Genomic DNA, 144,179 nt, shown 5'->3' on the forward strand with positions numbered 1-144,179 from the left:
CGAATGGCGCTAGCTGCGCAGCATTTGTGCACCGCCGCCGTCAGTGTCAGCCAGTTTGCCGTGGCATACGGAGCTCCATCGCAGTCTTTAACACTGGTAGCATGCCGCAACAGCATGGACGTGAACCGTATGTGCAGTTGACGGACTTTCAGCGAGGGCATATAGTGGGCATGCAGGAGGCCGGGTGGACGTACCGCCGAATTGCTCAACACGTGGGGCGTGAGGTCTCCACAGTACATCGATGTTGTCGCCAGTGGTCGGCAGAAGGTGCACGTGCCTGTCGACCTGGGACCGGACCGCAGCGACGCACGGATGCATGCCAAGACCGTAAGATCCTACGCAGTGCCGTAGGGGACCGCACCGCCACGTCCCAGAAAATTAGGGACACTGTTGCTCCTGGGGCAACCGTCTCCATGAAGCTGGGCTACGGTCCCGCACACCGTTAGGCCGTCTTCCGCTCACGCCCCAACATCGTGCAGCCCGCCTCCAGTGGTGTCGCGACAGGCGTGAATGGAGGGACGAATGGAGACGTGTCGTCTTCAGCGATGAGAGTCTCTTCTGCCTTGGTGCCAATGATGGTCGTATGCATGTTTGGCGCCGTGCAGGTGAGCGCCACAATCAGGACTGCATACGACCGAGGCACACAGGGCCAACACCCGGCATCATGGTGTGGGGAGCGATCTCCTACACTGGCCGTACACCACTGGGGACCGTCGAGGGGACACTGAATAGTGCACGGTACATCCAAACCATCATTGAACCCATCGTTCTACCATTCCTAGACCGGCAAGGGAACTTGCTGTTCCAACAGGACAATGCACGTCCGCATGTATCCCGTGCCACCCAACGTGCTCTAGAAGGTGTAAGTCAACTACCCTGGCCAGCAAGATCTCCGGATCTGTCCCCCATTGAGCATGTTTGGGACTGGATGAAGCGTCGTCTCACGCGGTCTGCACGTCCAGCACGAACGCTGGTCCAACTGAGGCGCCAGGTGGAAATGGCATGGCAAGCCGTTCCACAGGACTACATCCAGCATCTCTACGATCGTCTCCATGGGAGAATAGCAGCCTGCATTGCTGCGAAAGGTGGATATACACTGTACTAGTGCCGACATTGTGCATGCTCTGTTGCCTGTGTCTATGTGCCTGTGGTTCTGTCAATGTGATCATGTGATGTATCTGACCCCAGGAATGTGTCAATAAAGTTTCCCCTTCCTGGGACAATGAATTCACGGTGTTCTTATTTCAATTTCCAGGAGTGTATATCACAATTCACAATCTTCTTGTCTCAAAATCGATAGGAAAAAAAAGCAGTGTTAATGACAAAAACACATTTGATTCATATTTCTGGAGTATACAGTAATACAATTTCTTGACATCTTAAGCTACAGATATGGATTTTCATATTGTAACATTATCTGCTACCACACTGTAGTTCACATTGTTGCACAGTTTTTCAGAATTCTACCACATTTTAATGTTATTTCACAGTCATTACAATTTATTGTCTCCCTGCTACATCCATTATTTTATAGGCCTTGAGAGCAGCAACCAGAGAAATCCGTTTGTTTAAACTAACACTAACCTGCACTTGCTTTCTGATGTGAAGTAATGCACGAGTCTTGAGAGTACCCAATTGACTGAAACTTCTGCCACAGATATAACATTTGTGAGGTTTCATTCTAGTGTGAATTAATGTATCTGCCTTGAGATAGGCTGACTAGGCAAACGATAGAGCACAAATATCACATCTCTGACGTTTCATTCCTGTGTGAATCAATGTGTCTCTTGAGATTACCTAACAGAGCAATGGATTTGCCACAAATATCGCATTTGTTCGGTTTCTTTCCAGTGTGAATTAATTCATGTGTCTTCAGACTACCTGACAGGGCAAACGATTTGTCACAAATATCACATTTGCCAGTGTGGATTAATTTGTGTCTCTTGAGACCATCTAAACAGCAAAAGATTTGCCACAAATATCAAATTTGTGCGGTTTCATTCTAGTGTGGATTAATTCATGTGTCTTGAGACTACTTGGCACAGTACAAGATTTGCCACAAATATCACATTTGTGCAGTTTCCTTCCAGTGTGAATTAATTCATGTCTCTTGAGATTGTCTGACATAGTAAAAGATTTCCCACAAATCTCACATTTGTGAGGTTTCTCTCCAGTGTGGATTAAACTGTGTTTCTTGAGACGACGTGAGACGGCAAACGATTTGTCACAAATCTCACATTTGTGAGGTTTCTTTCCAGTGTGGATTAATTTGTGTGTCTTCAGACTAAATGACAAGGAAAACGATTTGCCACAAATATCACATTTGTGCATTTTCTTTCCAGTGTGAATTAATTCATGTCTCTTGAAATTGTCTGACATAGCAAAAGATTTCCCACAAATCTCACATTTGTGACGTTTCTTTCCAGTGTGGATTAATTCGTGTCTCTTGAGACTACCTGACACAGCAAAAGATTTGCCACAAATCTCACATTTGTGAGGTTTCTTTCCAGTGTGGATTAATTTGTGTGTCTTCAGAGTAAGTGACAGGACAAACGATTTGTCACAAATATCGCATTTGTGAGGTTTCTTGCCAGTGTGGATTAATTTGTGTCTCTTGAGACTAGATGACAGGACAAAAGATTTGTCACAAATATCGCATTTGTGAGGTTTCTTTCCATTGTGGATTAATTTGTGTGTCTTGAGACTAGATGACCGGGCAAACGATTTGTCACAAATATCGCATTTGTGAGGTTTCTTTCCAGTGTGAATTAATTCATGTCTCTTGAGCCTACCTGACACAGGAAAAGACTTACCACAAATACCGCATTTGTGGGGTCTGCTCGCAGTAAGCAGAACAGCCTGGGCACCGACATTAACAGCTGTAGATAAATTTCCATAATGATTTGTTGTCTCCATATCATGTGTCATATGTGTGTTACATATGTCATTAGAGGACCTGTTTGAAGCTTTCCAAGTTTCCTTATATGAAGATAGCTCATTGTGTTCTGTGACAGGAACTTCTGACACTCTATCTGAGAAGATACCGCTTTGATGCTTATCACTAAAGCCATATTTCTCATGATTGACAGCAGTTAAGTCTTTATAATTCTCACTCATTCTCAAATGTTTTTTCAAGCTTACATTACTGTGAAATACCTCACCACACCACTTACAAACATACAAAGGCGGCTGCATGCCATCAATGTGCATAAACACATGCATTATGAGTCTGTATTTTGAAGGAAAGCTCTGTAGACAGAAGTTACAGCTATATACATGAAATTCCTTTTCCCTCATACTGAAGTCATATATGGTGGCAACTGAGCATTCCTTATCCATAATCCCTTCTTTATGTCTACCAAACTCGCGTGGTGACTTCTCTCTGTCTATCTCCAAGTCATCCAGGACCCGTCCATGGTGACAAGTTTCTTCACATGATGTGCCACAGCTCCCACCAGTACTATGAATCAACCTGAAGAGTGAGGAGTAGAGTGATAAATATACAAAATGGGAACAATATTTAAGTGTCCATAAATTCAGGACTATAGGCCACATGTCACAATAATGCATAAGAAATTACATTTTCAATAACAGTTACTAATTTAAAATTAAAATATTCTACCAGAAGGAAAGAACTGATGAAGTAAAATTGGTTTAAAAAGAAAATAACCATAGGAGATTCAATAACGATTAATCTGAGTCACTGATTTGAATTGGGAGTTTTTAGATGAGAATTAAAATAATTCACTTTGGAGTATTACAATATTTTTAAAATATGGCGCCAGAAGTTAATAGTCTACACCAGTTTATTAAATGTATCAAAAAATGTTTGTTAGATGTTTAATTCAGAATTCTTATGTTCAAGGTATTTCAGATTTAATTAAAAGTAATAATGAGAAATAATTTTTAATGCCCTCTTCCATCATAACAGCTCCGGAAGTGCCTTATCTTTGTTTTGGAAACACTTCCACTTTTGGAAATGAGAAATCTTTCACCTAGTAAAACAGAATTTTTTTTTGTTTGATTCCCATTGAGTCAAGAACTAGTGAAAGGTCCAATATTTTTATTGGGTATCTACTATGGTTGTCTATCATCTAGATAAAAACTGTTCATGAACAAGTATCAATATCACATCATTTAAGGTAAAAAAATTTGCATACTGATGAATGAATTTGAATGTTACACTTACAGATGGTTTCAATCCAAGACTGTGTTTTTGGTACTGCAACTTATATGGAGCCTTAAGCAAATGGAAATATTGCCTGGAAAGTTGGAAGTGAGTGTAATTTTTCCAGTACATTTGCAGCGATCTTTTTTTTTAAAAAAACTTTTACCTCTTTCCAGCATGTGGTCACCTCGCATTGCAGAACACCATTGACAGAAAGACACTTGTATAAATGGCCACATAACCCATTAGCCACAGTGCAGGAGACATCATACTGAGTGCCAGTGATAACAGCTGATGCATGAGCAACCCCCGTAGTATCTGGGTCCCATGATTACATCTGCAATTAAACCCTTTCTCACAGAACAGAAATGTGTGATGCCTTTCAGGTCCCCAGTATGTGCAGCATGTTGCATATGAAAGATTACAAAATACTGTGGGCAAGCATGCTCCAGTAATTTCCTTCTGTTCTGATTGTAACTCTTGACTTTTTTTGTGTTAGATGTATAGTTTTGTTTAGTATGGTAACTGGCAAATTTCGAGTGTTTTTAAGCTGTAACTGGCATCATACGATTTTTTTACATAACTGGTATCATGCTGTATGTCAGATTCCAGAATTTAACAAGTTTTTTTAACTGAACTAGTTACAGCATGTGTTTTCACACACATTGAAGTGAAGTAACTGAATATTGATAATGAAGAAAATCGAAGAATTATCCAAGTCACGTTTCAAATAAATACTTTTCTATGATTCTCAAAGCACTGGAAATAAAAGTTACAATTAAAATTTGTATGGTATGCCAGACTTTGATTAACAATCAAGGACGAGGAACAGAATTTCTGGAAAACTTCAATGAGAAATCAATTTTGATGTTAATTACTTATAAAGTATTTTAGACATCTCCATGTAAGCATTGTATAGATACTGGGTACTAGTGTGTGTCATATCCTTATCGTTACCCCACAACAATTTTCGTGACAGGTGCATCTGTAAGCTATTCATGCTGTGATGGTGAAAGTGAACAAGTATATTATCAACAAAAATATTACAGCCTGGACAGTAACACTGCTGATGGTTTACACTACATTTGTTAAAAGTTTTGACACTGTATCTGTTACCTCTACTGTATACCTTCCTTTGTTATCTCGAGTCTCAAACCAGAGATCTGCCATTATGAAGAAAACCAGTTTCTTACAGTACCATGAAAAGTATTACATCTGGTTCCCCTAGTAAGGAAATTTTATCAATGTAAGCTTTTATCTCAGAGACATCAACAACAAGCACAAAAGTTATGTTCTTCTGAATATTTTCATAGTGTCAAAATTTTGTTTCATCACTGTTGAATCTCATCTAAAATACCTTGAGGGAAATGTACACCTGATTCCTTGTTCAATGTCTCAATTCCTACCCAGCACATTACCCCTAAGTCACAGGCCAGGAACCTGCAAAGCAATATTGCATTGCCTTGTGCACACATTGCTTGGGTTGTGCATTTCTCCATTTGGAAGAGTTTCCCCTACCATAAAATCAGGAATCATGGTGATAAGACTATGTCCCCTGCTATCATCATAATCATCATCAGCAGCATCATCCAGTCCGTCATGAAGTTGTATCACCAATTTCTATCATGTTATGTTAACACGTTCGCTGCGGCTGACGCTTATAAGCGTTTCCGCGATCAACACGCCAGAGCGGCTGACGCTCATAAGCGTTGCCGCGATCAGCAAGCCAGTGCGGGTAACACTTATAAGCGGTGCGCTCGCTAGCTGAGTTCTCACTAGGGGAGGTCGCCAACTGGGACACGCCGATTTCGTCCGAATTGTTTCTAGAAAGAGGTGGGACTCCACATAACGTGCCCGAAATATTTCGCCTGAGTTGGCCATAGGAAAGGAGAACATGCTCTCGAAAGTTGTTCCGATAGCACTATAGGAGGCTATACCCTATTTAGCGCTCTGTTCGTCGTTATTGGCGTAGAGTAATGGTCAAGCGCATTGCTCACGAAACAGGCGACTTGGGATCAATCCCAGGTCCGTCCTGATTTTTTTTTCTCATTTTTATTTTACTTCGTATCTTCAGAGTGTTCGGTTATTTACGGTAGATGTATATTTCTATCGTCAAGTCAAAAATCTAATTAAAAGATTACGAAGTGCCCCTGAATAACTCCAACAACAGCGAGAGGTATCATCAAGAGAAGATGCAATTAAAATACATTCGACCGTGCTGCATCAATTCAGTGCTCTTGTGGACACCCCTATGATCTAGTACGCTTGGTTTGCATCCAAACTATTAGAGGAAACACCTTAGTTTTAAAACTTGAATTAAGTGTGCTTTCCAATGAAGCATGTTGCAGAGAAATGTAACTGCTCAAACAATGCCTTCATAAAATGTGCCTAGAGTGAAACATATATGTTTCACATGTTTCTATGATATGTCACCATAAAAATGGCAAAACTTCTACTGTCGTAATGAATAAAAAGTAGCGCACGTAATCACAAGAATCTTTAAAATCTTTATTTTCATTAAAACTTTCGCCTAGTTATATAAATATACTACTTGAATGTATTTAAATTCTACGGTAAATAGTTGCAAAATCTGACGAAACCAAGGAAAATAAGAATGAAAACAATTGAAAAAAATTAGGAAGCACCTGGGATTGATTCCAGGTCGACTGTTTCGTGAGCAATGCGCTTGACCATTACGCTACGCCGTCAACATGTTCGCTGCGGCTGACGCATATAAGCGGCGCGTTCACTAGCAGAGTTCTCAGTTTAGTTTGTTCGGCTGTGCACTCGTGTTAGTTCAAGTAACCAACGACATATCACGTAACGTGTTCCTGTCTGCAGTTGTGTGTTTTCGTTTTTTGTCGTCTGTGTTGTGCATTGTTTGCAATGGCGGCGAATGAACCGACACCGGGGCCTTCGAACGCGGAAAAGTGTAGGAAGAGTGACCAATATACTGACCATGAGTTACTACGTGTGTTAGAAGATAGTGATGTAGAGTTCAGAGAGGACGAACCAGATGAGGGTGACTGGCATTTGGAGACTGCAGAAACAGACCACAGTGATGACAGTGTGGAAGCAGAACTGTCCAGTATGTTTCGTGACAGTTCGGAATCGGACGATACGGGCGACGATGATGAGGAAATCGCCGACGATAAAGAACCAGCGCTCGCAGAGGTAAGCAAACCAGGTGTTACGTGGCATGAAGAACCACATGGGATGCAGTATCACCCGTTTACGAAAGCAGAATGTTTGCTGATGAAGCCTGCTGGCAATACGCCAATGGATTTCTTTAGGCTACTGGTTACAGATGACATACTGCAGCTCATAGTTGACGAAACAAATGATAACGCACGGAATATATTTGCGAGCGCAAATACACAAGAGGGCTCTAGAATTAGTAATTGGAAACCCGTAAGTATAGAAGAAATACTTGTCTTCCTGGGGATTTCATTACATATGGGTAATGTCAAATGTGCCCGACTACAAGACTACTGGAAGAGGGATCCGCTGTTCGAAAATAAAGGAATAACGATGAGTATGAGCAGAGACAGATATTTGCTTATCTTACGCGCATTGCATTTTGCAAAAAATCCAGAGTCAGGCGAACCGAAACCAAATGATCGACTGTATAAGATACGCCCTATATTGAATTATTTCAACAACAAAATGTGTAATGTGTATTATCCAGGTAGGGATCTCTCTTTAGATGAATCAATGATTCTTTGGAGGGGACGATTGTCATTTAGACAATACATAAAAAACAAAAGAAATAAGTATGGCATCAAATTGTACATGCTAAATAACCCAGACGGCTTCATCAATAAATGCGCTGTGTACACGGGGATGCGTGGTGATATGGGGGGAAAAGGGCATGCTGAAAAGATAGTATTGCATTTGTTAGAAGAGAAGGTGAATGTTGGCCATCACATTTACATGGACAATTTTTACAACAGCTTTGCCTTAGCTAAAACCCTGTTGAATGCAAAAACACATTGCACCGGGACACTAAGGGTAAATAGGAAAAATACCCCTAAAGACGTGGTATGCGCCAAGCTGGGGAAAGGGGACACCATAGCACGATATTCGGACGGGGTAATGATCGGCAAATGGAAGGATAGACGAGAGGTCTCCTATATTTCCACAGAATACCCCAATACAATGGAACGTGTGCAGAATGCACGCCAGCAAATAGTCGCGAAACCACTGCCAATTATCAGATATAATAGTTGTATGTCTGGGACCGATAGGCAGGACCAGATGTTGTCTTATTATTTATGTGAACGAAAGACAATCCGCTGGCCAAAGAAACTATTCTTCCATGTAGTTGACATGCTAATGTTCAATGCACATTACCTATATAATAAATACTCAGGGCATAATATGACTTTGTATGATAATAGAATACAAATAATAAAGGGACTACTTCCACCAATGGACGTTACAAAAGGTGTGCGTAACAAATGTAAAGACACACATGTTGTGCAAAAGCGGGACGCAACGGAAGGGACGAAGCAAGTTATGCGGAAGCGATGTAAAACGTGCGCGGCACGGGGCAAGCGTACGGATACACCATACGTGTGTATAACGTGTCCAAACCAACCTGGATTCTGTTTGAACTGCTGCACAATTACACATCCATAATGTAATGGGACGTCGTATCTACAGAGGAAGATCTGTTTGTGTTTGATTTGTAAAGTGTTTGTTTTATTTGATAGCCATGTAAATATAGTTACATTGGTTGCTCAGAATATGATGTTTCTGTACAGTACCGTATGTGGACTTATTTGTGGTTTGCTATAAAAACATCACCTCTACACCTTGAAAACTTATTTGTTACTAGCTGCAGTGCCCGGCGTTGCCCGGGTGTGTATTCATTCCTGTCTTATTTTAGTCCATCTGCTTCTTCTCTCTCTGTCCGTCGCCTCCTGTTCTATCGCTATCTATTTTCCATTCATCTCAGTTCCGTTTTCACACAGGTCAATCTTCATGACATAATATTTCCTGTACTATGTGTCCCACAAGAATATAATTTTCCATGTTCCCCGGGAAGAATATTAGGAAACTGCAAAATGAGGTGCGAATGGAGTTGGTATTACAGACGTAATACATTACAACCACATGCATAGTGGGACGGATTTTCGTGCGTTTCACAGTTTTGACGTCATATCTCCTGTACTACGTGTCATACTATGATATAATTTCAAAGCTACATTTAGTGGTATATATGCATATCCTCTGCAAAATTCTTCGCGAATAGCTTTAGTAGTAATGACATAATAAATAGAAATCACAAACCTGATGTTGCGGTTATTCAAGAACAGAATTGTTTATGACGTCATATCTCCTGAACTACATATCGTAAGTAGTTTTTGCTACCATAGCAAATGATTCATTACCTTAGAGAAGATTTGTACCAAATTTGATTGAAATCGGTGTACTAGTTTAGGAGCAGATGTGGAATATCGTCACATGATGCGGCCGTTTTTGACGAATTACATTGTTCATGACGTCATATCTCCTGACGTATGTGTCGTATGTGGTTCTTACCCCTACAGTGATAGTTTTCCGATAATAGGAATATGTGTACCACGTTTCGTTGAAATCGGTCCAGTAGGAGGAGATGTGGAACATACATACATACACATACAGTCATTTTTATAATATGTATATATTTGTGATTGGGTTTCCATAGCACCACATTGCAGACGAGTCCTGTTTCTTTTTCTTCGTTTTATAAATCTTTTGGTGTTTTCCGACTAATTCTTTTTCAATGGAGTGGATTTGTCACTTGTGTGAATTGCATTTTCTGTCCAGTTAGCAATACAATAAATAAATAAGGGGCTTTGTTAGAATTGTTTGCAATAAATGCATGTAACGCTTATAAGCGACAGACAGCAGGCAGCATTTATCACATGATCGGCATGCAGCTAAAGTGTACTTGTATTTCTATATCTAGCACCTCTTCCGCAGACGTTATATTCGTTGCCAATATTACGTTCGTGCACAACATGAATTTGTCGCAAAACTAGACATTAGTCTTGCGATCAAAATTTAGGCGTGTTCATAATTTGTATTCAGCCAGGTATGGATTACGAAATATAAATTCCAGCAGTATCTTATTATAACTTGAAACTGCTGACTTCCCTTGCAGAACAAAGTTTTATTCATCCATAAGAATTATGAAAAGATACAGTGGCGAGCTAAGTCGGTAACTATGTAAAGTTATTTCCTCGAAATAAAAATCATAGAAGGCCGTGCGGCTGCAAAGAGAAGTGATTGCAGCGCTCCTGGCAGCTAGCCCCGAACTGTTTTGACTGAGTGGAACGCTGCGCCTCTGGTAGCCAGCGTACGAACTCCAAACGAATCAGCTGGCGGCATCTAGTTTATTCGCCACAAACTTACAGGTTTCGCAGGGCTATGATTTCAGCTCTCAGCGCACGTGCGCTTACAAGCGTCCGACTCGCGCGTTAGCGGCTCGCACTGGCGACCGCAGCGAACGTGTTAATGAATACCACTGCCATCCAAAACTTCATAAATCATTTATCCAAAATATACATTGAAATATGGTTCACTTACTGTCAAAACTTGGGTAGAATAATAGGTCTGTTCACGCTGGTTTCAATGGTCAGAAGGACATGGCATACACTGCATCTTGTACAAGATACTGACAGAAGTCACCGAAAGTATTATGCTGCAATAAATACAAACTGTTGATAGAAACCCCTGCTAAGTAGCCAAAATAGAACGAGCATGGTATCTCTTCAAGAATTTACTGAGGGTCAAATTGTCTGAGTAGCACCCTGCTTTCATAACAAGATGTTGATCCTAGACCTTCCAAGTGGTTATAATAAAACTGACTGTGTTCCAGGTGCTGCAGTGGGGGCGCTCTATTTTGCAGAATGCTGTAACATTGTTGGATGTTCCAGAATGAGATTTTCACTCTGCAGCGGAGTGTGCACTAGTCCAGAGTTCGAGTCTCGGTCGGGCACACAGTTTTAATCTGCCAGGAAGTTTCACTGAAGGATGTTCATTAACTGGTGTCCTCACTGAGTACCCTGAAAAATAATTTCTCACTTTCTGCCACCAGGTGAAAATATGGCGCTACAAGCTGTCAGAATGAGGTGACAAGTCAAGAAAAAGGGAAGAAACGATGAGTAAAATGATAACAATGGTTCTGTTACATTTATTAGGATATGGTAAGAAGTTGCATGTTCAAAATGGTATACTGACCCAGCAACATGCTGTATCTGTAACATGACATGGTTACAGTTGCTTACAGCATATCCAGTGTAATCAGATTGATTGTCGTCATACGATATCCTTCTGATCAGGATTAGTCTGGATATATCCCTGATAAATCTTTCAAATATCTCAATACCCACTTGTCACATTAATTTAGGTAGAGGGCTCTCGAAGACCACACATTTTGAAATTGCCTAGATATAATGCAATTGATACCAAAGGCTTTGCAATACCTATCTTTCACATGACAAGTGAATTATCATGTAACACCATCTCACATCAAAATAATGGTGCAGAGACTAGCGTGTTCTTGAAATGTTGAATCACGAGTTGCATAACAAGTTTCTTCTGAAGTTCACACGTCAATGTACACCTAACAGGCCCACGAGATGTCATCTCGAAGGAACACTGACTGAGAATGAAGGCGCTTGTGAAACTACACCACACTGTCACATAAGCTGAGTGCAGTGGATGCTCCTGCACGTTTGGGAGGACAGCTCCATATGCGGCAGTTGTGTGCATTCACAGCCCCATGCACAGTAAAATATGCCTTGTCCACCCAAAGAATATTCCCCAGCCAAAAGTCACTTACTTCCATGCATGCCAAAAATGAAGGCAAAATGAAAGTGTTGTAGCCTATCCTGGGGCTTCTTTAGCAGCTTATAGAGATACTAGTGTAAAATGTGCCACAAAATCTGTTGAACTTTTGATTTGGGGGACACACAGTCAGAGACACACTGTGTGAGTGAGTGAGAGAGAGAGAGAGAGAGAGAGAGAGAGAGAGAGAGAGAGAGAGAGAGAGAGAGAGAGAGAGAGATCCTGTTACAACTCTAGCACTTACTGCAGAAGTTGAGGCATCTGCTGCATGGTCAGCTGCAGCTAAAAGCTACTTCAACAGCTGCTGTTGGAATCTGCTGCACCACTCAATTCACCTCTTCCTTCAATTTTCTTGATCGTATTCTTTATTACATTTATTGACATGGGGTCGTTTCTCAGGCATTTATTTCAATTATATTCCTGCAATGCAGTGCTGTTCTGATAAAACAACTGTACCACCACTGCATGGCGTTTTTTCTCAATAGCCACATCATTTCATTTCATATGGAAGGCAAAAACATTAACTGGGTGTATACCCGGACAAGAAAAAAAATTCCCATATTTCCCAGTTAATAACACTTTCTAGGGTGAAAATGAACTATTTACCAGGTGGAAGTACATTTTTCAATGTTAAAAAATGATACTGTTTCCCTACAATCCTTTGAATGGTGATGAATTTGTGAACAGATATAGAACTTTCTGGCACTTTAGGAATCTCAACCTAGCAAAGAACGAAACATTTCCTCGATGCGTAGAAACATATAAACAACTTATTTTCGTATCATGAAAGTATTAACACAAATTTCACCAATTACACCACAGTACTTCCAAATCGCTAAAATCAACATTATGTTGTGGTTTTGTTGGCCAAGTATTGCTCATGTCACATGATATTGCCAGCCAGTGACAGCAGACATTAAGATCATACGAAACATGATGATGTCAGCTAATAACAACATGAATTTTAGGCCGTGCAAACACACAAACAGAAAAATTTAATGGTTTAAATTAATACACATCAGTACAACCAAAAGAAAAGCTAAGTTTTCATACATAATACTGACATTCGGAAAGTTGGTGCTGTTTTTTCCGAGAGTGTTGTTAGGCGGGACTAAGAGCACCAGCTTTAATTGCAGCAGCTGAGTATTTCTGACTGACGTGCCCTGGACACTTTGGGTTACCTAGCAGAATAATATTCTGTAGACAACTTTTGACTTTTTTCATAGTAAAGCCAGTTACATGTGAAATCGCTCAAGAACTTACTTCACAATTTTTTTTTAAAGACAACTACACTTTTTGCCAGCATTATTGCATAAACTGTAATCAATGAAAGAACAAAAATAAATATGAGAGACTAACCTCGAAACCAGGTCATTTTTGTGTGTATTACCTTCTCAAGATATATGAAAAGCAAGTGTGCCACCAAAATATAAAATTAGGGCATAAATGGCTGGTCTTCTACGCCTAAAATAATGCGCATACCTGGTCCTCAGCTTTAAGTTCTGAATGAGAATCTAATGTTCCATGGTTTAAGAAATTCATCAAAAATTCTGACACGTATCATCATCTTGCATAAAAGGAAACTTACTTTCAAAATAATGCTTCTGAATCCAGCATTCGCAATATTTCCCCGCGTCCATTAGAAAAGTAACCAGTTGTGACGTCACTCATCAAAATGGCCCAGTAATAAGACATACTGAAAGCATTTTCTTTCTACGAAGTATTGCAGAATCTTTAACATTACTGTCGGAAGATGTTTGTGTGTACACTGGTTTTGTTGTGGTGAACGCCCATTTTCTTTGCAACTATAGATTTTGGCAACATTCCCTCGTTTATGTTTTATTGCTGCACTATTATTCTGCAGTGGAGGGCTAAAGTAATTTTTTATTAGCGTATCCATACGTAGCAATCAAAATTACAAAAAATTTAATGGAAAAATAAAATAAACATTCCTGGAATTGTCAAATATCCCTGGTCCTAATCTGAACAGATCTGAGTCGCTTTTGTGTGGCCATATTAAAGAAAAGATGTACAGCAGCAATCCCAAAACCATTGCAGGCTGAAAATAGCCACTTGGGGAGTCACTGACAGCATCGAAGCTCCGACACTTTAGTGGGTCATGCAGAATTTTGCTGTCTGTTTGTGCCACATCATTGCCAATGACAGATGCGTATTAAAGATATCATAACCTAAGTCTGAATACCTGCAGTGCGTTTACATATTGAATAGAGTGTGTGAATGCCATGGTTTGCAACTAATTTACGATTTTTTTTCATGTAGTTCAATAATTGTCACCCTGTATGTTTCCTATGTGAGAGACTGGGCACTGGGCTGCACATCCTGCACTGCCATCTATATTTGAATGATTAATTTTATTACAAATGCTGGTGTGGCTTTCTGCCCAAGTTGAAAGTGAAGTTATTATTTCTTGTATCATAATGCACAAGAAGTTGAAATCACTGAATGTTCATCATTCTTCCCCCACAGAATCACTCCCTCCTTACCCCTCTCATTCTTTCATACAAACAATTTGTAGTAAAGAGAAAATTTAAGCGACTACTGATTGAAACTTTCTCCTTTTGGTGAGGTTGGTTTACTGGGCAATGCACATCATCGAAGTACATGCACATAAATATCACTTTAGAACCATTTAGTCTGTATGTCTAATCAAATATATTTCTTTGTCATTGGTCAAAATGTTTGCAGTCACTTTATTGCTTAATAGTATTAACTACTTAGGATGTTACACATTGTGTCAATGATGAATTAAAGATTTTAATTTAAGAAGAAAACAATTACATGGCCTTACATACAAATTTCCAAGTTAATGCGTTAACATTATATTCCACTTGTTTCTGTATTCTGTGTTTAAAAAATATTTGCCTGTCTGGTACTCATGTAGCTACATTTCTTATGCACCTGCTTCCAGATAGGACAAGTAACACATCATAGAGGTCTAGTGAATCCAGTTCAGATACTACTCAGAAGATTGAAGCTTTCAATATCTACAGATGGCAAGTGCTTAATTTCTCACGCCCTGCTCGAATGAAACATTGGCATACAGATGGTCAGTGCATTCCAGCTACCAATAGTGTTCAAGGTGGAGTGATACCATCTGAACCCAGGCAGGCAGGGTTTTCTTGGATTCTATGGCCCAGGTGGAACATATGCTGACCAAACTTTTCAAATTACTTTTCTTACAGCACGTAAAAAAATGGTTCAAATGGCTCTGAGCACTATGGGACTTAACTGCTGAGGTTATCAGTCCCCTAGAACTTAGAACTACTTAAACCTAACTAACCTAAGGACATCACACACATCCATGCCCGAGGGAGGATTCGAACCTGTGACAATAGTGGTTGCACAGTTCCAGACTGTAGCGCATAGAACTGCTCAACCAGGTAAGATACAAATTATAGTAACTATAGACAGATGTGCGGTCCTTGCCTGGTTTCATGATATTACACTACATTCCATCACATCGATACTTGTTCCACATATCATGAATATGACATTTTGTAATGATGTGCCACTTGTCAGTTTACCATTAGGTTTCATTACACAATGTAATTTATTTTTTCACCACTACAATTTCATATCTAGAAGTTCATCTACTGAGTAAATGATGTCATTCATAAGTGATTTTAATTTTTTTAGATGCTGATTGGCTGTCTGTCAGATTGTTAATGCTATTTGGTAAATGACCAAAGACTTCCGTGGGAGCACAATTCATCGCTTTCTGTGCCAAAGTCAGATTTAGCCCATTGTACTTTGCTATTATTTTTGTATGGGGATTCGCTATTAATGACAAATTTCGTAAGTGACGGTATCTAATTTGAAGGTACTGTGAATGTCCCTAGTTCCTTAAACGAGTGTCTACAATGTGATCTTGAGTGCTCTCCAACTATTATTCTGATTACAACTCTACAGAACAGTATATACTATGTCTTCTAAAAATTTACTGAGAGACCATCTGCAGAGAGCCATCTAATTTCCTGAAAGACATAATGACATAATTTATAATTTCCTCACTTAATTCTTGTTTCTTGGGTGTGATTACTATATCACCAGAAAAAAGAATAGCTTTGGATCTTCAGGGTTAATGTAGAATGCCAAGTCTCACACACACACACACACACACACACACACACACACACACACACACACACACAATATATGACACCATTCTTGATATCTCCCCAGTTAGAAGACTGCTGACTTTTGCACACTATCTCTATTGTTAATTTCAGCCTTCTGCATTCTTCCAGTTAAATATGAATTAAACCATTTGTGCATGTCATACTCATACCACAATACTTAAGCTGATATATAAGATTTTCATGATTCACACAGTCAAAAGCTTTTGAGAGATTACAAAAATCCTAATGAGTGATGTAAAGTTACCCAGACCATTTAATATTTCAGCTGTGAAAGCATGTATAGTATTTTATGTCGCAAAGCCTTTCTGAAAATCAAACTGACTTTTCTTAGTACTGCATTTTTTATGAATAGGTAAAGGCAGTCTTGAATAAGTTACTTTTCAAGAACTTTTGATGGAGCTGTCAGAAGTCAGATTGAGTGGTAGTTATTAGCATCAGACTGATCTGCCTTTTTACGCAATGGTTTAAAAATAGCAAATTTCAGTCTATCTGGAAAAGTGCCCTGTTTCAGTGAGCTACTTCATATGTGGCTGAGAAATGTACTTATCTGTTGACAACACGCTTTTAGTATTGTGTTGGAAGTGCCATCAATTCCAAGGGTGAATTTATTATTTTCCTAATTTCAGTTTTATCAAATTGCATAGCTATTGCTTCTTTCATATACAGCCTTGTATTTTCTAATGAACAGCTGGATCCTATTTTCTCTACAATATGTAAAAAATGTTTATTAAAAATACTTTGTACTTCAGGTTTTGGTTAACAAACCTTTCATTGAGTCTGATAGAAATACAACCCTCCTGTGATTTTGACTGTCCTGTTTCCTTTCTAACAATATCCCAAATTGTTTTAATTTCATCAGAGCTGCTACTCCAAGACCTAATGCACACACTAATGGACTTTTTAATAACTTTTCGTAATACAGTGAAATAATTTTTGAAATGTTCGGCTCTTTCTGCATATTTACTCTTTCTGGCTGTAAGATACATTTCCCATTTCTGTTTACAACATATTTTTATCTCTTTAGTTAGCAACAGCTTTTTAGATGGTTTCTTACAATTACGTTATGTTGTTTGCTTAGGGAAACTATTTTCACATTAAATTTTAAATTAGCATCAGGTTCCCTGTACATCTCATCCCACTCTATTGCTAGATTTGCAATTGTTAAATTGAATGCACTAATTTGGAGAAGTGTTTAGCATTACTTATATGGCACTATGTCATATAGTATAAATAGCTGTGCATCATGATCATAAGGACCAATGTTAAAAGGAAAAGTTTTTGATTAAATTTATCTTCAGTCTGTGTGCTGCTTTCCTGTACAACCTGTGCAGGAAAACCAATAACTAATGTCACATTGAAAGAACCAAGTAATACTTCAAGGTCGTCCTGTCTATCAGATTCTTTCAGAAAATCTACACTGAAATCTCCACAAACAATTTGCTTATCTCTGACTGCCAGACAACATAATAAGGAATCCAAGTTTTTCAGAAATCACTTGAAATTTCCCAATGGGGACCTGTACACAGCTACAATTATGAAAGTCCCATTTAGCTTCAGCTCGCAGCTACATGCTTCTGAATTTGATCTACACAATTTTTCTTTCAGTTTCTGAATTTTTCATATTGTCTTTAACTTCAACATATGGAGTGTGTTCAAAAAATTCCTGAACTTTGTCCGCAAAATTTTTCTGTGCTTACATTTCACTTATGTTGCATGATCTCCTTCGACATACTCTCTTCCATTATAGATACATCACTCCCAACACCATTTCTACAGGGTGCTTCAAAAATGACCGGTATATTTGAAACGGCAATAAAAACTAAACGAGCAGCGATAGAAATACACCGTTTGTTGCAATATGCTTGGGACAATAGTACATTTGCAGGCGGACAAACTTTCGAAATTACAGTAGTTACAATTTTCAATAACAGATGGCGCTGCGTTCTGGGAAACTCTATAGTACAATATTTTCCACATATCCACCATGCGTAGCAATAATATGGCGTAGTCTCTGAATGAAATTACCCGAAACCTTTGACAACGTGTCTGGCGGAATGGCTTCACATGCAGATGAGATGTACTGCTTCAGCTGTTCAATTGTTTCTGGATTCTGGCGGTACACCTTGTCTTTCAAGTGTCCCCACAGAAAGAAGTCACAGGGGTTCATGTCTGGCGAATAGGGAGGCCAATCCACGCCGCCTCCTGTATGTTTCGGATAGCCCAAAGCAATCACACGATCATCGAAATATTCATTCAGGAAATTAAAGACGTCGACTGTGCGATGTGGCCGGGCACCATCTTGCATAAACCACGAGGTGTTCGCAGTGTCGTCTAAGGCAGTTTGTACCACCACAAATTCACGAAGAATGTCCAGATAGAGTGATGCAATAATCATTTTGGATCTGAAAAATGGGCCAATGATTCCTTTGGAAGAAATGGCGGCCCAGACCAGTACTTTTTGAGGATGCAGGGACAATGGGACTGCAACATGGGGCTTTTTGGTTCCCCATATGTGCCAGTTCTGTTTATTGACAAAGCCGTCCAGGTAAAAATAAGCTTCGTCAGTAAACCAAATGCTGCCCACATGCATATCGCCATCATCAATCCTGTGCACTACATCGTTAGCGAATGTCTCTCATGCAGCAATGGTAGCGGCGCTGAGGGGTTGCCGCGTTTGAATTTTGTATGGATAGAGGTGTAAACTCTGGCGCATGAGACGATATGTGGACGTTGGCGTCATTTGGACCGCAACTGCAACACGGCGAACGGAAACCCGAGGCCGCTGTTGGATCACCTGCTGCACTAGCTGCGCGTTGCCCTCTGTGGTTGTCATACGTGGTCGCCCTACCTTTCCAGCACGTTCATCCGTCACGTTCCCAGTCCGTTGAAATTTTTCAAACAGATCCTTTATTGTATCGCTTTTCGGTCCTTTGGTTACATTAAACCTCCGTTGAAAACTTCGTCTTGTTGCAACAACACTGTGTTCTAGGCGGTGGAATTCCAACACCAGAAAAATCCTCTGTTCTAAGGAATAAACCATGTTGTCTACAGCACACTTGCACGTTGTGAACAGCACACGCTTACAGCAGAAAGACGACGTACAGAATGGCGCACCCACAGACTGCGTTGTCTTCTATATCTTTCACATCACTTGCAGCGCCATCTGTTGTTGAAAATTGTAACTACTGTAATTTCGAAAGTTTGTCCGCCTGAAAATGTACTGTTGTCCCAAGCATATTGCAACAAACGGTGTATTTCTATCGCTGCTCGTTTAGTTTTTATTGCCGTTTCAAATATATCGGTCATTTTTGAAACGCCCTGTACTTCTTGAAGCAGTCTTTGTATGCCTCTTGTTGGGTCGGTGAAGTGCCGTCTGTGAATATTCTTTTATGTCGTCTATCATTGAAAATCTTCCTCCTTTCAATGGTGTTTTCAACTTTAGAAATGAAAAAAAGCTCCAGGTGTAAGGTCTGGAGAGTACAGAAGATGAAGCAGCACAGTGATTTGTTTTTTTGCACATTAGTCATGCACCAGCAGGGATGAACGCGCGGCTGCGCGATTGTGATGCAAGAGCCATGAATTTTTTCGCCACATTTCAGGCCATTTCCCTCTCTGATTTTCTTCCAAGTGTCGTGACATGTCGATACCACTGTCAATTAACAGTTTGTCCCTGTGATACAGATTCATGATGAACTAATCCTTTGAGACTTCAAGAATCGTTCCCCACCGATTGTAAATATTTGTCTCAGTATCATAACCAGTAATGATTCTCTTAAGCAACATCTCGTTCTCGTTTGCGCGATCCAAAAGCTCTTAACAGACTATGAGATGAACGTCTTTCTGGTCTTGACTTGAACCATGGGATGAACTTGGCGGCAACATGATGCGTTCCAGGATGCTGTCAGGATTTAATGAAATCATCCTACAGAAATGTTACATTCTTCTGCCATCTCTCCAGCAGTCCATCTTCGATTGGCATGCACAATTTAGTTGATGTTCCTGACATGTTGAAGGGCATCCTGAATGAGAGTCATCTGTAACATCCGTCCACCCACATTTAGACTATGTGAACTATTCGTAACATCGAGTATGACGTAAGCACTTACCGCAATAGTGTTCGTGCATCATTTAATGTGCCTCTGTAAAGGTTTTCTTGAGTTTCATACAAAATTTAATGCAGGTTCATGGATTCTCTAACTCTGCTATGTCGAAATTCGCTAACTGTGTGACACATTCTACTTAATACAGCACTGAACAGTAACTGACACACAACAAGGAAACTTCCGGCAAACCCACATTAAACACAAGCATGTGCAGGGATACCAACTGCATTTTTCACAAAGTTGCTATTGGCGAGAAACTTTTTTGAACACTCCTGTATGGCAACTCCTGCTCTTTCCATAATGTGCCTACTTGCATATGCGGAAACCTTATAGCCACCTACATTAACCCTCTCCACATCTTTGATAACATGATGTTCGCACAGGTTTGGTACATCTATTCCACTCTCAGTTTCTACATCTTTTAAATGAACAAGAAGCTACTCTAATTTTTTAATCCAGACATTCTGATGCATTTGACTAACATTATCTTTCACTGTTCTTTTCTGAAAATATCTCTAGTACCTACTTGTCTGAGATTCTCATTCAACGTTGAATAGTTGGATACTGATCTTAGCCTAAAAAAAGCGGTTCTCTCCTGAGTTTCTAGAACCTTTTATCATCACGACCAATTAACCCTTCTTTTCCTATTGAGATGCAGAAGTGAAGTCCCTCCTACCAATAGCATCAACAGGAACAAACCCCATGCCAGAAAAAATAGCTGCCCACAACAGCTGATCTGACTCCATATTGATCTTCCTGACAAAGCTGTTCAATTGGGGCAAATCTAACCCCATGAAATCAGGAACTAAGCCCACATTTGTAAGGCTCATGGCAGATGAGACTTTTAGCAGGTCATATGCAATATTGTAGACCTGATCCATATAAATACTGTTTCCTGTTCTTACCTTGAAGACATGATTTACCTACAAATAGCCGACACATACTCAGAAAACATAATTCTTGTGAAGCACAAGGAGCTATTTATTCTCATGAAGTAATGAATGATATGGACAGATGATCCCATATTTTTAGGTTTTCATAAGTCTTTTGACTCCATTCCTCACAAGTGACTTCTGATTACATTGTGTGCCCATGGAGTATCATCCCAGTTGTGTGAATTGATCCGTGATTCTGTACCAGAAAGGTCACCATTAGTAACAGCCGACAGAAAGTCATCGAGCGAAACAGAAGTAATATCAGACGTTTCCTAAAGAAGTGTTACGCGTCCTTTGTTGTTTCTGATCTATAAACATGATTCAGGAGAATCTGAGCAGCTCCCTTAGATTGTTTGCAGATTATGCTGTCATTTACCTTACTGTGAAGTCATCAGGCGATAAAAACTAATTGTGAAGTGATAGACAAGATGTCCGTATTGTGTGAGAACTGGCAGTTGGCTGTAAACAAGCAAAAGTGTGAAGTCATCGACATGAGTACTAAAATGAATGCACTAAATTTCGTTCACACGATAAATCATAAAAAGCTAAAAGCTGTAGACTCAACTACATTGATAGGGATTACACTTACATATGAATTAAATCCTAACGTTCACATGGAGCATGCTCTGGAGAAAGTAAACCAAAAAATGATTTATTGGCACAACACTTTGAAACCATAACAGGTCTACTAAAGAGGCTGCTTAGACTATGCTTGTGTGCCCTCTTGTGGAGTATTGCAGTGTGATGTGGGCCATCAAAAAAGTTCAATGAAAGACAGCTCATTTTGTGTTGTCGCCAAATATGGGGGAGAGTGCTATGGATACAGTACCTGAATTGGGGTGGTGGTAATTAAGGCGTATTTTGCTAGGCCAGAATTTCTCATGAAATTTCAATCACGAATTTTGTCATCAGAGTGTGAGGGAGAAATTATCATCACAATAAAATACGAGAAATCATACGTCCCATTGAAAGATGTTAAGTGTTAAGTTTTCCTTGCACACACAATGGAATAGTAGAGAAGTAGCTTAAAAATTATCTTTCAATGACCCTATGAGAGGCCCTTAACTGTGAATTGCAGAGTATTCATGTAGATATAGATCATCATCATCATCATCATCATCATCATCATCATCATCATCATCATCATCATCATCGGTATGTCTTTGTTCGTTAGCTAAGGACGTTTAGGTGGTGTGGCTGATAATTGTCTCAGAGCGAGAGGTGACATGCCAGTTGCTGTTCACACAATTGCCAACAGTATTCTCATTACATTTTCTGGAATACAACAGCAACAACAGAAAGTTGCTCCAATATCTTAATCAGCACTGCCATTACATCATGCTGTGGACAAAAAGTAAATTAACTGAGTATAGAAAATTGGATGCTTAGCAGTGAGATTTCTTTCTTGTTTCTAATACTTGCAGTGGAAGTCTTCATCAGTAATGGTCAAGATGCAAATGCTGTAAGAGTGCCGTGCATAGATATTAAAACAAAACCTACGACCTGCCACTGATATAAAAGTAACAAAACATAATGAGAGTTATAGGTTTAGACGTTCACTTCATAGACAGGCATATTTAACAATTTTAACATAGGCAACACTTCATACATACTAGTTGCAGTAATGCGATATGACATCACAGATGTAGATACACGAGTTGAATGTGGCAGTGTGTGCTACATGAAAGTTGCTGGAGCACTGGCTGTGGGAGTGGGGGTTCTCATGGTTGGATGCTGGTGCTCATATCAGTGAAACGTGACATGCATCTGAACTGTAGTGGAATCTTGGTCCTGTGAATGCAGAGCAGAGGGGCACTCGTAATGGGAGATGGCACAAGTAAAATTAGCAGAAGCACAAGGAGGAGGCAGGAGGGTCCTCTCTTCCTTTCCCATATCCCCTTCCCGTCTTCCCCGACACTCTCCCGTCTTCCCCCACAGTCTCCCGTCTTCCCCCACAGTCTCCCGTCTTCCCCCACAGTCTCCCGTCTTCCCCCACAGTCTCCCGTCTTCCCCGACCCTCTCCCGTCTTCCCCGACCCTCTCCCGTCTTCCCCGACCCTCTCCCGTCTTCCCCGACCCTCTCCCGTCTTCCCCGACCCTCTCCCGTCTTCCCCGACCCTCTCCCGTCTTCCCCGACCCTCTCCCGTCTTCCCCGACCCTCTCCCGTCTTCCCCGACCCTCTCCCGTCTTCCCCGACCCTCTCCCGTCTTCCCCGACCCTCTCCCATCTTCCCCGACCCTCTCCCATCTTCCCCGACCCTCTCCCATCTCCCCCGACCCTCACCCCTCTCCCCCAACTCTCTCACCCCTCTCTCCCAACTCTCTCACCCCTCTCCCCAAACTCTCTCACCCCTCTCCCCCTTTTCTCCCCTTTCCTACTCTTCTCTCCACCTTGCCCTCCTCCTGTCTCCCCTCAATCTCCCCCTCTTCTCTCTCTTCCCCTTCTCTCTCCCCTTCTCTGTCCCTCACCCTCTTCTCTCTCGCCTCTCAAACCTCTCCCCCTTCTCATTCTCCTCCCTCGTTCCCCCTTTTCTCCCGTCTTGTCTCTCTGCCTCCAACCCCCTTCCTGCCTCTCTGCCTCCACCCCCCTTCTCGTATATCTGCCACCAACCCCCTTCCCATCTCCCTGCCTCCACCCCCCCCCTTCCCACATCCCTGCCTCCACCCCCCTTCCCATCTCCTTGTGTCCAACCCCCTTCCTGCTTCCCCTCCTCTCTTATCATTCCATCTCCCTAATGCATTTGCCTCTCCCATCCTTTCTCTCTGTGCCTCGTCCCCCCTCCCTCTAGCCCCTCCTCATCACTAGCAGCATTAAATGGAGTTACTTTTCTCTTCCACGTAATGTGGAATTTTCTCCTTCCTTGTTCTTGAACTAGGAAATTTCTCCTTTATCCTTGAATTGTAACTAGCATTGCTGATGACAGACACCCTCTTTGAATACACACAATAAAAGTAAAAACAAGCATTCAGATACATAACTGTTGGGTACTTCATAATAATTATTGGATATGCAGGATGTAAATTCTAGCTTTTTGTATTATTATTCCATGATAGACAGTATGTGTGTTTCCTTTGCCAAAGAGTGCTTTCAACCCTTCATTGCTCTTTGAACCCTGTCACATGTTGTTTATTGCACGATTTTGATTGAGTCACATATCATCAAAATAAGAAATAGGGGAATGATTATTTCCTTTCCTGATAGTCTGAGTTTGTCTCAAAGAAGTAGTTAAAGTTACTACAGTATTGGATCCTCCATCAGAGTGAATCTTTCATCATTGCATTTGCTGTGTGTGTATCCCAAAGGTTTCAGAATTCTTCCTCTCCAGTGATGGCCCCCTGTGAAAGCTATGTTATAATATAAAACATCTACATTTTGCGTTGTAGGATACTCGCCATGGTAATAAAATTCCAATATAGTACACTGAGGAACATCTCTCTGTAGATCTTCCAAATCAGTGTTGTTCTACTAATGTCTTTCCTTGGGGACAAACTCAGTTTCTTGAACACAGGTTTCCATCGACTACACTTCTGCAAATATTCTCAATACAGTTCATGGTCAAACACCATATGCCTATGTTGTTGAAGTCTGCAGTCCTGATAAGCTTTCGTCTGGTTTGGCATTGTCTTTAAGGTTATGAATAAATAACTTTACCTTGTATATAACACTATTTGCGGCTCTGTGTGTTTCAGAACTGAGTCATCCTAACTCGGAAATAAAAATTGCTATACTAACCTATGAAAATCACTGCTCTCTTTGCAGACACATTCTTCTGTCCAGTATGCGCAAGCACATGTTGGATAGTGAGTATCAAAAAATCTACAAAACCATGTCAACAGCAGCATGAATTAAGCACAACTTCACCACATGACCTTATCTGTCTGGTAGCCATTGCTTATTATGTTACTTTGAAGGCTCCTGTGGTGGAAACGACACCGTAGCAAAAGTATTAGCTAGCAGCCATGGACCAAGCCAAAATAGGCCAATGGCTCCTAGTTGTCATTCAAGTAATGGAGGTTGTGAAAACTGACATAATCCCCTCAAGCACCTCTTCTTGTTCCCTGATGTAGAGAAGCACCAACTTTATGCAAAGAAGCAATCTCGTTTCCTGTAACAAGTTTTTGCAAGCTCAGTGCTAGTTTTAGATATGTGGTAGAGGATGTAGGATCATTGTGCAAGGGTTTAACAAAGCAGGATCATGTTGTGATATTGGATGGAACAGGAAACAGGTAAAATAATGTTCAAACAGATTATACTTTCCAAAATCCTACTGCAAAGTGACGTTAGTGGCATGGGTCTGTATTTCATCGAATTACTCCAATTTCCTTTGTTGGGTTCTGGTGCGATTCGTGCAACTTTCCATTCTTTGGGTACCAATCTTTCTGCAGTTGAAGAGTTGTATATGTCTGCTAAGTAAGTGATGGAGTTCCTCTTCAAGACTGACGATGACTGTCACATCGATTCACAGAAAGTTGCTCCCTGTTTATGGGGAGGGCACACTGGATCGCAGCAGTATACAGCGGTGGCTGCAGAGGCTTAAGGAAGGTGATTTCTGTCACTGGAAATCCACGATGCAGTAGATCATAGACTGCAGTGAGTGATGTGAATAAGGCGACAATTGATAAAATCATCCCAAATGACAGATGTGTGATGACTTGACAGCTTGCTGAAACCACTCATTTCTCTTTGTTTAGAGTGGTATCGCTGGTACAGTCACTAGGATACACAAAAATCTGTGCACATTGGGCACCTAGGTTATTGACAAGAGAAACGAAAACGATGAGGAAGAATGTGTGCAAGGGTCTCATTAAGACCCTTATTGAAGAGTAGAGACAGTGTTTTGACAGTCATTACCAAGGATGAAACATGGTTGTTTTTCTCCAAACCTGAGAACAATACCCAATCCATGGAGTGGCGTCATCTGGGTTCCCCTTGGATGAAGAAACCAAGACTTTTGCAAACAGCAGATCGAAAGGTGATGGCTTCCTTCTTCTGGGAAGAGTGTGTTGTCATTTTCATAGACTTTTTGGAACTTGGCTCCACAATTAACCGCGACCGTTAATGTTCGTCATTGGACAAGCTACGATGTGCCATCAACACCCACAGACCACAGCTTCAAGATCAGCTCATCAGACTATATCATGATAATGCCAAACCCCAGACAGCCCTTATGACTAAGGAGAAAATCAGGAAAATTGGTTGTAAAATTATTCCTTATCCTCCCTACAGTCAGTCTGGCTCGGTCTGATTTTTAGCGCTATGGACATCTGAAGGCCCACCTGCCCAGTAAAACATTTGATACTCAGAAAGACCTTGTTTCCTATGTCAACCGATAGTGTAAAAGTCAATCCCCAGAATTTCACCAAAGTGCATTTACATCATGAAAATGAACGTTGGGCCAGATGCGTCACAGCTGATGGAGGCTACATTGAGTAGGCTCAATGTATAGCTAAATGTTCCAAGTATGTTCACAAAAAATTTCTGGACTGGAGGCACTGCCTTCCTTAAGTGTTTTAAGCTGCTTCGCTACATTCAGGATATCCACTTCTAAGTTACTCATGTAGGCAGTTATTCTTGATTACAATTTTGGAATACTTACTTTGCTTTTTTGTGAAGGATTTAGGAAAACCGTCTTCAGTAACTATGCTTTAGTAGTTTGCAGTAAATTTCGAGCTTCTGTGAAACTTTGCCAGTCTTGTGAATTTTGTGGTCTTTTCAATTGGCATGCGTTTTTTATTGCTTCTACAACAGTGTTCTGACCTGTTTTGTGTAGCATGGAGGATCAGTACCACTTCTTATTCATTTATTTGACATGTATCTCTCAGTTACCATTGATATTATTTCTTTGATGTCAAACCACATCTGGTCTATGTTTAGAAAGATGTATCTGAAGGACTGGAGACAGTCTCTTTGGAATGAGTCAAGTGAATTCTTATCTGCTTTTTTAAGTGAAAGTATTTTGCGTTTATTTTGGTGAGTTTGGATGTTACAGTATTCACTCTTGCGAACTCTTCATGGCTCAACAACCTTGTGGTCACTAATGTCTGCATCTGCTGTTATGTTCTCTGTCTGGTCAAGGTCAACAAGACGTCAAATATGTTTGCACAACCATTTCCACTTTTAGTGGGCTCCTGAACTCCTGGTTCAAAACAATTTTCAGGGCGCCATTCAGTAGGGTTTTGGATGACGGTTTATGCCTACCACTGACATTAAACATGTATTTTCACCAATATATCGAGGGTAGACTGAAGTATCCACCAACTATAATTGTACAAGTGGCATACCTATTTGAAATTACACTCAAGTTTTCTTTGAACTGTTCAGCAACCGTATCATCCAAGTCAGAACATCAGTAAAAGGAATTGATTATTAATTTATCCCAGTTGTCAGGTATAGCCTCTACCCATACTACCTCGCAGGTACTATCTACTTAAATTTCACTACAATGTAAACTACTACTAACAGCAATGGACACTGCACCATCAACCGTATTTCATCTATCCTTTGTGAGCATGGTTATGCCTCTTGAAAAAATTTCAGCTGAACTTATTTCCATACCAATAATGATTTGAGATTCAGTGCTTCCTGTTAGCGCTTTGAGCCCTGACTTTTTTCTAATACAGCTACTACAATTTATAACTAAAATAGTTATTGTGGTTTTATCTACCATCTTTTGGTGTTCTACTTTTAGGCTTTGAAACTAAAGCCCTTTCTGCACTTTCCTGAGACCCTCTAACCTAAAAAGAGTCCCATCTACTCTTCACATCTGCCATACTCGTGTAAATGATTCCTTTGTGTAGTGGACTTCTGACCTATTTAGCAAAACCCGTAAATCCACCATCTTTTGGCACTAGTCGAGGCATCTGCAGCCTACATAGCTGCAAAACTGTCTGTCACTCTGCTTCAGACCTTCAGTCGACTCTGTACCAAAGGACCACTGTCAGTTCTGCCCATGATGCTATACATGGTGAGCTCCACCTTTATCTCGCAAGACTGGCTCTGCCACACTCTTCACGGCATTTGGAAGCACCCACTCCTCATCTGGAAAGTCTTCCCAGTATGCACAAAGAATGCACATTGGATTCCTTCCCCTCCTATGCAGCTTTATCTCGAAGGGGTTCCATTGCACACCTAACATTGGAGCTCCCAATTACCAGTAATACTACCATCTGCAAATGCCCAGTCTTGCATGCTGAGAGGCTTCCTCTGGAACATGACAACGATTTCATCTGGCTCATGGACTTCGTCAGCCTCAGACAGCACCCAAACCTGTTCATCAGACAGACTGATCTGGCACTTAGATTGTGTTCCATGATGGTGGATTGTGTTAAAACAGCATATGATGGGCAGAGGTGCAGAGGACTAAACGAAACACCAACTGTCTAGTTTTGAATGGACAAGGGATCGGAAAAAAATGGAGGAGGGTGGTCTGATCCACTCCCCAGAAAGTACCACTTAGGAGATGTAGGACACTGAGGAACTGGGTACAATGTACAGCCAGGTAAGAAACATGGGAGGACCAAGGAAGGTTCCTATCCAGCATGAGCCCCATGAATTTCTTAGTTTCAGTGGTTGGAAGAGCAACAGGCCCAAGATGTAAAGATATTGTAACAAATTCATACCATCACCAAATATTAATACAAAAGGTTTTGGCCATGGAAAAGTGAAAGCAACTCCCTACACTTCATGAGTAAATACAATAGGAACGGCACTGCAGACGCCGCTCATTGACACAAGTTTATGGAGAACTGCAACAGATTGGAAAATCATTGACAAAAAGGGAGCCACAGATGACTGATGGGAGGCAGTCCATAATATGGTTATTGGGGATAGCAAAGACAATGATACTCAGGACGAGGATTCAGGAACCCCATTTTCCTGGATATATGTGTCTGACAAGGCCAAAGCATATAAAGCTTGGGAAAACATCTTTCAAAACTTCCTCTAGTAAATGAGCAGATGGCCCCTGAAGCCCCACATGTATGGACTACAGAGGATACCAACCCTCCAGCAGATTTATCAGGATGATGGTTCAAAATGTGAACAGCAAATCTCCACAAGTTAATCACATCACTGCCTGCTTCAGTCCACCAGGGAACAGGACATGCTACATTTAACTTGAAGTGCATGATATCAAACATTCTGCAGCAGTAAAGATAACGTTTGGAAGACACTTTACCTAGTCATCGCAGCTTCGTAAAGGTCGTGAGGAAGGGGTAAAGCCTCCAGTCGGCCTTAGAAAGCTGCCAATTGGATTTGCATTTAGGTGGGGTAGGAATCGGTAAATGGATAGCACACAGAAAGTGATCACTTGAGTATGTGTCAGAGGGATCGGGTACTGAAGATGACAGGCGAGCTGGACAGCGCAGAATGAGAAAATCGTAATAAATGTGCATAGAATCTGAAAGGAATGTGGGTGCTCCAGTGGTAAGAGAGATGATTCAGAAGGTCAGCTAAGAGGGAACCTCTTGGACAGGTTCTCTAAGAGCCCCAAAGCAGATGGTGAGCATTAAAGCTGCCAAGCAGCAAAAAGGAGTGAGGGAGCTGACCAATGAGCTGGAGTAAGTCCGACTTGGTAACAGCAAATGACGGAGGGGTGTAGATGTTACAAAGAGAAAAGGTGAAATGAGGGAGGGAGGAAGATGCAGACTGCAACAGCTAGCAGTCGAGTGTTAAATGACATGGATAACCAGCATGGCTCCCAGATGAGGTGGAATGCTGCCCTTGGGGGTAAGGTGACAGAGGACCAGAAGGAAACATGAGAGGTCAAAGGGGTCGTGAGGACAATTTTTTTTCTTGGGAGGACAAAACAGGTGGACACTGCAATTCCAAGAGCAGCTGTAATTCCTCATTGTTGGATCTAATGCCACGAATGTTCCACTGGAGAAAAGTAATTACGGGAGTGGGGACGAGGGAGCAAATGAAGGTTAGTCACCTTCGTGGCTGCTGAGTGCCAGCCTTCAAAAACCCAATGCTACAGGCAGTGGAGGCTGGAGAATCCTGTTCCATGCTATCTACAAAGGCATTGGCATTCTCCCTAGTTCAGCCTGTGTATTCTGTGCCAGAAAATCGAAGCAGTGGGCACCAGGAAAATAGAGGTCAGCCAGGTGGGGGTATTATGTGGCAACACCACTGAAGAGGTTCTTCCAGTTGGGGAAGGAGAAGATCATTTGTTTTTGTTTGATTTCTTAGAACTTTACAGTTGGCAGATGTGGACTGTTTTTTTAACTATAGAAAGTCTTTCAGGAGTGTTGCTTTTGTCTTTTCAGCCCGATAGCTGTGTAGCAGGTGGTTTCGCCACCAGGGGCAAAGATGTGATGGCTTGTTGAGCAGCTGTGGGAGGAGATGGGGATGCTACTGTGATTTGCGTGATTTCACGACTGCAATCCTTAATTGGACGTTGCAAGTCTGGGTGGGCATATCCTACGTTAAGCATTGCATAGCAAGAACAGTACTGTAAATGCCATATAGTACAATGCACGGCTTTTGACTAGCTAACAAATGCAAGTGGCAGGTTGGGGTTCGATTTCCTTCATTCAGATCTCCTGGAAGGCTTGCTCATTAAGACACACAGGATATTCATATGATTAATCGATATAGTGGGGAGGAGGTGGACAATTGCCGTTGTGAGCATCTCTGCCATGAGTAACACATTTGGCAATGACATCTTGGGTTGTCGGGTGTTCTGCCGGATATCAGTGTCGTACTTGCACGATATTTCGGTCACGTAGCTCGAAACCTTCATCAGGTGCAACCTGAGACTGCTCCTAGAGTGGACCTGGTCCAGTATTTATGCCTATGGCCTTCCCCCTCCACCAACGGCTGCAGGCGCTTCCTCTGTGGTCCGCGCCCATTCCCTGTGACCTGCAGGAGCGTTGCTGCTCCGTTTTCCGTCCGCTGCGGTTCTAGGTGTTCCCTCTGCGGTCCGCGCCCACCAAACCCGCTCCTGGGGGTTTCATCTACGGTCTGGGGTACCAGGCGTTCCCCCTGCGGTCTGCGCCCGCTCACCAGGACCTGTTGGAGCGTTGCTGCTCCGTTTTTCGTCTGCTGCAGCTCTGGATGTTCCCTCTGCGGTCCGCGCCCACCAGTCCCACTTCTGGGTGTTCCATCTTCGGTCTGGTGCTCCTGGCCGTCCGTCAGGGGCTCGTTTACCATCTCCATGTCTCTGGTTCTTCTGTTTGTGTAGTGTTGCAGCTGGCCCCGTTGCTCCTTTAACAATTCCAGAGCCGGATCCCAGGCTCTACTTAGCTGGTACCCTGTGTCACGATTCATAAGATCGTCAGCCATTTTAATCTCAATCGATTCTCTTATAACACTGTCCCAAAATCTGGGTGTTTGTGCTAGAATCTTGGTATCCTCATACTTCATGGCATGATCTAGTTCTAGACAGTGTTCAGCAATGGCTAACTTAGTCACTTGTCTTAATCTAGTGTGCCTCTGATGTTCTTTGCACCTGATCTTCACAGTTCTTGTCGTCTGGCCAATATAGGACATGCGACATTGACACGGTATATTGTAAATCCCTGGTTTTCGTAACCCCAAGTCGTCTTTGACACTCCCCAGCAGTTCCCCGATCTTGTTGGATGGACAGAAAACACACTTGATATTGTGTTTACGCAGGATCCTACTGATTCTGGCAGAAATAGAGCCAGCATAGAACAGATATGCCACCTTCCTTGCTTCATCTTGGTCCTCTTCAGGAACCTGTGGTATAGTGGCTGGTCGGAGTGCCCTCTCAATTTGTCTGTCCATGTATCCATTCTTGGAGAAAACTGTTTTGAGATGTTCTATCTCTATGGGTAGATTCTCTAAGTCTGATGGGGCACGTGCTCTATGGACCAAAGTCTTCAGAACCCCATTCTTCTGTGCAGGGTGGTGACAACTGCTGGCCTGCAGATATAAATCAGTATGTGTAGGTTTTCGGTACACACTGTGGCCAATTGATCCATCTGCTTTCCTCTGGACTAGTACATCCACGAGGAGCAGTCTCAGGTCGCACCTGATGAAGGTCTCGAGCTACGTGACCGAAATATCGTGCAAGTACGACGCTGATATCCGGCAGAACACCCGACAACCCAAGATGTCATTAGATTGCCGGGAAAGCCTGAAGAGTTACATCAAAAGTCTCTATGGGGAGGAGATGTATCAGAATATCAAGAAGCTGGACAAGCTACGGCAGAAGAAAGGGAAGATGCTGAGTTCTCTCAGTTTTTTGCTGAGGTGTCGAGATGGAGAAGTGGTACCAGTATTTGCCCAATTAAACATCACATCAACTCCAGAGCGGCCTTAGGCACTGGTGAGAGAGAGGATTCGAGATATGCGCCACAGGTTAGATGTTGTGGCCAGGGAGCTGTTACACATTCATCTGTACATGGCAGCCTCCTTAACAAGAGAAGATTGGGATTGGGTAGACCGTGCCTCCTGGTCTTTAGCTGAGTGTGCTAGAAGGAATGCCTCATCTTGCCAATCTGCAAAGTTTGACCGCATGAGCAATAAAGCACAGCAGATGGAAGAGACACGCACGGTGACGAATCTGAGTGGCATACAGTTTGATGATACAACCTTAAAGGTACTCAGCAGGGGTCTCAACTTTGCTACGACCCCTAGAAACGTACCCATTTCAGGTTTCGTCAGTGCAGTAGAGCAAGTTGCAGCCACACTTCCACCTAATGTGGCAGAGGAAGTCCGCAGAGAGACCTGCAGGGCTCTCACCAAGGCCAGGCCGCCGAAATCGAACATCACAACCGAAGAGAGGCTTGCACTCAAGAAACTCCGGGAAGACAACAGCATTGTGGTACTGCCAGCAGACAAAGGGAACTCCACTGTCATCTTGCAGCAAGTGGATTATGATGAGAAAGTACGCAAACTTCTGGAGGACCCTGCATACAGAATTCTGGAGTGTGACCCCACGGACAAGGTGGCCAAGAAGACTAGTGCTCTCTTGAAGGAAACAGGGATGCCCGATAAGATCATCAGACAACTACGGGAAAAAGCGCCAGTGCCACCTAGACTGTATGTCTGCCTAAAATACACAAGGAGGGTGTGCCCCTACGTCCTACTGTCAGTAATATTGGGGCACCTACGTACACAACAGCCAAGTACTTGAAAGGTCTCCTGGCTCCGTATGTGGGGAAATGTATTCACCACATCCGCAACTCAGAAGATTTCCTGCAACGCCTCAAGCAACTGCACATCACAGATTCGGACATCATGGTTAGTTTTGATGTGGTATCACTGTTCACCAGGGTCCCACTGAAGGACTCACTAGAACTGATTGCAGAGAAATTTGATGGTGCTCTGTTGGACCTGTTCAGTCATACAATGACATCCACGTATTTCCTGTACAGAAACGAATATTACGAGCAAACTGAAGGTGTAGCTATGGGCAGCCCACTGTCCCCTGTGGTTGCCAACATGTTTATGGAGAGTTTTGAGGAGAGGGCATTGGGGACAGCCACATTTAAACCCACATGCTTCTTTAGGTATGTGGATGACACCTTCGTGATCTGGCCACATGGGATGGACAGGCTCAATGAGTTTCTTGAACATCTTGACTCATGCCACCCTAATATCAAGTTCACCACGGAACTGGAGAAGAATGGCCAGCTGTCATTTCTGGATGTACTAATCCAGAGGAAAGCAGATGGATCAATTGGCCACAGTGTGTACCGAAAACCTACACACACTGATTTATATCTGCAGGCCAGCAGTTGTCACCACCCTGCACAGAAGAATGGGGTTCTGAAGACTTTGGTCCACAGAGCACGTGCCCTATCAGACCAAGAGAATCTACCCATAGAGATAGAACGTCTCAAAACAGTTTTCTCCAAGAATGGATACATGGACAGACAAATTGACAGGGCACTCCGACCAGCCACTATACCACAGGTCCCTGAAGAAGACCAAGATGAAGCAAGGAAGGTGGCATATCTGCCCTATGCTGGCTCTATTTCTGCCAGAATCAGTAGGATCCTGCGTAAACACAATATCAAGTGTGTTTTCTGTCCATCCAACAAGATCGGGGGACTGCTGGGGAGTGTCAAAGACTACCTGGGGTTACGAAAACCAGGGATTTACAATATACCTTGTCAATGTGGCATATCCTATATTGGCCAGACGACAAGAACTGTGGAGATCAGGTGCAAAGAACATCAGAGGCACACTAGATTAAGACAGATGACTAAGTCAGCCATTGCTGAACACTGTCTAGAACTAGATCATGTCATGAAGTATGAGGATACCAAGATTCTAGCACAAACACCCAGATTTTGGGACAGTGTTATAAGAGAATCGATTGAGATTAAAATGGCTGACGATCTTATGAATCGTGACACAGGGTACCAGCTAAGCAGAGCCTGGGATCCGGCTCTGGAATTGTTAAAGGAGCAATGTGGCAAGCTGCAACACTACACAAACAGAAGAACCAGAGACATGGAGATGGTAAACGAGCCCCTGCCAGGAGCACCAGACCGAAGATGGAACACCCAGAAGTGGGACTGGTGGGCGCGGACCGCAGAGGGAACATCCAGAGCCGCAGCAGACGAAAAACGGAGCGGCAACGCTCCAACAGGTCGTGGTGAGCGGGCGCGGACCGCAGGGGGAACGCCTGGTACCCCAGACCGTAGATGAAACCCCCAGGAGCGGGTTTGGTGGGCGCGGACCGCAGAGGGAACACCTAGAACCGCAGCGGACGGAAAACGGAGCAGCAACGCTCCTGCAGGTCACAGGGAATGGGCGCAAACCACAGAGGAAGCGCCTGCAGCCGTTGGTGGAGGGGGAAGGCCATAGGCATAAATACTGGGCCAGGTCCACTCGAGGAGCAGTCTCAGGTCGCACCTGATGAAGGTCTCGAGCTACGTGACTGAAATATCGTGCAAGTACGACGCTGATATCCTGCAGAACACCCGACAACCCAAGATGTCATTAGATCGCCGGGAAAGCCTGAAGAGTTACACATTTGGCAATGTTTTGACAGGACACGTGTGGTGTTATAATGTTGACACTGGTAGTAATTCATCTGGTTTGGAATGTACGGTTAGACCACGATTACTACCTTAATCTTTGAGGCAAACACTAATCGAGCAATTGGTAGAAAAGAAGAGCATGTGGGCACTCAGTTTGCATTCATCTTTTTCATTACCCAATGGGCCACAGTGATGCCCTGATCAGAGAGATAAGTGTTGATTTCTTCCTCGGTGAGGCCATCAAGCATCTGAATGTAAAGAACACCATGTTAAGAATTCAGAGTATAATGGTCCTCGACACGAGTATGATAGCTATGGAGGAGTGATGCCGTCAGCAGTTGTTGGGCTTGAAAATCACAAGTGGTCTTCATAAGCAAAGTTCCTTTACATAAATGTGAACAGAGTTTCACAGGGCCTGCAAATGCAACAACTTTTTGAATAATGCAAGCATTAACCATACCAAAGGACTGACCACCTGCGGTACATGATACTATGAGGAACCGATGTGCAGCTGGGAGTGTTTTCGACTCTCGAATCTCATTCTGTTTACGTTTAGTAGACACAGACTAAGATGGTGATTGAGTCGAGGCAAAAAAATCCCCCATGATCACCAAAATATCTAATGGCATGCTCCTTCCAACTGGGGGCCCCCTTGGAGGGGGATTCACCTGGTATAAATGACTGTTCCCACCTCAGGTCACACCTCCCAAACTCTAGACATAGGGACCAATTGCCATTTGGGAAGGTAACAGCTCAGGCAGTCACCCCTCTCTGGGCCTGGCCTGTATCAGGAGGTATGTGCAAATCTTAGCCATTGCCCTGGGACTGGTAATTGTATTACCCAGTCACCTGTTATGTGTGTAATGCATGGGCCAACCTTCAGGAACACACAGGAAGGAGAAACAAAGAAACCTCAAATGCCAGTAAGGTGAGGAGATGGAGAACAAAGAAAGAAAGAAAGAAAGAAAGAAAGGAAAACATATCATGGACTGTTCCCAAGCTAGGCCATTGAAATATCAGAACACATTCCTGAAACTATGCAAAATGTGTTCCTCAAGCAAGGGGAGAAAGAACAGCAGGAGCATAGACATGGGCACTGAAAGGAACAAGGTGCCGCAAAGGCTGGGGTCCCATGGCAGTGAAGCTTGAACTTGCCAAAGGGTGGTGAGTCCCATTGGGCGGATTTTTTTTTATTCTGAGAAAACATACTTTCCTCCTGTGATCTGCACTTGATAATTAGTGTTGTAACTGCGACCAGGACAGTTGCAGGGTTGAAATGACAGAAAATGCGGCAGGAGGCGCACGCCACCACAGATTATGGCGCGATGGTGCAGACACCTCTAGGGGTCTTCGATGTCTATGACATCTGGTGTGGATTCAAATTCCACAGTGCGTGGTACCAGAATTAGTATAAATTTGATTAGCATGACCAATTGAAACAGTGGCCTTTGGTTTTGCTGCAACAACACTAGTCACCGTATAGACAATTTTCCTGTGGCAGATTTTCAATAGTGGACTTCATGGTTTCCACGTGTCCTCAGTTAGTTCTATGTGACATAGAAATATAATACTATCTCTGCAATCAATGAGGATTCACCATTTAAGTCTTCACAACCTTACTGAAACTGGCACCAGCTACTTAAGATTCTTCTTGATGGTGGGTCATACACTGTCACTACGACAAGTTTGTACATTTACTGAGCACCACTGTCACACAAAACTGAAAGAGCAGTTCAACACTATATTTGTTAATCTGAATGGCTGGGAATCAGCTCCAAGTTTTGGATATGCAGCCACTCACCCTTTCTTCTTCCTTGTTCTACTGCAATATGACATTAGCTTGTGTCCATCAAGATGAAGCTATTCTATTTCAGTGCCTTTCAAGTGATGTTCTGCATTAAGCACAATACAGCTGCTACATTCACTTGAACTTTTTTTTTCCTTGTATGGATATTAAAAGTTCGCTCTGTTTATTTAGGAACAGTCACATAATGGTTGTTGCAGAGGATAGTTTACTGACCATACTGCATTGTAATGTTGTTGCTTAATAATACTGAATAATTACAGAAGTGCATTTTATAACTGAAGTACCTCCACAACTAATAAATAAAAATTTATATTTCTCAAGAAGTTCTGCAGTGAATTACGAAAACTTACCGCGCACTATCGGATGCATATCTTTCTGAGGCTGCCACCTGCAACATTTCAAGAAATTGCCAGTGATTTACAACTGGTGAGAGAGTAAATAAATACAATTCTATTAACACCCACCAACATGTGTTTGGTCCATAAAATGCTGTATTTGAAGCTTGAAAACATCATTACAGAAGACATGATAAACTGTTGCAGTTACTGAAACAGAATGTTAGTAAGAATTCACTCTTTATTTCCTCACTTTCTCTTCAGTACTGTAAATAACTATGCAAGCCAGTTATTCAGTTGTAATCATATTTCCTACTAGATACTTCAGAAAAAAAAGTGACCTTAGGAAAACTGCCATTCGCTGAGAGATAAATCCACTACCATAAGTGACACGTTTAGGTCTTTGTGCTATGGGCAGCCCAGACCAACTTGCAGAGGTGAGGAGTGACTTCTAAACCCAACCATAAGTTCACATCCAGAACTGCATACAGGCATGGACCATTAAATATACAAACATTAATAAATATTGGAAAACTCAAAATAATTTCAGACATTGTAAATGAACAAGTTAAAATTGGCATTACAAAATAGCACATTCACAGATGAAGAAATACCACATTCAGAGCACTGTAGATTTTTCACAGAGAACATAGGGAAGAAATTCGGAAAATACTCCAGAGCTAGGCTCTGCTTTCATCAATGGCAAATCAATGTTGCAATTGGTACCAAATTTTTCATCACCTCCAGGAAGACTCTCCCTGCAATAATTCAGTATTTAGATGAGAGGTACACAATAATTAATGCACATGCACCAATATATCAGGATAACAAGAACAATGCAGAAAGTATAACAGTCCTAAGAACAATGATGAGAAGCATCTAATGAAGTGCCATAGGAAAACATAAAAATTTTATCAAGTTTTAATCCTCAAACTTGTACAGAATGCAGGTGAAAACATTTTCTGCCTAAACTGCTATTAAATGTATTTATTCACAACTGGAATTTTGACTGTTACACCATTCTCTGGCGAGAGATTACTATGAACTAAGTCAAGTTATTAAATGTCACCCCTCGTGCATAGGGAGTGGAAATTAAGATGTGCAGTGTGACATGACTTCGATGGAAATTATTTCATGAAGTACTATCATTGTGTAGGGATACAGATGACAATGACTCCTGTCATTCCTAAACATAGTTAATGCAAGGAAAGTGTTGTCACAAAAGAAAGTATAAAGCATTCAGGCATCAAACTGAGCTATCTTTGAACTGTCAAATTAACAATTTTTAATAATACATTCACTAACAGTCTGTGACAAAGCAAGCTGGGATATTTTTACATCCCCTATTGTTTTGCAGTCTGCCTCCTCAAAATTCATATTTTCCTGTCTAATTATCATTAACATAAAGAGAAAGAATATGTAATAGATTTTCTAATTTATTTTGACTATTCATAGTTAGTGTCTTTTATTATAGGGTGAAATCAGTAATTATTTCGTAACTTAAATTCTGTTGTTGACGTATAAGCAAATATACATTCTGTACTAATTATAAACATTTGGAAGACAAAATACTCGAAATCTTAAGATATCTATTTGGCTCTATTTGAAAACATGTTAGCAAAGCCAGCCCTTAATGCCAAAATAATTAACAGTTTTGTCAAAAGTTCTGTTTACTTTACTATGTATGTTAATTTCATAATTTAAACAAATAATTTGGCTTAACCCTTGCAGTGTGAGAAACAGTTAAAAAGAAGCAAGTTTTCGATGTATTTAGTTAATTTAATGAGTTAAGTTTTAATTGTAGTTTCTGTACATTTAACTTTGAACAATTTGTAGTTTCAGACCTATTATTGTGAGGATATATAAGGAACTGGTTTTTGATCATGAGACAGTCAGTCCACGGCCAAGTTTCAGATGAGGAACCTGTACTGGTTAGATAAACAACAATGCATTTGTGAAGTAAGTTTAGACACTTAGGCTGTGTGTAAAAACAATGACACTGTCTGCTCCATATGTACCTTTCTATTCTTCAAGAACTTTGAACTTTATGGTTAGGTTTTTACTGCTCATAGATATGCAACAGTAAACTACTGTAGCAATATGTGGATGTTTGCCTGCAACCTATGAGAATTATCGAAAGCTAAACAACAGTACACTGGCCATATTAAATGTATATATGCGGGGTTGTGAAAAAGTGATAGTAAATAATTGTGAAACACAACTGTGTATCTGTTGACTACATCACTTACAGTAGACAGTAGTTGCACTTCCACCCCATAATTTTTCAGCCAGTACGTCAACACTGAGAACAACAAAGAAACAAAGCATGTGAGCACCATCACAAGTCCAGGGCGAAACTGTTTTTTCCATTTATAAATTTCTGCCCATCTGTGGATGTAAGAAAAAAGGAAAAATGGTAAGAAAAAACATTTAACAAAATTACTGGCAGCAGAACCACCCCTCTCCCACCCCTGTGACACACACACACACACACACACACACACACACACACACACACACACACACACACACACACACACACACACACACCTCTAAAGGGAGATGAAGTCAACAATAATATGATTTGAGAATATCAGATAGCTTATGTGCCAATAACAAAGCACAATTCCAAAAAGATAATGCTTTTCAGAGTCATACATGGATATCATACATAGATACATGTTGAAATTGACCATTACCACCGAATAATAAAAGTAAAATTTCTGGTCTAGAATAACTAATAACCATATTCCCAGAAGATTGAAAGAAATTCCATGAGAAGTCCAAGGAAAAACAGCAGAAATTCAAAACTACTACATGTATCAGCAATGGCTTAGGACATGGATGCACTGTGAAGGAAAAAATTGATCAAGGACTAACGGAGCAAAATAATACTGGAATACATTTGTAATATTTTATAAGGCTTATGACTATAAACCAAGACTGCATTTACTGAAAATTCTTCAAGAATCTGAAACACAGAAGAGAACACGGGTCCTCTTAAAAGAACTACAGCCTTATTTGAGATAAGAACAGACTTTAGCCCAGGAAATGGATTAACTCCATTCTTCTTTTGGACCATACTTGAAAAAGTGAACATTGAACAGATGGAGCAGTTGTCAGAATCTAATGCCAGAAGTTGAATACAACTTCGTTAGAAAATAGACAATGTTAAAATTGTCTGTTCAACTTTTATAGACAATTTAGCAATATTGACAGTGTAGAGAAAGCACAAAGACAGACTGGAAAAAAAAAAAAAAAACGGTAGAGAAAGCACATCGACACATCTCCTCAGATAAAAAGAGGTACTGGCTATAACAAGACTGCAACATCCAAATCAAATACGAAGTATGGGAGTATCAGGGGATGACAAATTTGAGGACCCATGAGAAGTCATATAACCGAATGGTTGGAAAAATGGAGCCACAAAAATTCATTCTCCACAATTGCAGAACCTTTGACTAGCAAGGCAGTCATTTGGCCAGAATACACATCTGCACCACAAACACTAATTTTAGAATCAACAAAAGATAGTGTAAATTGTGAAAAAAAAAGGAAAGGTATTAGGAAACAGAACACCAGTACAAATATTTAAATTAAGAAACTATACACAAATATAGATAGATACATAGCAAAACACTGCAGACAAAATTTGGAAAAGAAGGCTAAATATAGATACATAGGAAAACACTGAAGACAAAATTTGGAAAAGAAGGCTAATGAGTATAAATATGCAAGAAATTCAAAATCAAACTGAATACAGAAACATAACTGAGTTGGTAAATTCTCCACAGCAAAATAGTTCCAAAAAGACAAGACAGAAACTGGACATCAAGTGAGTGGAAAGAAAAAAGTGGACAGATGAAGCAGTAGCATAAGGAAACATGAAACCTTAGCTGGCCTGTAATGGAGGAGCATGAACAAAAATTTTGTTCCAAATTTGTAATACCTTCTCAGGAAAGCATAGTGCTGGTATATGCACTGAAAACAAATTACATTAACGAGGTCAGATAACAGTATTTCGAGTGTTCTGTTAGGTTACAGCAGTGATCAGAAGTATTTTGCAGTTGCGTCATTATGCTGTCAGTACTGCCTTCATGCAGTCACAAACGAGCAATATATGGAAGTGTCGCTCCATCAACAGCTTTCTGCTGCTGTGGTTACATATCTAGTTAACGATCAATATCATACTACAGCAATGTAAATATATATTCCTTTGCCTTGATGATATGGTATTTACTTGTAGAGAACTAGAAGTATACCAAAACAGAACATTTGCTTGATGTGAGACAAGTTGTTTTGCACATCTTCAAGATCGGGATTTTGCAGCCTAGCACTTATACAGACTATGGCATATCACAACTACTAACATGAGTGCACAGTCAATGGCAAGAACACCGAATTTGGAATGCCACAGATGGGTCTCAGGTTTTACAGAGTGACAAAAACAAATGTAATGTATTTTTTCTGATGGTGTGAAGTATATACAGAACTAAAAAGCTTAAGGGCCACAACAGTATCAGGTACAGATCATTAATCATGGTGTGGGAAATGTTATGGTGTAGGGATGTTTGCTGTACAGTCACATTTTAGAAAAGGATATGATTCTGTGTAGGAGAAAGAGTATGTGTCATAATTGGATATTTCAGCAGGTCAACGATTGAGAAGACATCTCTATCTTCAAAGAAATTCTTTTCAGTCTAAAAAATGAAACTTCTGGAGTGCCTAAACCAGAGCCTGGATCTAAATCCAACTGAATGCCTCTGATATGCACTGAATTCATGTGTTCATGGTAGAAGCTACCCAAACACAGATCTGTTTGCTGGTATCTTATTGGACCCATAGTCAGAACTCCCAATTGGCCTATTACAAAAGCTTGTGGATTCCATGCCAAATTAATGATCAAAGATCATTGGTATGCAACAAATACTGATTTGTTCTTCATATTCCAAAATAGTTTTATTCTTATACAGGGTGTTACAGAAAGGTACGGCCAAACTTTCAGGAAACATTCTTCACACACAAATAAAGAAAGAATGTTATGTGGACATGTGTCCGGAAATGCTTAATTTCCATGTTAGAGCTCATTTTAGTTTCTTCAGTATGTACTGTACTTCCTCAATTCACCGCCAGTTGGCCCAATCGAAGGAAGGTAATGTTGACTTTGGTGCTTGTGTTGACATGTGACTCATTGCTCTACAGTACTAGCAACAAGCACATCAGTACATAGCATCAACAGGTTAGTGTTCATCACGAACGTGGTTTTGCAGTCAATGCAATGTTCACAAATGTGGAGTTGGCAGATGCCCATTTGATGTATGGATTAGCATGGGCAATAGCCCTGGCGCGGTACGTTTGTATTGAGACAGATTGCCAGAACGAAGGTGTCCCAACAGGAAGACGTTCGAAGCAATTGATCAGCGTCTTAGGGAGCACGGAACGTTCCAGCCTATGGCTCGCGACTGGGGAAGACCTAGAACGACGAGGACACCTGCAATGGACGAGACAATTCTTTGTGCAGTTGATGATAACTCTAATGTCAGCGTCAGAGAAGTTGCTGCTATACAAGGTAATGTTGACCATGTCACTGTATGGAGAGTGCTATGGGAGAACCAGTTGTTTCCGTACCGTGTACAGCGTGTGCAGGCACTATCAGCAGCTGATTGGCCTCCATGGGTAAACTTCTGCGAATGGTTCATCCAACAATGTGTCAATCCTCATTTAAGTGCAAATGTTCTCTTTACGGCTGAGGCTTCATTCCAATGTGATCAAATTGTAAATTTTCACAATCAACATGTGTGGGCTGACAAGAATCCACACGCAATTGTGCAATCATGTCATCAACACAGATTTTTTGTGAACGTTTGGGCAGGCATTGTTGGTGATATCTTGATTGGGCCCCATGTTCTTCCACCTACACTCAATGGAGCACGTTATCATGATTTCATACAGGATACCCTACCTATGCTGCTAGAACATGTGCCTTTACAAGCATGACAACATGTGGTTTATGCACGTTGGAGCTCCTGCACATTTCATTTCAGTCAAAGTGTTCGTACACTTCTCGACAACAGATTAGGTGACCGACGGATTGGTACAGGTGGACCAATTCTATGGCCTCCATGCTCTCCTGACCTCAACCCTCTTGACTTATTTCTGGGAGCATTTGAAAGCTCTTTCTACTCAACCCCAGTACCAAATGTAGACACACTGTGCTTGTTTTGTGGGCGGCTGTGATACAATACGCCATTCTCCAGGGCTGCATCAGCGCATCAGGGATTCCATGCGACGGAGGGTGGATGCATGTATCCTTGCTAACGGAGCATATTTTGAACATTTACTGTAACAAAGTGTTTGAAGTCATGCTGGTACGTTCTGTTGCTGTGTTTCCACTCCATGATTAATGTGATTTGAAGAGAAGTAATAAAATGAGCTCTAACATGGAAAGTAAGCGTTTCCGGACAAGTCCACATAACATAGTTTCTTTCTTTGTGTGTGAGGAATGTTTCCTGAAAGTTTGGCCGTACCTTTTTGTAACACCCTGTATACCTAGACCTACTAATTACATTTGACTCAAAAGAATTACTTCTCTCTTGATGTAGCATAACCTTGTTTAAACTATACGCAGGCTTTTACTAAATAGATTACAATTTCATCTTCTCCAATTATCCGATGGCAGTTTTTTTCTATTACACACTTATGTTTATGTAATTGTAACTAACGCTTTTGATAGAATATTTTTGAGTGCTACTGTTTTAAGACCGTATTTAGACCCAGGGTGAGATAAAAGCAGCAGATAGTAAACAACAGTGGCTGAGTACAGCTACTGTTTTGTTCTGCAGATCACTATAAGCAAACTGATGTCCCTCTGGACAACAGCAACAATCCTTAAGTATATTGTTTGATGTGAGCTCATCAGATTGAATCTAAACTCATTCAAAGAAAACAACTACCATATTTAATGGACTGTAAGGTGCACCTTAATTTTCAAGCAATTTCTTAAGAAATTACATTTTTACCATTTTTATTATTAGATTGCAAAGTCAAACTACAAAATATCTTAGTTCATAAAACCAAAATGACTTTCAAAATCACTGAAATTCATTATCTGAACGTTCCTCTTTCCTCAGAATCATTGTCCTCTTCATATATATAAGATGATCTTCACCACCACTGAGAGGAATACTTAAGCCACCCTTCCTGAAAGATTTAACAATGATATTATGTCTCACTCTAGACCACAACTGCTTTATTGACTGACAATTTTGTTTGTAGATTGTTTTATAACTCCCTTTGACATGAATTCATGTTGGACTTAATCCATCATCCACTTGTTCCATTCCTCTCCCATATACACTTCAAATCCACTGAGGTGCTACAGAAACTGGTATAAGCATGTGTATTCAAAGACAGAGATATGTAAACAAGCAGAACATGACACTGCAGTCGGAAATGCCTACATAAGGCAACAAGTGTCTGGCGCAACTGTTATATCAGTTACTGCTGTGACAATGGCAGGTAATTAAGATTTAATTGAGCACACAGCATTTCTGAGGTAGCAATGAAGTGGGGATTTTCCCATATGACCATTTTACAAGTACACAGTATCAGGAATCTGGTAAAACACAACATCTCCAAAACTGCAGCAGCTGGAAAAAGATACTGCAAGAAAGGGACCAACGACTGAAGAGAATCATTCAATGTGATTGAAGTGCAATCCTTCGGCAAATTGCTGCAGGTTTCAATGCCAGGCCATCAAGAAGTACCAGTGTGCAAACCATTCAAGAGAACATCACTGATATGGGCTTTTGGAGCCAACGGCCCACTTGTGTACCCTTGATGACTGGACGACAAAGCATTACGCTTGACCTGGGCCCGTCAACACCAACTCTGGACTGTTGAAGCCTAGAAATATGTTGCCTGGTCAGATGAGTCATTTCAAATTGTATTGAGTGGATGGATGTGTACGGGAATCGAGACAGCCTCCTGAATCCATGGAACCTACTTGTCAGCAGGGGACTGTTAAAGCAGGTGTAGGCTCTGTAATCGTGTGGGGCATGTGCTAGAGTTATATGGAATCCCTGATACATCTAGTTACGACTCTGGCAAGTGACACTTACATAAGCATCCTGTCTGATCACCTGCATCCATCCATGTCCAGTGTACATTCTGACAGACTTGCACAATTCCAGCAGGGCAATGTGACAACCCACACATTCAGAATTGCTACAGAGTGGTTCCATGAGCAGTCTTCTGAGAAAAACTTCTGCTGGCTTCCAAACTCCCCAGACATTAACATTATTGAGCATACCTGGGATGCCTAGCAACATGCTGTTCAGAAAACATCTCCACTCCCTCATACCCTTTCGGACCTATGGACAGCCCTGCAGGAGTCATGATGTCAATTTCCCCACCCCCCCCTCCCCTTCCTGCACTACTTCAGATTTTAGTTGGGTCCATGCCATGTCGTGTTGCGGCACTTTTGCATGCTCACTGGGGCCATACAGGATATTAGTCTTTCTTTGGGTTTCAGTGTAGTTTATTTGTCAAGTCATCAAGCAGCTGCAGTTCGTGAAATAATACAAAGCTCTGTATTTAACTGTCTCCATTTCTCTTGCACAGAATTTTACAAATGACTACTAAAGTGATCTAGCAAAAGAAGAGAACTCTTTTTCAACGAAGTGCCTTTCCCTTGCTTCAACACTCTTGATCCATAATTTCATATCAGCCTTGTCCATCCAGCCCTTGTCATACACGTGAACAACACCTAGCGGCAGTATTTCAGTAGGTTTTGACGTTATTTAGCACTTGGAAATAATCGTCAGATTAAGTTTAGTATCGTCAGCACAACATCAAAGGGCAACATGTAGTGCATTTTTTCATGTTCACTTGTTTTTAGAGTTACCTTTTTAGCTCCTTTCATGGCACCACAATTTTGTTACTTGCTATATCAAGTCCATATTCACTATTTGGCTTAGTTCCACATTGGTTTTCTTTCTATGTTGTATAGTAATGTGATGGAAGGATACTACTTTCTCTTCATACTCTTGTGGCATTTTATGAGATTTTTGGCCTTGGTTCACATGCTAAGTCCATGACACTTCATAAACGTGTAGCACCATCCAACTCCACCATTTATAACTTACTTTACACTAGAGCACTAGCTTCCAAGCATATATTTGAGTCATTTTTGTAGTAACTCCAATACCATTTATATCAGTTGTCATCAAACTGTGGCCCATGGGCTGGTGTTCCGCAGCACTAAAACCAACAATGTGAGCCATGCATCAAATGCGCCATGTGCCCACGGCCGCTCGTTTGTTGGTGGTGGGGTTGTCCCACAGCCACCTCATTGTTAGCTTTTTCGTGATGGTGTCAGTCAGTAACTAAGTTTCGCTGCCCCTGAGCGTTCGTCGCATATTGAGTGAATTTGTGCTCATGTTTGGTGCTATAATTATTAGTGGAACTAATAATGTCTGATGTACCCTAAAGAACAGTGAGTAAGAGGAAAATATGTGAAGAGAAGTTTCAAATAAATATGGGAAGAAGAGATTTGCTTTATAAGTCGACATGAAGAAAGGACTGCTAATTGCTTAATATGCCGGGATACGATTGTTGGTCTGAAGAGATACAATTTATTTCGCTACTACGCAAATAAGAAAAATTCATTTACAGTAGCTTTTTCTTTGAATTCAAATGAAAGGAAGGAAAAAATTGCTGATCTAAAATCTACCATTCGTCGTCAACAAAACGTTATGTTAACAGCAGTTGGGCAAAGTGAGGCTGTCACAAGAGCATCATACCAAGTATGTAATATTCTGCCACGAAATATGGAAAGCTTTCACTGATGCTGAATTAGTGAAGCGATGTATGATGACTGTTTCTGAAACTTTGTTTCAAAATTTCACCAACAGTAAACTAATATCAGCTGAAATAAATAAGCTCACACTTTCAGAATCTACCTGTCGACATCATATAGACGATATTTCAAAATATATGTTTGAGGCAGTAATTAATAAAGTCACACTATACAAATATTCAGTCTTGCATGTGATTCCACTACAGATTTAGCTTCGATGGCTCAGTTTTCATTATTTGTGCGTTACTGCACAAATGATGGGGTAATAGAGATTTTTTAGCAGTTATAACCATGAAAGGTCACACAAAAGGATGTGATTTTGTGGATGCAATTAAAGACTTTGTAAAAAAAAAAAAAAAAAAAAAAAAAAAAAAAAGACTTATCTGTGACCAAATTAATATCAGTATGTACAGGTGGTTGTCCGTCAGTGATGAGTGTCAACAATGGTTTGATAGCACTGATTAAGAAGGAATGGAAAATGCCAAATTTACTCTCAATTCACTGCTTACTGTATCAAGAAAGTTTGGCATGTCAAATTTTAAATACCATCTAGTATGAAATAAAATTAAGGCTGTTGTAGTTCAGTAATGTGACTAAGAAAAATGACTTTCAAAACATGTAGAAAACAGCTGTGATCATGTATCATGTTACATAATACATTTACATGTTAAGTCCATTTGCTGTTATTAACCATCTGTTCACGAATACAACACAGCAACATTTCATCGGGCAATTATACTGTTACAATTTACAGGTCATCGAGGGTGGCAACAATCTGAAATAGAGAACATTCTACACGTAGTGTTCCAAATGGTATCGACTTTAGCGACAAGTGCTGGAAAGTCAGTGGTAAGCCTCTCGCTTCTTTACTATAGCTAGTCTACTGGAGGTTCATAACACACCATTTACATGGTTTGCCAGTTAATAAAAAGACCTGGAAATCTGTGGCCTGATGTGCCACCTTCTGCTTATGCTATTACTTTCAATTTATAGCCTGCATCATATGAATACTGAAGAAAATATTCCTCTGTTACCAATAACACAAATAAAAAAAATTGTGCAAATGGCTCTGAGCACTATGGGACTTAACATCTGAGGTCATCAGTCCCCTAGAACTTAGAACTACATAAACCTAACTAACCTAAGCACATCACACACATCCATGCCCAAGGCAGGATTCGAACCTGTGACCGTAGCGCGCGTGCAGTCACAGGCTGAAGTGCCTAGAACCGCTTGGCCACATGAACACAAATCACTTTCAGTTCAAGTTTGCTGGTGCTGTACACTGCAATGACACATCACAAGCTAGACAGCGTTCAGGTTTGTGATTGTGGGGCAGGAGGGAGACAATGTTAGCAAGCTTGTGAGTACCCACATCTCATGTTCTTTGCACTGGTGCACCGCTGCTACCAATTTAATCCAATCTTGAGAGATAGAAACATATTTCCTGCACCACTGAATATATGTCCATTTTTAAGGCAACCAGGAATCTTGACTCAAACACTGGACTTGTTATATTAAATTCGAGTAGAGGACACACCTCAGTTTTAGAGGCAATGTTTTGAAGAAGCAAGTGCATTTTATAATCCTTAATATAAGGTATCAAGTCTTTGTAAGCAGGGCTGGAAATTAGTTTGAACAAATAATTAAGGTAACTGAAAATTCGTCGTGCATTCAAACTTTCGAATATTACAATTAAGATAGTCATGTGAATCTAACATCAAATACAAAGGATTGTTTGACACTAAACATTTCCCACTTAACACTGAAACACAGATAGATATACATTTAATATTCTGCTCTGGTGAACTATGTTGTTCTTAACCCGAGAGAGGTGCCCAGAACCTGCCAGCCATTGGGAATACTTTCATGTGAGAAAAGGCCAACAACTGTGAGGCAGAATTTAAATTCACATTCATAAAACTTTTGCACTAGTATCTTTGAGGAATTTTAGGACTTTTCCAACGTCAATGCTATGATAGCAAGCAGAATATTTGTCACACATTTAACTCACTGGCAAATAAAAGATGAATGCAACCAAATTAAGTGAGGAACAGCAATAAAAGAAGGATTCAATGGATGAAGTATTCGCAACTCTGCTGACTGATCTCTTAAAAAAATCAGATGTATAGCCAATTGCTAATTTGTCACTTTCCAACTATAAAATATTGCTCACTAATGTTACATAGAAAAACACTAAAATTGAATTCAACAGTACTCTATCAAACTGTGCATCTCAACGTCTGTAATTAAATATAGCACTGTACAGATTTTCATTAAATAATTTTCGTAAACACTGATTACAATAATGCTAAATTGTACTACTGATAAGCCAGAACTACCACAAGCATAAACAATACATCAAACCAATTTGACTAAAAACTACTCAATTTGACCACAGCTAAATATACTCATCAATCCCATATACCAAAAAGACAGCATATTTTACACTACACCCTTACCTTCATCCTTAGTGAATGTGTGTTTAAGTCTTTTTTTGTGAAATTAACTCTTATGCAGTGTGATCAAGATGTGTCCAGTTCAGTTGGTTGTAATTCAAACTTGGTATGTGCTAGATAGTAACCTAAAGCACCATGCAAATGAGCAGGACATTATAATCCCATTTGATATGACACACTTGTTTGTATAGAAATATTTCTGTGTATTTGTTTATTTTAACAGTTGTATATGATGTCAGTTTAAGTACTTCCACAGATATTTAATGTGATATTTGTCTTAGAATGTTTCATAAGGTTTTAAAGTGACCAGCATGGGGCTGTGCTTATTTCAAGTTATTTAGTTTCAATAAAATCAGTGTACTTTTAATCATTGTTCTTTTAATGTACATTTGTAAGACTTTTTAAAATGATTAGCACTGTATGGTTTTCTGAGGTTTTAAATAAGCAGTGCTGCTGTGCCTCACAGCCTTTGGTAATATATTTGTGTTTCTCACATGGTCTAGGCCAGTGAACAGTTACTGTTAAGTTTGGGTAGGTTTTGACAGCCATTGTACAGAAGTCTCTTTGCACCCAACCATTTCAACTCTCTGAAATTGCATGGACAACAGGATTTTGAGCAATATTTGAGGATTTTCGCATCTTCTCACTACTTTCAATTGTTGTGTGTTTTTTGATTGACGAACTTTCACTTTACGCAACTGATAGTTCTGTTTTATGATCAACTTTGACAGACAAATGACACAGCATCACTGATGACCATAATATTAACACATAGTTGGAACTTAGATTTTAGTTCTGATTTCACAGTAGCTTATGTAACTGGGAAATCTGCCAAATACTTTTAGTCACACAATTTAACTGTATTTAGTATTTAAGCTTCCTATGTAAACCTATATAATTCAATTTATTGATTACAAGTATGGCCATTTATATTTTAGTGTCTTACATTGACAGCATACAGCATTCAGTTTAACTTTGGCACTCTGTTTACATTTCCTTATTTATTTCCTTTCCACTGCATTTAAAATCTGTTTAAATGACTTGTTTAATTGTGCATTAACTATTGCAATATATGCCTAACTTCATAATTTTAGATGTTGCTTGACTAACAAAATCTAGTGTAGACCGCTGGTGCTTTTATCAGGCTACATGCTCATTGATGGAAGGCCCTGACCCACGCATGGGACTGTAGAGGTACATTCCGACATCAGCTTTCTTCACTACCCTGAAACTCAATACTTCATAGGACCAATTTCAGAACATTAACATTATACATGTTGAGTGAATTTTCTCAGTAAGGGGTCAGCTCACAGTGTCAGTAGCTGCACTGAAATCACTATCGATGCCCCTACTGGCACACAAACTGAAGATAACTGACACGAGGCCAAAATATTCAATTTGCTCTTCTAAATCTATTTCATCATGGATCATCATAATGCAGTTTCTCCTTTCAGTACAGGCCTCAACATCAAAAGGACAGATTTTGACATGATCAATTTCCGTTTATTTTCTTCTGCATGACCACTTAATAGAAAAAAAGGGCACCTGGACCAGTTGAGATACCTGTACAATACTGCTCATATTACACTGAACTTGTTCCTTCTCCCACAGCAGCTTATCAAACATCTCTGATGTCATGAAAGTTTCCGACTGATTGGAAGAAGGCACCAATCAATCATACTCTCAATTAGTATCACCTCACAGATGCACGTAATCACAGCAAAATGAAGTGTGTGCACGAATAATGCTATATGGCATATTTTGCCATTTTCAGGAAATCGATAAAAACCCTTAACAATAATTAATAGCAGATATGTATTGTTTGTGCATGTGGACTGTTGAAAATAGTGTTTTTTAAAATTGTGCTAAAGTTCAAATAGCTCTAAGCACCATGAGACTTAACATCTGAGGTCATCAGTCCCCTAGACTTAGAACTACTTAAACCTAAGGACATCACACACATCCATGCCTGAGGCAGAATCCGAACCTGCAACCGTAGCAGCCATATGGTTCCAGACAGAAGCACCTAGAACCACTCTGCCACCACGGCTGACTTGTGCTAAGGATAGGTTTTGGAAAATAACTACTAAAATAGAAAAAAACACTGTATAGCAACTGATATACAGCATTACTGCAGGTCATTCTTACTCTACTATAATGATAAGGTTGCCTAGAATCTGAAAGTTTTAAGTGAGAAACTTATATCAAGATACAAACTAATATTTATTGTAAACTGATTACTTTGGTCTTAAAAAATATAACATGAGTTTATCATCAAGTTGAGACACGAAGCTGGTACATTACACTCAGCTGGCACACTGCATGTTTTCATGAAATGCCTGTATTTTGATTCCATGTATTTCGTCACATCCAATAGATCGCTTTTCTTCTCCTTACAAGTTTCAGTACCCCATTGCAGAGCAACCAAAACCGAGAAGGCAACAATTTCTTTTGCTTCATGTTCACAACCATGTTTCAAAATAAATTGTCTTTCATGTGGATGAAGCAAGCATATTGCCTCAAGGATTTTCACTGCATAACTTCAACCAGAGCACACCAGTTATTTTCAAAGCAGGTGGCGTTTTGAGAACCAGCTCAATGGATCTATGCTCTTTAAGTCCTCCATCATCTCCTGAATGGACAGTTTTGAAGGCTCTACAGAGGCCTAAGCTATGGCATGCTTCTATTCTAAAGGAGCCATAACTTTTGACACTGTCTTTTCTCAATCATTGTGAAGTTCCTGTCACAAGGTAGGAAACTATGAATGGAACATAAAAACTTTTTATGTATTTCTCCACAGTACTTGCAGTTGACAAGATAGAAATAAAGTGCTAAAATTCTCCAGTTATTGTTCTGCCCAACATAGTGATCAGACCATATAGTTAGTCTGTGTTCCATACTTTCTTCAAGCATCACAAATTTATCAGGCAGGAAACTATTATGACTAAACCACACCTTGCACCAGATCCATCCCACAAGTTTACAGTGTTGGTTAAGTACCAAAGTCATGAACCATGAAATTATAGGACGGCAGCTGTCTCCAGCAGAATGCCATGAAATGTGTCAATGTATGACATAGTAAAACCTGTTGTACATCATAGATGTAACATTTATATTGTTGTTCGTTTATAGCCATTTTTGTAAATTTTTCTGTCACTCTGTATGCTTGGCCTTCTTTTGCATGACGTAACTGACGTAAGTTCTATGAGGTGATATTAAAAATTTTTGGGACTGGTGTTGCCATCTGTTGAAAACCTTACCTTTGGACTAATGGTCGCCATCACCCTTGAAGAAGTTCACATCTGCACATACACACCGGTCCCAGCACTTCTGCCACTGGTCAAACGTTTTCTCGAAGTCCTGTCTGTTGAGAGTGTTTATCACTGCCAGCGATGCTTCTTGAATCCTCTCTAGAGTGTCAAACAAATGGTCTTTCATCTTGAGTTTCAGTTTTGGGAAGGTGCCAAATCTGGCGAGTAGAGTGCATGGGTGTACAACTGCCATGTTGTTTTTTGCCAAAAAGGTCCTGGTGAGTAAGGATGTGTGACAGGGCACATTGTTGTGATGCAGCAGCCAGTTCCCTTGACGCCAAATTTCGGGCCATTGTCACCGCATGTTTTCACAGAGCTGTCACAAAACGTCACGGAAGTATGCAGAATTCACTGTTTGATCGGGTGGGACGAGTTCTTTGTGCACAATTCCCTTGGTATCAGAGAAAATGATGATCGTGCTCTTCACCTGTCTCGCTTTTTTGGGTCATGGAGAGCCCAGGCTCTTCCACTGGGATGATTGTTGCTTTGTCTCTGGGTCATAACCGTAAATCCAGCTCTTGTCACTGGTGATAACCCATGACAAGAAGGTTGTGTTATCAGCTGCGGTCTGACAAAGGTCCGTGCACACTTCAACACACTGTGCCTTCTGATCGGCACTCAAGATCCTTGGCACAAATTCTGTGGCGAAACTATGCATGCCCAATTCATTACTCAACAGTCGTTGACATTTGCCATAACCAATACCCATTTCATCTGCAAGGTCTTGAATGGTTCGACATCGATCTGCAAGGACCAATTGTTGAAATTTAGCAATGATGTCTGGCAATGTGTGGCTAACGGGCCTTCCAGTGTGAGCATCATCTTTGACGTCTGTATGGCCAGCCCTGAACCAAGCATGTCACTGAAACACACATGTACGGCTCATGCTCTGTCCCCCTCAACACTTTTTGAATTATTGAAAGGGTCTCCGTAGCACTTTTTCCGAGATTCGCACAGAATTTGATACACACGCACTGTTCTGTTCGCTGATCCATTGTAAAATTGCCACAAACCAAACACATAGTATTACGGAAATCACTATAGACACAGAACACGTCCTTGCACCTGAATGCCACTCTGCACACCGACTCATCAGATATGCAGTTCTCGCCACCTAGCGGTGCAAAGATCTACTATTCCTCCTTTCCGGATGGCAGCACCAGTCCCGAAAATTTTGGATTCCATCTCATATGTCGTGCATTTCTATTTCATCTGAAGCTGCGATCATAAACAATCTATACATTCTGCAGAGGTTGAGGTTGGAGCACAGACATTCTTTAGAGATTTATTCCTGCTTTGAGAAACTCTAAATGTCTCTTAATCAGAGCACTAACGTCATTTTAGATGGCTTGTTGCATGCTGAAATGTTTTCCTCAACCATCTTCAGGAGTGGTAACTCCACTTTTCAGTTTATGTTGAAGAGAATGTATTCATTGTTGGATGATGCAGAATATGTCAAGCAATGTTTTTAGACAGTTCTTTTGACTAGGCTTCATATCTGAAAGCACTTTGTTTCTACGTATTGTCTGTCTTACCTTCCTTTCATCTGGCTGGCATGCCTATTTACATGGAGTTTATCAAGTAAATTGACTGTTGATTGTGCATCCAGGCACGATATTCTTCGTACAGCTGTAAGTTAATTTCCAGGCTTGTGCCCTTGCATCCTGCTTTTGAACATACTTCTGCATTGCATACGTGATCCTGAATCATGCTGGCAATATTACTACCTAATATTCAACTGAGTTATCATATTCCACACTCTCTTGATAACGTAACTGTGTATTTTACTTTTTCATCAATGACAAAGACAGAAACTGAAAAGTGGAGTTACCACTCCTGAAGATAGTTGAAAACATTTCAGCATGCAACAAGCCATATAAAATGACGTTAGGGCTCTGATTAAGAGACATTTAGAGTTTACTTATGTCAGAAGATACACATAATGTATATTGTTAGAGCCATGTACTCTATAGGACACATATGCTGCCATTCAGGACACATGTTATTCAACAGACACATGTCCTTTTACAAAACCAATCCAGCATTATTCCACTCATCTGCGTTGGTGGCTGTTTTGAAGAATTACCTTTCCTTTCACGATTTATGTTCCAATCCAGTGTCATGAAATCTTTTTCTCTATATATTCTGCCAATCACCCAAGTTAATTTTCCTTTTCTGTGCATTATTTGCACATTTCAAACCACTTGCAGTAAGCATCACCTTGCTACACTCTGCCATTCTTGTAACACCTTGAAAGCAGACAAGATTGTGGTCATCTCACATTGTCGTCACAATGTGTTCTCCAGTAACCGTCTCCACTGGTTCCACATCTGCCTTATTGTTGATGCTGCAGGCTTTGTATGAGCCACATCACAGAATGACAAAGCTGCCTTCTGGCAACCATTAATTCTGCCCCATTTGACCATGGCAAGGAATAGTTTCACATGATTATGCATTTCTATTTCGTATGACATCTCTGCAACAACTGAGTGCTGTGTAACAGTGATCTGTTTGACCATACAAAGGAGGGCAATACAGGACCTATGTGCACACCACCTTTCTGTTATTTAAATCATGTAATATTTCTCTACTGTTCTACAATCCTCTTACCATGGCATGCTGCAGACCATGGCTTCTGAATGTTTTACTCTGTAGAAACAGTAGTGTATTATTTTAACAATATTACTGTATCCATATTCTGGAGCAGCTATAAACGCACTTGAAGATCAAAATGAATAACCCAGTCAACTTCAGAATTATTATGAATTGACGTTATCTATTTTTGGTCTACATTTTGATCATGCCAATTACATTAAGAACAGTGCATGTCCTGCAAAATGTCCTTCAATATAACAATGCCAGTGGTATATTCTAAAGAAACAAAGAGAGCTATACTACTACTGCAACAAGACATTCATTCATTTACACTGCACTTGTGAATTGCAACATAATAATATTTGAAGTAAAGAGACCTCTACCACCAGTTACAGGTCAGAAACCACACACTCAAAATGAATAAAACATAAGAGCACAACCAAAACATTATTTCACAACCCTTTACCCACCCGACAGTGTAGTATTTGTTGCTCAGGCATTACATGGCTCCATTGGGGTGGCGTAACAGACAACTGGTGCATGTACATCTTTAAAAGCTGTCTTTCAGTTGGTTGCAACTGCAAAATATTAGAATTATAGCCCAACACACACACACACACACACACACACACACACACACACACACAGAGAGAGAGTCTCAAGCAACTGTAGCCACACCGAGCAGCAGCACCAATGCACGATGGGAGTGGTGACTGGGTGTGGGTAAGGAGGAAGCTGGGGTAGTAGGGGGTGGGAGAAATAATATGGAAGGAGTGGCACACAGTGGAGTGCGGCTGGGGAGTGTGCAGGGATGAGGTGGAAAGATGGTAGGGCAGATACGTGCTGTCAGGAGGTAAGACGGTGGGCAGGGGAGAGTTGGCGATGGGGGTACTGGAAAAGATGAGAAGTAAAAAGACTGAGTACAATGGTGGAATGAGGTCTGTGCAGTGCTGGAATGGGAACAGGAAGGCTGGATGGGTGAGGACAGTGACTAACAAAGATTGAGGCCAGGAGGGTTACAGGAACGTAGGCAAAGTTCCCACCTGTGCATTTCAGAAAATTCTGGTGTTATTGGGAAGGATCCACATGGCACAGGCTGTGAAGCAGTCATTGAAAGGAAGGATGTCATGTTTGGCTGCATGCTCAGCAACTCGGTGGTCCACTTTCTTCTGTGGCCATTCATATGGACAAATGGCTTGTTGGTTGTCATGCCTACATAGAATGCAGCACAGTGGTTGCGGCTTAGCTTGTACATCACAAGACTGGTTTGTCAGGTAGCCCTGTCTTTGATGGGATAGGTGATGTTTGTGATGGTGGTGGGAGGATGTATGGGACAGGTCTTGCATATAGGTCTATAACAGGGATATGAGACACGAGGTAAGGGGTTGGGAGCAGGAGTCATGTAAGGAAGAATGAGTATATTGTGTAGGCTTGGTGGATGGTGGAATATCACTGTGGGAGGGATGGGAAGGATAGTGAGCAGAACATTTCTCATTTCTGGGCATGGTGAGAGGTAGACAAAACCCTGGTGGAGGATGTAATTCAGTTGCTCCAGTCCTGGGTGCTAATGAATTCCAGGGGGAATGCTGTTCTGTGACCAGACTGTGGGAGACTGGAAAGATAAGACATGAGAGATTTGTTTTTGTGCAAGGTTGGGGGGATAATTGTGGTCTGTGAAGACTTCAGTAGGACCCTCAGTATATTTTATAGACTGTAAGATGCTATGGGCTATAAGGCTAACTTTCATTTTGGAGCACTTCTTAAAAAGTACAATTTTTACAATTTTTTATATTAGATTGCAAAGTCAGGGTAAAAATATTATTAGTCTATTAAACCAAACTGACCTTAAGGTCCCCGAAAATCAAAATTGAACTACTTCTCCTTCACGACCATTGTCCTCTTCATAAATGACGGTCTTCACTGCCAGCCAGAACGTTACTTATGCTGCACTTTTTGAAAGATTTGACAATGTCTTCTCTTACTCTAGACCATGGCTGTCTTTTCCACTGACACACTTGTTTGATTGTAGGTCATTTCAGTGCTCTCTCTTGTGTGAGTCTTTGTTGGGTTTAATCTGTATCATGTCAACCGCATTTGGTAAAAAAAAACGCCACAGTAGAAGTGAGCTGCAACAACTAGCGGTAATAACTAAGAAAAATACAAAAACTGTGGAACAATTTGCAGATAGGATAGTGAAAATTAATGGATGCACTTATGCATTAGGGCAGGATGCTGAAGTCAATGACATTATTTCACAAGAAGCAGAGCAGAGGGTGTTCGATGCTTTTTTAAGAGGGCTGCATGCAGAAATGTCAAAATGTGTGCAGACAGGGTTTCCTATAGATGTGAGGAGACCAATTTGTCGACTGGAATGCAGGGCAAATGGACAGTGTTTTACAGCTAATATAAAACATATCAAGTTTGGAAAAACTGGCCATGTAAGAATGAAGTGTCGCCAGCCTCAGGGTGATGTGAATAAAGTAAGAAGAAGTAATGTTTTAAAAGTAGAGGACCAGGGAGGAACCTATGGTGGTTCCCAGTATGATCAGATGTTACAAAACTGTATCCAGAAGTGGATGTGATACGAACTGTATGCGATAAGAATAATAGTAGAAAAAATTGGACACAGGGGAGCATGTTCCAGTCTCCAGTAGTGATCTGGTGAAATGTAAGCAATGGGACCCACCACAGCACAGGCTGCACAGAATCGGAATAAAGACGTCACACCATTAGGACAATGAACAGACATCCACCTGGATACAGCTTAATTTAAACAATATTTAGAGATTGTGTCACATGCAATTGACGGCTACAACATGAGTCTGGGATTAGATTTCTTATATCAGTGTTGTGCCATAATCAACTTCTACCTTGATAGGGTGGAACTTGATCGAAAAATGTTTCAGATAGGTTAAGTTATGGTAGAGAGGTGGCAAGGAACGTCTGTTGCAAAAGATGAACCAACTAAACTATGAACAACCATACTAAGACTTGATTCACATAATTACATACCTAAGGGTACTGGGAATTGACTTTAGGTCAGTGCTGAGTCTAGCTTGCTGGTAAGAACTTTGTGTGTGGTGGAACCATTAGAAGAGTATGAAGTATTAGATCAGGTGGGTTGTTTGTTTAACAGGGATACCATACAATACCTGTTTTTATATATATCATTTTAGCATACAGGGCACAGGATTAACAAAGCAGTTGTTAATTGTTCCACCATCACAGCTTATGCCACAAGCCTGTGACACCCAGAGCGACATTGTGGAATGTAGCATGGCGTCACCATTCAAATACAAGACACTGCAGCCTGCCCTGAGTCACAAGCAAGCCACCTGCCCACTCTAGATGTTCCCTTCTGTGAAGATGTGTCGGAGGTAGACATATAGCAGGTCTCCGACAATAAAGGACACACTGCCAAAGCCATCTGCACACAGCTTACCTTCGTATTACATGTCCAGTGGATGCTGCGAACTCACATGCCAGTTGCCATGCACTGTTGTGACCTTACAACCAAATAATGGTAATCTCTTTTGAAGTTACATGCAATCCTGCCCTGGACTTTGGGATACAGTTTCAGTCTCTATAAAGTGTTGCCACATCTGAAAAACAGAACGATTCACACTAAGCCATCAGGCCACATCAATTTGCGACTGTTCTGCTTCCTTTCTATGGCACTCCACCGTCTTGTCTGGTAGGCATTTTCTCTCTGTCTTAGTGGACTGTATGTGGCTGTGTACATGGCGGTTGTGGATATGGGGCTACCCAGCAAACACTAATCGTCTCATAGGTGCCCTGAAATCATTGGAATAGTTGCCAGTTGACCAGAACGCCATTTTCCATGCAGAACACGATTGTACGGACATCTGGTTGACAGTTTGTAGGATTGTATTGTGAATTAAACACAGAACAGAAAAGTAGTTGTTTGTTGCTTTAATTTTGGATACAAGTGTAGTTTTGGCATTTTTGCATCCAATCATCAATTTGCACATGTAGTCTTCTACATTTTTGCAGTTCTTTCGTACTAACAAGCCAATAACTAATGGGTCTTTCTGTTGGAGGAGGACCAAAATGCCACTCAGCTGCTATGCTTCCATATTGTTCTCCATATGATGTTACTTTCAATTTACAGCCTGCATTTCCATTAGGAAATTACTAAAGAAAATACTCTTCTGTTACCAATAACACAAATCACTTTCAGTTCAGGTTCACTGGCACTGTAGACTGCACTGACACATCAAAGGCTAGACAGGGTTCTGGTTTTGTGATGGCAGGGCGTGAGGGGGACAGTGTTAGCAAGCTTGTGAAGCCCCAAAACTCATGTTCATTGTATCAGTGCACTACTGCTGCCAGTTGAATACAGTGTTGCCAGATAGAGAGACGTTTTCCACAGCAATATGACCTTTTTTAAGCCTGACAGCAATTTCAAATCAAACACTGGACTTTTATAGTAGTTTTGAGTATAAGATGCACCTGGAATTTGTAGGCAATTTTTCGAAGAAAAAGTGTCATACTCCATAAAATATGATATACTTTTGTTGTCTCAAAAATATAAGGTCAAATGGATGATGTTTCCTTGTGACTGACACTCTTTGGGTCTCAGTGACCTGTCCTTTTTCCTAACCTTCATGTATCTATTCCTAACTGTTTCCATGTGACAAAACTTATAGTTCCAAAAGGTAGGGAAGTTCTTGTACATTTGTGAGCATGTGTTGTCAGTACTTGTAGTTTCCCCTCCTGCAGTGAAGTGAAGGACAGCCATTTTGTGTGACAATTTTGAAGTTTCCAGAATGTAAGCACAAGAGCAAAATATATTTTTCTGAACCTTATCTTTGTTTTTTCATCAGAGTTTATGTGTAGTATCTATTTTCCTGTCTGAGGAGGAACAGTGGAAATAATTTCCCGTGTCTAATTTTTGAAAGCTACAAGTAGAGGTTACAATAATATGAAGAATCTTTGTCTTCACATTACATACCTAACTTACTGATGAGTATGACACTTCCTGTGTGCTGATTTGAACTGCGTAAACCATGTTACAAAATACATTTTGTTTGGCTACAGTGTTAGAGGCATTTTAAGTTTAAATTCATCATGTTTGATGTCAGATATGAAACTAAAAATACTGATTAAGTTCTGACATCCGAAGAAGAATTTAACAGCAAGGATTCTTACTACACAGAAGTTAGATCAGGAAGAAAGTTTACATTTTTTGTTAGTTAACTTTAACCTAAAATTTTTTTTAAAAAAACAGTTTAACTTTTTTTAGAACAGATGACAATCTATCAAGCACCTGACAGATGGGATACCAAATTATTTAAAGATCGCAAGACTAAGATGCAAAGAGTTTTGCAAAAACACTACATAGTACTTTCACCTCATGGAGCTTATAAGCAGTTTTAGCAGACACGGAAATGGGGAAAATAAAAAACACTTTCATTCATTACACATTTTGTTGGTTTTGAACACACCTTAACGTATGTGTGAAGGTATCATGCCAACTCTGATTATCTGGTGAATGTACTGAAAAATGACACTGAAAAGAGCATTTTTTCCATGAGATGAGGAGTTCCTGGAACATTTAGTCTACTGTCAAATTCATGTATACTATGAACTCATGCATAAAGCATAGAAACCGTAACTCCACAATAAATGTGGAAGTTGATTGACAAAGAAATAAAATGGAAAAAACTGGATTGATGTTGACAGGCTACAAAAATATGCAGAAGTTAATGGTACCATCGCTGATGCAGTCTCAGAAATTGATAGGCAAATTTTATATTTAATATTTCACTGCTTCATTAAACCTCACAATCTGCTGAATTTGGGATATATGCAAAATGGATCTCCCAAATCTGATGATCTATCGACAGACTTTGTAGATAATGTTTCTCTGATTAATGAAGACAAAAGTCAAAGTGCTCATTCATCACATGAACAAGTACACGCTTCACAGGTTGTGCCTGGATGCCGCAGAAAAATTTTATCCTGCCATCATCATAATGAGATCAACACATGAAACCATTTCTGTTGCTGTGTTCTCATATAAATTATAGCTGATGTAAAGAAGAAAATCTCGTGTGTCAAAAAAATGACGATTAGTTGAGATGGCTGTGCTTCCCTATTTGAAAACAAGTACACACTATCCAGTTTGTGTTCGAAAATATTTGAAGTGGAAATGGACTGTGTTATTCTGTGCTGCATGCATAGTAAAGTTGTGATGGATGCTATTGGTGGTACAATGAGAGGAGTGTGGAACCAGATGAAATACAGAAAACTGTATGCTGGCTGAGCTACAGACTTTTATGAATATGCACAAACTCAGATTCGAGCAGAAAGCATATTTTATGGAACGAGAGAATGGTTTCTGGGCAACTGAGTGATCATAACTTCCATTCAGGTCAAACTTTTTGCTCATATTCAAAATGATCATTATTTACTGCCTTAAGCTATCATAATATTCTTGTCACAACAACCCTGAAGTTTGAAAAAAAAAAAAACATCATCTCATAACTGAGGATGCAACCCATCAAAGATGTGCTGGGTATTCAGAAGTGTAACATGATTCTTGCTGCACATGTAAAGACAATTGGAACAGAGGCTGGCAAGGATATGCATGTTGATCTGATATACCCTGGATTGTTTGTCAATGTACATATTTCAAATGAGGAAGATATAAAACAATTTCCATGGAATCTCTGGAAATGGAAAAGCTATGGTAATGTTTTTGAATCCCATTCCCAAGGCTACAATTTATTCACACAACACAAAAATGGCAGCTCTTTTTGTAAGAATAGAACAAATTTGAACATTAATAAATGACCAATGATTATTCAAAAAAGCAATTTATATTACTTATGTCTTTAGAATTGGGACCTATGACTGCTGCAAGATAAATAAACTATTTTAAATAAGGAAATGAAATATAATGAAAAATTGAGAGAGATGTATGATTTATATATAGTTTTAGTTTTTTAGAGTATCAAGAATTGCGCTACGAATGACACTATTTGTGCGAGCTGTGTGTACAATCTATGGTGTCCCAAATGCAATTAGTTTTTTACTTTTATCTCCAAGATTTCAGGTTTTAGATACAATTACTGCATGCCTAATGTAACATTCCTTATGTACTTGTATTTAAAGGAAGGGAACAATTCAAATAATTTCCGATTTAAACATGATTTTAAAAAATTCTTTCAGGAGCTATCTTTAATTCCACACAGCCTACAGTGTGAATGCATTATCAATCATTTAGAAAAGGATATGTTACTGTAACAATTAATAAAACTCAACCTTTCATACGTGTGATTGCCCAAGAGGAAACTAGGAATCACTCCTTCCTCTGCTGAATTTTACTTTTGATTCAACTGACCTTTAATGAGTAAGTATACTGTTGAATACCATTAAGATATAATTGTATCTCTATCCACTGCAACTACCATGCCTACTGATCATGAAACAAATTCAAATTATTTCCAACATCAATTGGTGGACTACTGAGTGCCTCAGTCCTTTCTACAATGAACTAAAGAAATTTATTAACTAATTTACAGGTTCTGTCATTTCTTCACTGCATTTGCTTCATACAAAATTACTTTTAAAAGCTATGCTCATTTGTTGATAACCTACAAAATATTTCAATGCATCCTTGGAGTTGTTCATCAAAATTACCTAAACTGATACCTCAGAACAAGAGTAATCAACTTTTATGTTGGATAACTGTCATAACACAACTGACCCACACACTACTACTCAAATATTATGAGAATCAATGGTGCACGAATTATATTAAACTCTCAACAGAGCCACATCCTTTTATGACACAAAATTAAGACTCTTCTGACATTTACTCACATATACCCTCACTTGGGGATCAGAATTGTTTCGAAAGAATGTGAAATTCTTTATAAACTTGACAACCAACAACAATATGATTCATCCTCGAACACTTAGGACACATGCACTGAGTTAATTGTATTGCAAAAGATATGTACAATACCTATCCATGTTTGCAATATCTGTACCCAGACACTGGGCTTAACAGACCAAGTGTAATTTTGAATGTTATACATACTGGTTAGACAGAGACGAAAGGAAACTAAGTTTAGCAGCACAATGAAAGGAAGTTATGCATATGTATCTATTTGCAGTAAGTATCAGTTGGTATTTTTCCAGAAGTTTAATACGCACAACAGAAACAAATAAGAGAGACTTTAATAACCAGTGAAATGTTCTCCTTCACTATTTACAGCAGTCTCCCAATGCTGGGGCGACTTTTTCATTCTGTAATTGTAGAAATCATGTTGTTTTAAGGCATAGTACTCGTTGACCAAGGTTCAGAGTGCATTTTGATCTGGAAATAAAGTTCTTTGAACGTTGCTCAATAAAGAGCAGAAAAGGGGAAAATCTGAGGGTGCAAGTTCAAGTGAAGAGGGGGGGTGTGCAATAGTTCAAACCCCCAACTCCTGTATACTGTTTTTTGTAAGTCTAGCAAATTGTTGGCAGGTGTTATCATGGAGTAGCGACTTCTTGGTCATTGTTCTTGTACTGCATCTGCAAAACATGTTGAGTTATTGACAATAAATGTCAACAGTAATCAGTGGTTACATGTTGAGGAAGCAATTCATAGTAAACCACTTTGTCCCTGTCCCACCAGATGTACAACAATGTTTCTGGCTGCCTCCACTAGTTACCCTCTATTGATCCCTTAGAGATGAACATGTCCACAGTGCCTCAATTCCTCTACTTGGCACTCCACTTTCTAGTGACCACCATCCCACTCAGTATCTCCAGATGACAAAATGACAATGTGTAAACTCAAATACATGTAAACTCAAATAGCAACAATGAACTACAAATAAAAAATAGCTATTGGTAAAAAAACCTCAGCAACTGGAATATCAACATGCAAAACGGAAGTGCTATCAACTTACGCACCAGCCTAATATTTAGAAAAACTGAAAAAATATCAGGCCATGAAAACAATTTCTTAACAGTTGCTGAAAACATTTGAGGAGAAAAAATGACTATTGAAATTAGATCCATCAGACAGTCAGGAAGTGTATACTCAACCAGACATCAGTTTCATCAGGTGAATGGTCAAATCAATCACAAGAATCGTCTGGTGACAGAAGCAGAAATTATTCTTGTTACGATCGTAACAATCTAATTACTAAAATATTGTGCTGACTTTATAGAATGAGAAATATGCAGTACAAGTGGAGAAAACTTATTGGCATCAAATTAAACTCGTGATATCCCTTTACTTGAGAAACTACATTGTTATGGTGTTAAAAGAATTATACTTACAAGAACTGAATCTTAGCTTAGCAACAAAAAACTGGGTCTTAGTAACAAACGATACCCTGGGAGGAAAACTGAATATAGAATGGGGAAAAATTACATATGATGTCCCACTGGGCTCAGCATTTGACTTATCCTGACCCACATTAATGTAGTGCTAACCCCAATGGAGGAGCCTTCAAAATCTGCTATGTTTGTTGATGACACAAGTACACTAAAAACTGACAAACTCATTCAAACTAGAAACAGCCAGGTGAATAATGAAACATACCTGAAACTGGTTTACAGGAAACAGAACAAAAATTCAACCTTTATACTTACAAAACCACACATCGTGCAATTCCATACAAATCCGAAAGACTCATAGATACAAGGAGATATCAATAACAGACACTGAATGAGGATACATGAGTGAAGTTCTTGGACATTCAGATTGATAATACACTGCTGGCCATTAAAATTCCAACACCAAGAAGAAATGCAGATGATACACAGGTATTCTTTGGACAAACATATTATACTACAACTGACATGTGATTACATTTTCACGCAATTTGGGTGCATAGATCCTGAGAAATCAGTACCTAGAACAACCACCTCTGGCCATAATAACAGCCTTGATACATCTGGGCATTGAGTCAAACAGAGCTTGGATGGCATGTACAGGTACAGCTGCCCATGCAGCTTCAACACAATACCACAATTCATCAAGAGTTGTGACTGGCGTATTGTGACGAGCCAGTTGCTCGGCCACCATGGACCAGACGTTTTCAATTGGTGGGAGATCTGGAGAATGTGCTGCCCAAGGCAGCAGTCGAACATTTTCTGTATCCAGAAAGGCCCCTACAGGACCTGCAACATGCAGTCGTCCATTATCCCGCTGAAATGTAGGGTTTCACAGGGACCCACGGGTCGTAACACATCTGAAATGTAACGTCCACTGTTGAAAGTGCCGTCAATGCGAACAAGAGGTGACCGAGACGTGTGACTAGTGGCACCCCATACTATCACGCTGGGTGATACGACAGTATGGCGATGACGAATACACGCTTCCAATGTGCGTTCACCGCGATGTTGCCAAACACAGATGTGACCATCATGATGCTGTAAACAGAACCTGGATTCATCCGAAAAAATGACGTTTTGTCATTTGTAAACCCAGGTTCGTCATTGAGTACACCATCGCAGGCGCTCCTGTCTGTGATGCAGCATCAAGGGTAACCGCAGCCATGGTCTCTGAGATGACAGTCCATGCTGCTTCAAATGTCATCTAACTGTTTGTCCAGATGGTGGTTGTCTTGCAAACGTTCCCATCTGTTGACTCAGGGATCGAGACGTGGCTGTATGATCCGTTACAGCCATGCAGATAAGATGCCTGTCATCTCGACTGCTAGTGATATGAGGACATTGGCATCCTCCTGAACCCACTGATCCCATATTCTGCTAACAGTCATTGTATCTCGACCAATGCGAGCAGCAATGTCGTGATATGATAAACCGCAATCGCAGTAGGCTACAATCCGTTCTTTATCAAAGTTGGAAACGTAATAGTACGCATTTTTCCTCCTTACATGAGGCATCACAACAACGTTTCATCAGGCAACACTCGTCAACTGCTGTTTGTGTATGAGAAATCGGTTGGAAACTTTCCTCATGTCAGCACATTGTAGGTGTCGCCACTGGTGCCAACGTTGTGTTAATGCTCTGAAAAGCTAATAATTTCCATTTCACATCATCTTCTTCCTGTCGGTTAAATTTCACGTCTGTAGCACGTCATCTTGTGGTGCAGCAATTTTAATGGCCACTAGCATAAATTAAGCAGACACCAGCATGAGAATAATTTAACCAAAAAGCTAGTATCTCTCTGCCTTGCAATTATAAATGTTCCTCCAGAGTGTCACCTTGCAGGAATGCTTCCTAGCATGCTTCCAATCAGTACTATCCTATACGATAATCTTATAGGGCATAGCAACTATGAACAAATAAGTATGTATCCTATACACACTTCTAGTAGGATTGTGATGTGATGTTAAACAACTGAACACCTTGCATAAACCTCTTCATTGATCTAGGGCATCTTGAACCTATGTGTCACTAGGGCACACTCTATTGGTTTCTACATTAAATAACATATAAATATTTTATTTATTTCTAGTTGGCTGCCCCAAAAGATAATTCCAAAAACAAGTGAAAATCCAAAAGAAGTCGTCATAATTGCCTTTAGGTGAGTTATGCTGAGTGGATTAGCTGGACAAGTTTACCAATTTCTTGACCCCACTTCAATTTGAAATCCAAGCAGACACCAAGGAATTGTATGCAGTATGTTTCATTTAGTGTATGACCAAATGTGTACTACTTCCAGCAGGTCATTTCTCATTGCTTTAAAACGTATAAAATGAGTCATTGAGGGATAAGAGTTGAACAGATTGCTGCAAAATTAATAAGGGTAATGTGCTGTGCAATACAGGACAGGAAGCTTGTTGGTAGTGATCATTACTTATTATCCAACTCATGTAATGTGATGAACAGGTTAGTGAGATTAACACTGAACTTAATCTGAAGAATAGGGAATTCTTTAACAAACTGAAGAAAGTAGACGATATTAGAAAACACATAAATGGACCAAAAACAGCAGAGATGGAAAATTACTGAAATATAATTTTTCTTCTGGATGGTGTACCACTTCATTGGAACCTTCACAAAAGAGCACTTCTGAACATTAAGCTGCCTGAGGAAGTTATCAGCTATGAGGGGCTGCAGGTCTCACAACCTGGTATCTTTTTTAGTTGTGGGAGATTGTAAAAGGCTCCACCTAGTTGTCTCCTCTTCCAACTAGTTTGGATGAACTATGATGCTACATGGGAACAGCAGTGAGTTTCCTAAACTGACATGCTTGCAACTGCTTGGATCAAGTCTATTGCCTGGATGCTTAAAGGCATTGAAAAGAAATTTGATATTTGTGATCAGTAAATGATGAATCTGATCCTAGGCACAGCTGTGAAAGGCACCTGAATGTTGTATGTGCACCCATATAAATCATACACAACGGGAAAATCATACAGTTCCTTTGTAAATAAAGGCTTTGCAGGTATGTAATGAGGCACAAATTTTACTCCAATTCTGTATCTTTATTTATGGCAAAGTTATAGCCTTGTCAAATCTGATGATTTTAAACACCCTGAGGAACTGCTTATGTAGGCATAATTTGTTTTCAGTACAATATAACCTTAATTTGTCTTGATGGGTTGCATTTATTATTGAACGTTTCAGTATTTTTTTCATAAAATTAAGTTTTCTTTCATCACTGTAACCTCTGCTCTGGCTAGAGATGGGGTATGAAGGTTATTAGTTTGTTCATTCTTTGTTTTACACATTGCATTCCATAAATGAAGAAGTGGATGGAAGTGGGGTGAGCCAGGCTGCAAATCTTAAGGCAGAGGCTCCCACAGGAATTTACCTCTGAAGTATACTGACAACCAGCTGTTTGTGACTAGTGCTAATCTACTCACACTATTACTTAATGGAACTGCTAACAGATTATTTTCTATGTATGTATATGTACACTTACTACCATGAAAAATATTACTGTTTCCCCTACTACATTAGTCAGCTACTTATTTTACTTAATATCTCCACATACATAAATACTCCACTATTCACCTAATGCTGCATGGCAAAGGGTCCCCCATAACCCTGTGGGTCATTTCCTTTCCCACTCACCTCACAAACCTTTGTGCTTCCATATCAGTCCTGATTTCTCATACTTTATTTTCATAGTCCGTATGTGCAAAGCATGTTGGAAACAACAGAATCATTTGGCAGTCAGCTTCAAATGGCTGTTCTCTAAATTTTCTCAATAGTGTTACTTGAAAGATTATCACCTGCCCATCAGGGATTCCCATTTGAGTTCCTGAAGCATCTCCACAACACTTGTGGGTTGTTTGAACCTACCAGTAACAAATCTAGCAGCCTGTCTCTGGATTGCTTCTCGAATAAACAATTAATACACCTTTACACAGAAATTATATCAGCTGTCTACTTACTGTCGAAGTCAAAACCCATTCAACACAAAAACTAAAGTGAAACTTGCATCCTTGATTCAAAATATTCTATTGAGCACAAGAGTGACTAATAAGTTAGTACTGAACTCTGTTTTAGATACATGATATCTGCTGGAAACTAAATATTCTTGTTCATCCACTCTACAACCAATCAAAACAGCTAAATTATGCCCTAATACTCTACACACACAATACAAAGGAACCCAGCTCACTGAATGAAAAATATACCCATGCTTAATTACGTATTCATTCCATATGCATTCATTCAAATGACTCTGCACGACACTGCACGCTCTCATCTCACCCCATAGCTCACTACTTCTTTGCAATGTCACTGCACTGTATAACACCTTATTCTGAAATTAGCTGTATTCTAATGGAACTGGCTGAAGGTTTTAACACTCCCAGTTATCTGAACATACAACAGTCTGACACTCAACGTGTTCTCTAATTAGACACTGCATAGTCCTTCAGGGTTCCTTCCCAGGACACCTGATCCCAACGCACATTTTTGCCATCCACTTTCCCTTATGATACTTGATGGTTCAAAAAGATGATTCTCCCATCTCAATAATCACATCTCCGAATCTCAATTTTCCGTAACTTCATTAAAGCTGACTAAATTTCACTACATGAGAAAAATCAGCCATCAGCACTCTATTTCCTTAACTGTACCATGCAACGAGTGGATGAAACATACGTAACCAGGATTTCCAATAAAAATTTCTGAGACTACATCTTACATTTCTAAAATCATGTGCCATTACAAACCAACCTTCCCTTTCAGTTTTTCAAGCACTACCACATCAGCCCATCATGACATTTAGCTGATGGAACCTTAATGTAGGACATGGGCTTTCAACTATTAGCACATACATATTGGTCTGCAAGATCACCAAACCTTCACAGAAATTCAAACAACCGATAATTAATGTTTAACAGCATGCAAGTGATAAAAAGCACTGCAATGTCTTGATTCCTACATCTAATCTCATGACTTAATTCACTAGGTAATAGGTCTCTTACTATTATCTTTCTAATACTATCTTCACATATGACAGCAATTACAATCACAAAAATCTTTAAACACAGGCAAATAATAATATTCAATGAATGCATATCAAAATTAAGCCTGACAAACAAATTTCTGATGTAGGAAGCAGTTGGGACAGGTTTTCAGGAAAGATCGACAGTGGGCACTGTAAATGAGATACCTAGGAGTACAGTAACCAAGACTTGCTCAAGATTCTCACGCAATTACCAACTATAATTTCGAGTTACACAATTAATAAACAATCTTGTTGGCCATGTGCCAGTATCAAAATAATCAGCCCTATTTTTTTGCATTATTATTAAGCATTTTATGCTCACGAGACCACAAAAATTTCATGTCACTCCAGCTGACAGCTAAGGTGTTCACTGCACAGCTGTATGTGCTACTCAGGATCACTTATGGTCACACACCCTATTCATAGATTTGCTCAGGTGTCTAGCACTATTTAATCTAAGTTATGCATTTTCAAAGTAACAAGTGCGGTACACATCAGTGATTTCAGTGCCAACAATATGACATGGTTTTCTAGGCCACACAACTAGCCACACACTGTTCTACACACTTGCACCGGGAGCAACACTCCATGAAGGAGACACTACCTCTGCACCTCTGGCCCTGATGCCATGGAGGCATCTGGTACTACATGATCTCTTGCACTGCATATGAAGACCAGTATTGCCGTTTATATTTACATGGTAAGTGGTCACCAAATACAATCAAGCTGTTTTGACAACTACAGCTATGCTCTTCAACACCCTACAGTTCATTGTTTTGGCCAAGCTCCTCATTTTCACAAGTGTGGTGTTCTCATTTCTTTAAAACCCTTCTTGTGGAACAACACTACTATTATTTCACTTACCATCCTTACCCCCCCATGAACCATGGACCTTGCCGTTGGTGGGGAGGCTTGCGTGCCTCAGCGATACAGATGGCCGTACCGTAGGTGCAACCACAACGGAGGGGTATCTGTTGAGAGGCCAGACAAACATGTGGTTTCTGAAGAGGGGCTGTGCCCCTGCAACAGCCTTTTCAGTAGTTGCAGGGGCAACAGTCTGGATGATTGACTGATCTGGCCTTGTAACATTAACCAAAACGGCCTTGCTGTGCTGGTACTGTGAACGGCTGAAAGCAAGGTGAAACTACAGCCGTAATTTTTCCCGAGGGCATGCAGCTTTACTGTATGGTTAAATGATGATGGCGTCCTCTTGGGTAAAATATTCCGGAGGTAAAATAGTCCCCCATTTGGATCTCTGGGCGGGGACTACTCAAGAGGACGTCGTTATCAGGAGAAAGAAAACTGGCACTCTACGGATCGGAGCGTGGAATGTCAGAACCCTTAACCGGGCAGTTAGGTTAGAAAATTTAAAAAGGGAAATGGATAGGTTAAAGTTGGATATAGTGGGAATTAGTGAAGTGCGGTGGCAGGAGGAACAAGACTTTTGGTCAGGTGATTACAGGGTTATAAATGCAAAATCAAATAGGGGTAATGCAGGAGTAGGTTTAATAATGAATAAAAAAATAGGAGTGCGGGTTAGCTACTACAAACAGCATAGTGAACGCATTATTGTGGCCAAGATACACACAAAGCCCATGCCTACTGCAGTAGTACAAGTTTATATGCCAACTAGCTCTGCGGATGATGAAGAAATTGATGAAATGTATGACGAGATAAAAGAAATTATTCAGGTAGTGAAGGGAGACGAAAATTTAATAGTCATGGGTGACTGGAATTCGTCAGTAGGAAAAGGGAGAGAAGGAAACATAGTAGGTGAATATGGATTCGGGGGAAGAAATGAAAGAGGAAGCAGCCTTGTAGAATTCTGCACAGAGCATAACTTAATCATAGCTAACACTTGGTTCAAGAATCATAAAAGAAGGTTGTATACCTAGAAGGATCCTGGAGATACTAAAAGGTATCAGATAGATTATATAACGGTAAGACAGAGATTTAGGAACCAGGTTTTAAATTGTAAGACATTTCCAGGGGCAGATGTGGATTCTGACCACAATCTATTGGTTATGAACTGCAGATTGAAACTGAAGAAACTGCAAAAAGGTGGGAATTTAAGGAGATGGGACCTGGATAAACTGAAAGAACCAGAGGTTGTGGACAGTCTCAGGGAGAGCATAAGGGAACAATTGACAGGAATGGGGGAAAGAAATACAGTAGAAGAAGAATGGGTAGCTCAGAGGGATCAAGTAGGTAAAAATACAAGGGCATGTAGAAATCCTCAGGTAACACAAGAAATATTAAATTTAATTGATGAAAGGAGAAAATATAAAATTGCAGTGAATGAAGCAGGCAAAAAGGAATACAAACGTCTCAAAAATGAGATTGACAGAAAGTGCAAAATGGCTAAGCAGGACAAATGTAAGGATGTAGAGGCTTGTCTCACTAGGGGTAAGACAGATACTGCCTACAGGAAAATTAAGGAGACCTTTGGAGAGAAGAGATCCACTTCTATGAATATCAAGAGCTCAGATGGCAACCCAGTTCTAGGCAAAGAAGGGAAGGCAGAAAGGTGGAAGGAGTATATAGAGGGTTTATATACAAGGGCGATGTACTTGAGGACAACATTATGGAAATGGAAGAGGATGTAGATGAAGACGAAATGGGAGATAAGATACTGTGTGAAGAGTTTGACAGAGCACTGAAAGACCTGAGTCGAAACAAGGCCCCGGGAGTAGACAACATTCCATTAGAACTACTGATGGCCTTGGGATAGCCAGTCATGACAAACCTCTACCATCTGGTGAGCAAGATGTATGAGACAGGCGAAATACCCACAGACTTCAAGAAGAATATAATAATTCCAATCCCAAAGAAAGCAGGTGTTGATAGATGTAAAAATTACCGAACTATCAGTTTAATAAGTCACAGCTGCAACATACTAACGCGAATTCTTTACAGACGAATGGAAAAACTGGTAGAAGCGGACCTCGGGGAAGATCAGTTTGGATTCCGTAGAAATGTTGGAACACGTGAGGCAATACTAACCTTACGACTTATCTTAGAAGAAAGATTAAGAAAAGGCAAACCTATGTTTCTAGCATTTGTAGACTTAGAGAAAGCTTTTGACAATGTTAACTGGAATACTCTGTTTCAAATTCTGAAGGTGGCAGGGGTAAAATACAGGGAGCGAAAGGCTATTTACAATTTGTACAGAAACCAGATGGCAGTTATAAGAGTCGAGGGGTATGAAAGGGAAGCAGTGGTTGGGAAGGGAGTGAGACAGGGTTGTAGCCTATCCCCGATGTTATTCCATCTGTATATTGAGCAAGCAGTAAAGGAAACAAAAGAAAAATTTGGAGTAGGTATTAAAATTCATGGAGAAGAAGTAAAAACTTTGAGGTTTGCCGATGACATTGTAATTCTGTCAGAGACAGCAAAGGACTTGGAAGAGCAGGTGACCGGAATGGACAGTGTCTTGAAAGGAGAATATAAGATGAACATCAACAAAAGCAAAACGAGGATAATGGAATGTAGTCAAATTAAATCGGCTGATGCTCAGGGAATTAGATTAGGAAATGAGACACTTAAAGTAGTAAAGGAGTTTTGCTATTTAGGGAGTAAAATAACTGATGATGGTCGAAGTAGAGAGGATATAAAATGTAGACTGGCAATGGCAAGGAAAGCGTTTCTGAAGAAGAGAAATTTGTTAACATCGAGTATAGATTTAAGTGTCAGGAAGCCGTTTCTGAAAGTATTTGTATGGAGTGTAGCCATGTATGGAAATGAAACATGGACGATAACTAGTTTGGACAAGAAGAGAATTGAAGCTTTCGAAATGTGGTGCTGCAGAAGAATGCTAAAGATAAGGTGGGTAGATCATGTAACTAATGAGAAGGTATTGAATAGGATTGGAAAGAAGAGAAGTTTGTGGCACAACTTGACTAGAAGAAGGGATCAGTTGGTAGGACATGTTCTGAGGCATCAAGGGATCACAAATTTAGCACTGGAGGGCAGCGTGGACGGTAAAAATCGTAGAGGGAGACCAAGAGATGAATACACTAAGCAGATTCAGAAGGATGTAGGTTGCAGTAGGTACTGGGAGATGAAGAAGCTAGCGCAGGATAGAGTGGTATGGAGAGCTGCATCAAACCAGTCTCAGGATTGAAGACCACAACAACAACCATCCTGTCTACTTGTAATGCCAATGCATCCCTTTAATTTGTTTAAAATGGCATAATGTGAGTCTGTGTGACATTAAGTCTTTGCCTGTTAGCTGTGAATCAGCTATACTCCTTTACATTCTGCCAGAACTGCCCCCAGTATGATAGTTTGGTTCCTTGATCTGTGTGCTTGTATTATCACCAAACATTTCAGTGCCTGAAGAATCCTTTATAACTACAGCAAGTTTGTTTATGAACAATGAGATCGAAAGAGCCAGTAACTAACCTTCTGCAACTGTGCGTTGAATGTTCCCCCCCCCCCCCCCCCCCTTTCTCTAATTTTAAACCCTGTGACATTTTTATCAATGTTAACATCGCTTTCCCTTAGCAGCGTCATAAAGTGTATTCAAAAAATTAATCTTTCTTTTTTAGATCATCCAGGACTCAAATGTTGAGGTCATACATGGCTTCATCTGTGAACAATCATTCACCAAAAGCCATACAGAGTTTTTCTATAGTTGAAAAATATATAGCTAATACAACAGGTACCACACAAGCTGCCACAATATGTACAGGTTGTGGAAAAAGTATCAGGGCTGATTTACAACACACAAATTTTATCTCTTTTTTTCCAAAACCCAAAAAATTTTTATGACAAACTGAAGAATAACTATGATTCACAAAAAAGGTAAGACCAGCCACTGTTCTTTTGAATTGTATTGATCAGGATTTATTGAAAGGAGGAATGTTTCTCAAGTGACCTATGCTATTAGAACTTCCACTTCATCTAAATGTGAATTTTGTGTCCATCACACACAGCCATTATAAAATATAGTTGACATCAACAAGGGCTACAGAAAACAGGATTATACCAACCACCAGTCCCCATCCACTTCTATTTACAACAGTCAGCATGTAAAAGGATGTGGAAGTTAAGTGGACGAGAACAAAAATACTCTAGAAATGTGAACAGCAACAAGTTCCAGGAAACTGACACACTGTGCCAATTCCACTGCAATGCATCCTTTATTCTACACTATTAACAGACGACTTTTTACTTGACTACATGCAATACATCAGAGATGTGAATACTTACAATATTCTCAGTTACATTCATTTCCAAATTTAGTTCAGGATCCTCCTTGATAAAATCAGTGGGCCATGATATTCCCAATGGATCTTTAACAGACTGAAAGAAGAAAACAATCTGTGAATTATAGCTGCTTATTAACTTCTGTATGTATGACACAGGTCTCAATATTCCTTTCTTATGAATATCATCCAACTTTGCACAGATTCCTATCACTTGGGACGAGAGTCAGAATGCATCCAAATCAGTTCTAACATCTCTGATTATGCTAACAGCCATTGAGTAATATTTATATTGATATGCTTTCACTTCCTATTCCTGTCACATAATCCACTCTGATTTCAGAGGCACCATGGCCTGCTCTATCGGGTGGTCGTACTCCCATATACAAACTGGATACACGTGTGTGGCAACATTTCAAAATTACACTCAGATAATATAGAGATGCAAATAATCTTCCAGCAGTAAACCCATAAACAAGAGGACATTTTGGCCATTAATCAAATGAATATGGCATTCCACACATTATCGTCAAAATTGACCAAAGTTAATGCTATTTACACAGCTTCTTGCTCTGTCAACATGTATTTTCAGTGCCTGCTCTTTAGGAAACAATGCAAACTTAGGTCATGTGTACGGGAGGAAAATCATAAGGAATTACATACAGCCAATGCAGGATTTCAGTAATGATGTAAATATTACAGTGAACAGTAACTGGCAACTCTAAAATATACACTCACAACATATCATAAGTGCCAAATCCTCTGTTGCAACACTGTGACACAAAGGCACATAACAAGATTAACAATTACTTCCAAGAGGAAGCCTTCATTGCTCCGTTAATACCAAATATGTACTTAAGGCATTCATTAAATAGAACCATAATAAAAAATTAATAGAACGGTAATGGTTCATAATGATATGCTTGTTACAAGTTCTGTTAAAATACTATTGGTAATAGCCAACAAATAACATATCTAACTAGAGTCAACTGACAGTCCACAAAAGTTCTTGAAAACAGCTGGTATCATAGGTTACAAATGTTGAACATCCATGGTAATTTAGCTTGAATGCCCCATAATTGTGTCATGACAGTCTTACTACACTTCCTCCACAATACAGTGCTTGTGTGAAAACTTACATTATGCTCAGATCCATCAGCATGTTGTTTCAGTTCTGGATCTTGCTTTACTGAAACACTAGTGCCTTCAGTCTTTAATTGGTCTTCAAGAAACTGGAAAAAGCAAAATAAAAAAAGTTACACACACACACACACACACACACACACACACACACACACACACACACACACACGAGAGAGAGAGAGAGAGAGAGAGAGAGAGAGAGAGAGAGAGAGAGAGAGAGAGAGAGATCGATCTTGCGTAAAAGCAATTACTCACACATATTCATCAATTGGAACCAGGCAGCGAGAAAATGTGGTGCTACAATTCAGATATTTGAAACCAAAGCATTGGTTATTCTTGAAGGCAGGTACAACAGTAAGCTTTTTTTTTTTTTGGTGGGGTTTAAGGGCGCTCAACTACTGAGGTCACAGTTGTTAGAGCACATGGAATCTAGTAAAACTCAAGGGGAGGGGGGACACCTGAAAGTCCTGACAAACATGCAGATAAAATGCATAAAAAAGTTAGATGTCTTTGGACAAGCCAGTCAAAGTTATAAAACGCAGAACACGAGCAGCTGCTCGAGCGTCATCAGCTAAAATATCCGGTAAAGTAGATGGCAGGGACAAGACAACACGAGATTGACTAAAGCGGGGACACGACAATAAAACATGGCGCACTGTTAATGCTTGACCACAAGGGCACTGCGGGGCCGGGTCACCGGAGAGCAGGTAGCGGTGGCTAAACCGGCAATGCCCAATCCGCAACCTGGTCAGAAGGACCTCTTCTTGCCGAGATGGTCGGGAGGAGGATGTCCAAGCAGTTGGGAGCGGCTTTACTGCCCGGAGCTTGTTTCCTTGGAGGGATGACCAAGCATCCCACCACAACGACACAAGCCTCTTACAAACAACCCCACGAACGTCAGATGACGGGACACAATGGGAGGCTGGCCGAGGCAGGACGACTGCAGCCTTGGCTGCAGCATCTGCAGCCTCATTCCCAGCCACTCCTACATGTCCGGGAACCCACAGAAAGCTGACAGGAGAACCATTATCAGCGAAAGAATGGAGGGACTGCTGGATCTGTTGCACCAAGGGATGGACCAGATAGGGAGCTCCAAGGCTCCGAAAAGCACTGAGGGAATCAGAGCAGAGTACATACGATGAATGGCGGTGGCGGCGGGCATACTGAACGGCCTGATGGAGAGCAAAAAGCTCGGCCGTAAAGCTGGAACATTGGTCGAGGATCCGGTATTTAAAGGTGACGGCCCCGACGACAAAGGCACAGCCGACACCATCGTCAGTTTTGGAGGCATCGATGTATATAAAGGTGTGACCGGCAAATCGAGCACGAAGTTCGACAAACCGTGAACAATACACTACAGCCGGAGTACCCTCCTTCGGGAGTGAGCTGAGGTCGAGATAAATATGAACCGGAGCCTGGAGCCAAGGTGGTGTCGGTCTCTCATCCTCTCTGAAGGTGGTAGGGAGGGCAAAATCCAATTGTCGAAGCAGGCGACAGAAGCGGACTCCAGGGGGCAGCAGGGCAGAAACATACAACCCGTACTGACGGTCGAGAGAATCGGCGAAGAAGGACTGATAAGAGGGGTGGTCGGGCATTGACAACAGCCGGCAGGCATACCGACACAGCAGTACGTCACGCCGGTAGGTCAATAGTAATTCGGCAGCTTCAGCATAAAGACTGTCGACAAGACTAGTGTAGAAGGCTCCGGTCGCAAGACGTAACCCCCGATGGTGGATGGAGTTGAGACGGCGTAAGAGGGATGGCCGAGCAGACGAGTAGACGAAGCTTCCATAATCCAGCTTCGATCGGACTATGGACCGATACAAGCGAAGCATGACAGTGCGATCTGCTCCCAAGATGAACCACTAAGAACTCTGAGGACATTAAGAGAACGTGTACAACGGGCCGCCAAATAAGAGACATGCGGAGACCAACAAAGTTTCCTGTCCAATGTGAGCCCTAGAAGCTTAGTTGTTTCCATGAATGGGAGAACAATGGGGCCGAGATGTAAGGATGGCAGAAGGAACGCTTTATATCGCCAAAAGTTGATACAAACCGTCTTCTCTTCAGACAACCGGAAGCCATTTGCCACGCTCCACGAGTATAGGCTGTCTAGACAACGCTGAAGGCAGCGCTCCAGGAGGCATGTTCTCTGGGCACTGCAGTAGATCGCAAAGTCATCAACAAAGAGAGAGCCTGAGACATTGGGTGGAATGCAATCCATAATTGGATTGATCGCGATGACAAAAAGGGCTACGCTCAAGACGGAGCCCTGAGGCACTCCGTTCTCCTGGAGGAAGACGTCGGACAATACGGAACCCACATGTACCCTAAACTTTCGATCCGTTAAAAAGGAATCAATAAAAAGGGGCAGGCGACCGCGTAGGCCCCACCTGTGCATAGTGCGGAGTATACCTCCTCTCCAACAGGTATCATAAGCCTTCTCCAAATCGAAGAACACGGCTACCGTTTGGTGCCTTCACAAAAAATTGTTCATGATGAATGTCGACAAGGTCACAAGCTGGGCAACAGTGGAGCGGCGGCGATGAAAGCAGCATTGGACATTGGTAATTAGCTGTCGAGATTCAAGAATCCAGACTAACCGAGCATTAACCATGCGCTCCAACACCTTACAGACACAGCTTGTAAGAGAAATGGGGCGGTAACTAGAGGGAAGGTGTCTATCCTTCCCGGGTTTGGGTATAGGAACAACGACGGCGTCACGCCAATGCATGGGGACCTGACCTTCGGTCCAGATGCGATTGTAGGTACGAAGAAGGAAGCTTTTGCCCGCCGGAGAAAGGTGTGCCAGCATCTGAACGTGAATGGCATCTGGCCCCGGAGCAGTGGACCGGGACAGTGTAAGCGCACGTTCGAGTTCCCGCATAGTGAAGGGGGCATTATAAGTTTCCAGATTCAGCGAGTGGAAGGAAGGTCGCCGAGCCTCTTCTGCCTCTTTCCTGGGAAGGAAGGCAGGGTGGTAATGGGCGGAGCTCGAAACCTCCGCGAAAAAGCGGCCAAAGGCGTTGGAGACAGCCACAGGATCAACAAGGACCTCATTACCTGAGGTCAGGCCAGGTACCGAGGAGTGGGCCTTAATGCCAGACAGCCGGCGCAGGCTACCCCAAACGACGGAAGAGGGAGTAAAACTGTTAAAGGAGCTGGTGAAAGAGGCCCAACAAGCTTTTTTGCTGTCTCTGATGACTCTACGGCATTGCGCTCGGAGTCGTTTGTATTCTATACAATTCGCCAACGTAGGATGGCGGCGAAAGGCGCGTAAAGCACGTCGTCGAGCACGGATAGCGTCCCTACAAGCCTCATTCCACCAGGGGACGGAAACGTGACGTGAAGAGGTAGTATGAGGAATGGAACATACGGCAGCATTGACGATAACAGCCGTGAGGTATTCGACCTGACTGTCACAACTGAGAAAATCGTGGTCCGGAAAGGTCGCCAGGGAGGAGTAAAGTCCCCAGTCAGCTTTCGGTATGTTCCAGCTCGAAGGACGTGGGGATGGGGTGTGGTGCAGGAGATGAACGACACAGGGGAAGTGGTCGCTCGAATAGGTGTCAGAAAGGACATACCACTCGAACCGACGGGCAAGAGTGGTACAACAGATCGAAAGGTCCAAGTGGGAGTAGGTATGAGTAGAAACCGAGAGGAAAGTCGGGGCGCCAGTATTGAGGCAGACAAGATTGAGATGGTTGAAGACATCCGCCAAGAGTGAGCCTCTTTGACAGGATGCAGGAGAGCCCCAAAGGGGATGATGGGCATTGAAGTCGCCAAACAATAAAAACGGCGGAGGAAGCTGAACAATCAGGTGCATCATATCAGCCCGACTAACTGCTGATGACGATGGAGTGTAGATGGTACAAACTGAAAAAGTAAAAGCAGAAAGAGTAATACGGACAGCTATTGCTTGGAGTGGGGCGGTCAATTGGATGGGATGGTAATAGACATCGTCCCGAATGAGCAACACGTCCCCACCATGAGATGGGATACCGTCCACAGGGGTGAGGTCATACCGCTCCGAGGTATAGTGGGTAAAGGCAATACGGTCAGTTGGGCGCAACTTGGTTTCCTGGAGACCAAGGACGAGCGGACAGTGCAGGCGGAGGAGCAGTTGTAATTCCTCCCGATTAGATCGAATAACTCTTATGTTCCAATGTAACAAGGCCATCGCTAGTCAAAAAAAGAGGGGGAACGGGACGGGGGGAGAGCTGGTCACCTCGACGGCCGCGGAGTGCCAGGTTTCGAGGGAACAACGCTACAACCGGCAGGAGGTGGATCCTGCTCCATCGAGTCGTCGCCAGCTGCGGCCGCTGTCCCGGGTTGTGTAGGAGGGGCAGCATCATTTGCCGACGAGAGGCCAGCTGAGCGCCTGGCAGCAGAGCGTCCCGGCGAAACTGAGGACGGCTGGGAGCAGCGACTCACGGATGGAGCGTCAGACAAAAAGCGCCGGGGTGGAAAGGGGGATAGAGACTACTTCTTGGAGGCCTTCTTGGAAGTCCGAGGAGGCACAGGGATGGTGGGCTGGACCCGAAGGTCTCCACGCGCGGGGTCCGTTTTGGAACGCCAGACCTCAGAAGCTGGGGTCCGGAACGTTTCCCCAATGGACGCCTGAGAAGAGGATCGCTTCTCAGGCGGCGGGGGGGGGGGGGGGGGGGGGGAGGAGGAGGAGGAGGAAGGGTGGCCCCTGGGGCAGAGGGGGCGGGGGCCGCGGGGGAGGAGGATTTGGAAGGGAGGGATTTGGGAGGTGGAGGCATAGACCCCGGCTGGGGGGAGGAGGTGGAGGGGGGACAGGATAGGGGTGAGGATACTGAGGAAGGAGTGGACACGACTGAGGCAAACGAAGTGGTCAACGTCATGGGATGGAGGCGGTCATACTTCTTCCTGGCCTCAGAATAAGAGAGACTATCCAAAGTTTTGAGTTCTTGAATCTTCTTCTCCTTCTGATAAGCGGGGCAGTCTAAGGATCTAGGCGAGTGGATGCCAGGACAATTAACGCACTGAGGTGGTGGGGTGCATGTATGTTCCTCACGAAGAGGACATCCACAATCGCCACAAAGGGGCTCAGCCTCACACCGTGACAACATGTGCCCAAAGCGCAAACACCGAAAACAGCGCATAGGAGGTGGGACGTAAAGTCGCACGTCGCACCAGTAGCACATCACCTTTACCTTCTCCGGGAGAACATCCCCCTCGAAGGTAAGGATAAAGGCCCCGGTGTCGATGCGACGGTCTTTGGGGCCGCGCTGGACTCGCCGGACGAAATGCACGCCTCGGCGCTCCAGGTTGGCCCTGAGCTCCTGATCAGATTGCAGCAGGAGGTCCCGATGAAAAATAACCCACTGCATCCTATTCAGTGCCAGATGCGGGACAATGGACACTGGGATGTCCCCTAGTCGGTCGCACGCCTGGAGCGCCGCCGACTGTGTGGCGGAGGTGGTCTTTATAAGAACGGACCCCGAACGCATTTTACTAAGAGCCTCGATTTCCCCAAAGATGTCCTCGATGCGCTGAACAAAGAACATGGGCTTGGAGGTGGCGAACGTCCCCCCATCGGTTCGAGAACAGACCAAATAGCGGGGGAAGTACTTCGCCCCAAGCCGGCGGGCCTGTCCCTCCTCCCATGGAGTGGCCAAGGGGGAAAGGGCAGGAGAACCAGAACTAGAAATGGTACCTTTTCTTTTGAAAGATTCGGCCGCAGAGCGACCTGATACATGTTGACGTTTCATCTGCGAAACGTCCGCCCCGATACCACCCACTCCGACCAGGGGCTCTCCCCGCGGGCACCACCCAGCCTCAGCGAGGGCCACCTGGCAGGATGACCGTTGCCGGGAGTCCTGATGCCCCAAGGAGACGAGCATCTACTCCTTGGCCGACGTGGGGAAGGTGCAGCTCAGGTATCGGCAGTAAAATCCCTGTGTTGTCAGGGGGCTACAACCTAGAGGGTACATGATGACCCCACCACAACGGGCTGGCTACCGTGCCGGATTTCGGGTGCCATGGAAAGTCCATCATGATCGTAGGTGCAGATGGGGACGCACTATGGGCGTAACTTGTACAACCCATCAGGCGTTTAGGCCCAATTTGAAGAATAGTGGGTATGGTTACAACGCCGTTACAATGCTGAGTGCCAAGGTCTTAGTGCACTGAGGACCAGTGGTACACCACGTAAGGCATCCTTCCCCAAAAGGCTCATACTTCTGTAGAATTTTGAAAAATGGAGGGCAAACCCCAAGGGGGACCATCACATGGAAGGCCGAAACGGTTGAAACTCCTTTTAGTCGCCTCTTACGACAGGCAGGTATACCTCGGGCCTATTCTTACCCCGGACCCGCAGGGGGTGCAACAGTAAGCAACTGACCCCGAAATATCAATCAAAATTATTTATTACGTGCCAAGCAGCAATCAGCATACACAGTAACCATATGTACATATCATGAAAGTGGATGTGTTTTATATCACCTCCTAAACCACTTTTTCGAATTCAACCAAGCCAGGTACACATATTGCGTACCATCTACACTAAAATGGAGGTGGGCAGCATGACGTGGAGAGAGGAGGGGAAGGAACAGATAGAGAGGTGTCAGGAACAGATGGACAGGGAGAGGGCAGCAGATGAACAGAGATGGTTGGCTGATTGAATGATTAAAGGGACAAAACTAATAGGTCATCCATCCCTTCTTCCTCAAACAGGCAGGCAGGTCTACATGACTGTAGGTAATGCAGAGCCTACCACACACAATCCAGAGGAAGAAAACCCCAATGTATATGAAAGGTTAGTGAAACCAATATAAGAGACAGAGAAAAAAGGGAGGCAGAGAATAAAAGACAGGCTTGAAACCCCATTTAGGGAGCAGCCGGAAGCACCAGAGAGCAGACTGCAAAGAGGGGACACATCCAACAGTCCTCACCACTTACCAGAGGTACTCTACTCACAGTGCCTAGGAAAGACTAGCACCACAGACAGGACAAGATAAGTACAGAGAAAAAAGATTAATTCGTCTAACAAACCATGCAAGAGGGGGGAAAAGAGTAAATTAGCAGGTAGGGTGAAAATCGGGCTGAACCACCAAGCCCAGAAACTACAGACTGGTCTGGGCAGAGGAGGCAACAGAGTGTTCTGCCAACCCCTCAATGGGCTGATAAGCTTAAGTTGCCCTCCCTTAAAGAGAACAGTAAAAGCCCTCCTCATTAATAAAACATAAAAGTCAGCTACTGAGGCATCATCTCCTAACACCAGGGGTAGCATGTCAGCAAGATTCTGCCACAGGGTGCTAGGTTGGACAGTACAGCAAAATGTAGACCACTGTTGAATGGGAATGAAGTCAGCGGGGTGGCACTGGAGGAGATGACCGGGAGTCAGCCAGGTACGGCTGATGTGGACCTGGCAAAGGATGGTAGAATCCTTGTGAGAGGCCTGCATGGAGTACCTCCACAGATTTGTAGTCTCCTTTATCACTGGTAGTTTGAAGTCAGAGCCATCCATTCACAGGTTCCTAAAACTTGATGGTATATTACCAATCAGAGTTCTGTTTCCAGAATACTGATCACCAGAGCTGGTTTACTGGTAGCCAATTCGAACAAGCTATCACCAAGTTCATTCCCAGGGATCCCAACATGACCCAGAGTCCAAACAATGGTCACTGAGCATCCACATTGCTCAGGGGCATGCTTGGAATACTGGTTAGCAATGACCAAGGGATGCTTAAGGCAATACTGGCTGAGAGCTTTCAAACAGGTCAAGAGGTTGCTACAGATGAGGATGCACCCACCAGTGGAGGAAAGGACATTCTCAAGACAATCTGAGGTAGCTACCACCACTACAGCTTCTGGGAAGGAAGTCAGTTCAGTATACCTGTGACAGAGTAAGCAAAGTCCATGTGATCAACAACCATCAAGAAATCAATATAGACTACTGCTGAATTCCAGGATGTACAAAGGATGGAGAAAAATGGGTGGCAGAGGGCCTCAGGAGAGACCGTGTCTTTAAGACCTCATGATGGGTCAAGACAAAGCTGTGACCAAGGGTTGCCCACAGAGGTGTATGTGAGTGGGCCCAGAGGAGAGGTGCAGGAAGAAATAACTGGAGTCCAGAGGAGAGGGACAGGATGGGGATTGCGATCATAATCCCTGATCTGGGCCACCATTGTGGAAGATGATTTGCTGTGTTTGGCGTTAAAAACATAGGTAGTGTAACAGAGAAGCTGTTCTTGGCACCTGATACACAATGAATGGACCCCAGCCTCCATGAGTAATCCATCCACAGCACTAGTTTAAAAGGCTCCTGTTGTAAATCAAACCCCTCAGTGGTGTATCAGATCCACTATCCACAATGCTTAGGGTGATGCCGAAGCATATGCCAGACTTCCATAACCAAGACAGAGTTGTATCATAGCTTAGTAAAGCTGCAGAAGGGTAGTGCACTATGCACCCCCTGCTGGTGTTACTCAGGCGTCAGTCTTCTGAGGTGCAGCAAGCACTTTCTCTTACACTAGCAAAGATTGTGAATTCATGTCTACTAAGAATCAAAGAGCAGTCCTAAAACGATGCAAGTTCCTGCCACATTGAGTAGTTCATCATCAAGATAAAGTTCTGATTGTGGATGAACCATATGACTGACGGAGAACAATGACATGAGTCTTGTCAACTGAAAACCAAAAGCCATAGGTGAGTGCCCATGACCATGTCTTTCATATGGTGCCTTGCAGTCTGCATTCAGTGACACCCACACTGTAAAAGAAATAGTAAGAGGCAGAAGTAGTCAACATACGAGGAGGGTGATCTGATGACCCCACAGTTGGAGGTGACTATTGATGGTTCGTAGAATGACAAGGACACTCAGTACAGAGCCCTGCAGAACTCCATTCTCTTGGATATGGGGAGTGTTGTGGGAAGCACCAACTTGAAACTGGAAGATACACTGTGACATGAAATTCTAGATAAAAATTGGGAGTGGATACCACAGACCACATTCATTTAAGGTAGCAAGGATATGATGTGACCTCCTGGTGTCATACAGCTTTTGCATGTCTAAGAAGATGGCTATAATGCATTGACATTGGGCAAAAGCTGATTGGCTGGCAGACTGCAGGGAAACCAGATTATTGGTAGTGGAAGAGCCTTGGCAAAAACCACCCTGGGACAGGGACAGAATTCCCTGAGACTGAAGGAGCCACACAGCTGCCAGCTCATTGCACATTCAAGCAATTTACGGAGAACATTGGTGAAACTTACTGGGCGATAACTGACCATCTCTAAAGGATGCTTACCCAGTTTCAGCACTGTGGCAATGATGCTTCGTAATTGTTGCGATGGGAACTGACCCTAGCTCCAGAACCAGTTAAAGATGACAATAATATTATACTGACATTCCACTGATATTTATTGGTCCTGTGAATCAAACATTGTACAGGTAGGTTACGTATTTTGTTTGTGAGTGTGAGTGTGTGTGTTTCTCAATCAACATGCCAACACTTTCGTTTGGTAAGTTACATCATCTTTGTTTTTAGATAAACATTGTACAAACGCACATAATGATATAGGACACATCAAATGATTGCAATAAAGTTTAACAGAATACTGTTTTATGTTTTCCAGTACATAGCAATATGAGTCTAACATGTGGGAATAACATTTCACAAAGAAACAAAAAAATTTTACACATATGCATTTCTTACTTTCAGCCTTGATTATACGAACACACCCATATATGTTATAGACCACATATAAGACACAGATAATACACAGATAAATCTACATGCACACTCTTATTATTTTGGCCATAATTGTAAAAACTATTTAGATTTTTCACATATTTACATTGTAGATAAATATTCATCAACACTATAGTAGTAATTCTGTTGCAAGTAGTCACTCACTGCAGTTTTGAATATATGCACGCCAGTTATTGCTTTAATTTTTTTAGGTAGTTTCTTATACAGCTTTTTCCTGCTTGCAAGGGTCCTTTTTGTTATAGTGTTGTATTTGAAAATTGCATATGTAAATCTTGATTATTCCTTGTGTTGTATCAATGGATACTTTGGTTTTTTGGTCAATCTTGCTATTTTCATCTACAATTTTCCTCATAAATATTATTGTTTCTAGGATAAATAGGAATGGTAATTGAAGAATATGAAGGTTTTTAAATAAGTGTTTGCATAAAGATCGAGGTGCTGTGCCTTCCATGGCTCTTATAATTTTTTTTTTTTTTTTGTGCAATGAAACACCTTTTGCTGGGTGACGAATTTCGCCAGCAAATTAACCCATATCTTAGTAGTGATTCTGCTTGGGCATAGTGCACATTTTTTATGACTTGCATTGATGTGCATCCAGCAAGAATTTTTATGCCATAATAAATGGTATTTAATTTATTGCATAGGTGTTGTGTGTGTTTCTGCCATCTTATGTCATCCTCAAGCCAAATTACCAGAAATTTGGTACTATTTACAATATCAAGATTTTTGTGTAACAGTCTTTACGCACTCATAACCTGGGCCTCTGACGCCAACATTTTCTAGCTTTCTAAGCAACAGACCAACATTAATGGTGTCAAATGCTTTTGAAAGATCTAGGAATATTGCTGCTGTGTGTTCTTTTTCATCTGATGCAATTAAAGCTTCATTTAAAAAATCGATAATAGCTGTCTCAGTGGATTTACGTTTTCGGAAAGCATGCTGCGTAGCTGAGAAAAGTTTATTTTTTTCAATGAAATCTACGAGTTTTTTATAAAAGGTTTTTTCAATTATTTTAGAAAAAACAGATTGTAGGGAGACTGGCCTATAATTTGTTATACCTGTTTTTCACCCATGTTGTACAATGGCTCCCTTTCTGGGAGGATTCCCTTACAAAGTGAACTATTACATATGTTTACCATGGGTCTAACTACTAAGGGTGCACATGTTTTAATGATATGGTCTCGTATGTTGTCAGTACCAGAGGAAAATTTAGAGTTTAGCTCCCCTATTGTTTTTAGCATTTCCTGTTCATCTGTTGGGTGTAGGAAGAGAGACTTGGTACTAGGAATAGTTTTAATCTGATTTTCACTGGCAGCATGTTGAAAGGTTTGCTTCACCAGAATATCAGCTGTCTGAGAGAAATATTAGTTAAAATATTTTGCAATCTGCTAGGGATCAGATATAACAGAAGAGTTTTCTTTCAGTTTGATATTATGGTATTATCTCCATTTTACTACTGTTTCATGCCTTACAATGTCCCATGTGGCTTTTAATTTATTTGCCATTCTTTTTGTTTCATTTATGGCTGTAGTTAAAATCTTTTTGTAATTCTTAAAATAGGAATAAAATTCTGGGGATGTGATGTGCTATATAGATATTTCATAAAGTAATCTCTTTTTCTTCGCAGATGTTTGTATCCCTGTTGTGACCAATTTTATTTTCAGATCCTTTTTTTGACTGTCTTTTTATGGAGCAGAAAAATTCAAAATGACAGCTAAAACTATTTAGGAGTTTGTTGAACTTATCATTTGTACTTTTACATTCATACATGTCTTCCCAAGTTTCTTTACTCAGACAGTTAAGGAAGTGTTGTATATTCTGGTCATTATACTTCCTAGATGTAGTTGTTAAGACATTCAGTTGAACCAAACTGTTTTCCTATTCTTATACTAATTTTTTGGGCTGTATGGTCCTCAAAGCCTGTATTGTGGGTTTGAGTTGAATATTTCAATGGCACATTTGTAAATATTTGATCAAGGATTGTGGCTGAGGCTTTTGTTATGTGTGTTGGTGTTTCTATAGTAGCCTTTAAATTGAAAATTGCTAAGAGTTTCATTAAAGCAGTTTTTTCTTTGGCCTCAGGTGCAAAGTCAGTGTTGAAATCCCCACATATAATTAGTTTTCTATTTTTTTGTGTAGTCTTGTGTAAGATATTTTCAAGGTTCTTTAACACGATGTTAATATTGCTAGTTGACACCCTGTATAGACAAATTATGGCAATTTTTTTCATCCACGATTTCAATTCCATGTACTTCAATATCTTTCTCTATGAATTATTTTTCTATGAAAGGCATACATTTAACATTTATGCTATTTTAACATAAATGTGACTACCACCATCTTTAACCAATTTCCAACAAAAATAACTACCCAATACAAAATTTGGAATGTATACCATATGAAGTTTCTCTTTGTCAAGCAAAATGTTCAGTAAAACATCATACAGAAGTCTTTTTAATGTCATTTTCTAACAAAATACAAAATTTGTTTCCTTTGTTGGACAGCAATTGTACATTTTGATGAAATACCGTCAAGTTTGGAGTTAAAAACGAGTTATGAAACTTACTGTCCTTGTACTTGTATTTATATTGGAATTTCTGCCTGGAAGATACTTTTTATTTTCAATTTTCACTTTTTAATTTTCACCCCCTTCATATGGTATCAGTTTCTTTTGTTCTTCATGATTTTACAGATGTCTGTAATCATTTTACTGAAATTCATTGAGCCTAGTCTGTTTAAATGCACACCATCCTTTCCCAAGCATTTGCCACTTAAAAATTTGTTGGGTTTAACAAATATCGTGCCGAGTTCGTCACACTGTTTCCTGATAGCACTGTTTATGTTGTTTATATAAGAACTGTTTACTGACCTTCTGTGCAGAATTCCACTTATAACCAGTCTTGAGTTTGTGTACAATGCTTTTGGCTGAACAAATGATGTTTCTTGTCTCACTTAGAATTTCTTCCTGAGTGCTGCTTTGTATTGAATTCATCACAGAGTGATTAAATACACCATTGTAATTGGTCATTGGATCCTTTCCATTTTTAGTGGTAGATTGTTTTGCACTTTAGAGATTTTTAAAATGTTTGTTCAGCTAATGAGGTCAGATACCACGGCGAACATCGATTTCACAGTTTGGTGAAATTACATTTTTTTGTATACAGTTGCCAATAACAAAGAATTCATTTCGTTAATCTGCTTTTGTGAAGAAATTTTACGTTTCACCCTTTAATTATATGTCACTGTTTATCAGGTGTATTTACTTACAGGTTTTCAACAGTTTAAAAACTCTGCATCTTTTTCGGTCGTATTTTTCCCATGAGAATTTTCAATGTTCCTTTTGCACACAAGATTGCACACAAGAATTTTCAAATTTTTTTTCTGTGTTTGGTACTGGATTTTCACAAACACAGGGTGCCAAACCACTTAGTAACTTCGCGTTTGCTTCCTTGAGACACACAATTCCACTCCTAAGCGATTCAATATCATTTTGCAGCAGTTTATTTCGTCCTTCAATTTGATCATACTTTCTAGGTTGATTGTTTCACTTCGTAAACGTACTGGGCATGTCCACAGAGAATCGTCGTTTACGAGTTTTAGATTTAACTTTTGCGCACTTTTCATGCACCCAGAAATTGCACTTTACGCGTAACATACCTTTCATAACACACTTGTTGCACTATTCACACAATGAATTCATTGTTTTTTCCCTTTTTGTGATAGAGCGATGTGTCGTTCCACTGTATACTGAGCGTCATATTTATAGAATAGGTGCTTCATCACTTGGTTGTGGATGAAACCTGGACCTGGGGCTGTATCAGGGCAAAGGGCTAGGACACTGACGAATTCCACTATGTGAATGGAGCTTTATTCATCTCCAGGTGGCATGTAGGAAAAGATATTGCTTTTGCTCCACCCATTGCTTGAGAACATGAAAGACACAAAGATAATTCTCAGATGCTGTGACTCGAGCATATGCAGAGTAGAATGTTCAGGAATCGTATCTGGGTCAGTGGAGACAGTGCAATTTCAAGGTAATAGCAGATACACCTTCTAGCATCTACTAGTATATGTAGGACATCTCATCTTAGGTCAAACCCACGAAAGAAAGGTGTGTGGTCCGATGGTTGAAACATGCAGCTCCCAGCATTCTTGTTTACATTGTTTTATCAGGTGGCAGTCCCGGGCACGAAGCCATTTAAAGTGGATGATATGCTCCATCGATTTGTGCCACTTACGGTGCTGGAGAGCTCAGCTGCTATTGCTAATGGCCTCTGTAGTTTCTGATTACTGCCGAGGTACTCTCATGTCAGGGCAGGCATGAGGAACAAGGGATTACTAAATCAGCTGCCAAATGAATGGCTGTAATTACATTCTAGACTGCCTTGTTGATGTCTCGAAGCCATGGGGAGTTAAGGCCGACAGCAAAGGCAAAAGCACTCCAGTCAGCAAAGTTGAGAGCCCCTCTGGGCACGCATCCAGGGTAGTGATGTGGAAGGAGGAACAGGAAGATATGAAACGGTCATTACCACACAGGTCATCATGAACATCCCAGCGGATGGGAGAAGCCAAGGGCTGCAAGTGGAAAGGTTAATGGCTGAGAAAACTCTGTGTGCCATGCTGAAGTGTGTGGGGGCATCAGTATTTAAGAGTCAAAGTTCAAGTTGTGCCAGTAAGTGCCAGCTAGTGATCGTGGTTAAGACCCACAAAGGGTTATGGGTGCTGAAATTGCCCAAGATTAGCAAAGATGGGGTGAGATGAGACACCAATGCAAACAATATATCGTGAGATGCTTCATCAGGAGGGAGGTCAAGACTGCAGACAGTACTACCCTGAAATGCACTTACCCCAACTGCCCAAAGGTGTATCTACAGGCAAAAGTTTGCTATAGAGTGTATCCAGAACACATGTGCAAACTCTGTTCCGGGTTCCACTGAGTGATGCAAACTGGGGCCTGAGCGGTTGCTGGAATCTCTGCCTTGGCCACAGGAGTTGAACAGGTGGGATCTGCTGGAGTGGAGGTCCACTGGAAGGTCCTACTCGGTGAAGCACTTTTCTTGTATTTCCTCTTCTTAGAGGATTTGATGATGGCAAGAACTTCTCTGAATCAGTTTCAGGTAAAAATGATGATCCTGAAGCATGGCGACCAACAGCCTGTGGATCCTTCAGCCACTTGCTGTCCAGTTGTAGACCAATGTAACCCAAGAATGAACTGTCCCTGAGGACCCATTCCTGGCAAGGGAAGCCAGAAGCAGCTTATTCATCTGAGGCTGGGGGTGGGGACAAATGTCCCTGGTGGATGGGAAGCAATTGATCCCCAAACAATCAGGGGGGGGGGGGGGGCAGGGATGGTTGAGTGGCCCTGAGGGACCACTACAGAAAGAGTAACATGCAGGAGTACCATCAGCAAAGTGGAAATATCTTTGTAGCTGTAGCATGTAACATTGTTGTAAATGCTGGGGAGGTATGGGGGGGGGGGGGGGGGGGCAACTGCTTGCACTTCATTTTGGCCTCTTTGTCAGTAGGTTTGTCCTGAGTCTTGTATTCTTCTATCTTCTTCCCTCTCTAGAAAATAGCATAATCTGGTGAGCAGAGAGTGTAGTAGAATGAGATTTTCACTCTGCAGCAGAGTGCATGCTGATATGAAACTTTCTGGCAGATTAAAACTGTGTGCTGGACTGATACTCGAACTCAGGACCTTTGCCTTTTGCAGGCAGAAGCTCTACAACTGGGCTACCCAAGCACGACTTACGACCCATCCTCACAGCTTTAATTCAGCTAGTACCTCGTTTCCTACCTTCCAAACTTTACAGAAGCTCTCCTGCGAACCTTGCAGAACTAGCACTCCTGGAAGAAAGGATATTACAGACATTGCTTAGCCACAGCCTGTGGGGTGTTACCTGAGTGAGATTTTCACTCTGCAGCAGAGTGTGCACTGATATGTAACTTCCTGGCAGATTAAAACTGTGTGCCGGACCGAGACTCATACTCAGGACCTTTTGCCTTTCGCAGGAAGTTCTCTACCAACTGAGCCAAGAAGTTTCATATCAGCACACAATCCGCTGCAGAGTGAAAATCTCATTCTTGAAACCCCCCCCCCCCCCCCTCCCTGGCTGCGGCTAAGCAATGTCTCCGCAATATCCTTTCTTCCAAGAGTGCTAGTTCTGCAAGGTTCACAGAACAGCTTCTGTGAAATTTGAAAGGTAGGAAACAAAGTACTGGCAGAATTAAAGCTGTGAGGATGGGTCATGAGTCGTGCTTGGTAGATCACTTGCCCACGAAAGGCAAAGGTCCCAAGTTCGAGTCTCAGTCCAGTAAACAGTTTTAATCTGCCAGGAAGTTTCAGGGAGTGTAGTGCTTTCCACCAGTGGACACAAATGGGGTGAGAGGCACATGGGTCATTTGCATGCAGTACTCATCCACAATCTCTACAGATGAGGCTCGTGTTGCAATGCGAAGACATGCCCAAATCCAGACACTTAACCGCCACAGATAATAGGGGTGGAGTAGGTTAGAAGTGGAGTAAATATATAGCCAGGTGAAGCCTAGTAGTCAACTAGTTTTCCTTAAATAAAAGTTCCTTCATTATGAAAAACAATGCCATATCTTTATTGTACAAAGTAAGAGATCATGACAACTTTGTTTCTCTCCAGTGTCACAGTCACAGTAGTGATGTGGTGAATTATGGAGGCTATATAAGTTACAAATTTATGTTATTTTACATTTCAATTAAATTGTGAATTTGTTCTAAATCTGTACAAATAAAAATAAATTTAATCGTTTTGCTTGCACCACTAGCAAGCCTTCAGAAGTCACAGAAAACAACTCACATATATGCCATCTGGACACATGGTTGTTGTACTAGTAATCCTAAATTAAAGAGAAATTTTCCATGATAATGAACAGGCACAAGGAATGATCTTTGACGTAAAACGCAGTGACCACTTGTTTTATGTGCAGTAGACTAAAAATTCGCAACTGGTTTACTCTCCACCACTTTTCCTAGTCAAATGATCCAATGACACAGCCACACCCTTGGTACAATTATATATGTCAGTGAATGTCTAGATATGCCCCCAAAGTTAAGTTTACAACAATTTCCCTCTTGTTACATCAGAATTTGTTCTTCCATGATTGAAATCTCCTACCTGATGTGTGAACTTTCTCTGCATCCACCATATCCAGTATCACAAATTTATACCTACACAAGCAGTGGCACAACAAATTAAGTTTTTGGGCCATGATTCTCTTAGCATTTGCTGCAAATAAAATTAAAATAAAAAAGCTAATTGAGCAGTACAATGTGTGCGACAAATACAGCTCTTCTGCAGTGGCAGTATTAGCAGGTGCACAAATATATTTGTGTTAATAATTTTCTTTTACTGCATTTTTCTGTATGGAAACCAATATTTTCCAGTGTAAATAAATTGTTTATTCAAGAATAATTGGCACCCAATTTACTTGCATCGTAACAACATAATAAAATAGATTGTCATGTAATACGAAAAAAAGTAGAAACCATTTGAAGATTCTGGTCACCATTGAGCCACAAAAACCACCACCAGACGTAATGGCAGAGCCCAGCATTTGTCGAAACTTCCACAACAAAAAGCATTTGTCGAAACTTCCACAACAAAGTTCATCAGCTGATTCCTTTAATCCCACAGATATGGGCAATTATTTGGATATATTAGCATCAGGAAATTTTAGTGATGACATAAAACACAAGCTTTTCACAGCTCCAAGGAAACCTGATAAATTTTTTATCTTTCCTACTTCCGGGCACAACAATAGAGGATGCGTTGAATGCAGACAAGTGTACCATAATCACTTTGAACAGTATGTAATCTCCCCACGGAAAATTACCCTCTACCACGCAATAATTAATAATGGTCAACCAAATCATCCACATGTATTTACGTTTGAAAAGTATCTGATCAGATTTTCTAGTAATATATGCGCCGACAGCTCGTCGACGCCAAGGTATTTTTCTAGTACGTTTATTCTTTGGAACAACAGAGGTACAGAGATGTATGCTCCATGGTTATTATGGAGAGAGACAGGAACAGCTTCGGAAGTATCGGTTGGAAGATTGTCGGATTGCTAAAGGAGATTTATTTACTCTTCTTCGCGCTAAAGCGAGTTAGGAAAGTTTGTGCCGCTAGCGTGATAAGTAAAGAAGAAAAAAAAAACCTGTAAAAGAAAATTACATGAGACTTGGAACCAACAGAAAACGGAACATGTACGGAAATGGATTCAATATACAATTTTCTTCAGAAATAAGGTTTGTGACCATTTTATTCTAGAGTGAATGACGAATGAGTTCTCTGTCTGAAACATTGATGATTGTCTGGGCCCTGTAATTAATTGGGAAGTTTCAGCTGTGACGAAGAGAGCCTGCAATCTCTGAGTTTTTTATAAATCGTCCAAAAGGCTTCGCCCACATCTGTAATTTTAGATCTGTCGTAAACTGAACGAATTGTTCAAACGATCGATTTTCCCAACTGAATGCAGCGCTTAATAATAACAAATGTAAAGATCTTTTTCAGCAAGCCAGCCGCTGAACATTAAGACGAAGGGCTCCACCAGAGATTCTACTAGGCTGATTTCACGTAATTAATATTTTCAAACTGTACACAGATAAAGTACAGAGAGAGAGAGAGTGAATGGAATTCGAGAAATTACTCAGAATCCTCCATTAGCATAATTGTTTGTCTGTCTTTTCACGGATCAGCCTAATAAGAAAACACGAAGCCCTGACTTTATTGTACCGATTTATGTGTGAGGGTGAAAGAGTGATAAAGGCGACAGATACACTTCTGTACAGACAAAACATTACACCAAGTTAGCGGCAAGCTGCATTCATATAGACTTTCATCATTTACAGAGTAGAATTCATTATAAGTATCCATGGCTGATGTTCTCACAAGTTAAAATGGGCCTTCTTTGCATTAACTGTTCAACTTTTATGAATAATAAAATGGCTGGAGGAAAGAAAACCATTATCGTCAAGAAATTTGTGACTGAACCACTAACAAAGTTTGCAAACTTACTTGTGAAGATGGTGACCTTGAGACTCACTCTCAGCTCATGTACCATGTTGAAGTGTCAACAGATGCAAAATTATTTTTGACAAGAAGAGGAATGCAAACTTTATGCGATAAATCAACTGTCGAGACAGAGAATGAAAAGTATTAGGGAAAACCTATAACATAAACAATCATATTTTATGTAAAGCAAAATATTCCCCTGCAGGGCATAGAAATGATGCGAGTCTATTATAAAAAGAAAATTATAGTGAAAGTATAGTACATAACAAGGGAAACTTTAGAACTCTTCTACGATCCAGATTTGACACTGGTGACTTGCAACTGAAACATCACCTTGAGACCACTAAAGCGAATGCCACTTACATACATAAAACAACATGTAACTAACTTATTTCATGCTGTGAAACAGAGATGTTATTGAGAATATTGGAGGAAATCAAAGATTCTCGTTATTACAGCATAATCTTTGATGAGACTGCAGGCATAGCACTCATCGCCCAGCTGAGTTTAGCTGCAATATATGTTGATCATGATGGGGAATTACACGAAGATTTTTACATATCATTGACATCAATAAAGACAACGATTGCAGTGGGAACATCGACGAACTTCACAAAATTCCAGATGAAGTACATAGCACTACTGGTGAAGTATCAGGTACTAAGGTTCTAAGGAAAATGGAAAGCCTTTCTCTGTCCCTGGAGAGCTGTGTGGGTATAGGCTGTACAGTTGCTCAGTTAATACGTCAGAATTGAGAGGAGCTGTGGCTAGAATAAAAAAGAAAGCTATCAATGTGCAAGTAGCACTGTATCGAAGTCATCAGCTCAACCTCACCGTCTCTCACAGTTGAAAGTTGCAAGTGTGAGAAACTCACTTGGTACTATTGAAGAAGGAGTATCATTCTTTACAGCATCTAGCAAGCGGTTTGCAACCTTGAGGGCTACAACACTCACTGCAGTCACACTGTCAAATGAGATGGGTTGAGCAACATGATGCTGTTTTTCAATTCACAGTTGATCTCTGAACAGTTTGCAAAGTTCTTCAGGAAATACAGTGTTGGAGGGATAGAACAACGGCTGCAAAATACAATATTTTTCCTCAAGCTCTCTCTAATTGCAAGTTTCTTATCACAATCTTTACACTGAGTGATGTTATGGGTATAAAATATCCAGACAGCAAAATCTTACAAGGCCCCTATCTTGGACATCGCAATGGCAAAAGCAAAATTAGATTCAATGCTCAAGGTGTACATCTGCATGAGGGCTAATGCTGATAGCCACTTTGCTCATATTGTTGATGTGGCGAAGGCACTGGTGGAAGAGTTAGAAGTGGAGATGAGTGTTCCTTGTTTTCAGGCAGACAAAGACACAGGGAAAACTGCGATCATAATGATGATGCTATGACATATTGGAAACGAACTGTTTTTTATTCTAACACTGGAGCATGTTACGACTGACATGAGAGAACATTTTGCTGAAGAAAACATTTATCATTTAAAATTCAACATACTTTTGCCCTCCTAACTACTGAAACACGGTGGTAATAATCTGGCACATAAATTGAATCAGTGCTTAACTGAACCACCGTTCCCCGAAGAAGAATCACACTTTGTGATTAAAAAGAGAGTAATGGGAGAGATTCTTCAACACAAGTAAGGGAGAATAAATGTCGTTAATGATTGTGATTCTGTTACAGAAGTGATGTCTGTCTGTCCTAGATCTGACTATCCTGCTTTGCACACACTGTACAAAATATTTGCTTGTCTACCTGCATCTATTGCTACACTAGACAGAAGTTTCTCAACATTGCGGCATACAAAGACATGGCAGAGGTCAACAATGAAGGAGGATCGACTTCATGGCTTAGCTCTGTTGGACATTCACCCGAACATCGATTGTCCTATTGACGATGTAATTAACCAATTTTCCAGGAAGAACAGGCGCACATTAAGGAAGAGAACCACAATTGTAACTTTTTAATATCATAAGATGGCATTGTCTTGTATCTGTCTATAATCAGTTTAAATAAAACTTTCTCAAAATTTGCATGTGACTTGATAATTTTTTATTCCATAAAAGGAAAGGTAGTTCAAGATATCTTTAGCGCCCTGTCCTCGTGGTTTTTCTCTATCCGCCACTGTCTCATATGAGATCTGGTTTAAGTTCTTTTGGCCATCTCCAAACTGTGGCTCATGTGCAATGACAAAATTTGTTGGTTGGGCTCAGAGGACATCCCACACTCACTTTTTTGCTGTTGGCTGAAGAGGCAATGAACATTTGTTAGTGAGGCAAAAGAATATCTTTTAATTTGTAGAGTCAAGTTATGGATGAACTACTATCATCCAATTGGAGCAGAGCTTAAGACTCAGATCAGACCTTTTATTGGTTTTGTGATCTCCACTACATATTCTGTTAGTATGTTTACAAAACTGTAATTTGTAGATTCGTTCAGTCTGTTGCACAGTTATCTTTTGTTTTGAATGACCAGAAACTGGTTCTCTCAGTTTAGAAAGATTCAAACTGCTGTATGTGACACACCAGCAGAGCACTGTAAGGAATGCACTATTGCCTACCAAAAGATAAGCATATTATACTCACACCAGTAGAAGATACCAGGTATTGGTAGTCAATCACTTAATGCTCCCAATATGCATTGTTGCTGCTTTCAGATGCAGTGATGCAGCTCCACAACAGAGTGTTGATTGTAATGGCACAGTGAGAGGAGTAATATATCACTGGCTGAATGTGTGTCCCCAATGTTGTGGGTTGACCCCAGCAACCCAAAGTTATATCATATTGTGAAAATTGCTTTCACCAAGAAATTATGTTAAATATGGGATGCCAGTATTACACGTTCATGTCCACAACACTGGCCAAATGATTGCAGTATGGAAAACATGTTCTGATTGTTGGAACAGGATGTGACAATACATTGACATGTCCAAAAGAACAGATACCACATACATAATTAAGGTGATGTCAGCCAATGATCCTTTCTGTATAGATTCACACCACGTTTGAACTCTTACAGGAACCATGTGTAATGAGGATCATGAGCATGAGCACTGCATTGGTAGCGGGTGATTAAGTTGAGAACTTGCGTCTGACAGGTAGAATGCTAGAACTGTCCATGCAGATGTGATGACCACAGTGTCCAGATGGCCTAGTTGTCAGTGCATTCGCCTAGTCAGCACGACTCAGGTTCCAATCCTGGTCCAGTACAAATTTTCAATCTTCTCCATTTATGTAAATTAATGCCCAGACAACTAATGTATCTATGTCCTTTTTGCTGAGTCATTGTGGCTGCAGGATCACAATGCTGTCTGTCCCCTTGAACATGTCTAAAAGAATAGACAACACACGCATATTTGATGTGTCAAGATTAGATATGAATAATAATTTATTTTTCAATGATAGTGACTCCTTCCATTTATGTTTAGCAAAAATATGTAACTTTACTTTGGGCTAACTTGTATGATCTTGTTTAATCAAAAATCTCTACACCCTGAATGTAGCCTTATTGAGCAGCCAATTTCTGACAAAGATCCATAGCAGTCAAAACCAAGTAACATGTATGCATTAGGCTACAGTTATTTAAAACCAAGCTTAAGCTGGTACATGTTCAACAGCTAACAATACCATAACTTAATCAGGGATGTTTCAGAAACAAGTTACATATGTAACTCGCTCTCTCTCTCTCTCTCTCTCTCTCTCTCTCTCTCTCTCTCTCTCTCATTTTATGATTACATTCCTTCTATGTTTTTGTTGTCAGGAGGAGCATCCCATATTTTAGTAACTTTAAGGTGTATTCGCAGTCTGTTTCAAAGCTGTCAATTCTTTTGAACTAACAGCTACAGAGCGCAGTAATTCATTAGCCGCCACTGGTGAAACATCAGAACAGTAACAAGTTAGATGGTTTGCCTTCTCTGTGTGTTTTTATAGTTAATTTTCGAATAGTAGTAGCACATAGGATATAATGTGTGCATGCTGTGTGCAGATGGAGGAGCTGCCCTCAGTTTGCAAACAGCTGAAGATACTTCTTCCCAGGTTCAGCAGCGTTCAGGCTTTCCAAACTTAAAAAGGATGAAAACTATTTCCACATGGACTCTGCAATTTGATTAGCCTCTTTCTGGTTGCTGTGTATATACATCTACATAAAAACTCTGCAAGCCACCAAATGGTGCATGATGGATGGTACCTTCTACTACTACGCGTTTGTATGGTGTTCTATATGTGGTGTTCTTCACAGATGAACAACAGTTTTCTCAGTAAACATAAGTTGATCATTCCCCATCGTACTACTATCCTTATGTGCTTGTTCCATTTTATATCACTTTGCAATATAATGCCTTGACTTTTTATTCACCAGACTGTTAATCTGTACAGTACCAGTGTTGTATTCTAACATTATGGGATTCTTTTTCCTACTCATCTACATCCACTTGAAGATTTCTACACCAGCCATTCATCACAGCAAATAAAAATCTGTCCAAGTCACCTTGTATCCTCGTCGTCACTCAGTGATGACCCTTCCCCCCACACACAATGCCATCAGCAAACCGACACAAAATGCTGCTCATCAGATCATTTCATATATAGATATGGCACTATTCTCTGTGGCACTACTGATGATACTCTTGTCTCTAAGGAACAGTCTCTGTGGAGGTCAAAATACTGGCCTCTGTAACTTGAGAGGTCTTTGTGCAGTTCATATATCAGGGAACCTATTCCATATGCTCACACCCCCATTAACAGCATGCAATGGGGCACTGTGTCAAATGCTTTCTGGAAATGTAGGAATGTGGAATCCAGCCTGTTGCCCGCCATCCATGGTTCACAGTATATAATTTGAAAGAAGAACAAGATGAGTATTCCACAAAATCCATGCTGATTTGTGAACAGAAACTTTTCTGTCTCAAGAAAAATAATTTTATTCAGGAACTCTGGAGCAAATAAGTGTTGCGGATATTGGTCTGTAATTTTGCAGGTATGTTCTTTTACCATTCTTATATACAGAAGCCACCTGAACTACTTCCCAGCTGCCTGGTCCTTTGCACTAAGTGAGAGATTTGCAATAAATGCAAGCTAAGTAAGAGGCCAATGCTGCAGATTACTCTCTGGAGAAATGATTTGTGATTCTGTTTGGACATGGCAACTATTTTGTTTTCAACTCTTCCAGCTGTTTCTCTACTCCAGGGAGCCTATTACTATGTCCCCAATACATGAGTCTGTGCGACATTGTTATTTCAATGTTTGTATTATCCTCCTGCACAAACTTTAAAACTCCAGCTTTCCTTGAAAGCCACACCACACTGGTCATTGACTGCATGAATAGAAATCTTTCACTCAGTGATTTTATGAAGAACCAGAAATGTCTCATGTCCTCAGTAAAATCTCTTGCTCATGTATGGCGATGGTAGTTGTATGCTTCATGCAGTGATAGTTTTACAAAAAGCACAAATTTCCAGTAACTCTCGCCTGTCACCATTCTGCATTCTTTTCTGTACTTAGTGTAGAACAGTCTGCTTCCTCAGCATTTTCAAATTTTGGCATTACACCACAGAGGGTCTTTTCTGTCTCTAATCCAGTTACTCACCACATACTTATTCAGTGTGTGATTTACAGTCCATTTAACGTTTGCCCATATTCCTCTACATACATCACACTCAAAGTAAATGACATTCACTCATTGTTTAAATGGGATGCTAAGATCTACTTACCTGCTCTTTCTAGAAAATCTTTTCTCCTAGCCTTCTTGAAGAATTCATTAACTTCATTTACCACTGTTGCTGTGCTGGCATCATGATCACTAAGCCCTCTTTCAATTCTGTGTGGGTTGTTAAACTAGCAGTTTACAACAGCTTTAAGAAAACTGTTCAAAAGTACTTTAAAAGACTGCCTGTCCATACCACCTGCAATGTATGCACAGACGTCTTAGCCCCTTTCAGTAGGTTAGGATCACCTGCTTCTTTTGCACTACTTTGTTTAGGTTCCCCTTGAATGATTCTGTAATTGCCACAGCAGTATCACGCAACAAATAAAAACATCCAGTGCTGGAGTTCACATACATGATACCATTAAGTTAACTGCCCATTAAAACAGGATCATGGCTTGAGTCTTGGTACCAATTTTCATATAACTTCATCAACGCAATTCTAGTTTGTGCTTATAACGTACAGAAGCTATTCTACAAACTTACAAGCTAAACTATTTCACCTGCTCAAAGATAGTGTTTAAATCCACATGGGGTTAAGTGTAACAAAATATTCTATTTTACCTGTTTCCTTGTTTCCAGCCTGGGACACACAAAAATTCTGTAAGTGTTGTCATCTTTACCCTAAGAGTAAAAACAAGACTGCTAAAGTGAATAGACACACAATTGCCAACCATCTCATTATTTTCACCCCAACTCAGCAATGATTAATTCCATGCAGTCATAAATTCTAAAATTACCTCTTTATTCTCACCCTCCTCCTACTCTTCTTTTACATTCATGCTGAATGGGTAAACCTGAGCCTGTGGTAAAAATAAACTGTAATAAGTGCATTTAAGCAGTCACAGTCCTCTCGTATAATATAAGTGTGTCATATGTACAAAGCCCAACTGTCAGACTTCGTAAGAATTAAATAGTAGTTCTGGATAAACGTTCTTAGTTTGACATTCTGGTGACACGTTCACTATGGTCTATTTCAATGGGAGGTAATAAAAAATTGTAAGACTGATTACAGACACCTTTGAAAATTGATTATGATCTCGCACTTCAGCGTTCTCCCTATGCTATTATTTTCAATCATATTTTCTAGTTTCATTATCTGCATATACAAACAAATGAAATAACACAGCCACTACCTGAAACACTGACATCAATGTCGTTCATATCAAACGACACAATACAGTGCACACGAACTGTGTGAGGGAGCAGGAACTGGACTGTCAAGTGCCATGTCACTCATACTACTTTTACAATCAGAAACATAAAATGTCTAGAACAGTTACAAAGAAAGCTTTTGTTTCACTGAACACTTATTTACAATAATATTATTAAAAAACACACACCCCCTACCTTGGCACACTATTTACTAGTGTTCTAACTTCATGAAATCCTTTTGGTGGAACAACCACATTTCTAGCTGTGAGATAAGAGTGTAGGCTACATGTTAAACCAGTCCTATTCTATGGATCAGGATGATGGGTTTTACATGCTAATCTCAAAAGAAGGCAGAGTTCTGGAAACATTATGAAGGAGCATCAACATATCAAGACTGAAAGAACCTGTAAAGTTGATCTACATTCTGGAATGAAGACAACTGAATCAGTGATAACACAAAAAGGAGATCATTAAACAGGTATAGACATTTGTTGAAAACATTAGCTAATTAGCAGCCATAGAATAGTTTCTGATTGTAAATCACCTTACTGACAGAAACACAGTTGTTGTTGTTGTTGTTGTTGTTGTTGTTGTCTTCAGTCCTGAGACTGGTTTGATGCAGCTCTCCATGCTACTCTATCCTGTGCAAGCATCTTCATCTCCCAGTACCTACTGCAACCTACATCCTTCTGAATCTGCTTAGTGTATTCATCTCTTGGTCTCCCTCTACGATTTTTACCCTCCACACTGCCCTCCAATGCTAAATTTGTGATCCCTTGATGCCTCAAAACATGTCCTACCAACCAATCCCTTCATCTAGTCAAGATGTGCCACAAACTTCTCTTCTCCCCAATCCTATTCAGTACCTCATTAGTTACGTGATCTACCCACCTTATCTTCAGCATTCTTCTGTAGCACCACATTTCGAAAGCTTCTATTCTCTTCTTGTCCAAACTAGTTATCGTCCATGTTTCACTTCCATACATGGCTACACTCCATACAAATACTTTCAGAAACGACTTCCTGACACTTAAATCTATACTCGATGTTAACAAATTTCTCTTCTTCAGAAACGCTTTCCTTGCCATTGCCAGTCTACATTTTATATCCTCTCTACTTCGACCATCATCAGTTATTTTACTCCCTAAATAGCAAAACTCCTTTACTACTTTAAGTGTCTCATTTCCTAATCTAATTCCCTCAGCATCACCCGATTTAATTTGACTACATTCCATTATCCTCGTTTTGCTTTTGTTGATGTTCATCTTATATCCTCCTTTCAAGACACTGTCCATTCCGTTCACCTGCTCTTCCAAGTCCTTTGCTGTCTCTGACAGAATTACAATGTCATTGGCAAGCCTCAAAGTTTTTACTTCTTCTCCATGAATTTTAATACCTACTCCAAATTTTTCTTTTGTTTCCTTTACTTCTTGCTCAATATACAGATTGAATAACATCGGGGAGAGGCTACAACCCTGTCTCACTCCTTTCCCAAGCACTGCTTCCCTTTCATGCTCCTCGACTCTTATAACTGCCATCTGGTTTCTGTACAAATTGTAAATAGCCTTTCGCTCCCTGTATTTTACCCCTGCCACCTTCAGAATTTGAAACAGAGTATTCCAGTTAACATTGTCAAAAGCTTTCTCTAAGTCTAGAAGTGCTAGAAACGTAGGTTTGCCGTTTCTTAATCTTTCTTCTAAGATAAGTCGTAAGGTTAGTATTGCCACATGTGTTCCAACATTTCTACGGAATCCAAACTGATCTTCCCCAAGGTCCACTTCTACCAATTTTTCCATTCGTCTACAAAGAATTCGTGTTATTATTTTACAGCTGTGACTTATTAAACTGATAGTTCGGTAATTTTTACATCTATCAACACCTGCTTTCTTTGGGATTGGAATTATTATATTCTTCTTGAAGTCTGTGGGTATTTCGCCTGTCTCATACATCTTGCTCACCAGATGGTAGAGTTTTGTCATGACTGGCTCTCCCAAGGCCATCAGTAGTTCTAATGGAATGTTGTCTACTCCCGGGGCCTTGTTTCGACTCAGGTCTTTCATTGCTCTGTCAAACTCTTCACGCAGTATCTTATCTCCCATTTCGTCTTCATCTACATCCTCTTCCATTTCCATAATATTGTCCTCAAGTACATCACCCTTGTATAAACCCTCTATATACTCCTTCCACCTTTCTGCCTTCCCTTCTTTGCTTAGAACTGTGTTTCCATCGGAGCTCTTGATATTCATAGAAGTGGATCTCTTATCTCCAAAGGTCTCTTTAATTTTTCTGTAGACTGTATCTATCTTACCCCTAGTGAGATAAGCCTCCACATCCTTACATTTGTCCTCTAGCCATGCCTGCTTAGCCATTTTGCACTTTCTGTCGATCTCATTTTTTGAGACGATTGTATTCCTTTTTGCCTGCTTCATTTATTGCATTTTTATATTTTCTCCTTTCATCAATTAAATTCAATATTTCTTTTGTTACCCAAGGGTTTCTACTAGCCCTCGTCTTTTTACCTATTTGATCCTCTGCTGCCTTCACTACTTCATCCCTCAGAGCTACCCCTTCTTCTTCTACTGTATTCCTTTCCCCCATTCCTGTCAATTGTTCCCTTATGCTCTCCCTGAAACACTCTACAACCTCTGGTTCTTTCAGTTTATCCAGGTCCCATCTCCTTAAATTCCCACCTTTTTGCAGTTTCTTCAGTTTCAATCTGCAGTTCATAACCAATAGATTGTGGTCAGAATCCACATCTGCCCCTGGAAATGTCTTACAATTTAAAACCTGGTTCCTAAATCTCTGTCTTACCATTATATAATCTATCTGATACCTTTTAGTATCTCCAGGATTCTTCCAGGTATACAACCTTCTTTTATGATTCTTGAACCAAGTGTTAGCTATGATTAAGTTATGCTCTGTACAAAATTCTACAAGGCGGCTTCCTCTTTCATTTCTTCCCCCCCAATCCATATTCACCTACTATGTTTCCTTCTCTCCCTTTTCCTACTGACGAATTCCAGTCACCCAGGACTATTAAATTTTCGTCTCCCTTCACTACCTGAATAATTTCTTTTATCTCGTCATACATTTCATCAATTTCTTCATCATCTGCAGAGCTAGTTGGCTTGGCTAGAAACACAGTAGACCACTTAAATTTTGGAAAGAGTGTACCAACGAAATAATGAAGCAAGATGATGTATGCAAAGAGGATGCTTTGAAGAGATATTTTGGGCAGAAGATAGAAAGAACACAGCAACATGTTATTAATTGATCTTTGTATTAATTAACTGCCTACAATAATACTAATATAATAGTGCAAATAATGATAACGATTTCATTATTATTACTGCCTGAGGCCAGGCCGGCTCCCTCTTTGACTTCCCACCCCAAACTGGTGTATGTCACTTCTTTTGCTCGGAGCTTCTGATGCCATGTGGCATTGTAGAGCCACGCAGGGTACAGAGACAGCATTTGCCTTTCAGCCAAACTTGAAAGAATGGAGCGACTTGTAGCTCTTTAAACATTTTGTCGAGTTAATAGTTGTAGGCACAGGTGTTAAAAAAGACAGAACATTTGTGTGGTCTCGGCTATCTGTATTTGCTGTTGATTCTTCTCACTGAAAGTCACATTATGCAAGGAGCTTTCTTAACTGAAAAAACTGTCTGGTTTGGGTTGTATTGCACGACACAATAGTTTGTGGTGTTGCCTTGGAAGGGGTTATGGTAATGTCTAGCAACCAGATAAGCTTGTTATTCCTATTCAATTCCCCATGTTGAGCAGTGGATTCAATGATTTGGTAATCCTGAACACTGTTTTAAGTGTGACCATGTTTAGCTTTAGACTGAGTTTTTGATGAAAATCATCTGACAAGTCCATTGATCTGCAGAACTACTTTGGTCATGTGGTTGTATTAAGTGAGAATGACAGTGCAATTTAGATGTTCCCTTAGTCTGTTTTAATTTTCTACTGTTGTGGTACACTGATTGTCTTGGACCTTGACTCACTGTGTGCTCATCATCATAGTGTGGGTGATAACATTGCCTCTGTACATCAGCGTCATGGACTGCCACTGCAAGCTACCCTTGGGCTGCCTTCACCCAAGTAATGTAACTTACTGTTTGAAATTTGTACTAAAATGTTGTACATTTTGAAGTTTGGAGGTTTGTTGAGTCAAGTGCTCTTCTTGTTCATAGTGTTGATCCCTGTTAGCATGGCCACATGCTTATCGGTTCTATGTAAATCACACGTGTCATATTCAGATGTCATCTAGATTTGCGAAAGTATAGCCTGTTGGTAACTTGCACATTTGAGGTTCACAGGCTGGAAAAAGCAAAAGTGTGTAAAACAGTCAAGTGTTACTGAGTTCTGAAGGTTTTTTGTATGTTCGTTCACTGAGCACTTGTGAGCTGGAGAGTAAAAGAAATTTATTCTATGTCAAGGCTAGTTACTGCTTACTAAATTCAATTGTTCGACTTATTTTAAAGTTGTCATGGAGTGACCTTTTCTCACCTTTTATTTATTTATTGCTACAAGGTGGTTCAGACTACTAATTACTGGTTCTCCTTTTTAAATTGCGTTCTTGAACTGTTACGCATGTACATTCACTTATTGAATAACTCACGCATTTTCTATGGTATACCTTAATAGTATTTTCACTGTGTCTGAAGCCAGCTATATCAATCTTGCACACTCATTCACTTATTAATTACTTAACTGCTCACTGGGGGGCAAGATTTAAAGAGACTCTCTCTGCCTGCCTGAAGGCAGCTCTAGAAATCAGTGCACCTGTTTACTTTATTAAATTATCTAGATGACCTTGGACGTGTATTTTAAGAATTTCCTCGTTCTAGTAGTCCCAAGGCAGCTGTAAATTACTCTTTCTTCCAGTATAGCTATTCAGTTTTAACATTTGAGATGAGTTATCCTTCTGTGTTGTCTTAAAGAGCCATCTGTCTCCAAATATTTATTTGTTCATTTGTTGAAGCATTTGCCTAGTTGCAGTTTGTGAAGTTGGAAATTTTGAATCTAAAATCTACAAACTGGTGTCAAAAACAGCTTTTGTCTAACTATTGCCTCATTTAAATTGGTAGTAAACTAAGATGTGTAATGTCTTAAATTTGGAAAGTTCAGAGTGCTGTTTGTAAGTCTGCTAATGTATCTGATTTTAGTTATTTTTCTTAAATAAATACATTTTAATAAACAATAGTGAATTATGTGAATACCTATCTGTCCAGTCCTTCCACTTAATTTCCACTTTTCCTGCTGGATGTTTGTTTGGTTGCTAACAGAGGACAGTTATTTTCCTGAAACTAAAGGGTGGCGGTATCCTAGTACTGTCATTCATCATGAGATGCTGCTGAACATTGGGTCCTGTGACTGTCCCGGATTGCCCTTATTGAAGAAGCAACAGTTTACAAATTAAAAGTGTCAGCTTCCACTTAAGGACAGTTTTACCAAACTTATAGCTCGTCTGCATGGCAGTGTGGAAACCCCTTGGTGATTAGTACCAACTGCATCAGGGGGAGAGGTGTTGCAGAAGCTGCTGGAGCTCCATCCATGACAACCTTATGGCAGAATGTACAGTGTTTAGAAAGAAGTCAGCCCCACCATAAGCAAATACATAGAATTCAGGCAACTTTATCCACTGGGATAATTGCTTGTGGGATATTCTACAATGTAATCTCTATTCTGAGCAGGTTAGATTAGCTCTGCAGTTACATGGGCAGGTGCATGACTTGCAAAGTTGAGTCAGCAAATTATGAGCAATAGGTGATGAACAAGAATCTACCACGAACAAATAACTGTTGGAAGTAGTACCAATGCTACATACAACTTTAAAGGACCAGAGGGGAATTCATTCAGAAATTACCTTACCAAATAATGTTACTGCTTCAAGCTGTAACGGAATTTTCAGTATAGAATGTAAGCCAGATGAAATCCATCCTGTGGATCACGGTCAAATTTATGTTTCATGCCGACGCTTTGGCCATCTCCAATAATGTTGTTGCCCCATGTTAAGCTGTGTTTTCAGTTGAATTTTACAGGAAAGTGCAACACCGAGGATGTTGTGTAAATAAATTATTGGGCTGAAATTCTCACCTCATTAAGAGTGCACTCAAGCATAAACACTTGTGGCTAGTGCTGTTTCCTCGTGAACCTTTTCCTAGGTACATAGATGAATGTGTATGGCCATTCCAGCTTTGGAATTGCAAATCACAGAGATACAAATACTCAATAATATATTAGAGAAAACGCAGCCACAGGACCCTTCATGGATTACCTTTGCTAATAAATACAAACCTTTGGCGAATTAGAGGCTTTGGTGTCCACTATTGAAGCCTGAGTTTCACAGACAAGTGATGGGGATTTAAGTGTCATTATCAGGATGGGGATCGAGATTACATGCAGTTTAGAAGGGGATCACCAATAAGGAACAAGTGTAGGATGTGTTTCTGGTGTTGAGCTCTCACTGGGAAAATTTTGCCTCTGGTTGGCAAAACTGACTATTGGAAAATTTTCTTGGCCTGTGAAGTGGATAGTAATTAAAAATCTTAATTTTGGGGTGTGAATTTCTAAGTGGTAGTTAGATTGTCAAGGCAGGGTTGTTTATTTTAAAATTAACACAGCTGAAAAATTCAAGACGCTTGCTCCATCAAAGATGAAATGTATATGTGCTTTGACTAACAATTTGTTGTTCGATGGGATCATCAGGTCCTCAACCTCAGCCTATGTTTCTCCCATATTCTCAGTATCTATGGGCTACAGTGGCGTGTTTCATCCAGTTGTGAGTTATCATGCGGTTAATGAGAACACTGTGATTCTTCAGTTTCTCCCGGCGTATTTGTTGCTTGAACAGTCCACGGGTATACTGACGGTTCATAGTGCCCAATGGGCACAATATTTCGGCGATCAGACATGTCAACAACGTCAGGTGCGCTGATGAACTGAGCTCCTGAGGGCGGGCAGCAGATTTAAATCCCCTCCCCCCACAGGCCACCCGCACTCAGGAGCTCCTTTCGTCAGCGCACCTGACGATGGCGACATGTCTGATCGCCAAAATATTAAGCCTGTTGGACACTATGAACCGGCAGTATACCCATGGACTGTTCGAGCAATGAGAAGGTAGATTTGGAATCTGTGCCACATCCCAATCTGCGTAATTCTTTCACTTGGTTCAGTGGGGGTCAGTATTTTACTGTCCAGGATCTCAATCAGGCATATAATCAGATCATGTTAACAGAGGATTCCAAGCATATTACTGACTTCTGTACAAACTGGAACCTCTACGATTTTAACAGGGTGCTCTTTGATTGTCAATGAGAGTTGCTGTTCTGTCTTGCCTTCAAGATTGTGTTTTGGGTGATTTCAAGTTGAAGTGTGTGTATAATTACCTATATGGCATGGTTATTTTTAGTGCTAGTCTGTCTGAACACCTGCAACATCTTGAGGCAGTCTTGGTTTACCAGAGGGCGGCAGGACTTACTGTCAAACCATCTAAAATCACACTGGCACATAGGTTTCATTCTTGGGACATCTTAGTTCCACTGATTGCATTAGAATTCACCAGGAGCATACTAGCAATTTGCAAAAATTCCCAGCTCCTAGAAATAAGAAAAATGTGGCATGGTTCATATGCTTGGATTTTTTTTTTTTTTTTGCAAGTTTGTGCCCAATTTTACTAAATTAGAGGGATGCCTTAATAATTTAAGAAATTTCAAATGGGATGAAAGTCATCAGGAACCTTTTGAAGCCATTAAGGTGGCACTTGGTAAGCCACCAGCATTAGCCATACCCAATTTTGACCTCCCGTTCTAGTGGACGGACACCTGTTATTCTTCTTGAGTAGAAAGTAGCAGCTGTCCTCCTGCAGGAACAGAGCGGGAGGGTAGGTGTGGTAGTTTGATGCCCTACAGCCTAAGCACCTTGAAAACTTTCACTTGCAGAAACGAAATATGAATGTGAAACCTTGGTGGTTCTGTTTGCCCTTGAAAAATTCAGATTTTATTTTGAACACCAGGAATATTGTTTAGAGACTGACAATCAAGCTCTTGGTTAGGCAAAATTGGGCCCACTGCTCATTCGTATTTCTGCTTTTTGGTTTAAGGTGCAACGTATTACAGGACTGCATGTCCAAAAGAAGAATTGCAAGGTGATCATGTCCTGGTGAGAATTGCCACGGCTGGTTAACAGGGGTCTTAACAGAGGTCCCAGAGTTATTCATCAGTCTGAAGACCAACCAAGAGGGGAACCCCAGAATGGCTGGTATTAGGTGGAAGTTCTTGCAAGCCCAACAAGTGCAGGTGTACAGTCTGCATAAAGGGCTGCTTTTTCGTGAAGGATGTACCCAACAAACCCCACAATATGTTTACCCAACAAGCTGATAGTACCACTATTCCATCCCACCTGGGCAGTCATTTAGACATTTATAGAACTGTTGTCAAGATAAGACAACACATCAGACAGTCCTACCTGTGTAAGGATGTCCAGCGGTTAGTGGGTGAGTGAGACAGCAGTAAGGGAGCTGAGTTGAACCCGAACTCCCTCAAGGGGCTTTTGGAGTCTACCCATGAGGAATGCCTGATGTATAAATTTTTTACTGATTATATAGGTCCACTTCCTCATATGTGTGTGGGTGTTAGTCACCTATTAGTTATCATGAATGACTTTTCCCTTTTTTTTACTCATTCCGAACAGAGGAGTGACCATCCTGGAAACTATTCAGCATTTGTTATGAATTTCTTCTCTTTACCGGCCACCCAGGATGCTTGTTAGTAATAATGCTATTGATTTTGTTACCCAGCTATTCACAAGGTTCTGCTTTGACAATGGAATTAAGGATGTGGCCACCAATTCTTATTATCAGCATATTTTGCTGACCAGATGAACTGCAAGTTGAAGGCTGTGCTTATTTTCCACAACAAGGCTTAGACAAAGTGGGACATGTCAGTACCATGGCTCAATTTTGTCTTGAACACTGCACAACCCAAGTCTCTGAAGGCTGCTCCAGTATCCCTTATGCTAGCACATCCAGTCAATTCTCCTCTTGTCAACCTGTGTCAATCAATGATTTCCTTGCAGAACAAGTCACCCTAGCAGTAATACAGCAGAATTGGATCCAGGCTAGGCATATTACCAAAATTGCCCATGAGGGGCTAGCCGTCAGCTACAATCAGGGGCTAGATGGTTCAGTGGTGAGGTTTGGGACAGATTGTTGCTCCAAAAGCCTAATATTGCTCAAAAAGGGCAGTTGGGTTTCGCTAGCAAGCTGACTCCTCGGTTCTTGATAGCCTGTGAGAATGTCGGGGTCGTGAGCCCATCGAACATCCTGGTTCTGAATTTACGCACGCGTAAAGCCTCACACATGAATCACCCAAGTCAGGGAGAGTCAGATGTAAGGGACTCCTTAATGGCAGGGAAGGGGGATTTTCATTTGGTGGGGGAAGCTGAGCCATGGCGGGCTCCCTCTTTGAATTCCAGTCCCATGTGCCTGGCATACATCAATTCTCACAGCTCTGAGCTCGTGAGCATTGTGGAGTCACACTGGGTCATGAGGAATGGCCGTGGATCTCACAGGCAGTCAGTGTCTTGAAGCCGGACTGGAGGGTGAGCCATACAGGGCTCGTGGGCGGCATGTGCTACTTGGCCGAACCTGATGTGCCATGATCATCACCACAACTTCCAATAATGGTAACTGCCATAGTCTGACCAGCCCCAACATTATCACCCATCTAAAAGCTGATGTGTCCACCTCTAGCACAGATAACAGCAGGGAGGGGAAATACTGTTGCATGGAAGCAATGAAGCCTTGGTAGATCACTGGAGAACGTTGGCACCTATCTGTACACTCAGGTCACCTCATTCCCATGAATTCTGGAAGGAGGACGATCTCTGGCATTATGCTAAATCACATCCCAGATGTGTTTGACCAGGTTCAGAGCTGGTGAGTTGGCCACCACATCAATTGGAACTCACCACTGTGTTCCTCAAACCATTCGATCACACTCCTGGCCTTGTGAAATGGCACATTATTTTGATGAAAAATGCCACTATCAGTGGGAAATATGATTGTCATGAAGCGGTGGACCTAACATTAATCATGGGCCTTGCCATTTGTGGGAGGCTTGCATGCCTCTGCGATACAGATAGCCCTACCGTAGTTGCAGCCGCAATGGAGGGGTGTCTTGAGAGGCCAGACAAATGTGTGGCTCCTAAAGAGGGGCAGCAACCTTTTCAGTAGTTGCAGGGGCAACAGTCGGGATGAAGGACTGCCTTGTAACATTAACCAAAACAGCCTTGCTGTGCTGGTGCTGCGAACGGATGAGAGCAAGGGGAAACTACAGCCGTAATTTTTCCCGAGGGCATGCAGCTTCACTGTGTGGTTAAATGATGATGGCGTCCTCTTGGGTAAAATATACCGGATGTATAGTCCCCCATTCAGATCTCTGGGTAGGGATTACTCAGGACTTTGTTATCAGGAGGAGGAGTAGGAGATTTGTGTTTATCGTCCCGCCGACGAGGCCATTAGAGACGGAGCACAAGCTCGGATTGGGATAGAATGGGAAAGGAAATCGGCCGTGCCCTTTCAAAGGAACCAGCCCGGTATTTGCCTGAAACGATTTAGGGCAATCAAATAAAACCTAAATCAGGATGGCCGGAGACGGGTTTGAACTGTCGTCCTCCTGAATGCGAGTCCGGTGAGCTAACCACTGCACCACCTCGCTTGGTTTCATTACCAGGAGAAAGAAAACTGGCATTCTATGGATTAGAGAGTGGAATGTCAAATCCCTTAATTGGGCAGTTCAGTTAGAAAATTTAAAAAGGGAACTGGATGGGTTAAAGTGGGAATTAGTGAAGTTCAATGGCAGGAGGAACAAGACTTCTGGTCAGGAGAATACAGGGTTATAAATACAAAATCAAATAGGGGTAACAGAGGAGTAGGTTTAATAATGAAAACAATATGATTGCAGAGTTCGAATACACCATGGTCACAGTTCCTACAACACTACACTATCACAGACGTCTGGTAACACCGTGTACTACAGTTGGTCTGTGTGCGGAGATGAATGCAGAATAACAATAGCAGCAAAACATGCGGACACTGCGACAGCTAGACCAAACCACAACAGTGCACTACAGCCACAATCGTAAACACGAGTCGTCATCGTAAACATGTCCCTGCAGATGCTGCTCGCCGACCGTGGCCCGTGTTTGTTACAACACGCAACTGAACGTCGGAGGTTTCAAGCGTCAACTTTAGGTTACAATATCTCCGGAGGTAATTAACATTTTACAATGCAACAAACAGCACTGATTACATATTTGTTTATATGTTCAGATGTGCTAACAAAACTAATGGGGTTCCATTTAAAAAAAACATAGGTTTGTGTTAAAAACATACCTCCGTGCATTTTTTTTATGGTTTGTATTAACCAATTACACTAGCCCCTCTCCTCACATTCGGTCTGCAGAATCGATTCGTCAGTATTTGATGTGGTTTACGAAATATATCCAGCGGTAATGTTAGGTGACTCTTCCTGTATAGAGGGGTTAGAGGGGTCTATATAAGGGCAATGTACTTGCAGGCAATGTTATTGAAATGGAAGAGGACGTAGATGAAACTGGAGATATGATACTGCATGAAGAATTTGAGAAATCACTGAAAGACCTATGTCGAACCAAGGCCCTGGGAGTAGACAACACCCATTAGGGCTACTGATAGCCTTGGGAGAGCCAGCCCTGACAAAACTCTACCATCTGGTGAGCAAGAGGTATGAGAAAGGCAAAATACCCTCAGACTTCAAGAAGAATATAATAATTGCAATCCCAAAGAAAGCAAGTCCTGACAGGTGCGAAAATTACCTAACTATCAGTTTAATAAGTCATGGCTGCAAAATACTAACATGAACTCTTTAGAGACGAATTGAAAAACTGGTAGAAGCTGAACTCGGGGAAGATTGTTTGAATTCTGTAGAAATGGAACATGCGAGGCAATACAGACCCTATGACTTATCTTAGAAGATGGATTAAGGAAAGACAAAGCTACATTGCTAGCATTTGTACACTTAGAGAAAGCTTTTAACAATCTTGACTGGAACACTCTTTCAAATTCTGAAGGTGGCGGTTGTCAAATACGGGGAGCGAAAAACTATTTACAATTTCTGCAGAAACCAGATGGCATTAATAAGAGTTGAGGGGCATGAAAGGGAAGCAGTGGTTGGGAAGGGAGTGAGACAGGGTTGTAGCCTATCCTCGTTGTTCAATCTGTATATTAAACAAGCAGTAAAGGTAACAAAAGAAAAATATGGAGTAGGAATTAAAATCCAGGGAGAAGAAATAAAAATGTTGAGGTTTGCTGATGAAATTGTAATTCTGTCGGAGACAGCAAAGGACCTGGAAGAGCAGTTGAACGGAATGTTCAGTGAATTCAGAGGAGGATGCAAGATGAACATAAACAAAAGCAAAGTGAGTATAACAAAATGTAGATGAATTAAATCAGGTGCTGCTTATGCAATTAGATTAGGAAATGATACAATTGAAGTAGATGAGTTTTGCTATTTGTGGAGCAAAATAACGCATGATGGTCAAAATAGAGAGGATATAAAGTGTAGACTGGCAATGGCAAGGGAAGTGTTTCTGAAGAAGGAAAATTTGTTAACATCAAGCACTGATTTAAGTGTCGTTTGGGGAGACCAAGGCATGAATGCACTAAACAGAGTCAGGAGGAAGTAGGCTGCAGTAGTTACTTGGAGATGAAGAAGCTTGCACAGGATAGAGTAGCATGGAGAGCTGCATCAAACCAGCCTCAGGACTAAAGATCACAACAGAAGGGGTGGGTGTGGTTTGCAACCAGTTTACAATACTCCTTTTCTGACAGTGTCTCACAGAAGCTCCACTGGACCAATGGATGCCCACATGGACGTTTCCCAGAGTATAATGCAGGCCCTGCCAGTACACGAGTCAAGGAGCTGGTCCTGTTGTGGGTGACAGAAATGCACCCTCCCAAAGGCATGATGAAGGTATCAGGATTCATCACATCAGGCAATGCTCTGCCATTGTGCCAACATCCAGCATCAATAGTTACATGCCTATTTCAGTTGTAATTGTCGATGTTGTGGCGTTAACACTGGCACACTGATGGGTCATCAGCTGCACAGACTCATCATTAGGAGTGTTTGGAGCATTGTGCATGCAGACACTTTTACTCTGCCCAGCATTAATGTCTGATGTTAGTTATGCCACAGTTTGCTGCCTGTCTTGTTTTACCAGTCTGCCTAGCCTATGATATGTACCACCTGTCATGAGGGGTGCTTGTCCCATCCCACAATGTCTGGACATGGTTTCACTTTTGTTTCACCATGTGTTGAAGACAACCACCACAGCACTCATCAAACACCCAACAAGTTGTGCACTTTCCAAAATACTCATGCCAAGCCTTCCGGCCAGCAAAATCTGCTCTCAGTCAAACTCTGATCACGTGCATTCCCCATTCTATCAGTGATTATAATGTTTTGACTGATGTGAATATGGATACAATATTATCACTTCCAAATGAATGCTGGGCAATGCCAAGGGAACTATTCTGCAACATTCGAGGCAATTGTCAAATGCATTGATTTATTACAATTGTGTACTGGAAAACAATGAGTCCAAATTTTTATTCTGTTCTTAATATCAGTGAAGTATGACTTGTCATGTGTACTGCTCTGTCGATGTTTCCACTCTCCTGACACAATATGCACCACCCTCCTGCTGGAGAGTTCTGAACTGCAGATTGTAACATAGGTGTGTGTTATTTAACTGTGTTGGCACATGAGAAAACCCTCAGAAAACAGAGCACAAAATCAAATAGTTCATCCACACATGGAGCACCCTCTCCTTCAGCATAACGTTGGCACATGAGAAAACCCTCAGAAAACAGAGCACAAAATCAAATAGTTCATCCACACATGGAGCACCCTCTCCTTCAGCATAACAATGCCAGACCATACAGAAGTGTTTCTGCACTTGCAACCTTTGATTCATTATTATCGATCATCCTCCATAATGTCCCAGCTTGACCCAATGAATTTTCAACTGTTTCCAAAACTTTAAGAACACCTTCAAGGATAATAGTGATGAATTGGTGTGGGCAGAGGTGAGGCTGGGGTTCTGCCAACAAAGTCAAAGATTCTACAGTGATGACACCAACAACTAGGATGTCTCATTGGGAGGAAAGTGTTCACTGCCAGGGTGACTATGTTTGAAATAAATATATAAACATGAAGAATAAAAATGTAAAATGTTTATAAAGTCTGTTTTGATTAAAATGCTTCAATAATTTTCAAATAAAAATTTTGAGCCATTACTTTACAGCAAGTCTCATGGCCAAAATATACACCAATAAAATTTAAGTTTTAATTAATTAGACAAAGACCACGGCTTTCAGTTTATATAATGTCAACGTGCATCTCTTGAAGTCATAGGGAAGTTCAGTCCATTAACTAACACAGGACACAATGTAGAAGAAGACTTCTTGTGGGTATAAGTTACATTCTGGGCACCATCTGGATTTTTCGGTAAACATTAGGCTGTGCTACTGGTCAATTTGTTACCACATCCTTTATTTGGCTTTCATATTTCTTGGGTTTCTCAGCTCACAGCTACACTGCCACCTTTCAACCTAGGCTAGGCCTTCAGCTACACTATGGATCAGTCTCTCACCACAACATATGTTTCAAGGGGGGATGGGATCCTAAACCCCATTTTAAACTTTTAGCTTTTGAATAGTCCTCACATTCAGGTGCAAGATCAATGACTGTTCAAACTGCTTTTCATTCACACAATATGTGTTGTGCATACATATTCCATATGCCAAACCATCATTACATCAGGGGTCAAAGCCACAGCCTGAACTTTATTGGATCTAACCACTCTTTTACTGTATTTCATAAAATTTAGTATATTTACTTTCTATCATTCTCATAGTGATGGTTTAGGATTACTGTTGTGATACTGCTAGTCAAATTAATTGCAAGCTGTTCACGAAGTTTGAATGAAATATAATGAATCACTCACATATATTCAAACGCAAATGTGGCATTAATGCTATCACAGTACTTCTGCAGTTGCACCCAAGATTTATATCGAAACAAATAAATATGTTCAGCACAGATAGTTCACAAGTAGTTTGCATGATTGTGTCAGGACCCTCAATTCTGTTTTACAGAATAAATATACTAGTGGCGCGAAGTGAATTTGTATGACTGCTGACAGCTGAATACCCCACAAATGGTTGCACTGCATCAGATTTTAAGTGACAAATATATGTCAGATTATTTCCATCAGTAACTGGAGTATCCTGTGTAACAATGTGCAGCAAATGCAGAAAGTGGTTATGAACAAACCTGTCAATATTTAATGTATAACTCAATAGCTTCACCAAACCTTTGCTGCCGAAATGACATGGATATCGAAACAAATGTTCAGCACAGATAGTTCACAAGTAGTTTGTGTGATTGTGTCAGGACCCTCAATTCTGATTGTCAGAATAAAAATACTAGCGGCATCTGCATTCTGCACCTACAGGCTGTGTAACAATTTATGCTTCCATGTATTCTTTGCCTGAAATTTATATTTACTGCTGAGAGTTCTACTTACACTTTATTCACATATTCAAAGTCAACACCTAATGTTAATAGTACTACAAAATGTACTCCTCAGATTATTGACCATGTGAATGTCACTTCAAAATTATTCGCAAATAATTTGTTTTACATCATCAATAAATAAATTACAATTCCATTGCACAATACACTAATAATGCATTAACTGCACCCATACCATTTATAAATTTAATGGCACTGCTCACATTCACAATAGTCATAGTTATTCGTAAGTTGCACATTAAGGTTCTTACTTAAAAGAAGTGTATAAAGAGCAGAACATACCCACTTTATCAGTATAATTGGGTTGTGCATTAAAATTTTCCATGTTTACTGAACATCAAATTGAAACTCTTGCTCAATTCTATGCGAGGTTTAGTACAACACTAATTTCAATGCGCTGTGCAAAATTTTACATATAAGACAGTTCATCAGTTTTTTAGTAAACAGAATTACTCATGTTTCCAGCAGTATGACATGAATTGTATGTATTCACTTATGATACTACACACAGAAAAACACTGAAGAAATACAAGTAAGCCACTTACCATGGAGTGTAACTCAGTTTGTACTTCATCTGTTTCCTCTTTTTTAATCCACATTGTTGGCACCTGGTACATAGCTTCAGTTCTACAGTGTGGGGAAAGAAAAGCAATCAAATAAGATCAGCTGTACACAGTTTCCATTGTTACCATGAGGTATAGCTCAAAGACAGTATTATCACTCATCTACTGGGTGCATAAATGGGTGATTACACAGGAAACTGATTCTAAGTGGTTGAGGAAAAGTGTGTTCAGTGACAAATTGATTTACATTTCTCAGGTTATGAAGGGTGGGTACAATCATAAAATACTATGCACTGGAAACGGAGAAGTTACAGTTGCAACTGCTCCTTTGTAACACTGGCTTATGGATACTGTCTTATTGTGACAATTATGGAAGATATGTATTTTTTTTGGTGCATTCACTAACTTTGGCATTACGAACAAAGCAGTCAATAGATTGCAGCGAAATTATTGAATATCACCAAATATTTAATTCTATACTTTATTCGTTGTGTTATTTTCAGTCTCATAGGGACATGATGAAAATCCAGACGTATGGATTGTTTGCTTATCAGCGAGTGTGCGTTTTCAACATAGGTATTACTGAAACTTTGTTCATCTGTATTCATTCACAATTGTATACTCAATTTACAGTAAACAATTTGGAATCTTTACCTGCTATTAAAGATAAACATATACCCGTGCTGTAGATTGCACACTGCAATGTGGAAGTTCTCATTCTTGATTACCATCAAGATTAAACATTGTTGAGTTTTTTCTTACAACACTGATTCCCAGAAACGACTTCCTACTAACTGTAACTATGATGAAGATCTATTGATTCTGATGAATGCTTTTTGTTAGAGAAACTACAGTTAATTTGAACCTCGTATTTCGACAGTTACCGAATAATGTTAGAGTATTCTTATACAGAACTCCATTAAAACTAACACTACAGCAAACTGGTATTTACACATGATTAGACGAATACTAACGACACGAATAACCAAAGCACAGTGAAAATTAACAAAATGCAACAGACTTAATAACTTCTACAGCATTTCCTGTCATACGAACATGCTCAAACCGTGAAATGGTGTAGTAGCTGTGGGCACTTGAAATGCGATGACGTTAGCCGAAAATACAGAAGCTTCCGATCCCGCCCGTCTGCTTCGACGCATGTCACAAATATGGCGGAAACGACCATAAACCACGATTCCAATATGGCGCATATAAAGTCGTTACGTACACATTATGAGGACGAAAATACATCGGAAAACAGAGACACGTTCCACAAAAAGTCTAATGACTAACGGGACAAGCGCGGGATATTGGGGTTTTTGGGTGGGGACAAAATATAAACAAATTTAGACACCCACCCCCATACAAAACAAAACGACGAAAAAAACCGACATCACAAAACTCCACAAATACCACTAAACAATATCATCTGGAATCGGACACTTCCCTTGACCTATATAGCTCAACAGTAGCTAGCGATCCCATAAATTAGGATCAAACACTTCCCTTGACCTATATAGCACAAAAACATCTCCCGATACCTGCGCACTGTCAATTTTATCCATCATATTCATTCCTGAACGAAAACAACAACCGATCAATTTTACTAAAATTACCACAAGATGTACAGCGAACAACACTAAATTAATCTTCACACAAAATCGTTAACTCACTGAAACGAATTCGACTACAAACAGCAGACACTCGAACAGTTATGGATAATGAGCAAGAGCAAACTGAGCCCATTACATCACACAAACGAGAACTCTGAATATACCACCAAAGAGGACCACAAACCACAACACGACGACATCTACAAACATGCCACACACTCAAACCAAACTCCGCGCCGTCATGACGTCACACACAACACCCTTACGTCACGGGTCAAAGCCGACGCGTGGGATCGGACGCTTCTGTCGACCCCTTTCTTCCTCTGTGTTCATTCACGGATGTATACCCAATTTACAGTAGGCACCATTATTTTGGAATCTTTACATGCTATTAAAGAAAACCACATACCTGCAATGCGGAATTTCTCATTTTTTATTACTATCAAGATTAAAGATTGGTTAGTTTTTTCTTACAAAACTGATGTACTGAAACGACTTCCCACTATCTGTATATATTATGTATGACCTAAGTTCTGATGACATGTAATGCTTTATTAGACAAATTACAGTTAAGTTCATCTGTACCTCGTATTTCGCCAGTTCCTAAATATTGTTAAAGAATTCTTACACAGAACACCAGTAAAACACACACACTACAACACACTAGTATTTACACATGATTAGACGAATATTACCGACACGAATAATCAAAGCACAGTGTAAACTAACAAAATGCAACACAATTACAGCATTTCCTTTCATGCAAACATACTCAAACCATGAAATGAGGAAGTAACTGTTGGCATCTGAAAAAAATGCTTACGTTAGCCCTAAAATCTGGAGCCGCTGTATGACTACATCAGATCACAGCAAATTATCATCACAAACGTTATTACACCTAAGTCAACATAACCGTACTAACATAGTGATTGTTCGAACTTCACTGTCCACCTTTCCTCGTATGTCACGCATGGCAATCATTGCATAGACAAACTGCTCCTGACAACACGTCACAATCTTAGCCGATACTTTTTTGAAGATACACGTAATGATTTTACCGGGCAGACCAAAACAGCAAGCACTAGTAAATCAGGTATTTGATTGTTATGAACATAACCTGAAAAAATTACAACATTCACACACCATCACCAAGCATACTATAGGTGATGTGATCACAATTAAATAAAGAATAAAACAAAAGAAGACAGCAGCATCAAATATAGCTACCACAGTGTCTGCAACAGATATCATCGAACTATTACACTCATCATACTCAACTGTTATGGTAATAGAAATGAAGTACCATGTGAATTTACTTCGGAAACAATTTTTTTCACTAATTTTTGTTTGCAGTTTATAAACGCTTATAGATTACCTGGAGTATGTCACACACAAATTTCCGCAAAACCAAGAGATTGCAGCTGATTGCATACACGAACGAGCAAAACCAATGAGCTTGCAGCAAGACAAAGCACTAGAGGTGGCAAAAAATAACGTAACTGATAGAAATAACCGGTTACTGAGAAGTAACGGTTACTGCGATAACCGTTCCTCTGATTCTGGCAGTTATTTCAATAACTGTTTAGTGTCAACAGTGCCTCGCGCCATCTGTTGACCGAATATCGTACTGCGCATTTGGAGGCGTTCTATAGACCATGGGAATAACTGTGAGACTGCGCGCCATCTGTTGATAAGAACTGTGTACTATTTCGTGGGCCTTCGTTACTTTTAGCATAAACAATTAAATAAAGTTAATGTCCGAGCCGTGGCTGATAGGAGCTGCAGTACAGGCATTAACAAGTACGGTCCTTCCCTTAAGCCACCGCCTTACGTGTTAATTTAGCTTGGACGGGTAGTACAAGGAAAGTTACTAAGGAATTCGAGCGACTATGGAAATAACTGTTAGAGCCGGTATTCTCCTCTGGCAGTTATCGTTATTGGCTCGTAGTTCTAGTTCTCTGGTAGTTATCGGGCTACCACCACAGATAACCTGGAAGCTGGTAACGGAATAACTGTGTGTCTAGACGTTCCTGACTCGGTGACTCCAGTTAAAGGTCGTAGTTCCAGGTGATATTTCCAGAGAGGATAGTAACTGGAGCGAACAAATATTTTCGTACTGCTACGGAAATAGCCGCTGGCCATCACGAATGACAAATAACATGTCAGAAAGTATAACATAATACAGTGGAATATAATAATTATTATCCTCATCATTTGTCAGGAGATTGTCAAAATACGTGAATATATCACAGTAACTGCTAATATTTACAGAATTGGTACACTGACAGAATAAAACACAGTTACGTACTTTTAATAAATTTATCGTACACAGAATACCCGATCTTGACTGTTGCAACCAAGTGCTGTCAAAACTGAAATATAGCAGAATTTTTACCTAAGCTGGTCTATCAGTCTCTGTTACGATATTCATCTACAGAGCAGAAGGAGGGGTCACTGGAAGCGTCTGATTCCACCCGTCTGCTTCGACGTAAAGGTGTTGTGGAGTGTGAATGTCATTACGGCACGGTATTTATGAGTTGGTTTTTGTGTGTGTGTGTGTGGGGGGGGGGGGGGGGGGGGGCGGGGGCTATCGATCTAGGTTGCAGTGCCGGAATTTGCTGGTGGTAATTAATTTTTTTTTTTTTTTTTTTCTAGCTGTGATGTTTTGTGTATTTATGAAGTATTGAATGTGATTTAATTTATGTAGGGGTGATTGATTTGTGGACTTTTGGGATTGTGGTTTTATTTTTCGCAGTTGTAGGTGTTGGTTTTTTGGCATCAGTAGCTGTGGTGGACCTATATAGGTCACCGGATAATGACCGATTCCCATTTTCATAATTGTGTGTGTTGATGTTTTAGTATCGTCATCTGAGTTTGACCTATGTAGGTCAAGGGAAATGTCTGATTCCAATTTTCGTACTTTTAGTTGTGGGTATTGGTGGTATGGTCACCTATAGTTGACCTATATTGTTCAAGGGAAGTGTCCGATTCCTGCAGATTTTTGTTGGTGTAGCAGAATGCTGTATTTTTTTCTTTTTGTTCTTCATTTTGTGTTTTGGGATCATGGTGTGTTTTTTTTACTAGCTTGTCCTCACCCTAAAACCCCCAACTTCCCGCAGTTGTCCCATTGGTTTGATTGTATTTTTGGTGGGAAATGTTATTGTATTATTTATATGTATCTTCGTGTTTGTTGCCATGTGTATGTAGTGACGTCATAGACACACTTAAAATAGACATTTCCGGCATATTGATGATGGGTGGAATCAGACACTTATGTATCAAATAATCATTCAAACACACTGTAAACCGTGCCTTATCTGAAACCAAGTTTTTAATGGTTGCTGACTTGCTGGCAGCTTATTGAAAATGCATGTTCCTGAATATTGGACCCCTTTTGGACCAAGGTAAGTAATTTTAGGTCTTTATCTAGATTGCTGTTCCCATTTCTAGTACTGATATTATGTATTGAGCTATTGGTTGGAAATACTTGTAACAAATTTCATTAAGGAATAAATATACTAGGAAACAGTGGTTAGAATACAAAGTTCCTTGAACAGGTTCCTACATGATGTTCTTGAATTGATACCACAAACGATTTTTATTACACGCTTTTACATGCGAAAAACTTTTGCTACGTTTGATGAGTTACCACAGAATATGTTCCCTTATGAAATAATAGAATGAAAAAATGTGGTATGCCCTTCCCAACTGAATTTATTATCGAGTTGTAGTCCCAGAAATGTAACACTGTCAACCTTTTCGATCTGCATGTCTTCATGTGTTATAAACATGCTGTCGCTGGAGAAATCGAGCAGTTTGCAAATCTGACATAAAACTTGGATTAGCGTACTCACACTTTCCCCAATAGGACTAGCTTTTACAGCACAGGAGTAAACGAATCTGTCACATTACGTATATTTTTTGTTGTATTACAAGGCTGTACACTTTATTCTATTATGTGAGCAGCACAAGAAATTAAGCTTCGAATTTAACCTACAGTACTCAGTTTACATATTACTTCATACTTAAAAACGCACGTTGTTAACATTTTACTTAAACAGTGCTTTGGCGAAGTTCCGCGTACTTTCTGTCGCAGCTGCGAAGATAATATTTCTAATAGCGACCGATAACCTACAAACATATAATCTGAAACACTAATAATCGTTCTAACATCAACTAAAATGTACCCGGAGTTAATAAGCTGAGGTTATGACACGATTCATACGACATTCCTGCTATTTCACACTACTCGCAGTTCTACTGATAACTAAACTGATGGATTCCAACTATGTCGTTATTTAACTGTCGGAGTTATCGGTATTCGCTAGCGAAAAATAACTTGGCAGTTATTAATAACCGTTAACGATAACGGTTATCAAAGAATAACTGGAACTGTGATAACGGTTACTCCAGAATAACCGTTTGGCCCACCTCTACAAAGCACTATGCTGTGGGCTGTGACAGAAGCAGTATCAAAGAACTAAAAAGATAAAGTGCGAAAATTAAATTCCATAGGTAAATACGTATCGTTATTTTAGTACAACAACTAGATAACATAAAATAGCTGTTATTGAAGGAATCCGTTTGAAAATTTCTTGGACTTTTAAATCTTCACTGTACTGTGTGGGAACACTGATCTGAACAGGGATATCACATGATTGTAATTTTCCTTTGTTACAGGGAGCACGCGCATCTACAGGGTGGTTGACAGAGAGTCTTGTTGATTTTCCGTGTTGTTTTCTCGTTAGAGTTATGAGCTCTAAACACTTCGTCAAAGTTTTCATTAAATCACATAACAAATGGACGCTGTTTTATGACATTCCCATCCGAAGAAGGAAGGAAGATCGTATTTAACGCCACATGGACATCAAGGTAATTAGAGACAGTGCACAAGCTCGGATTGTGTTAAGGATGGGGAAGGAAATCGGCTGTGCCGTTTCAAATAAAACATCCTGGCTTTTGCTTCGAGCCATTTAGGGAAGTCACGCAACACCTAAATCTCTATGGTCAGATACTGGTTTGAACAATCGTTCTTCCAATTGCGAGTCCAGTAATCGGTCTTAGTAATCTGACTGGTTTCCTTTTCAAATCTTCTTTTGTAACAGCAATGTAATGAATCGGATGATACAGCCAGTTGATAATCTTCTCACGGGTTGTTTGATGAACAATATAAGGTTAGTCACTCCCTTCTTGTCGCATATTCACCAACAATATTCCAGTCAGCAGGCCAGTTCACTTTAACCAACTTTTTTAAAATTCTGTAGTTATTGCCAAAGGCAATGAGATACATTCCATTTCACTGTGAGAATAAGCATAAATTTTAACTCAATGAATTCTAGGTTAGCTTTTCCAGTGTTTGATTAATTCTAGGTTAGATATTTCCTGAATAGCGGACGAGCATGTCGCAGCAACAAATTTGTTTGGATTCTGCCCTGCGCAACAATCGCTAAAATGAGCTTTACCATTGTTGGTAGAGACTTCAGCATCCATACAAACAGCTTTCTATCTCGCATCTTACTCGTTTTCCCTATATTTCCGAGCACATGAAACAGTCTTCTTATTTTGACTTTATGGCACTGTCTGAAAAATTTAAAAAAATCAGTCGCTGCTTGTAAAACAAAGTATTGTTCATGAGATCAGTTATTGTCAACAAAACTTGCTGGAAACAGCAATTGCAGCTTACAATTCTTTTATATAAGTTTTGGGCCCACTCCACCTCTTGTACCTTCTCCTCTTGAGCCCTGTCTTCTTCTAAAAGGTGAGCATTATAATTAGGTGTAAATGCATCTTTATTGACTCCAGGCCATGTACAAACATCACTGATCTTTATGACTACAAAGTCTTTCGTGACGGAGTCCTTGCACCAAAAGTTCTCGGTTTACTTGCCGCATCAGATTTGGATAACATCCAAAGCTTTCGATGACTACCTCCATCATCTTCGTCAGGGGTGAAACTGACTGTCGTGGACCAGTGAGGCTTCCGCTTTTATAAGCAGTGGATGGCATCTCATTGGCTGGATTACGTCACGGTGAAAACGGCGCGTACCAAGGTGGCGGCCTCTATATCTATAGATTTTCTTTGCGCGCTTTATCCAGCGTTGCTTGCAGCGCCATCCATCGCACAAGGTGGAGAACTGTGAGGAATGTCAGAAGTCTCCCTCTGCGCTTTTTTCTTTATCAATTGCGCGCTTCCATGCATTCCTGAGTGCATAACCAGAGCCTCTGTAGAAGTTATTTTCACAGAGTCTAATTTCAACTGCTTCCCTGATGACAGAGTCCCAATAGTTTGAAGCGTGAGCAAGTACTCTTGTTTCATCGAATGAAATCTTATGTTTATTTAGCAAACTGTTCTCAGCCACCGTCGATGTTTCTAGATACCTGTTTTGCAGGTGACGCTGATGTTCCACACAGCGATCGGCAACAGTTCTTATAGCTTGGCCCACATAATTTTTGCCACACTCGCAAGGAATGCTGTATATTCCCGGTACTCTCAGGCCGAGATTATCTTTCACGGGTCGCAACATTTCCTTAATCTTCCTGGGTGTCCGGAAGACTGGTCTGATTCCCTGCCGACTCTGGACTCTGCCGATCTTGCTGGTCGTTGCACCGCAGAATGGTAGCCGCGCGATGTGTTGGTCCTCTTCATCTGCTCGAACAGCGCCATTCCTAGGTTTCTTCGCCAGAGTAGATACGATATCACGATCGGGATATCCATTTTTTCTGAATACCGTCGTCAGATGGTTAATCTCGGAGCCGAGGTGATCCTTGTCCGAAATAGTCCTTGCTCTGTGTACCAAGGTATTCAGCATAGCTCTCTTCTGAGCTGGGCGGTGAAAACTATGCGCGTTTAGATATAAATCTGTATGTGTCGGTTTTCTGTACACAGAATGTCCGAGACGTCCATCTGATTTGCGTTCCACCAGCACATCTAAGAAGGGTAACTTCCCATCTTTCTCCACCTCCACTGTAAATCGTATGTTCTGATGTATACCATTCAAATGATCAACAAACTGCTGCAGTGCCTCATTGCCACGTGTCCAGATTAAAAATGTATTGTCAGCGTACCTGAAAAAGCAGGATGGACGTAAGGGAGCATTGTTCAACGCTCGTTCTTCGAAATCCTCCATGAAGAAGTTAGCTATGGCTGGTGACAACTTCAGTATTTCAGGAGAGAAATGAGCAGCCAACGTTTTAACGTATCTTCCACCGGTACCTTTGTAAACAAAGAGACCACATCTAGGCTGATCATGATGTCATTCGGACCTATCCTCATCTGCTTTATGATGTCGACAAACATTTTTGAGTTATTAATATGATGGCTACAGTGGCCGACTATCGGTGCTAATAATTTGGTTAAGTATTTTGCCAACCGATATGTAGGAGACCCAATAGCACTAACAATAGGTCTCAACGGGACCCCATTCTTATGGACTTTGGGTACACCATGTAACCTGGGTTTCCTTGATGCTCTTGGTCGTAGATTCTTGACTAGTTCTTCTGGGAGGCCAGAGTTCTTCAGTAGCTCCCCTGTCTTCCTGCTAAGTGCTGCTGTAGGATCCCGTTTAAGAATTCGGTACGTGGCATCTTCCAATAATACGGCCACTTTCTTATGATAATCGGTAGCATTGAGGATAACTGTGGCATTCCCTTTGTCGGCTGGTAGTACAACTAACTATTCATCCTTCCGCAACAATTTCAATGCCAGTTTCTCCACTCTGCTTACATTGGACTTAGGAGGCTTGGCTATTGCTAAAATCCGACTAGTTGCAACCTTTACCTCATCTGCTGCCTCTTCAGGAAGGTGCAGAACCGCTTGTTCTACTCCATTGATAAGCTCGCCACTGGTAGCTTTTGTGGAGCTGGAGAAAAGTTCAGTCCCTTACTGAGAACTGAGATGGTGGCATCATCAATTTCCTTGTCGGAGAAGTTGATAACTGTGCGATGTGCGTCGCTGGACCATGAAATTCCTTTTCCCCAGTTTAGGTGCACAAACTTATCAGCCTGTTTTACTGTAGTCTTGCTTAAATTAGCACGCTGATGTGCAGCCAAGGTCGTGTCTACCCATTCCCAGTCCCATAGTGACAAAACTGCAGACAAAAACAGATGGCAACTATATAAAGAGTTAGCGTTGGCATCCAGTTCATACCTTGTATGGTGTATCCTCTCCCTGACGATCGCAAGACTTGTCTTCCGAAAAATTCTATCCACTGTAGCAGTTCGGATGTGATGTTTGACAACTGCGAAATTTGGTACAACCTCCTGTCATGTCAACGTTGTAGAAAAGCCACATTACTCAGCAGCTGTGACTGTTTCAAGCGCATCTTCTCCAGCTGACGAACGCTGCGCGCTACATCCTCCCCGTAGAGGAAACTAATATGACTACGAAGTCTTTCGCGACGGAGTCCTTGCATAAAAAGTTCTCATTTTACTTGCCGCGTCAAATTTGGATAACATACCAAGCTTTTGATGACTACCTCCGTCATCTTCGTCAGGGGTAAAACTGACTGTTGTGGACCAGTGAGGCTTCCGCTTTTATAAGCAAGTAAACGGAGAACTTTTTATTCAAGGACTCCGTCCCGAAAGACTTCGTAGTCATATTAGTTTCCTCTACGGGGAGGATGTAGTGCGCAGCGTTCGTCGGCTGGAGAAGTTGCGCTTAAAACAGTCACAGCTGCTGAGTAATCTGGCTTTTCTACAACGATGTCGTGACAAAGATATTGTACCAAATTTCGCAGTTGTCAAACATCACATCCGAACTGCTACAGTGGATAGAATTTTGCGGAAGACAAGTTGTGCGATCGTCAGGGAGAGGATACACCATACGAGGTATGAACTGGATGCCAACGCTAACTCCTTATATAGTTGCCATCTGTTTATGTTTGCAGTTTTGTCTCTATGGGACTGGGAATGGGTAGACACGACCTTGGCTGCACATCAGCGTGCTAATTTAAGCAAGACTACAGTAAAACAGGCTGATAAATTTGTGTGCCTAAACCGGGGAAAAGGAATTTCTGGGCCCAGCGACGCACATCACACAGTTATCAACTTCTCCGACAAGGAAATTGATGACGCCACCATCTCAGTTCTCAGTAAGGGACTGAACTTTTCTCCAGCTCCACAAAAGCTACCAGTGGCCGAGATTATCAGTGGAGTAGAACAAGCGGTTCGGCACCTTCCTGAAGAGGCAGCAGATGAGGTAAGGCTTGCAACTAGTCGGATATTAGTAACAGCCAAGCCTCCTATGTCCAATGTAAGCAGAGTGGAGAAACTGGCATTGAAATCGTTGCGGAAGGATGAAGAGTTAGTTGTACTACCAGCCGACAAAGGGAATGCCACAGTTATCCTCAATGCTACCGATTATCATAAGAAAGTGGCCGTATTATTGGAAGATGCCACGTACCGAATTCTTAAACGGGATCCTACAGCAGCACTTAGCAGGAAGACAGGGGAGCTACTGAAGAACTCTGGCCTCCCAGAATAACTAGTCAAGAATCTATGACCAAGAGCACCAAGGAAACCCAGGTTACATGGTGTACCCAAAGTCCATAAGAATGGGGTCCCGTTGAGACCCATTGTTAGTGCTATTGGGTCTCCTACATATCGGTTGGCAAAATACTTAACCATATTATTAGCACCGATAGTCGGCCTCTGTAGCCATCATATTAATAACTCAAAAATGTTTGTCGACATCATAAAGCAGATGAGGATAGGTCCGAGTGACATCATGATCAGCCTAGATGTGGTCTCTTTGTTTACAAAGGTACCGGTGAGAGATACGTTAAAACTGTTGGCTGGTCATTTCTCTCCTGAAATACTGAAGTTATTTCGACACACTTTGACGACCACCTACTTTTTATATGGTGGAAAATATTATGAAATGACTGACGGAACAGCCATGGGTTCGCCACTGTCACCAGCCATAGCTAACTTCTTCATGGAGGATTTCGAAGAACGAGCGTTGAACAATGCTCCCTTACGTCCATCCTGCTTTTTCAGGTACGTTGACAATACATTTTTAATCTGGCCACATGGCAATGAGGCACTGCAGCAGTTTGTTGATCATTTGAATGGTATACATCAGAACATACGATTTACAATGGAGGTGGAGAAAGATGGGAAGTTACCCTTCTTAGATGTGCTGGTGGAACGCAAATCAGATGGACGTCTCGGACATTCTGTGTACAGAAAACCGACACATACAGATTTATATCTAAACGCACATGGTTTTGACCACCCAGCTCAGAAGAGAGCTATGCTGAATACCTTGGTACACAGAGCAAGGACTATTTCGGACAAGGATCACCTCGGCTCCGAGATTAACCATCTGACGACGGTATTCAGAAAAAATGGATATCCCGATCGTGATATCGTATCTACTCTGGCGAAGAAACCTAGGAATGGCGCTGTTCGAGCAGATGAAGAGGACCAACACATCGCGCGGCTACCATTCTGCGGTGCAACGACCAGCAAGATCCGCAGGGTCCTGAGCCGGCAGGGAATCAGACCAGTCTTCCGGTCACCCAGGAAGATTAAGGAAATGTTGCGACCCGTGAAAGATAATCTCGGCCTGAGAGTACCGGGAATATACAGCATTCCTTGCGAGTGTGGCAAAAATTATGTGGGCCAATCTATAAGAACTGTTGCCGATCGCTGTGTGGAACATCAGCGTCACCTGCAAAACAGGTATCTAGAAAAATCGGCGGTGGCTGAGAACAGTTTGTTAAATAAACATAAGATTTTATTCGATGAAACAAGAGTACTTGCTCACCCTTCAAACTATTGTGACTCTGTCATCAGGGAAGCAGTTGAAATTAGACTCTGTGAAAATAACTTCTACAGAGACTCTGGTTATGCACTCAGCAATGCATGGAAGCGCGCAATTGATAAAGAAAGAGCGCAGAGGGAGACTTCTGACATTCCTCGCAGTTCTCCACCTGTTGCGATGGATGGCGTTGCAAGCAACGCTGGATAAAGCGCGCAAAGAAAATCTATAGATATAGAGGCCGCCACCTCGGTACGCGCCGTTTTCACCGTGACGTAATCCAGCCAATTTGAAGGAGGTAGCCATCGAAAGCTTGGAATGTTATCCAAATTTGACGTGGCAAGTAAACTGAGAACTTTTTATGTCACTGATCTTTTTTGGGTTGATGGAGACTATAATCCTATGAAACTTTCTTCCTGTAAATATGGTCTGTATGATCAGACTTGTACAGGGATTACATGAGTGTGATGTTAAGTGACAATCCTAGGAATTTAATTTTTTTTCCACAGTGAAAGTAGTAAGACTGAGCCATTGAAAAACTTTCAGCTTGATTTCTCGCACCATCCCAAAGTTCTGGTGAACTAAATTTTCTTACATGATGGTCCTTCTGCCTTCTTCACTTGTGTTTTTGAATGCTCTTTTCTTCATCGCTATAACCACAACACCTTAACGTAGTCCAAGTTTAATCAGAAACATGGTCTTACAGAAGTTGATATACTCTGTTCTTCGTAGCAAGTAGAACATGAGTTCACTCGTATGCTAGCGTTTTTTTAACGATCTTGCCTGAGTTACAGCAAATAAGGCCCCTTTTTCTCTCACACATCTCTAATTTGTAATATCTTTAAAAAATGTTCAGCATTTTCTGCATGAATAAACTTCTTATGACATTTACTTCTGCAGTTTTCTCAATGTGAATCTTTCATGTAAGCTCCTGGAACATGGAGTTTACTGAGTGAAGTGTAGGATTCTTTGCAGTAGTATCTGATTTTGAAAACATTTATATCCCTGTGTTCTCAATATTTATATATGTTTTATGGCGTTGCTTGTCCTTGAAAGTGTTTCTCCTATGTCTCTAAATTCTGTTCTTTACTGGGGTGCCCATCAGTAATGTCACATTCATTTGCTGTCTACAATAGCTTTGAACTTTGTTACCATCACTCGGCTTTAATGGCCTCAAATTAAGATTTCATTATTTTTGTTGCTCTTCATCTGATTCATTACCAGATGTTGGTTGGTATTCAAAAATAAGACGAGAGATATCCGATGTCGAATGTGAATCACGATTGTTGTAACCAGCGAGGAAAGTATAGGGAAAGTGTCTGATTTGAGTGGTATCTCATTCAGGAAATATGAAGAATCAAGGCAACGTACAGAAGAACAGAGACAAAGTCTTGTATCTTGTGTATCCTGTATTTCATACTTCCCTTACCCTCCAGCTTTGCAAAAATTAAAAAAAAAAAGGTTTCCATTCTGCATCCATAGAAAATTAAGGGAACAGAAAAAAGAAATAAAGCGTTGAAATCTGATGTCAAAGCAACGGTATTTCAGAGGACTATTGTTATACATACATGCAAGAGACTGCAAATTCTATAGAACAAATTCCATCATATTTTCCTCTGGAACTCATAACTAACAAATTGACAATACATGAGAGCTCTGAAATCAAACAAACGTCCCTGATTTTTTAACTCTTTATGGCATAAATAGGAAAAACCAGAAAGAATGGGGGAAAATGCTCACCAAACGTTGTTGCCAATATAAATATCTGCCTCAGGCATTACAGTTATGGTGCCATTAGTAGTTCGTATTAAGAAACACCTGGGCAATTCAAGATAGCTATTTGTAACAGAGAAATGTTCACTGACATAATGTTTACATATTTGTTGAAGTGAGTATTGCGATCCAACAGTAAATCCTGAGAGATACCTAGCTGTAGCAGAGGGATGAATAATAGTGACTACTCAAAGGTGCAAAAGATCGACTTATTGTATTAATGTGACGATATTTTTTAGCAGTTGTAAAGATTGGTTGAAATACTATGAATATCTGTACAGCAGCTAAAGACACAATGACCACACTAGCAAAAACAGCCTTATTCAAAGCAGCCAGCAATATCTGAAAATGTCAATTGAAAAAATATCACAAAAAAATAATGCTAAGTTAAAAAATATATTACCGACAAAATAGAGGATATAACCTACACATAGTTTAATGTGGATTAAGGTATGATAACTGAGCTTAACATTTTATCTGGAAGCATCTATTAGATTTTAAAGAATTTCAAGTAAAACAAACTTGATACCATTTTAACAATGGTATCGTCATTCAAAGAATCTTTCACCTAGGTTTTAAATTTATATCAGCTCGAAACAAAATGCCCTTTTGAGAATTTTTGGAAGTTGCAAGTGCTATGCGTAGGACATTTTGCAGTAAATTGGCGTTTGTGTTTATAAGAACAGTTTTTTCGTTCTGATGCGATTTGATGTCACTTCAGATTAACTTCAAATATGTGAAAGCACTTATAAATTTTGTGTTGATATTTCATTATAACATTTGTGACCAAACACGAAAATGAATTTACTATACTGGAATTATGATATCTTAAAATACTGATAGTTGTGCAGTAATGTAAATATCTACTTGCCTGTACTGAATGTTCTCTAAAATTATTGTCACTCTTCGGTGAGGAAAATGGAACTGTGTTACCTAACTAGCAAGCATCAATTGAAAGTAATTGCTGAAATATAGAATCAGATTCCTTTCACAAAATTTAAGTTTATTTTGCCACTTAACAAAAATTTTGTTTACATTTCATACTTGAAAAATGATAGCTCAGAGAAGATGTTAAAACAGTGTCTATTCATTAGTTAATTAGAATCAAAATCCAATAATAGAAAGTTGCAACATCAGCTACATCTATACTACTTTACTTAGTTCCTGTCGTTCCCTCTGGAACATAGGGCTGTGACGAAATTCCTCTACCTGGTACGATTTCTAGCAAGTCTCTTCACTTCACTCCAGGTTTTCCCATCCTCTGGAACTTCTCTCTCGATCCTCCTTTTCCATGTCTGTTTGGGACGACCACGTTTTCTAACTCCTTGAGGGTTTGAGTATAATGCCATCCTTTCAACAGCTCTATCTGGTTTCCTCCATGTATGCCCAATCCTGTTCCGGTTTCTTTCTTTGATTTGTATATTGATTGGTTGCTGATTTGTCTCCGTCTAAAGATCTTCTTTTGTAATTTTATCTGGCCATCTCACATTTAAAATACGCCAATCAAAAACCTGTCTCCTATCCTCTTCCCATCCCTAGCCCATACTTTTTCTTTTCCTTCTCATTTCCCTCATATAACAGATTCTGGTGGTCAACCCACGAATAGGGGTGCGGAGGAAATGCCAAGCGAATATGCCGTACATCTGGCAAATCGTCAGTGCCTGGGCGATAAGGCGGCAGCCCCACCAAGGCAATTGGAAGCAGTGGACTAATCACCTGCTCTCCTTAAATAACCTGATTACTGAAACCGAAATGAGAATATAAAACTGGATGGATAAACTGATAATACATCTATACTGAATTACCTAATTTCTTTTTCTGGGACAGGCTATAGGGTTTCCTCCTTCTGTAGTGTTTAAAAAAGTACTCACGCTCAAGCTCAGTGCAAAATACATATCACAAAGCTACTCATACTAGGCTCGATATAATTTACAAATAAAATGAAGTTTCTTTTCTTAAGAGATATATGTGCCAATTAAGCACCAAATAAAAGTTGGTTGTAGTGTCTACTACTATAGTGACAAAACTGACCTGCTGATACAAGACACAGTGAAATAAAAATCACTGTTTGGATGCCATATGTCTTCTTTGTTGCATGACAGCAGGCAGGCAAATACATATTAATTAAAACACTAGATAAAAGTGCACTTTCAAAGCCAGCTGTCAACTGCAAATCTGGAAGCTCATTCGGAATATTCTATGGCATTAAATAAAGTTAGATGGTATTTTATTCTCTTAGGTTACAATTTAATCACTTAGGCACAGTTTTTGGCAAAATCGGAAATAAGATACACAAGTAGATTACTGCAATGACGAACATATGTCTCAGGCTACAATACACATCAATTTTTTATTTCAGTAGTACTTTCATCTTTATTGATTTTGTAACTCAAAACTGAACTGTCACATTCCAACGTTTCAAGGTCTTGCGCTACTAGTACTCTGCAGATCAGAATGTCAACACACCTATGTTTCCTTCGATTCACATTTGTTGGCTTCGCAAACTCACAGTCAAAGTCTCAAACTCCAGCCTAACCTAGGCTTCAGGCTTCACTAAAGGTAATTGTGTCACTAATCTAGTTTTTCCATTCATCAAACAACAATGAAAATCAGTAACAAACCCTAAAATGCATAATAACCAGACACATAAAAGTTATTTTGGCGCTCTGCATATTAAAACTAATGTAATTAATTCATTCCACCTACTGAAAGTAATAATTATGTTAAGTGATTCTTATTGGTTTCCATATACTGCCATCCAATTGCCTATGGCCAGCATCAATAAATTTCCATCAGCACACAATGCAAGAGCCACCAACCCTGTATGGGTACTCTAGTCACATTCTGTAATGAAATATTAATCTTAATCACGTGTTACATATCAAGTGCATGTTAGGTAATGGTAACATATTATTAAACACCCCAGATTCTCATTAGATGTAATTTACTTAATGTTACCACATGTCACTGGCCATAACTGTAGGTATTTTAACCATAAGAATGCTTAGCAAAAACGAAAATTTATTCACAACCTGCAAATATGCAGCCAGCATTAACTTGTACCAAATGAGAGAGACAGTTTGTGTATGTGTACCAATGAGAGCTGATAGTTTGATTTAAGCACCACAGAGATGCAATGTGCCTGACAAATGCTGTATGTCAATCTCTCGTCACATCTACTCCCACAAGGCCACTCCCCTAACCCCTTCCCACCCCCCAACTCCCTTTCTGTCTTAGAGCAGAATTTCAAATGTGCGGGACTTTGTGGCAAACTTGATGAACGACGCTTATATAAACAGGTGTCAGGGGCTGTGTAGCACGAAGGGTGTCCTCAGTAGTGGATGGTGGCGAGGGTGTTGCTGTCATCTGTGGTTCAATGAAATTGCTCATTGCTTTTTGTGTGCCAGGGTGCAAGCTGGTCACCAGGTAACAGGTAAGCTGGCTTTACCTTCTAAGTGACACTGTTTTTGGGTTATCATTGTACACTGTTTCCAGTTTATACAGACAACCAGCCCATTACTTTCGCTTTACGAGGCCTAAGGAAACCTTTCCCTGACGTAGTTTTGTGATTTTGGCCGTTAGAGTTATTATTAGTCAATTTGCCATGGATGTGAGACACCTTACCATGCCTGCTGCTGTTTTTCGCAAGCAAGTGTTCATCAAAGCGTACAAAAGCACTCAATCTGTAGCTAATACCACAATTAAACTTGCCAAGGACAGATACACTTGTCCGATTGCTAGGAAAGGCTGTTGATCATGCACTAGAGCATGTGTTACACTTCATTCAGCGAAAGCAACCACTATGTACATTGGCCAATAGGTCATTTTTCTGATTCCACGTAGCGTTTTTCCTATGTACACAATGACTCAATGTGCCCACTGCCTCAAGCAGAATTGTTCTGGTAAATCCTCAAGGCAACTGAGAGATACACCTGTTGGGCTGATATGACTCAAATTATGTACATTTCTGTGGAAAAGCCAGCCAGGACTTTTCTTGCTACATGACCCACTTGGTTTGACAGCCTGGTACACATCACAATGGACCACAGACCACAGTTCAAATCACTGTCATTCCTCAAACTGGATAAGTTGTGTTGTTGCCAACACCATCATTCCACTTGTTATGAAAATCTTGTACAGTACTGTGGCACGGACTATATTTCCCCAAGTATGCTCTCATGAGGTACAAAAAAATGTTAATATCAGTTTAATATCTGCCCCGTCCTGCTTCACAAGACTAGAATATTAAGCTCATTTTTGGTTCCTGATGGGGTGCTGAAAGCATTCTCTACCTCTGTCTCACGATGTCTCCTCTTATTCGAACTATCTTAAAGTAACCAAATGCCACGTCACCTACAAAGTCTTCCAATGTAGCAGCACAGAGGAGTTGTAAATATCAGGCTCATACTACATATCACTTTGTAAATTCGGTACTATACCCAAATTTAATATAATCATCTGTCCCTGTGTAGTTGGGAGATTCAAATTCCGTTAAAAAATTTCACCACAAAGAAAAAACGTCTGATTACCAATTCAACTCTCGAATAATATCTGTGGTAATTTCTCCTTCGCTTCCACCCTCCTAGCAGCACGTCATTGATATGAAATTGATTGACGAATTAATTAAATTGATCATGAGAGTCGCTTTCCATGGTCAGTAATTTTTTTTCTCGCAGTCAGATTACACTCGTTAGGTAACTGTTGCAGACGCTCCTGTGGCGTCTCTGGAGGCTCCCCACAGGCTAGGTACTTACTTCCTCTGATACCAATATGGATGCTAGGCTGTCTTAAAATAATTGACGATATCCATCTCTAACTACGGTCTGTCTCTCGGTTGCCTTGTCATGCTGGTGGAAGTAAGTGACTTAGAATCCTGGTTTCCCACTCCCAAACCAGTCGTGCTGAGACCTGTCGGTGTATGGGCGCAGCAGGATGTTTCACTCCTCTCACCACTCCCGCATAGCCTTCACCCCCATCACCACCCTGCCACTGGGTTGCATGTGAACAGCTGTCACTCCCACCCCTCGTATCAGGGCTCTATTGCTCCTGTCCAACAACCCACTGCTCACTGTGTCAGGCAGCTGATTCCATGCGTGCTAAAGTTGTCCTATCTTTCTCTGAAGGAGTGTGAGGTTAAATGTCACTGGGGTAAATACCAGGATGCTCAACAACATGCTCCTCCTCACCTCTTCTGCAAACCAAAACGTTCTGAGAAATGTTTCCGAAATGGGAATCCATAGAGGGAGTATGATGATCTTTTCAAGGAAATCTATTGAGAATCGTCATCTGAAGCTGACTGCAGAAGGATTATACTGCGGCCAACACACATTCTGCGTATAGATAAGATAAGAAAAATTAGCGCTTATACCGAGGTATGTAGACCATCTTTTTCTCCCTCACCCTGTGTGCAAGTGGAATAGGTAAAGAAATGAGCAGTAATGGTACAGGGATATCCTTAGCCAATCACTGTACAATGGCTTGTGATGTATGAATATCGACGTAGATGTAAATTTAATATACATATTAAGATGTCAGTTCATCCATTTACAGGCACACTAAATAATTAAGGAAGAACGTCGCCTCTAATTTATCGAGAAAACAAAGACAGAACTTCTGCTGCTGACTGTCTCACTGTGGAAATGTTCGTATTAGCCCCTAATTTTCTAATTGCAGTCACTTCTCGAGATGTATGTGAGAGGTTGTAATGTGTTTCGTCAGATTATCGTTTATCTGTCTTATTCTCATGATTCCTCCAGTCTTCGATAATACAATTTGTATACACCTGATTTCGAGAGCAAGGAATGTCCTCTGCCAAGTTACAGACGCCCGCTGTTTGTCTGGTAATCACATTCCAAGAGCTCTATTCCATTAGTCAGAAGGCTGTCTACACCTGCACCCGTCAATGACTAGGCAGAGAGCTATCACAACGAGAAAAGTTGCACACTAATGTACAGGAGGAAATTCACAACCAAGCAGAGTGTGCATGGACTGCACAAACAAATTCAGCTATCTACACATATCCCCGATACATGTCCTAATTCCTTTATCGTATTCTGATGATTACCACATCAGAAATACGACAGTGCAATGATCTCTAAATCTTTTTTGATAGCACATCGTATCTCTCTCTCTCTCTCTCTCTCTCTCTCTCTCTCCCCCCTTCTCTGTCCTCGTTATTTTTGTAAGATCCATGGAGTAAACCTATAAACTATAAAAATTTCGGTAGAGAACTCAACAAAATTTTACCGCCTCTCTCTCTCTCCTGTTATATCAAAAACAAATACCGTATGGCCGGCCGCGGTGGTCTCGCGGTTCTAGGCGCTCAGTCAGGAACCGCTAGACCGCTACGGCCGCAGGTTCGAATCCTGCCTCGGGCATGGATGTGTGTGATGTCCTTAGGTTAGTTAGGTTTAAGTAGTTCTAAGTTCTAGGGGACTTACGAACTCAGCAGTTAAGTCCCATAGTGCTCAGAGCCATTTTTGAACCAAATACTGTATGATTGTTGACATCGCCCATATGAGGTGATCCCATTATATATACATGTTTTGGTCCACTGGACCAGGTGGCTAGCGATCGAAGACGTTTCTACGGATCTGAGTAAAGTTTCGCCGCGTGTACTGGACGAAGATCCTAGCCCACAGACTATCAATCGTAAGGAGAGGGTTGAAATGGTTCAAATGGCTCTGAGCACTATGGGACTTAACATCTGAGGTCATCAGTCCCCTAGACTTAGAACTACTTAAACCTAACTAACCTAAGGGCTTCACACACACCCATGCCCGAGCAGGATTCGGACCTGCGACCGTAGCGGTCGCGCGGTTCCGGACTAAAGCCACAATGGCTGGCTAAGGAGAGGGTTCTTGTGATGTTGTTTCATAAGCAATTTGATACATTGTTTTTGCTGTAAGACACTGAAGCAGTGTATGACTACAGCAATGTACACAGACATGCACGATGTTTTTCTACCATAACTTCCAGGTCCATGTCAGGTTTGATCCAACACTAACACGTTTGATCCATTGGCTCTCACACAAAAAACTAGACATCAAATGCTGTAAATTATGCTCCTGCCACAATACATGGGGTGGTTGGAATAAGAGACAGAGTTGGTGTTTCTTACTGACAAAAATGTGGAAGGTACTACAACATATGGAAAATGGAAGAGTTTGTGGTGTTGTGCAATGTTTCCAAACAGCTGTCAAAATGTGACGACCTCTACATTTAATCTCATCTTCTACAGTGATTACGTATTCTCCATCAATTTCGCAACTGTACCACATTTACCCTAATTTTAACACATTTTATCCAATTACGCAAGGTCCAAGCCACCACCCTCAACGAGTTGTCAAGCCAACAAAATGTCTCGTCACGTCACTGCCGTTATGTTGTCAGCCGAAGACATTGCAGTATGGTTCTCAATTTATGTATCATTGCAAAACCATCCCCCCCCCATTACTTTGCGAGGGCTATATATGTATGGATATATCATGAAGCCTGTTACACTGCCAATATCACATGACACAATGCTGCTTCTTTGTGTAGGAAATAGCCACCTGCGGAGAGAGGGTGCGATAACTACGTTCCTTAGGCGAAACACTTCATACATTTGGTAAGATTTAATTACAGTTTGCCATCTTACTCTATGTGGACGGGAATCATGAAGTATTTTCTCATTTATAGAATAAAGTTGGAGACTGAAAGAGCTCCTTGCATTGTCTTTGACCAACCCTCTCTGCAACACAGTCGCCGAATTAATTTGCAACTGACCATAAGTAGGAGGATACGGTACCCACTACATTCCAATTCTCATGCAGGAACTGTGCGAGCTCGGGCTGAGTATGTAACTGCTGCACAAGAAAGAGTGTTCCATATCAACCTTACTCTCAGCATCCATGCAAGCCCATAAGATCTCTCCAAATGTGTGTATGTCGAGGAGGTGAGCACCCCTTATTGATGTATAGTATATATGAGAGTACTGTGGTGATGTAACAGACACTCAACAAGAAATGTGTGGTTTATGCATGATGGAGGTCCAGACGAATGGAATTTGAAACATTTTACGTAAATCAACTGTGATATCAATTCTGGAGTCAGTACCAAGAAGGTACTGGCAAGAGAAAAATGATTATAGAACATAAACACATACACTCCTAAGGCTATACAGTTCTGCACTTCCACACGTTATAATGTTAAAGCCATGTGGTTTCTGAAATATTAGTCGTGCAGTAAGCAATAGTCTCAGTGCTCTACTGCAGGCACATATGTCCAACATCAGACATACATCCACCCTGCAAGTTTTCTTTCCCACTTACTACGTTGACAGACTTTAAGATGATAAAACTACTTCCTTATATAACAACGAAAAACACAGATTTTTTTGTGATACATGCGCGATATAACTTTCCAGAGTGTCTAGCGCTCACCGTTCACAACCGATTACGGTTCAGTCCTGTAAAATGATCGCCAGCAATGGAAAATGCGGCTTATGAGGAAATAGACAAATGCATAGCAATGGTATTTGACATGTGAAATAATGCACCAAGATGCACTAACTCTGTGAACAGGACAACTGTCATGCAAATGCACAGACAGGATTAGCAGTATCTCACAAAGCTATGTCAGTGCCTTATAATCAAAGTAGTTATGAAACTGATGACTCGATTCATGTCCAAAATGTGACTGGGAAATAGTGTACTTCGTATGCATCTGAAGGAGGGCTCCAAAATAGGTTTTCCATTGGTTTGGTGGATATGCTGCACTAATTCCATGTACAGAACACTCTCTCTTTTCCCGACAATGATACACACACACACACACACACACACACACACACACACACAAACACACAACTGTCAAGCAAATGTATACACAGGGCCTGCAGTACCTAAAAAACACCCTGTCAGTGACTTAGAAACAAAGTAACAATGAAACAGCGACTTGATTCATGTCCAAACTTTGACCAGGAAATGGCGAACTTCACGTGTATCTTCGTTCATCTAAAATAGGTTGCTGAAATAGGTTTTCCATCTGTTTGGTGGACATGATTCGTCACACATGCGTTGGAAGTTCTCTGTTGGCTGTGGTATGGAGAGGTTTGGTGTTAACGATTGCAGGTAGCACTCTCACACCCTGAGCAACTGTCTACAAAATCATCCATTATGGCAGTCAATTTGTACATAGTCCTACCACTTCAGTAGACATATTGCATAATATTGTTAAATAAACCATGGAGCAACTCTTCTGTAAGGTAACTGAGCCGTGGTAAAAATTGCTGTTTTGAAGAGCGCGCCGCAGTGCGTAGTGTGAAACAGCCCCCCTCCATTTCTGGCGACGGCGCCGCTGTGGCAGTCGCAGCTTTGGTGTCTCCCTCTGTTGGGAAAGAGGAAAAGTTGCCTGTTCACGTGCATTTAAGGGGCGCTATGAGCCCACCAGTGAGTCAGTGGGGGCCAGTCTCTCGTCCCCAGCTTCCTAGTCTGTCGCTCGTCCGCATTTCTTAGGCACTTATTGTCGGTCTGTCGTTCAGAGTGCTAGTATGTCTGTCGTTCGGATCAACCTTTAAAGCCGTCAAAATGAGAGTCTTTCCACTCCGCCAGTAAGAGAACTCGACGAGTGGTCGCCTGGTCAGAGCTTAGTTCCTGCATGTGAGTCTGCACGTTAGGTCGCCAGTCTGCTCGAGTTTGCTCAGGCAATCGCATTGTAGGTTGGATCGATCGGTTGGTCGGTCGCGCACTTGAGACACAAGATGACTTGTCCGTCTTGAGCGTCGGCGCATGTGAGGTCGCCATGTGCGTCCAGTGGGCCGCGGCGTATAGCGACGGGTAGTGGCTTTGTGGTCTACAAGAGAGCAACAGGAGTCAACCCATTACATCAGTCTGGCCGGTGCGAGCTGCGACGATGTGAGATGGGAGATCGGCGCACCTTCCTGCTTCCGTTGAAGAAGCTGGCAGCGGACGGTTTGGGAGAGCGATTTGGGAGTGCTGCGCCAGGTCTTCTCGAGAAATCGCAGTTTATGAGAAGTTGAGTGATTGGTGATATGTTGTTTGATTTACTCTTGTTAGATTCTACTTGTTTTCTTGGTGAGGTCACCAGACGTTTTACTTTGGGATCGTCCCACAATTCTTCTCTGTTTGACCACCCGCAGGAAGGTGGTTGTTTATAAATTGGGTGGTCCGTTTTTCCCTTGTGGAGTAGGGGTGGGTTAGAGGAACCTGCAGTTCAGGTTGTTCGGTAATCTCACTATCAATTTACCGTACGTTAGTAGCTGCATCTGTCGTGTTTGTCGGATCTGGTGTGTTAAAGAATTTATCACTTGGAGTGTAATGACCTAATACCTGAAATATGTTTTGATCTTTGGAAACTAGGATATTATTGCCTATGATCTTGAGAGGCGGTATCTGTGTACTGTAGAGCATCTTAACTACTGTTTGGCCAAACTTGTAGAATTTTATATAAGATCGCATTTCATGGGCTTTTATTTAAATGATCATTTTAGTATATAAAGTTGCCACCCTTTCTTAGAAGTTAAAATCAAGTTACACCTACGGTGGCAAGGTTACTATTTTAATTGTTAGTGTTCTATACCATTTCCATACCTCCTATGAGGGGGTGCATAGTTTGGGTGATGGTGTAAATTGTTAAAACTCTTAGTTTAAAGTTATCTGGTGTGTTGCGGATTTGCACCAGTGTACTCTTTCATAGGCTGTTGTGAGCGGTCGTAATTACAGCCGTTTCAAAAGGGAGCAGTAAGATTCTCAGCTCGAAAGCTCATACAGTCAAAACTTGTTTCTTGCTGCCTCTGAATAAACTGTAAACTTGATATTTAGAGGGTGCTTTCTGATTATAATTTTAAATGTTTCTTTTCAAAAATGCTTTTAGGCACTATTAAAGTGAATAAAATTCCCATTTGTTAAAAGGAATTTGGTTATGATTTCATCAGTTACTCCCTGGCAACTACTTCCATGCTTGCATAGTGTGATTAAATGTGTTAATGTTCTTGATGAATCGCTAGTAAATAAAATAAATTCTTAAGAATATTCTTCGAAAATAAATCAATGTTCAGTAACGCTAAATCGTTACCGAGATCATATTGTTATGATTGCTAGAGAACACAGATAAGCACATTGTAAATACTGTTAGTTAGAGTCTGAAACGCTTAGGCAGTATTCCACAGGGTCAAACATACAATCCATTCAGTAGCTGCATATTGCATCCCCAAACCTGGTAGTACAATACTCATTACGTAAGGAGGATGTAAAAGATTTTGGTAGTCACATGTCCAGACATTTTATATAAATCTGTAAGATTGGTGGTTACAGATAACTTCATGGTCAAACCAGGGCTTGTGATCTGACAAATATAAAGTTGTTACTCTACATTTCTATGTCATCCATGTTAAACAGTGTATTCGAGCTGTCTTACTGTAGTCAATGATCACTGTTTCTCTGGGTCCCAGAGCTTCCATTTCGTTCTTTTTTCTCATATCTCTTTTGCTGTCACACACTCGTTCCCCTGTACTAGAATTTGCCAGCAGTAAACAGACATGTAAATTCTCCCTTTGTCCCCCCACTTTCCCCGCATTTGGTCGTATCGCCGCTGGGTTTATACGTACTTTCCCTCAATTTTCGTACTTTTTACCGTTTTCAGGTCTTTTTCTCCACATTTCTTCTATTTGCATATGCTCATATTGGTAACCACGTGTGGTTTTATTTTATACATACAATGTACATCAACCTACTAAAAAAATTCATACGATTTTCCCTCTTTCTGATTATCTACATGCATCCATTTCCTACGGGATGAGAATGAAAGTAATTGAACTACGTAGATGAAAGTATAGTAATTGTGGTTTTGTAGCTATGTGAGACTCTA

General features: G+C 40.9%; 1 protein-coding gene across 8 annotated transcripts; it reads right to left on the bottom strand.

Annotated features, from left to right (window-relative positions):
* Positions 1–1,315: 1,315 nt before the first annotated feature.
* LOC126442754 (zinc finger protein 724-like) lies at positions 1,316–121,248 on the bottom strand. 8 transcript variants are annotated; one of them, XM_050090782.1, is made up of 6 exons: positions 121,153–121,248; positions 118,147–118,228; positions 76,291–76,383; positions 75,156–75,248; positions 37,323–37,360; positions 1,316–3,472 (listed from the first exon to the last, which is right to left on the bottom strand). In XM_050090782.1, exons 1-6 carry the CDS (start codon positions 121,206–121,208, stop codon positions 1,954–1,956), a joined length of 1,881 nt encoding a protein of 626 aa, XP_049946739.1. In that variant the 5' UTR covers positions 121,209–121,248; the 3' UTR covers positions 1,316–1,953. The 8 variants fall into 8 exon arrangements, with proteins under 8 accessions (XP_049946739.1, XP_049946740.1, XP_049946741.1 ...); XM_050090785.1 differs by lacking the exon at positions 1,316–3,472 and adding an exon at positions 21,544–21,664; XM_050090786.1 differs by lacking the exon at positions 1,316–3,472 and adding an exon at positions 22,782–22,996.
* Positions 121,249–144,179: the final 22,931 nt, after the last annotated feature.

Source organism: Schistocerca serialis, unplaced genomic scaffold (assembly GCF_023864345.2).
Source record: "Schistocerca serialis cubense isolate TAMUIC-IGC-003099 unplaced genomic scaffold, iqSchSeri2.2 HiC_scaffold_1402, whole genome shotgun sequence".
Classification (NCBI taxonomy): domain Eukaryota; kingdom Metazoa; phylum Arthropoda; class Insecta; order Orthoptera; family Acrididae; genus Schistocerca; species Schistocerca serialis.

Excerpts from the sequence above, each read along its gene's own strand:
- LOC126442754 (XM_050090782.1), bottom strand. The coding sequence starts at position 121,208 with ATGCAATCAGCTGCAATCTCTTGGTTTTGCGGAAATTTGTGTGTGACA. Across the intron at positions 118,229-121,152 it reads TTGTGTGTGACATACTCCAG|AACTGAAGCTATGTACCAGG; the intron begins GTAATCTATAAG and ends CCCACACTGTAG. Across the intron at positions 76,384-118,146 it reads AAACTGAGTTACACTCCATG|TTTCTTGAAGACCAATTAAA; the intron begins GTAAGTGGCTTA and ends TGCTTTTTCCAG.